Source organism: Dasypus novemcinctus, chromosome 6 (assembly GCF_030445035.2).
Source record: "Dasypus novemcinctus isolate mDasNov1 chromosome 6, mDasNov1.1.hap2, whole genome shotgun sequence".
NCBI lineage: Eukaryota > Metazoa > Chordata > Mammalia > Cingulata > Dasypodidae > Dasypus > Dasypus novemcinctus.
In genome coordinates this window covers 5363111-5503996 of record NC_080678.1, presented here as the reverse complement: position 1 = coordinate 5503996, position 140886 = coordinate 5363111, and the positions used below count along the sequence as shown (strand labels likewise).

The 140886-nt window shown below is 52.4% G+C and overlaps 3 protein-coding genes, 1 long non-coding RNA gene and 2 pseudogenes across 21 annotated transcripts in view; 4 read left to right on the top strand and 2 right to left on the bottom strand.

Annotated features, from left to right (window-relative positions):
• Window positions 1-25742: 25742 nt before the first annotated feature.
• On the top strand, window positions 25743-31996 carry LOC101422316 (ribonuclease P protein subunit p25-like; annotated as a pseudogene).
• A 5584-nt stretch (window positions 31997-37580) lies between these two features.
• Window positions 37581-84329, top strand: PPP2R2D (protein phosphatase 2 regulatory subunit Bdelta). Its single transcript, XM_004464473.5, has 10 exons — window positions 37581-37766; window positions 37870-37962; window positions 62338-62435; window positions 67470-67635; window positions 68241-68353; window positions 71400-71577; window positions 77031-77195; window positions 78073-78242; window positions 78319-78410; window positions 83785-84329. The coding sequence occupies exons 1-10, from the start codon at window positions 37760-37762 to the stop codon at window positions 84062-84064; spliced, it is 1362 nt and encodes a 453-aa protein (XP_004464530.1). The 5' UTR covers window positions 37581-37759; the 3' UTR covers window positions 84065-84329.
• On the top strand, window positions 49473-50595 carry LOC101419814 (UAP56-interacting factor pseudogene; annotated as a pseudogene).
• Window positions 66856-77037, bottom strand: LOC131278653 (uncharacterized). Its single transcript, XR_009186032.1, has 2 exons — window positions 76429-77037; window positions 66856-67556 (listed from the first exon to the last, which is right to left on the bottom strand). It is a non-coding gene; the product is annotated as an uncharacterized lncRNA (long non-coding RNA).
• Window positions 84330-91196: 6867 nt separating the features above from the next.
• Window positions 91197-103458, bottom strand: BNIP3 (BCL2 interacting protein 3). Its single transcript, XM_058298124.2, has 6 exons — window positions 103196-103458; window positions 95314-95464; window positions 94687-94771; window positions 93708-93814; window positions 93486-93635; window positions 91197-91998 (listed from the first exon to the last, which is right to left on the bottom strand). The coding sequence occupies exons 1-6, from the start codon at window positions 103239-103241 to the stop codon at window positions 91953-91955; spliced, it is 585 nt and encodes a 194-aa protein (XP_058154107.1). The 5' UTR covers window positions 103242-103458; the 3' UTR covers window positions 91197-91952.
• Window positions 103459-135950: 32492 nt separating this feature from the next.
• JAKMIP3 (Janus kinase and microtubule interacting protein 3) overlaps window positions 135951-140886 on the top strand; it is a 143496-nt gene continuing 138560 nt past the window's right edge. For 7 of the 18 annotated variants that reach the window (XM_058298116.2, XM_071215610.1, XM_058298106.2 and 4 more), the window contains exon 1: window positions 136228-136308. The gene's annotated coding sequence lies outside the window, so the exon portion shown is untranslated. Of the gene's footprint in view, window positions 136309-136539; window positions 136681-140886 lie in introns of those variants that run through there. The other 11 variants (XM_071215612.1, XM_071215618.1, XM_071215614.1 and 8 more) reach the window with 11 other exon arrangements.

The following is a 140886-nucleotide window of genomic DNA, read 5'->3' as shown; positions in this document are numbered from 1 at the left end:
GCTTTATTAATATGTATCAATAAAATAGATTTGTTAAGAAAAATTATTCACAGCGAATAAGCAAGACACATAAGGGCAAACATTGTATTATGTCACTTAGATGACAAATTGCAAATTCACAAAGACAAAGTAGATTAGAGGTTACTAGCGGGATGGGAAAGGGGTGAGGGGAAGTACTTGTAAAAACAAAAATAACTAAATGTTTTTAAAACTACAGAAATGCATATGATCAAAGTCCTGCGTCTATGATAAAGTTGTGCACAAATGTATGCATATGTCATGAAAATACTCAAGACAAAATGGAAACTTTGCCTCTCTAAGACCTTGCTGTGTGCTCTGTGGATAAAGCGGGCAGCCCCCGGTTTTGCTTCGTGTTGTGTCCCTCGCCCACTCTGCCGCCCCCCTTCCGTCCCCACCTCTGCCCGCGCTGCCCCGCAGCCAGTGCTGACAGCTTGGACTGTTTCGTCCCTGCAGCTCTCCGCTCCGAATCTGGATGGGGGGTACGGTGTGTACGCGCTGCTGCAGGCAGAGGGCGACGCACTTTAATAAACCACATTGTGCCCACACAGTGTGAAAGTCCTCAGACCCGCGCCCGCGGTCCCAGCGGAGTCGCCGTGGCGTGTCCAGGCCAGTGGTTCCCGCCCGAGGCAGGCCGGGTCAGCCTGGCTGGGGGGCGGCCCCTGGTCAGGAGGTGGCCGCCTCGCCCGGCTCAGGAGCCAGGGTGCCGCCCTCGGTGTCACTCCCCGGTGCTGCTGAACGACGCCGGCCGGCCTGGCCTCTCTGAGGGTCCATCCATGCAGGACTTTCCAGAGGGCGTCAGGAGGCGTGAACAAGCCCCCGGCTTAGCTCGTGGCGTGGCTGCCAGCACGGGGCATTGCTCCAGCAACACTGGTTACTGCTGTCACCTCCTCTTGCCTTCACCTGTGCAGCCGAGAGCTCTCTTTTGATGACTCATGGGGGAAAAATGAACTGCCCTGAAAGTTATTTGTAAATTTTATTTAACAAAAAAATTATTTGTTGGGAAGCGAATGTGGCTCAAGCGGTTGAGTGCCTTCTTCCCAAGTAAGAGGTCCTGGATTCAATCCCTGGTACTGCCCCCAAAAATTATTTGTTGTAAGAAGTATTGTTTCTTGCCTGGTGGTGGTTTGTTTTCAATTAAGATCAAAGAACAGAGACGCAGATGTGGCTCGAGCCCCTGGGCACCTGCCTAACCCACAGGAGGTCCTGGGGTCAGTTCCTGACACCTGTTAAAGAAGAAGAGCAAGACAGAGACAGCAAGCTGATGCAATGGGCTGCGGCGGTGAGCTGACGCAATGAAGAGACACAGCGAGAAAACTCGACAAGAGACACAACAAGCAGGGAACAGAGGTGGCTCAAGTGATTGGGTGCCTCCCTCCCACATGGGAGGTCCCAGGTTTGGTTCCCAGTGCCTCCCAAAAAGATTAACAGAGAGCAGACCGTGAGTGCGAACGGTAGGGGGGGAATAAATAAATAAATAAATCTTTTTTAAAAATCAAAGAACATAAACTGGTCGATAAATGAAGGAAACAAGTGTCAACACATTTGCTCTTTCTTGACTGGTGAAGGCGTGAGATGAAAGAAAGAACGGAAAGAAAGGTAGACGAGGAGAGAGAGACGGGGCAGGGAGGGTCTCCTTAAAAAACACGAATAGCAGGAAAGAAAGCGCGGGAGGGCTGGCTTTTCCCGACCCTCCAGCCACCAGGGGAAGGGGAAGGAAAGCCCCTCAAGGCGCGCCTCCCTCAGCCAGGCGGGCGGCAGGGCCTGAGGCTTCGCCCGCGCGTTTGGCGGCCTCAGGGCGGGAGGCTGGCGCGGCGAGGCCCAGGGCCCGAGGCCCGCGGTGCCTCCCGCCGCAGGCAGCTGAGCGGCCGTCCCAGGAGGCTCGGCTCGCGAGCCCCAGCTTCATGGGGGGCTGAAGCAGCCCTGCTCGGCCTGTGTCGCCTCCACGTGAAGCCTCGAGCCTGGCCCTGCCCCGCGGGGGCTGCCCCTCGAGCCGCCAGGCTGCGCTCTGCCAACCTTCTCGAAGAGCCACGCGGAGGCCGCGCGGACCGCCTCCCGCGGGACGGGCCGGGAGCTCCCGAGCCGGAGAGGCGGAGGTCGGTGTCTGAGCTCGCGGTGGCCGCCTCCCGGGCGTGCGGGGCGGCTGTGCACGCGGCTCTGCGGGGCGGCGCGGCCCGGCCCGGGCGCACTCGGCCCGCGCGGCGACAGTCGGGGGGCTCCGTCCCCAGCGCCCTCTCCCCGCCCCGGCTGCGGGACGCGCCTGGCCCCCAGCTCGCGAGGGCGGCTGCGGCCGGGGCGGGAGGGGCTCGGGGGCTTCCGGCGGCGCAGGGCCCGCAGCACGTGCAGACGCCGCGCGCGCGGCGGGCGCGGCCCTCGGCTCACACCAGCGGCGGGGTCGCCCGCGTGGCCTGTCCGTGCGCGCCCAGCGCTGTTCCGCAGCGTGCCCCCGGGAGGAGCCTCTCCACCTCCGCAGGCGACAAGGACGGCCCCCGGGGCCTCCTGCCGGCTCGAGTCCCGGAGACCCGGGGTGCGCCCCGCCCACCGCACCCCCTTCCCCGCCAGGCGGAGGGCGGGCGCCCTTAGGGCAGCGGAAGTAGGGCTTCAGGACATTCCCGTCTCCCGGGTCACCTGCCTGCTACGCCGCACCTGCACGGGCTCGGATTCACCTTCCGGCAGCAGCGGCGGGGCGTGGGGGCGGGGACCGTGGCGTGGGGGACCCGCGTGGACCCCTTCAGCCGCCCCCAACATGGCAGGGCTCTGTCCACGGCAGCCCCGAGGACAGCGGCTCAGCTCGGCGCCGTCCCAGCCCGCCGCTTGCCGCACAGGTGGGCGCCACGCGTGCCCCCGCGGCGGGCTCATATCCGGGGCCCGGCGTACAAAGTTGAGAACCGGCGGGCGTGGGTGCGCCACGGCCAGTGGGGGAAGGGGCAGGGTGCCTTGCAGCATCGCAGCGGGGAGGCGCTGCAGCTGGACTGCCCATCCACGCCCGTGGCACCAAGCGTTTTCTGGTATTTCCAGGTGCTTAAAGGACCTGGAGGATGTGAACACCTGTTTCTGGAAACAAAAGGAAAAGGAAGTAGATGTGGCTCAACAGATAGAGCGTCCGCCTACCACATGGGAGGTACAGGGTTCCAACCCAGGGCCTCCTGACCCGTGTGGTGAGCTGGCTGACGCGCAGTGCTGATGCGCGCAAGGAGTGCCCTGCCACGCAGGGGTGTCCCCTGCATAGGGGAGCCCCACGTGCAAGGAGTGCACCCATAAGGAGAGCCACCCAGCGCTAAAGAAAGTGCAGCCTGCCCAGGAATGGCGCCGCCCACACGGAGAGATGACGCAGTGAAAAGAGACACAGATTCCAGGTGCCGCTGACAAGAATACAAGTAGACAGGGACGAACACCCCACGAATGGACACAGAGCGCAGACAACAATGGGGGGGGAGGGGAAGGGGAGAAGAATAAATAAAAAATAAATCTTAAAAAAAAAAAAAGGAAAGCACACGCATACTCAGCCAGGAAGCAGAGTTCCGTGGGGCTTGGTAACAGAGAGACAACCTCACGGGGAAATCCTGCTGAGGACAGTTCCGCAGCACACATGGCCACACAAAGGCCACACAGAATACTCAGCTACACGGCTAATGCTGGTAGGCTGCTAGAGCCAGAGGCCCAAGTCCACTCGATTAAAAGCTCATTTACCGCTTAATTCTCTAGAGCTGCACAACTAGTTGCATTTTGACTTGTTTTGCTTTTTTAGTTTGAGGTCTCTATTTTCCCCCAACATAATATAATTTCATTTATTCTTAAATTGGAAATGCTGTAATTGATTCCTTATAAGTTAAATTTTAAATGTGAAGCTAAGGAATGTAATCAAGCAGATAAAACGTTCTCCAAACGCAGGCCATGTTTTCAAGTTCTTCCATTTGTCTCTCCATGAATGGAAAATAGATTTCTACATAGGAAAGTTAAAACATGTTACTATTTTTCAGTTAAAGGTTTAACATTATCAGAATGTAGTTCAAAGGTAAATCGAGTTACATAGTTATATTTCCATAAACTGAATTTAGGATGGTCTATTGAATCACAGATTATTAAATATACTGTTGATGCTTAAATAAAACTGTTCCACAGTTAATCAGCAGAAATCATCTTGCAGCTAAGTTACTTTTTAAAACGTATGAATTACCAATTTTAGGTGTTGTCAGCTATGGTAACTTTTTTAGTGGTATTTTTTTGTTTAATTTTTCCATAAAATTATTTTATTGTGCTTTGCATCTTCAGGCAGTTTTTCCACATTTGACTAAAATGTTTAGAATGTCTTTTTTTCAAAATTCTTTTATTTAATTATACCTTATTATGCATACCTTCTTTTTTAGGCACATTTAGGAGTTTGAAGATGAAAATGCTTGGGGACAGGGTCCTCCAATATATCAAGGCATAAGTAATTACTTATGAAAAGGTAAATAAAATTTTCTGTAGTAGAATCTGTGATAATTTGAAAGACATTTTACACCTTTTTAAAGATCAGAATTTAATTGGGGTGCCAGATTTATAGCAAATCACATCTTTACTTTTCCAGATAATCTGGAGGTTAGCATTTTATTAATATTTTAAGCAAATATGAAGTTTTTATTTATAATTTATTAATGATATTACACTAATTAGAACGTTATTCTGTAGAGACTTCTAAATTTAGTCTTGTGTAAAGAAATGTATTAAGCAAAATTATGCAAATAAATATTCCTACAAAATACATCTGAGTGGTTAAAAATAAAATTAAAACCTGGAAGATAACTACCAGGGAGAAATGTCACCCTGGACCAGCCTGAATCCTGCAAGTGACCCCTCCCGGCACTCGCTGAACTCTGGCAGCACAGCGTGCAAGGACCTCCTCCAGGTGGAGCTCCCGAGCTCTCCAGAGCAGGAGGCTGTGGGGGTGGGACTGGAGTCCACGTGCAGGAACAAGATCCCGAGCACACGGCCGTGGCCGTGGCCGTGGCCGTGGCTGTTACCCAGAGCAGGCTGGTCCAGGCCCTGCTCCACCCTGGATGCAGTATCCTTGGCAGAGGACAGCCATGCCCAGAGGGCACCTCCCTGGGGCAGAACGGTGAGAGGGGAAGGCTCCCGGGAGCACAGCTGACCACAGGGGAGACCAGCACCAGGCCTGCCTGCAGCACCAGGCACACCAGGGCTTCGGGGCCCTCTCTCACCCCTCTTGCAGTAGCGGGCTCTGGTGACCGGTCTGGAGCCTTTGGAGGGCTTCCTGGGCTGCCGGCCTTGGCTGGCCTGCGTGGGGTGGTGGCCTCCTCTCGGGTCCCCTGTTACGAGTTATGGAAGATGCTGGTCTCCGCTCTGGACTCCATACACTCGAGCATTCCCTGAAGTCCGGGTGTGCTTAGGGCTCTGCATGTCTTCACCAGCTCCCAGGACGCGGGGCGGCTTCTCGCTCAGCTCCGCGCGGGGCACCACAGGCATCTGTCCCTCGTGCCTCCAAGCCCTGGCCCCGTGCTCCCTGGGTGAGCCCTCCTGCCGCCACACCCTTGAGGCATGGACAGGTGGGCTCCCTTCAGGTGGTTCAGCCTCTGGACACAGGTGACCTGCAGAAAAATCGTTTCCAAGCCATAGTGTCTGGAGCAGACCCAGGGTTGCGGCAGGAAGCCGCGGGGCAGCCACACACGTCCCGAGGGCACGGCGATGGGCACATCTTCCTGACCACCTGCTGAGGACGGCCCTGGGGCCTGGCAGCTCTTCCGGAAATTGAGGTGCAGCAGAAATCCTGACTCAGAGTGCAAGCGCCTGAATAGATGCTTCAGGGTATCCAAACACGGAGAGGAAACGCTTGCTGTCTAGATGAGCTGAGCTTTTAAGCCCACGAGGACCTGGTCCGCCTTCTTTCTGGGAGCCACCGAGCTGTGAGAGTCGACAAAGGCCACGGGCCGTGCTCCGAGGAGCCGGCGCCCACTCCAGCTGGGGAGCTGCCCGCACGGGAGAACAAAGGCCTTCCTGGTTCCAGGAGCTGGTTCTCTGCTTCCGCGGTGTGGGCCGGACCTCCGTGGAGGCAGGAACCCACAGCCAGCCGTGCTCCAAGCCCCCGACCGCAAGGAAGACCCCTGTGGGGGTCAGCCCCCCACCCGAGCTCCTCCGAGCCATGCCTGCCAGCCCAGGCCCTCCCGGGGTTGGCGTCCGTGGGTGAAAGCAGCGAGCACAGACCTCCTGCATGGAGCACTCAGGTCAGCAGATGTTCCCTCCGGGGTGGGCTCCCGGGGCTGAGCAGCCAGGGAAGGTCTCCTGCTGTCCTCAGATGCCCAATATGCCCGGACCCCACACGCCGGGCAGCCTGCAGCTGCCTCTGGTCCCCTTTCTCGCGGCCAGTCTCCCTGGAGCCGGACAGGGACTTGGGAACACCGCCAGGCAAACTCAGCCTCCCAGCTCACCCCGGAGCGGCCATGGGTGGCCGGAGAGGAGGCCACAGCGCTGCCCATGCTTTGTGGTGGCCCTGAGCAAAAGGACAGCTGTGCTGGCCTCGACTGCACCATCTGCAGGAGGCTGTGGCCACGCCAGGGGCGAACGTGGAAGAGGGGAGCTGGGGCCACACCAGAGAGGGGCATGGCAGAGGGGAGCAGGGCCATGCAGGGGGTCGTGGTGGAGGGGAGCTGGGGCCATGTGGGAGGAGGTGGGGGGGGCTGGGATTCCCTGCCCCACCCAGACCTGAACAGGCAGGCCTTTGGGATGCAAAAGGGCTTTGCAAATTGCCAAGAACTAAATAAATGTTGAGTCGTGATTATTATCATTTCTCATCAAATTAACAGCCTGGACTCTGTAATTGCGAAGCGCTTCTGAGCCGAGGGAGCGGGGACACCATCGCTCGTTAAAATTCCAAGCACCGTGCACTGTTTTGCTGACCTTTGCATTAATTCCTGCCTTTCTCTCCTCGTTAAATCCTCTTCCTGGAGCTGTTAGTAGTGCTCAGCCTCTCCCCTGATTAAGGAACGCCCCGGGATCACCGCTTTGCTGTTCCTGCCTCCCCCGCACCCCAAGCCCGAGGCTGGGCCACGTCCCCGCTGGTGCTGGCAGGGTGGACTGCCGGGACCCTCTCCCGCCACCTGCGGCCCCCGGGGTGCTTCTCTTGCGGCAATTATTAAAAGCTTGCGATATTCAGGGGAGAAAGACCGCCACTTTTACAAAGAATTAGGGGGGGATTCGATCCTCCCTGCAGGAAAAGGGACTAATGATTCCCACTCTGCAGCCCAGCCCTTACCTTGCAGTTTGGAGGGGCAGGTTTTCCTGGCGACGGTGGAGCAGGTCTCCGAGTCTAGCCCGTCCCGGCACAAATGACCTGGACGGGCCCGAGAGTGGCTGCCCTCATGCTGTCCCGGGGACTTCAGCTGGGAACACTGCCCTGCTGCTGGCAGGGGGACGTGCTGCACGGTTGGTTTTCGAGGGGGTCCAAAGTTCAAGGTGCTTCCTGAGGCTGGTTGGGGATGCCGGCCCCTCAAAACCCAGGGAGGAGGGGCAGAAAACGCAGAGTGAGGAGTTGGGGACTGGCCTGAATCCGCCTGGAGGGGGGGGGCGCCTGGCACTGGGCAGAGGGTGGACAGGGCAGCATGCATGTGGACCAAACGGCACAGGAGGGGCTGAGGGGACCCCAGCCTGTGTCACCATCACATGGAAGTAACGTTACTACCTGGCCACAGCAAAGCGAGAACATTATTTTATGACAGCTTCCTCATACTCACGTCACCCTGCGCGCGGGGCTGACAGCGCTGCAGGTGTGGTCCGCGCGTGCACTGCTTGGCGGCTCTTCTTGGCGGCCCGTCCGGCGGTGCCCGGGCCAGGCCGCGCTGCTCGCTGCCGCGGGGCCTCGTGCTGCCCTAAGGGGCTGGCTCTGCGAGGGGCGGCGTGCACCCCCAAAGAACCGAGCGGCCTCTTCAAGACCTTTCCCCTAAGAAATAGGCCGACCCCGGCCCCCAGCAGCCCAGCAGGCCTTCGGGGCGTCGTTCCCCGGGGTTGGCAGCCCCTCCGGGGGCTCGGGCCCGCGCGGGCTGACGGGGCCGCCACTGCGGCTGGGAGGCTGGGGCAGGACGGCCTGGGATGCCCGGAGAAGCTGCGGGCCAAGAGCGTCCCTCAGGGCGACTGTGGTGCGTTTCACCCCAAACCCGCTGCAACAGGAGAGCGGGGAACACGTCAGTGTGTGGAGGAAGGACGGGCTTTCCAAACGAGGCCCTGCTCGCCTCCAAGGCAGCCCAGTTCTCCCAGCACGCACGGCGTGGACTGGACCCCTCCCTCCATCCTGCTATGCTCCCAGCACGCACGGCGTGGACTGGACCCCTCCCCTGGTCCTGGGATGCTCCCAGCATGCACGGCGGTGCCCTGGACCCCTCCCCTGATCCTGAGATGCTCCCAGCACGGACGGCGGTGCCCTGGACCCCACTCTCCATCCTGCTATGCTCCCAGCACGCACGGCGTGGACTGGACCCCTCCCTCCATCCTGCTATGCTCCCAGCACGCACGGCGTGGACTGGACCCCTCCCTCCATCCTGGGATGCTCCCAGCACGCACGGCAGTGCCCTGGACCCCTCCCCTGGTCCTGGGATGCTCCCGGCACGCAAGGCTGTGCCCTGGACCCCTCCCTCCATCCTGGGATGCTCCCAGCACGCACGGCGGTGCCCTGGACCCCTCCCTCCATCCTGGGATGCTCCCGGCACGCACGGCGGTGCCCTGGACCCCTCCCTCCATCCTGGGATGCTCCCGGCACGCACGGCGGTGCCCTGGACCCCTCCCTCCATCCTGCTATGCTCCCGGCACGCACGGCGGTGCCCTGGACCCCTCCCTCCATCCTGGGATGCTCCCGGCACGCACGGCGGTGCCCTGGACCCCTCCCTCCATCCTGGGATGCTCCCAGTACGCACGGCGTGGACTGGACCCCTCCCTCCATCCTGGGATGCTCCCAGCACGCACGGCGGTGCCCTGGACCCCTCCCTCCATCCTGGGATGCTCCCAGCACGCACGGCAGTGCCCTGGACCCCTCCCCTGGTCCTGGGATGCTCCCGGCACGCAAGGCTGTGCCCTGGACCCCTCCCTCCATCCTGGGATGCTCCCAGCATGCACGGCGGTGCCCTGGACCCCTCCCTCCATCCTGGGATGCTCCCGGCACGCACGGCGGTGCCCTGGACCCCTCCCTCCATCCTGGGATGCTCCCAGGTTCCATAAACCCCAGGCACTAATTTCACCTCCGGCACTCATCTCCGAGGCACGTAGTGGGCTTTCTACCTCCTCAAGCCATCGTAATTGCTTTTATTGTTGTGCCAGAATTTTCTTAGATGAAAATTTCTTCTTCGTGCCCTATTAAAGGTGTTAATAAGCTGTGTTTAAGAACTTGCCTTGCAATGATGGTAAACAGACTAAATAAAATCGACTCGGCTCTTAGCCCACTCAAGGGGAAAAAACGGAACTGCTGCTGTTTAGCAGGTATTTCAGAAGTCAGAGATGGTGATGAGAAACATTTTAATGTTGTCTGAAATAAGCATATTTAATTCATGGTGATAAACATGTGAGCCCCATCTCATGCAGAGTCCTGTGCTGAGGAGGAGGGTTTCAGGCAGGTGGGCCTGGGCTGAAGCCAGGGGGACAGGCAGGCAGGTGGGCAGGTATAGGGCAAAGCAAGAAAATAAATTTGCTAGTCCCAGGCCTATTCGAATGGCAGAGCGAGATGCTTCAAGGCTCTGTCCCCCCGCAGAAGTTTTGAACAACCCACAAGAACTGGCAGAGAGACACCTCTCACAAATCTCCAGAAAACAGAGGACTGCAGTGAAGGGCAAGTGCCAAATCAAGAGGAAGGCCACGTGAAAGCTGTAGGACCTCCAGGCGCCCCGGCTGGCCCCTCCCTCACTCATCACCTCACTGATGAAGGTGCTCCCAGTGCAGGACGCAGGTCCTGGCTCCAGAGGGAGCAGAGTGAACCTCGGGCACCTGCTGGGAGCGCGTGTCCATCGGGGCATGGCTGTCCCAGAACTTGCCCTGCGTGTAGAAGGCAGCTCAGGGCGCTCTCCAACAGAGCACTGTGGGCAAGCCGTCAAGTCACGTTGCCTGGGAGCACCTGGACATAGCACGTAGAGTGCTGCACCTGGGACAGTGAGGACACTGCTTCCTAGAGAAGAAGGGACCAGTATCTACGTGAATGGTGGAATTCCTCGGGCCCCAGTGCAAGCCTGAGACAAGAGGCAGGGGCAGAAAGGAATAAGGGGGCTCCCCCACTGGGGCCTGGAGCTAGTCCCTAAACTCACTGTATGCACAAGCCCTGAAGGAGAGCATTTGCACAGGTCAATCTGCAAAGACTGGTTTATTGTCAGGGTTCTCTAGGAAACAGAATCAGAAGGAGATATCTGTAAATAGTATGAGATTTATCAGAGTCTCTCACATTTCCATGGGGATACACAAGTCCAGGTTCCGCAGGCAGGCTGCAACCAGGGACTCCAGTGAAAGTTCAGTGAAGGTCCTTGATGAGTATCTGGGAGATGTTGGCTGTCCAAAGACGAGCTGGGAAATTCTCCCTGAATGCTGAAATCACTTCCCCTTTTAAGGCATATGACTGATGGGATGAAGCATCACTCATTGCTGACGGCACTCTTCCCGGTTGATGTAATCAGTTATCTGTGCAGCAAACTAACTGATGACTAAAGCCCATAAACGTCCTTGTATTACAATTAGCCCAGTGTTTTCTTGATCAAATGACTGGGCACAATTACCTAGTCAAGTTGACACATTAGCTTATCCATCACAACTGGGAAAGGCATTTTCCTTTCTGTCCTTCTACTTTTTTGTTGTTGTTGTTAGCTCCTGGCAGTCAAGGAAAGCTCTGTTATAACATTAGCTGGATACAAGCTTAAGGAACAGATGCTCACAGTCTAAATTCCAGTGATAACACATTAAAATATCAAAATGTCCACAAAAGATCACAAAACATGCAAAGAAACAAGCAATGATGACCCAGGTGAAGGACAAAATTAAAGCATTAGAAACTATCAATGAGGAGGACCAGACTTGGGACATAGCAGACAAAGACTTTAGAAACATGGTTCTAGAACATAAAAATAAAAATAAATTTTTTACTAAGTAAATAAAATAAAAACGTGGTCTGAGTAGGGTCAAAGAGCTAAAGGAAAACATGGGCAAAGAAGCAAAGGAAATCAGGAAAATGGTAGATGAACACATCTCAATAGACAGATGGAAATTATGAAAAGGAACCAAACAGAGCTGAAGACCAAAGTAACAAGATTAAAAAATTTCCTAGAGTGTTTCAACAGCAAATAGGAGCTGGCAGAAAAGAATCAGAGAATGCAAAGATAACACAATTGAAATTATCCACTCTGAAGATCAGAAAGAGGAAAAAATGAAGAAAACTGAGTGAAACTGAGGAACCTGTGAGACACCATCAGTACACAGAGAGAGTCCCAGAAGGAGAGGGAAGGAAGAGAGGCAAGGAGGGAGAGAGCGAGGGAAGAGAGAAGAGTCAAAGAAATAATGGCAGAAAACTGCCCAAATTAAAAGAAAGACATGAATATCCACATCAAGATGCCCAACAAACTTCAAAACAGGATAACCCAAATAGATCCATGCTGCAGACTATTATAATTAAAAATAAAGGGAGAATTCTGAAAGCTGCGGGAGAAAAGCAAACTGTCACACGCAAGGGGCTTCAATAAGATTAAGTGCCAATTTCTTATTGGCAACTCTAGCAGATTGGTATTGTTTATGAATTCCAAAAATAGATATTGGATTATGTTTGTAAACTGTTCTTTTCCTCTGGAAATTATTAGATTGTATTAACTTCAGAGATTTCACCTTCCTTGATTAAATTATGATTAGGGCTTTGATGGGGCCACATCAGTAGGACATTGGGTCCCTGCCCACCAAGGGGACAGGGGCTCACAGAGAAAATGACATGGCAGAGGAGTTAGTTGGAGTTTTTATATTGGAGACGTGGGGAGTAAACACACAGAGAAGCAGATGTGTGAGGAAGGAGAGAAGGCTCCATTAGACATGGCAGAGGCTCTGGGAAAAGAGATGAGTTGTTTGTCTGATAGTCTACAGCTGACCTTGTGGAGAGAGCAGAGCAGCTGAGCCTGGAGAGAAACAAGCCCTTGGAGAGACAAGACTTATCCCAGCGTTGAGCTGCGATTGGAAGAAGTTGGGGCCACAGAGCTTTAAGAGGAAGAGGAAGGCTGAACCCTTGCAGACATCAGCAGCCATCCTGCTCCAGCGCTTGGCAACAGACTTTGATGAGGGGAGTAACTTATGCTTTATGGCCTGGTAACTGTAAGCTTTTACCCAAAAAAATACCCTTCATAAAAGCCAACAGATTTCTGGTATTTTGCATTAGCACCCCTTTGACTAACTAATACAGAAACCATGGAGGCAAGAAGGCTCATTTGAAGTGCTGAAATGTCGATCAAGAATTCTATACCCAGCAAAACTGCCTGTCAAAAATAGAGAGATGAAGACACCCCCAAAGAAACAAAAGCTGAGGGAGTTGTCCCCACTGGACCGGACCTACAAGAGATGCGAAAGAGAGTCCTGCAGGCTGAAAGGAAAGGTTAACAGACAATAGATTGACGCTATATGAAGAAATAAAGATCTCTGGTGAGAGTAACAACATAGGTAAATTAAAACACCAGTATTATTGTATTTTTGGTTGCAATTCCACTTTTTTCTTCCTACAGGATCTAAAAGGCAAACGCATAAAATGTAGAGAAACTAGGGGTTTTGGACTCATAATGTATAAACATGTAATTTATGACAAGTACTACGAAGAATTGGGGGACAGAAGGGTATATGAACATAGTTTGTGTAAACTACTGAGGTTAGCTAGTATCAAAGCAAGCAAAATTGTCATAGATTTAGGATGTTTAAAATAAAGTGGATTTGCCAGGGCTGGCTGCTGGGAGCTGACAATCCCCCTTGCACATCATTCCCTTCTCGTCCCCTTTATTGACACACACACAGGAACTCATTTGGGACCCACCCTTTTAAAAGCACCCCTCCCACGGCGACCTCGTGTAGAGTGGAGGTTTATGGGGGTGAGCTCCGTGGGAGCCTGGTCCTCCGGCTCATAGCTCCAGCATGCCCCACAGCTGCACTCGTCCCCAGCAATCAGCTGCTGTCCCCTGGGCTCAACACGCACAGTTACCTGTAAAGGCAAAAATGAGCCCAAGACCAAAAGTCACATCAATTCCCAGGGCGCAGCCTCCGAATGCTCAGCATGCCCCGTCTTGAGTAAGCAGCAGAAGTAGGCTGAGATGGAAAGCACTGGAGGAGCCAAATTGCAGGCCTTCCCCAGCCTGGCAGGAGGGCAGCCAACCCAGGAGCAGATCGCAATTCCATTAGCCTGAGGGGGTCTCCCCGCCCCAATTTGCAGCCCAGGAATCAGGGGCTCTCAGAGGTGAAGCAACTAGCCCAGGATCAGTCGAGTATAAACATCAGGGCTCCTACTGAGCCAGGCAGAGCCACGCCTAACCCAGGGCTGCCGGAACTTTCCTCAAATTCAGAAGAGAGTGAACATAGTGAGAGGTGGCCATGAGCAAAATATATCCTAGGGGAAGCAAATATGGCTCAACTGATAGAGCGTCTGCCTACCACATGGGAGGTTCAGGGTTCAAACCCAGGGCCTCTTGGTCCATGTGATGAGCTGGCCCATGTGCAGTGCTGATGTGTGCAAGGCGTACCGTCCCCGCAGAGGGGAGCCCCAAGCCCAAGGAGTGTACCCTATAAGGAAAAAAAAGTACAGCCTGCCCAGCAGTGACGCCGCACACATGGAGAGCTGAAGCAGCAAGATGGTGCAACAAAAAGAGACACAGATTTCCGGTGTCACTGACAAGAATGCAAAATGCGGAAAGCAGACTTGGCCCAGTAGTTAGGGCGTCCGTCTACCACATGGGAGGTCCATGGTTCAAACGCCAGGCCTCCTTGACCCATGTGGAGCTGGCCCATGCACAGTGCTGATGCGCGCAAGGAGTGCCCTGCCATGCAGGGGTGTCCCCCATGTAGGAGAGCCCCAAGCGCAAAGAGTGCGCCCCGGAAGGAGAGCCGCCCAGCGCAAAAAAAGTGCGGCCTGCCCAGGAATGGCGCCGCCCACACGGAGAGCTGACACAGCAAGATGACGCAACAAAAGAGACACAGATTCCCATGCCACTGACAACAACAGAAGCGGACAAAGAAGATGCAGCAAATAGACACAGAGAACAGACAACCGGGGCAGGGAGGGAAAAAGAGAGAAATAAATAAAATAAAATAAAAATTAAAAAAAAAAAAGAATGCAAAATGCAAGCAGACACAGAATGGACACAGAGAGCAGACAACGGGGGGGGGGGGGAGGTGGTAGTAAGGGGAGAGAAATAAAAAATACATCTAAAAAATATATATATATCCTAGCTGTAGTCACCATTTTTAAAGCACACCAATACTTCTTTGGTGCCGCACCATATCATTTGTTTTACTATAAAAACAATGCTTAAAACGAGTCCCCGGGAGTAGGGCGGGAGCTCAGGAAGCTGCTTCGTGTACCCTGGATGCTCAGTGATTTGTGCACCCCAGCGTAGAGGGATGTGCCCCCGTTGGAGACGCGCAAGCGGCGGTTCTGCCAACCAGGCAGGGGCTTCACGGACTCTTGCTCCATGTGGCGCCATTGTGGACGAGACGGGCGACCTCCGAGCAGGGTCGCCGTCCCTCCCTCACACTTCACGGCGTCCTCAAGCTCCACTGCAGCGAGCTGTGTGTGCCCACCAGGTCACAGGCATGGCTGGGGCCTCAGCTCACTCCTGCCTCTGACCCACCAAATTATTCTTTTATTACCATCTAATGACGATCAAAGTGAACCGGGAGAGGCCAGAGCAAGCCCTCGGGATGCAACAAGTGCACCGAAATCACTCATTCCTATTTCGTTATTATATTATTTACAGCATCTCATTTTCCCAAATACATTATTTTCCCCTCAACTCTGATACATTGGATTGAAATGACGAGGGTTAAAACATTGCACACAAAATGAGTTTCAAATCAAAGAGAAATGAATCTTCAAGTCTAGCCACAGAAATTTCCAGAACCCTACTTGAAATGTGAGCACTTATGGTATCAGCTGACTGAGGGAGGTTAGCTGTAGTAGAATTTAAAGACTCACCGCCTCGCTTTCCTTATAGTAGCCTAGGTGCCAGGAACTCTGGTGAGATTAACGTGCCGGCCATGGCGCTCGCTGTTTTCAGCTGCAGATTGGGAAACTCCTCACAGGCCAGGTCTAAAGGAGAGTAAATACGCAGGCAGTGCTCTGGCCTCGGCCCTGAGGGCCACCTGACTTGTGCAAAGTCTTCCAAGAACCAGGGTCTGTGCTGTGTCAACCGATCCATAACCAGAAGAATCTGGAATCCTGGGGGCTCAGGCCAGTGGAGGCTCGTCTGACGGGGAGAGCAGGGGGCGGCGGGCAGGGTGGATCTTTGAGTTCTGGGATGAAGACGGGACAGCCATGCGTCCATCCAGCAAGTGCGAGGCGATGCTGATGCCGGGCGGTGCTTCTGGGGACACCACATCCCGAGACCTGATCCGAGCAGCGGAGCCGACGGCAAGGCCTGAGCTCGTGGGCCCCGGAGGCCGGCGCCGTGGCCGGATCCCTGGACTGGCCCCACCCGGCACCCACAAGGCGCGCCTCCTGTGGACCAGGCTGGACGACCCCGGGTGCCTTCAGGGCACTCAGTGAGCGCCCTGGCCGGCAGAGAGGGCAGGATGCTTGTGCCGCGTCGTGGGACATACTCAGAGGCACTTCCCAGGAAGCCCAGCACCTCGTCCCGCCCACACCCAAGTTGTCCGGGACATGGGCAACCTGAGACCAGGGGCTCCCAAGCCCAGCACCCTTGCTCCTCGCTGCCCCACTGCTGCTGCTGCAGGTGAGCCCAAAGCGCTCCCTGCGCCGGGACCCGCCGCTTCCCCAGCAGCCACATGCCTGGATGCCCCCTCCCCACGAGGACCCCTGGAGGCCCTTGGGCGCTCTCTAAGCTGGGCCCCTCCCCATCCAGCAGAGAAGCCCCCTGGACCCCGCCCCCCGAGGCTGCTGGGCCTTCCCACAGAGACGGACTCTGCCCTGTGTCCTGAGGGCTGCGGGGTGGCAGTTTGGCTCAGCGTGGAGGCGTCACAGCCGCCCAGGCAGAGGCCCCCCAGTCTGCGCGCGAGGCCAGGGACCCGGGACATGGCGCAGCGACAGGGCACAGGCTGCGCGGTAGCTGTGGCGGGGCCCAGCCTCTTGCGTTGACTCTCAGAGAAATAGCAGACCCAGCCTCGGGGAGGGGGCTCAGCGGGCAAGGGCCCCGCTGCCGGCCAGGGGTCCACAAGGCCCGCAGCCTCCCCAGCCGGGCCGAGGGCCTTCCTGACACAGAGGGAAAGACGCGGGACAAGAGGGCAGTCACACGGGAGCACTGGGCAGCCTGCACGGCCCAGAGGGGTGGGCGTGGCCAACGCGGGGAGGCTCGAGCGAGGCATTCGCCAGGTCAGGTCGGTGAGGACAGCGGTGAGGACAGCGGCTCAGCCGGTCATTCAGGGCGAGGGACGGGACGTGGCGGGCGGGGGTCAGCCCTGTCCTGCGTAGACTCATCTAGTCGTGTGGGGAAGGGGCTCGTGGCGGTGACACGTCCCAGAGCACAGAGGAGGGGGCTGCTCAGCCTCCGCCCTTCCCAGGGTCGTGGGGCTCGGCTTGAGTCCCAGGGCTCAGGCTGGGGCCCGTCCCCCCAATTCGTTGACCAGAAACTGCCCTCTGCAGGCGGGAGTGAGAGCCAGAGGCACCTCCCCGGACACTGACCCTGCAGAGAGGGCGCCAGGGGCCTGGTGGGCACGGAGCCTGGGAGCCCCTCTCATGGACAGCGCCGAGCAGCGGACCCCTCCCAGCAGGACACCCCGTTTCCATCAACGCACCCGGCAGGTGGGAAGGGCCCTGGGGGCCTGGAGACGGCCTGGTGGACGGGCTCTGTCCCTCACGTCCACGCGGCCCACGCACCTGGGCAGCTGAGGGAAGCGGGCGAGGCTGGGGCTCACTCCTGCCCTGGCACCTGTGGGAGCACCCCGGGGGCTGCTCAGGCTCAGGGGCCCTCAGCAGGCAGCCCCCACAATGCAGGGGAGGCTGAGCCTCAGAGCAGAGCTCCCCGGAGTCCAGTGAGAAACCAGGGTCCGGCGCCTGGGGCGGGCAGAGCTCGGAGGCCCTGAAAGCAGAGCGGCTGGTGCTGGACGCGAAATTCCCGCAAGAAGAGGCCTTGTCCGGGCCATGCTCACGGGCTCTGCAGCCGCTCCCTTCTGTGCTGGGAACAGCTGAGTCCCTCGGTGCTAGATGTGGGGTGACACGCGCCTGGACGCTTCCATCCCAGGGAACGATGAGGCCAGGCTCCCCAGGACTCCGGGCTCCCTGCTGGGAGAAGGCTGCGACGCTGAGCGCCCTGAGCGCGACGCAGGCACCAAGGAGAGCTACCGTCACAGCTGCGATTCCACCCCGTTTGGCACGCTCGCTTCTTTTCCTTCATTTAGCAGGTCCTATTTTGTCATCCTTATGGAAGAAAATTTCTACCCGTCACAACCCTCCGAGAAGACTCTGAAACAACAGCACCTCCTGACGCCTCTAACTCAGAGGCAGGTGGAACCTGGTCCTTGATGAAAGGAAGAGCCAAAAATAATGATAATAGGGAAGCAGATGTGGCTCAAGTGATGGGGCTTCCCCCTACCGGGCTCGATCCCTGGGACCTCCTGGTGACAAGAAGAGAAAGCGCGCCTGCGCGGCGAGCCAGCGCCCGCGCAAGGGGGTCCCTCAGCAAGATGGTGCAACAAAAAGAGAGACGAAGGGGAGAGTCAAGGCGAAGCACAGCAGAGACCAGGAACCCGAATCCCTCTGAATCCTAGAGGAGAAAGATGAGATGACAAAAAAAGAGAAATAGATACAGAAGATCACACAGCGAATGGACACAGAAAAAACAGCAGGTCGGGGGAGGGGGGAGTTAATAAATCCTTAAAAAATAATAATGATAATAAATAAGTATATAATGTTTTAAAAGGTAGCAGTCAAAAGGAGCTGGAGAGACCAGAACCTGGTGCCCCAGTGGCCACTGGGTGATGCATGCCAAGTGGGCACGCCCCGTCTTCCCTCCTTTTAAAGGACAGGCAGGTGCCTCAGTTTCCTCATCTCTGAAGCAGAGAAGGTTGAAAGAAGCTGGAGGAGGAGGAGAATAACCTTGGAAGTACAAGCCCTATTCAGTCTCCACCAGCTCTACCCACTTGGACACTATTTCATTCTGCTCGGAAACCAGCACAAGTCCAACCAAAAATGAGCAGGACTTGAGCAGCGCCCAAAACCAGGTGCAAGCGCGCCACCCCGTGGCAAGCTCCGCGGCGGCGTGGCGGTCGATCCCGCGGGGCCCACGCGCTCCCCGCGCCGCCCGGCTCCCGCGCACCGCCCTGCAGGGCAGCGCGACGAAGCGGACGCGGCCCGCGCGGCTCGGGGCTCCGAGGGGCCCGGGCTGGCCTGGAAACCCTGCGCCGCCCGGCCCCAGGCAAGGGCGCCCCCGCGGGCCCGGCCGTGTTTCTCGGCACGGGGTCCCTGCGCCCTGGGCGCGCGAGCGGCCTCGGCGGCGGCGAAGGGACCCTTCCGCGGCTGGTTTCCTCCCGCGGCGGCGCGGTCGGAACGCGTTGGCTTTCAGAGCGCACCGTGGTCGGGCTCAGCGCTGGTCTACGCCCCCCGCCCCCCAGCTCCCCCAAAGGAGGTGCGCGGAGCCCAGGCCCCGGCCTCCTGGCTGGGTTGGAGAAAGCTGACCAGGGGCCGCTGCGCCAGGACCCCGCGGCCGCTGCTGCCCTGACGGGGAAAAGGATCTGCGCTGAGGCCAACGGGCCGAACCCAGGGGCAGCCAGGGAGGCGGGCGGGCCCCGGCTGAGGCTAGGGTTGGGTGAAGTTTAGGAAAAGGCCCAGTGCCTGCGGGGGGATCCCGAGGCCGGAAGAGGACAGTTTAGCCACGGCCTGCAGTCCTCCCGCCACACATGTCCTCCCCAAGGCTTTTCCAGGGACGGCAGAAAAGGTTTTTAATTGCTTTTGGATATTGGACTCTTTTTCAAATGCATTTTTTCCTAACTGCAACGTGGAGCTTCGGCCAACGGCTTGAAGCACGAGGGTGTGTTTGGAAAACATCGATTTAAAGTGTCAGAGATGAGGAGGCGGCAGGGGGTGTGAGCCCGAGGCCAGAAGGCCCAGGGGTGGGTTAGGTCAGGGTTAAGGTTAGGACCCAAGGGGGTGGGGGATCGGCTGGGACCCCAGGGGGACACCACCGGGACCCTGAGGGGACAAGGCCGGGGCCAGAGCTGGGCCATGCAGGGACTCAGAAGTCAGGGGCATGGGGCCCGGGGGTCCAAAGTGAGGGACACGGGGCCTGGGGGTCCTGAAAGTCAGGGACATGGGGCCCGGGGGTCCTGACCAGGGCCCTGGGTGGACAGGGCCCTGCACGTGACCGGCACCAGAAGGTGGTACAAGGTGAGGCGCCGTCCTCCTTCCCGGGGCAGGGAGGGGGCAGGTCAGGGGATGAGAAGCCCAGGCGGCTTGGGGGGCAGGAGTTCCAGAAGGCTGCGGCCCCGCTCCAGACCAGGGGCCCCGGAGCTTCAGCGGTACCCGACGTGCTGTGAGGGATGGCCACGCCCCTGCCCTCTGCTGCTCCCCTCCAACCCCTCCTTCCTGCTAGTGTGTGCGCGCATGGGTGCCCGCAGGCGAGTTTGCGTGTGCACGTGTGTGAGGGGCGTGCGGATGTGTGCTCACACTGGTATTTTTCCACTTAAAGCTAAGGCACGGGTTCTGCTCCACTCCCCCGCTTCTCTGTGTGCACCCCCTTTCTCTCCTACCCCTACCTTGACCCCTGTCGTCATCGGTCGGACTCGTTTGCTGGGTCCTCCAGGAAGCTCTGTGTAGAGGCTGGTGTGGGCTGGCAGCCCACCTGAAAGGGGGTCCCTGGCATTGCCCGCTTCCTGGGGCGACATCCCGTGGCGGGGGGCCACCCGCGGCCCTGCTCCCGGACCGCAGGGCAGCTCAGACACACGGAAGGCACAGCCCCTTCCAAGCTCCCAGGCAGCTGTGTCCTTCCTTGAGTGGAGACTTGCTTTTAAAAATTAAAATAAAAACAAGAGGGAGAATTGTGAATCACATCTATTGGAACACCCAACTGAGAAACACCAGGCAATGCCCCGAGCACGGGGCAGCCAGGGCCTCCGCTCCCGGAAGCCGGCGACACGACGGCCCGTCACTCCTCCCACGGTCCAGAGCCCAGAGACGGCGAGCAGCCGCGACCCCGCAGCCCACCACGTGAGCCCGGCCGCCCGCACCCCGCTCCCGGGCAGCCTGGCCCGCGCCCCAGCAGCTGGGTGCCGAGACAGCCCCAGGTGGACCCCTGCGCTGCCGGCTGCCTCCTCCAGCCAGGAGAAGGGCTGCCGAGTTTAGGGGTACTCGTGGAATGGGGCGCCCCTTCCCTGGCAGGCACCGGCCCTCCCCCTGCGTCCTGGGCCAACACAACACGGGCAGGGGCCGCGGCGACCCCCGTACTGTAAGGGACTCCGGAGGCGACCTGGGCCCCGCCACCCTGGCCCCACACTGACCACCTCCCTCCGGCACCAGCAGGGGGCAGCAGCGCCCCAAGGAGGACGTTGCCAGGGAGGGCCTGGGGAGTTAGGGGCCGTGGGGGGGAGCCTGGACCCAGGAGCTGGACAGGGCAGGGAGGGGGCCTGCTGTCACCTCCACTTTGACGATGAGAGCCGGGGTCCGCCCGATGGTTTCCCGGCCCTCAGGGGCTTGCAGCGTCTTTCCTGCGGCCCTGCGGCCCCTCGGGGAAGCTCAGGGGTTTTATCAGCGCGGAGAAACCAACTCGGAGAGGCCCGGGGACACCTACCTCTTCCTGCACCCCTGCCTGCCCGCAGCACCTGCTGTACCCCTGGCCGTGCCCCCTGGGCCTCTCCCCTTGTCCTCCCAGGACCCCGTGGCCCCGGGAGGGACGTGCCTGTGCACCCCCGGCTCAGGGCCAGCATTCTGGTGACGCGCCCCAAGGTGGGAACCGCCGGTGGCACAGACCCCGCCCTGCTTGCTCCATTTTGGGGTGACTGAGTACGCCCCGGGCTCAGCCCCCCTGGAACCTCTCGGGTCGCTGGCGGCAGGAATAGGCCAGGGTCCCGGCGCACGTGGCGGCGCCTCTGGGCAGGGGGCCCTCTCCTCCCAGAGCAGGCGCTTGCGCATCTCCTAAAAATCATCTTATCCATCAAAGTGACACTTTCTCCCACGAGAAGATAAGGAGGTTCCCGTTGTCAGGGAACTTTGTTCAAAAATCTCTTTTCAATACATGGAATTCCTGAGTTATGAAGATAAATGGGAAAGAGTTGACATTTATTGCACATAATTTAAGTTCACACAGGCTCACAGTGAAGGAAAATCACAAGGAACCTGAACTGTGCCTGAGCCTTCCGTTCTGTTGCTTGGCTGACATCAGGGTTCAAAATGTGTCAGGTCTGCCTTCATTTGATAATTTAGAGAAAAAAACGTTGTGTAAGGTTGTAAACCTACTATTTTTAAAGTGAAACTAGCCCCAGCTCTCAATTATTTCTTTAAAAATCATTTAAAACGAGCAGGTGCTTCTCATGCCTCTAAGTGACTGATTTAAAATAAGAAACCTCAAAGCCTGACAATGTTCTGAGCTGCAAGAAGCACTCAGGTGCAGCGGAGGCCAGATGCGGCGGCGCGGGCCCTGCGCTGCGTGGATTTCCCGCAGCGCCCGCGGCTCTTGGCCCACAGAGGTGGGGTGGAGCGTCTGGAGTCCCACGACCTCACTCCAACCTCCGAAGCTCCAAAAACGCAAAGGAAGAGAGGTGCACCCACTTGCTTCTGTGCCTGCTCGCCAGGCCGGGCTGCGTCGGCATGGGGGGCCTGGCGCATCGGCCGCGAAGCTGCAGTGCCAGGCGCCGGGAAGCAGAGAGCGCGCAGTGGGGCTGGCGGGCGGAGGTCAGAGGCAGCGGCCTTCCACCTGCCAGTGACGTCCAGCCCTCGAGGAGCATCTGGCCCCCACGACCACCCTGCCCTGGGTGCACGCCCTCCTGCTAGATGCCCCGGTCCTCTGGCCTGGGTGCGCCCACCAGCGCCGTGGCCGCCCTGCACGCTATGGGCACACGTGTTCTGAATACACACACCCTGCACCGTGCTCGGGGACACGGTGGCCCCCACAGGTAAGTCCACCCCTGGAGCCCCTCACCCCGCCCGCGAGGGCGAGCTTATCTGGAGCAGGGCATCTGCGGATGCGGGGTGAGCTCCGGGATTCTCAGGCCCTGAATTGGTGGCCGCGGTCCTGATAAGAGATGTGCTGAGGGCGCGGCCACGGGCGCAGAGCTTGGGGTGGCGCGGCCACAAGCCCAGGCCGCTGGGACGACCACAGAAGCCAGAAGAGGCCGCAGGCCCCTGCCCCGGAGCCTCGGGGGTAGCCCTGCCAACACCCACAGCTCAGACAGCGGCCTCGGGGCCACGAGGGCACTCACGGCCCGTCCCGCTCCCCAGGCCGGCTTCTCCTGGGTGCTCTTGGCTGCCTTCACCCTTCCTCCCAGGCCGCTCCTCGAGGCACAGCCCTTCTCACCACCTTTCCCTCCCAACTCCAGATTTTCAAAACCCCATGTCCCGGCGTGCCTGGGCTGCAGTCCTCAGGGTTGCAAACGGGCAGCTGGTCACCAAGCTCTGCCGGCCCCTGCGGCCCCCCAGGAGGGTGCCTGCAGAGTCCAGTGCATCCACCGGGGGCGGCCACCCAGTCGCCGGAGGTCCCCTCGCATGGCCGAGGCCCCATTTGCCACATGGCACAGCAGGCACGCCCCACTCTGCCTGCAGGCAGCGGCCTGTCCCCCCCGCCCCCGGCCAAGTGCGGACCCTCTGCCTCCGCCCACCCGCCCAGCACATTCCTCAGCCGAGTGACCGCGGGCCTGCGCTAGGCCAGCCCCACCCCAGGGAGCAGCAGGCACCTGTCCTGGTGCTCAGGCTCCCGCACCGGCAGGCCACCCGGCTGTCCCTGGAGGGAGGAAACGCCCACACACCCTCGAGCCCCGCAGCCCGGGTGCTCGCGGCGCCTGCTCCAGCCACGTGTCCGAGCCGCCAGCGTGGGCAGCGCTGATGGTACCCATCACGCAGCTCTGCGAGCCAAGCGCAGTCATCCAACCCCACAAATGACAGCCGCGCAGCTCCGAGGCGCCCGGGGGACGTGGAGGGCGGCAGGGGGCTCCGACGTGGCAGGGATTCCAGGAACCAGCCTCAGGACCGCCCACCCCATTCCTCCCACAGCCCGAGCAATGCTGTCAGCCCACCTCCCCCAGGAGGGTGCCGCTCCGCGGGGCGCGCAGGTGGGCTTACCGATAGAAGCGCAGTCTCTCAGAGCCCGGAAGCCACCGGCAGGGGCCAGGCTCCCCTGAGCCTGCGAGGCTCCGGTGACGGCTTGCAGCCACCAGAACCTAACCCTGCGTCCCCAACGGCTGTATGTCTCTCTGCTTAGTCCAGACACCCTCTCCCAACAAGGCCTCTGGTCATACAGGGTCAGGGCCACCCCAGCCCAGTGTGGCCCCATCTTAACTGATCCCAGCGGCAAAGACGCTCTTTTCAAACGCGGTCGGATTCCAGAGCTGGCACAAGGCTAGAGCCTGTCGCCCGTGATGCGGTGCCGTGGCCACGAGGGAGGATCATAGGACACAGAGTTCATGCTCCCCAGCCAGAGACCGTCCCCGGTGGAGCTTCCCATCCGCTGAGAGGTATGGCCAGTCCAGCCTGTCTGCTCCTTCCACGGCGTCCCCCAGGAGACCCTTGCCCCTGCCTCAGGCATCTGCTTCCCGAGACCCTGGGAGCACAGGTTCCCCTCCTGAGGCCCTGCCACATGGCCCGGCCTTGTCCACCAGCCTCGGCCCCAGCCCAGGAGGGTGCGGCCAGAGTCTGTGGCCCTGACCTTGCCCTGCCATCCACTTAGACAGAGGGAACCCCCCTGAGCCCGGGGGCCAGGTTGCCAGCCACGTGCTGAGGCCACGCAGCCCAGGGCTGGGGGCTGGGGCAAGGCGAGGCCTGGGTGCTGACACGGGCTCCCCCGTGCGCAGAGGAGACGGCCGCAGCATGTTGTCCACCGACGTCCCCAGCCATGCTCAGGCTGGAGCGTAGCTGAGGCTCCAGAGGCCACAGGCCAGCGCTCTGCAGACAGGACCGAGGCTGGGCTGTGAGCCCACTCGCCTGGGTGCTTCCCAGGGAACTTGTGGCGAGACAGTTCCCATCCACAGTGGGGGTGGCACTGCCTCTCGAGCGATGAGAACACCCACATGGGGGCCCCCAAAACTTTTCCCAACCACCTTGCCCTGGGGGGAGATGACACAGCCTGAGCCCTGCCTCCCCGGTGAGCTTAAACCATAGCTGTCTCAGGGCTGGCTGGAAGCTCTCCCCCAGCCAGGGGACAGGCCCCAGGCCAGAGGCCACGTGGGGCTGGTGGGAGATGGGTCCCCAGGCTAGAGCCATGCATGGTTGGTGAGAGACAGATCGGCAGGCCAGAAGCCACGTGTGGCTGGTGGGAGACAGGTCCCCAAGCTGGGAGCCACGTGCGGCTTTGCCACTCATGAGCTGTGTGACCCCGGATGAGTCACCCAACCTCCCTCAGTCTGTAAAAGGCTGTGATCACCTGGCTCTGCCGGCCTCCCCAGGCAGCCCCCCCAGAGCTCCCACCCCACCTGTGCCCAGGGGCTCATAGCCAGGCCCCTCCCCAAGTTTCTGTTCCTGGGGTGCAGGGCAGCTCTCCTGACCCTCCCCCCAGGCCCCGGCTGTTCACCGGGAGGCATGAGAGGACCCTCCCTGCCCCCTACACCATCAGCCGCCAGCTCGGGCAAGCCCTGCACCCAGGGGGCAGAGCCGTGGGAAACCCCGCCTGCCAGCTGTGCCCCTCCTCTGTGCGCTTGGTGACACTGACCTTCAGAAGTGGGAAGGTGGGGGGCTGACAGCTGAGCCCCTTCTGTGGTGCTGACGCTCACTTCCTCAAGCTGCCCATCTGCACAGTATGAAACGAGGCACTGGGACCCAGCCGGGGCCCCCAGGCCGGCTTAGCAGACAGCAGGGGGGTGCCCACGCGGGCCGGGGCCGCCGAGAGGCCCGTCTAGGGGGGCTGAAGCCCCAGCCCCTCGGCCTCGGGACTGGGGGGCAGAGGTGGGCAGGGCTTGCTTTCTACGGCTCCATGGGGTACAGGCCCCTGACCCTGGGGGGTCGCTCTCCCTGCGTCCCCGGTTTCCGGAGGTTTCTGGCTTTCTCTGGTTTCTTCTTGCTCTGCGTCTCCAGCCGTAGGGAGAGGCCGCCCTGATGCATCTTGGCCCATCCAACAGGCCCTTCAAATATCCTGTTCTCACCTGGGTCCCCACCTGAGCTAACAGCACCTCTAGAGACCCTGGGACAGGTGGACCCCACAGGCGCACAGGCAGGACGTCAACATGCCTTTATGGGGGGCATTTAAGACCCAATGGGGGGCAGCAGACTTGGGGCCCCTCAAGCCCAGAGCAGCATCCCGGGCAGAGGCCATCCCGAGTGGCCCCCGAGAACTTGGCGCCGAGCATGGAGACACACGGCTCCGGAGGGGCTCAAACCCAGTGCCAGGTGTGGCTCGGTCACAGGTGACACGCACCCAGGTGAAGGCCTTAAACAGTGATGCACCAGGATGAGCCCCGCGGCCGCGCGGAGGCCCAAGGTGGGCGCGCGGATCTGGGTCAGGTGCGTCCCCAGCAGCCCCTGCTGCCACACCCCCACACCCGCCCAAGCCGCTTTGGTCCCAACCATCCTCAGCATCTTGCCCCTCCCAGGTGTGTGCGGGAAATTCAAGAACTTTCAGGAAGCTTCAAGGAGCCAGGGGCGGGGCCTGGGCACATCCTTCTCGCTGCGCACCGCTTCTCCCTCGCTCCTCTCCTCCTTCCTGGAAGCTGGAAGCCCTTGTTTCATACCTGCCTCCTGGAGCTTGTCACCCTTCCCAAGAAGCAGTCACCCTCCAAGAGGCAGCCTGGCGCCGCCGCCCACAGGCTGCCCCTCCCATTTTCCTCAGTTTACAGTTGATAAAACAAGAATTCACAAGGCGAGAGGCGTCACAGATGGATGTAACTAAAGTGCGTGTACGCAGGAAATCTGATATGCTCCCAAGATTTCCTAAAACACATCGGGGAGACCCAAGAGCCCCCAAGGAAAGTTCTAGAGAGATCAGGGCTGCTGCCCCCGGGAACCACCTCCGGGTCCTGGGCACCTGCCAGGAGGGGGTCAGGGGCTCCCAGCTCTGCTCTGACTCGGGCTCTGCGCTGTCCCCCTCTCCCAGCTGCCCGCAGGCCTCTCGGCTGCAGGGGAGGGTGCAGACGGGCCCAGAGGGGCCGGCGGGTGGCCAGGGAGGAGCGGAAGGCAGGAGGGAGCAGCCGGAGAACGGCCAAGGCTCTGCCAACAGGGAAGAAACCCGGGAACGGAGGGAGCGCCGGGCAACTGCCAGGAAACTGAGGCCGCAAGAAAAGCTGGTACTAGAGTCTCGTAAATGGAACAGAGGGCTGATAAAAGGAAAAAATAAATGCTGCAAGGGACCCGAGATAAATAAAAGAATGTTGAAATTCCAAAGGGACACAAAAAGGTTCTCCTTTGCCCTGAGTAGGTTGCAGGAAGCATCAGCCGAAGATGCCAGGACAGACGGCCCCAGGACAGACGGCCCCACCAAGAAGCAGCAGCTCCCACTTCCCCTGCACGTGGGGCTGGTAGGAGGCACGTGCTTCGTGCTTCGTGCTCTCAGCCCATAAAGGTCACGGTTTATTGGACAAGTGATAGTAACAAAATGTCAGGATGCAGGGCAAGTGTAACGGACTTGAAGTTCCCGTTTTAGTGCCCTGGGTTCTTAATCCCTAACCCTGACACTTCTTGTTCGATAAGACACATGGGTCCCTTCAAAGGCCCAGAGCTGCCCGCTAGGCTCAGTGGGAGATACGCAGGAATCGTGCCTCTCGCTGGAGGGGTGCCCATGGCCGTGGTGGAATCCCAGCTGTGCTGTGGAGGATATGGCCCCCCTGGGCCAGGTGTGGCCCTGCAGGGCTGGGAAAGGCTTCTCCAGTGGCCACCTGCATGTGTGAGGGCTGGGAACGGACCTCGGGCCACGTGTTATGCAGACGTGGCAGGAGAGCATGTGCGGGGCAGAGGGGAGGTTGGCGCACGTTCCAGGTGGTGAGAATGGGGTAAGAATGGTCCTGGGTGGCAGAGAGGGAGGACGTCTACGGCTCCAGCACTTAAGTAATACTTGGCTTCCTTCCTCATCGATAAATAGAGGGACAAAGCTAGTAAGGTAAACCTTTGCCAGCCAAGGGGGCCCCCCTTGCCAAGCCCCCCAGACTTGTTTCCTGGGTCTCCTGCCCTCAGCTGCCAGGGGATGCTCGTGGGAGTTCTGTCACAAGGGTGGGCGGGACGGAGTTTGAAACGACACGCTGCAATGCCCAGACGTGTCACTGACGCGAACCGCAGGGAGCTAAGCTCAACAGAGCCTTGAGAGGTGGAAGAGCAGTTAGGGGGAGGAGAGCACCACGAGGGTTACACTGGGCTTGGCTTCACAAACCCTGCAAGCAAGAGAGTGGAGGCAGAGGTTTAAAGCGCTGACGGGGGAAAACCCACCCTCCTATATTCAAGTGAAATTATCCTTCAAAAGCAGAGGAGAAATAAAGACTTGCTCAAAAACAGAGGGACCCTGTCGCCAGTAAACCTGCCAAAGGAAGGACAAGTGTTCAAGAAGGGATTAATGAAGGAAAATGAAATCTTTACTTTGAAGATCTCATAGGTAACTGTTCAAGATAGTAACAGTGACAGTGCACTGGGGACTCCCACGTATGGCCAAGGGAAATGAATGACAGTGGGGAGGGGGTGGGAGGCAGGAGGGCGGCCCTGGGACGAGTCTGCAAGAAGGCATCTGCCCTGCCTGTGACCAGTGCAGGGTTACTGCAAGGTGGACTTAGGTTTGCTGTGAATGTATATTACAAACTCTAGGGCAACCACTGAAACTTTTGAAAACCTAGTATAATTGATATGCTAAGAGAAAAAAGAAAATGGAATAATATAAACTGTTCATTTAAAACCAAGAATGAATAACAAGTGAAAACACACACACACAAAGAACAAGGGCAGTGAAGAGAAAACAGTTACAAATACAGTAGGTATTAGTCTGACTATATCAATGATCACTTTAAATGTTGAATGATCTAAATACACAATTACAAGAGAGAGATTATAGAATAGATAAGAAACAAGACCCAACTCCCTTTTGCCTACAAGAAACCCACTTTAAATATAAAGACACAAGTAGACTGACAGTTAAGGGATGAGGTACAGAATTACCATGACCCAAACATCCACTAGAAGAGACACCAGTGTTCATACTGGCATTAGTCACAGTTGCCAAAAGATGGAGGGAGAGGGCCAGCTACTGATAAATGGTTAAGCAAAATGTGGTACACACTCAAAATAAAATACCAGGCCATAAAGCATAAGTTATTTCCTTCAACAAAGTCTATTTGGATGTCTGTGAGGGTTCAGGCTTCCTGGGTTCCTACGTTCCTGGGGCTTGCTTTTCTCTGGGTTTAAGGTTCCTTTCTTCCTGGGGCTGGCTTCTCTTTCCTCTGCAAGCTTACTTTCTGGGGCTCCAGCTTAAGTCTTTAGCATCAAACTCCAACATCAAAACTCCAACATCAGAAGCCCCAAATCTGTTCTTCACCCTGCTTTTTATCTGGGAGTCCCCACCCACCAAGGAATGGGGACTCAACGCCCTAATCATAACTCAATCATGCCCAGGTACAGATCAGATTACAAGCATAGTCCAATATTTCTTTTTGGAATTCATCAATTGTGTCAAACTGCTACAGCTAATAATTGGGAAAACTGGGTAGGGGACATTTATAGGAACTCTGTATTTTCTGCATGATTTTTCTGTAAACCTACAACTTCTCTAATACACATACAAGTAAAGGGATTGAGAAAGATATACCACACTAAAAAGAAAGCTGGAGTACCCATACTGATTTCAGTCAAAGCAGATTTCCAAGCAAAAATGATTATCAGGGATAAAGAGGGGTACTGCATCACGGTAAAAGGGTCAATTCTCTAAGAAGGCATAACAATCCTGAATGTATACACCTAAAAATAGTGTGTCAAAATGCATAAGCCAAAAATTGATAGAACAGCTGCAAGGAGAAACAAACTCACCATTCCAGAGAACTTCAACAACCCGCTAGCAGCATGTAACAGGCCCACGGGCAGAACATTAGGAAGGGTTTAGGGATGAGCAGCACCATCAATCAACTGTTATCTAATAGAGAACAATACACCAATCTCTCTCATCAACAGAGGGGTGAACGTTTTCAAATAATGTTAGGAAATCAAATCCAACAATGTGTAAAAATAACAATACTGCATGCCCAAGTGAGATTTATTCCAAATATGCAAGGTTGGTTCAAAATTCAATTAATTAGGGAAGCAGCTGTGGCTCAATCGGTTGGGCTCCCGTCTACCATAGGGGAGGCCCTGGGTTTGCGTCCCGGGGCCTCCTTGTGAAGGCAGGCTCACCCATTCGCTGCGGAGAGCCACCTGGCCAGCAAGAGCCACTGAGAGCTGCCTGGCCTGCAGGCTCCACGGACAGCCAACTCAGCAAGGTGACGCAACAAAAAAGGGAGGCAAGCAAGAAAACACAGAAGAGCACACAACTAATGGACACAGAGAGCAGACAGCAAGCAAGCCACAAGGGGGGAGAGGAAATTTTTTTTAAAAATTCAATTAATGTAAACTCTCACATCAACAGGCTAAAGAAGAAAAATCAGATGATCACATTAATAGATGCATAAAAAGTATTTGACAATATCCCTAACTCAGTCATGATAAAAACTCTTATCAACTTAGGAATAGAGGAAAACTTCCTCAATTTGATTAAAACAAAACAAAACAAAAAAAAACTCTATAAAAAGCAACAACCCTACAGCTAACATCAGGAGCAAGGCCAGGACACACTTCACCACTCCTATTCAACACTGTACTGACAGTAACAGCTATTGCAATAAGAAAAGAAAAAGAAATACAAGGTATACAGATTGGGAAGGAAGAAATAAAGTTGTCTTTGTTTACAGGCAACATGATCATCTATGAAGAAAATCCCCAGGAATACCCCAAACATTTCCTAGAACAATAATTGACTATCAAAAGTTACAGGAGACAAGATTAATATACAAAAGTCAATTGTTGGGGGCAGGGTTGAAGGGCTCTGACCCCTTCGCCGACCTGGCGCCCGGTGCAGTGCACATGCGGGTCAAGGAGGGGAGCAAGATCTGGAACCCACTGGCCTTTGCCACCACCAGCATGGCACAGCCAGCCACACGCGCCATCGTCTTCAGTGGCTGCAGCTGGGCGACCGCCAGGACTGTCACGTGCGCCCCGAGATGCTCAAACGCCACCTGGCAGGGCTGCACCAGGTCACGGCTGCGCTACCGGAGTATGTGCGAGGTGTGGCAGAGCCTCCTGCCCGGCCCACACCCGGTCAGACGCCAGGCAAGCCAGCCGCCAGCCTCCGTGCACTCAAGAACGTGCCCGGCCTCGCCATCCTACTTTCCAAGGATGCGCTAGATCCGTGCCAACCTGGCTACCCACCCCTGGACCCCCACCCCAGACCCTTGTCCCCGCCAGCCGTGCCATGGCCCGAGAGGAGCCTGGGGAGCCCGCAGTGGGAGAAGGCCCAGCGAAATGGTTGCGACCTGAGCCAAGGTCTGCAGATGAGGACCAGACTGTGGAAGAACTTTGGCCTCCTGCCCAAAGGGGCTGGATCCTACCCCAGTTGCCAACACTTTCAGACACACCTCCAGCCCTTCCCGCCTCGGCCCCTGGAGCCCTGGACACGGACCTCAGACTTGAGCATGGACCTGGCGGGGACCCTCGTGGTGACCGGGAGCCTCATGGACCCCTACACACACACACACACACACACACACACACACACCATGGGTGCACACACATGCACAACTATGGATGCACACACACCACGGATGCCCATACATGTAAGCACACCACAGAAGCACAATGTGCAAACCTGCACACTCACACACTGTATGAACACCCGCACCCACACGGGGAAGCCCTGGGACACTCTCCTGCACCCCCGCAGGGCCAGCACTCCCGGAGCTGCCTAGGGCCTCCCTGCACCTGGCCCCCTCGCAGCCCCAGCCCCTGCCTCTCCTGCTGTGCTGCTGCGGAGGCTGCTGCTCTGCTGCTCGAGGCTACAGAAGGCACCTGGCAGCCCACGAGGGCTGGGGGTGTGGCTTCCTACAGCTGCTGTATCACATGACCAGAATCCGAGTGGCTCAAAACAGCCCAAACCTACTTTCTTGCAGTTCTCTGAGTCCAGATCAGGCTTACAGGGCTACAGTCAAGGGCCCCAGGGGGAGGCCATTCGCTTCCTCTTCTAGTTTCTGGGGGCCACCAAAGACCCCTGGCTCCTGCCGCATTCCTCCAATCAGCTCCCTCTCGCTCTCAGGGCTCCCTCTTAGGACCCTGGAATCCAGACTAATCTACCTCAAGGTCCTTCACTTAATCTCATCTGCAAAGTCCATTTGGCCACATAAGATGACTTTCAGAGGAGCTGGGAATTAAGACGTGGACACCCTTGGGGCCATTATTCACCGGCCACAGGGCCAAGGGTGGGCTGGGGGCTGCCTGGGAGGCCCCAGCCTCCCCTGCTCGTGCTGTCTGCTCAGGCCTGGCAGGACGGAGGACGGACGTAGCATGCAGCCTCCCTGTTTTTCCCTTATACCTGTCCTTCAGGGTTTTCTCTTTTCACTCAGCAGTCAAGACTTGAATAGTGTGCTGGCTGGTTCTAAGCTGAAGGCCACCCCGTGGGGTAAAGGAGGTCCCCACCTGATGGGCGAGGGTTGAGGGGAGAAGTGGGGCACAGAGCGACCCCTGGCCACCGTGCCATCAGCTGGCCCTGTGTGAAAGGGCCCACGACTTAGCTGCCTTTGAACGGAGGCTACAGGGACAGTGCTTGAGTCTCCTGGCCCGTCCTTCTCAATATGGGGGGATTCCCTCCAGGTGGAGGGGCATGGTGGACCCTTTGGGGGCTGCTCTGAGGGTGCCAGGGAGAGGATGGGAAACCCGAGGACTGAGGAGAGATGAGAAAATGGGCTGTGAGCAGACACGTGTGTGGAAAGAAATAACCATGGGGCGGGGAGACCACGAGAGCAGGCGGCACCCCAAGGCTGGCTGCACAAGTCCCAGGAGTAAAATGAAGGGTCTCCCCAGCCATGGCACAGATGTCACCTCCCCTGAACCGGCCTGAGCAGCTGCGGAGCCGGCCCCCTGCCCCGTTATTCTCCCATCCTGGGCACACACTGACCTGGGAGGCGGCCACCAGCCATTTCCATTCTTGGGGATAATTCCGGGTGGCCCAAGTGCTGGGTGTCCCTGCGTCTCATCCATGCCGGGAAGGGTGGGTCCTGTGTTAGCTCATGTTTTGTGGCACCGGGACTCGAGGTCCAGGGTCCCTGCCTTGAAGTTAGACCAGGGCTTCAATTCCGAGTGGCTGGGAAGCCTTGGGCATGCTACTTCTTCTCCCCAAGACTCAGTTTTCCCCATTTGAAAAATGGGCTGACATACCTGCTCTTGGGGTCTCAAGAGCACTGAGGGACATGCATGGAGAGTGCTCTGTGCTGTCCCTGACTGAGGGGGCAGGGTGCAGGTGGGCGCACTCACCCCTGCACCTGACACCCCCAGAGGGGCTCCATAGGGCGGTTAGCACTCCGTGGCGCAGTGTGGCCTCACGTCAACGCAAATCCACGACTAAACCGAACGCCTCGTCTCCAAGAGGGCAGAGGACAGCAAAGTGAACAAGCGCACACAAGCCCATATACTTCCACACGTGCACAGCTGTTAGTGTTCGACTGCTGCTGTAACAAATGACCAGGAACTTACGGTTCTAAGTAACGGCCTTTATTAACTCTCGGTTCTGGGTGCCAGAGGTCAGGGTACAAGTTCCCTGCTCAGAGCCTCAGGAGAGGAGGCCACAGGGTCAGCTGGGCAGGGTCCTTTCTGCAAGATGGCAGCTGCTGGCTGCTCCTGGAGGCTCCTGCCCTCCACTTCTTCTCACACTTTCCACATGGCCGCACCAGGGAGGGTGGGCTGAGTCCACCTCCTGCTTCCTGTTTCTCTGCAGCATCTCTGCAGCTCACTGACCCTAGCTGGAGAGTTCTCTGCTTCTAAGTGCTCCTCTGATTGCACTGCGTACCCCCTCCCCCATAATTCAGGACAATCTCGCTATTTTGTGGGCTGTGAAGTTAATCACATCAGCAAAGCCATATAAGGTCCCAGAGCCACGGGCTCCCAGGGGACAGGACATGGGCATTTGGGGGGCCTTTACCTGCTGACCACACACATAGGTGCAGCTCCTCTTGTCTTCCCCTTTGCCTAGTCCTTTCCCACGTTTGTCTGCTTTCTTGATTGCAGTGAGGTGTGTTAGACCACTGCTTGCTCACTTTCAAGAACCCTGGAGTGGGGTTCCTTAACTCAGTTCAGTGGGTGCAGGTACAGCCCCATCTCTAAGTCAGTGTGTACACCATCAGTCTTGAGGATGACAAAAAATTTGAACAGAATAATAAAGCTCAGTTCGTACAAGAAATAAGAATATACAGACTGACGATCACAATTAAAAGCATAAATCTAAAGCACAAATAAAAGCATTAATAAAAAATAAATCTAGTTTATCCCCCTATTTCATTAAACCAGGAATGTAGATCACGAAATTCGTCTGTCCATTGAAATGTCAGAGTCCCACTTTCACAGCACCAAAATTAGTCCTCTCCCGCCTCTCCTTCCTTCTGCCATTATTCGGAGAAAAATCCTAGGATCCAATCCTTTTTGGCAGGAGTAAAGAAAAGCGATGGAATGGAGTGAGAGCCTGCTGATCTCAAGCAGTAGAGAAGCAGTGAGCTGTAGAAAGTAAGAGAAAGAATTTCAGCCACCACCGTCTGCTGCCCGCCCAGCTTGTGTGCAAGGCAGGGAGACACAGGCTAGGGGTGGCTGGCCCAGGGACCCAGGGACCCTGGCTTCACATAGCAACTCCCTCCTGCCAGCTCACGAGACATGCTCACAGGACACCCCTCGCTAGAACAAGTTTCTAAATCTGGTTTATAGTAGATGGGAAGATTGCACATGCTACCAATAGGGTGCTTCTCTAGAACTCTGACCTGGCTGCTAAATATGAACTTGAATTTTAAATGCTATTCACAGCTGAAATCAAAATACATCAGAGGCATTTTAAAACATAAAAGTATGTGGGGAAGAATCATTAATCCTCTGTGATCCTTTTCCAACACTTAATATGGAAAATCCCTTTCAGCTAAGTGGGAAATTAGATACACAGTTAAGTTAGAATCTTTAAAAATCAGTTTTACTGAGGTATAATTCAGATGCAACAAAACGTTCCCAAGTCAAGGGTACAGTTTTGAGTTTTGCTAACTGTATACATTCAGGTAACCACGCCTCAGATCAAGACATAGAAACACCCCAGAAGGTGGTCTCCTGCTCTTTCCCAGGCTATCCCCACCTGCCCTGCAGCCTCGTTCCCTGAGCACTTCAAAGTAGTTTTGCCTGCTAGAGCTTCCCCCAAATGGCTAGCCCAGCACAGACTCTTTGGGGTCTCCTTTCCCTCAGCATTTCATTTCTGAGATTCGTCCTTGCTGTTCAGGGAAGGAGTAGCTCCACTGCGGGCCCGTGGGGGTCCGTCCACGGGCGAACAGCAGGCACCGCACAACTCAGCTCTGAAGTCCAAAAATAATAATGAAAGAAAACTGCCCTGCAGGACGCAGGTTCCTCTAAACACCAGTAAGAGCGCAGAGGAGCTCCCTGAGATAGTTAGAGTTCTTCAGCAGGACAGAGGGCAGCTTGAGCCCCCAGCTGACCAGCAATGCTCAGGGGAAGGCCAGGAAGGCTTCAGGAACTCCCTCCTCCTGGGGGCTACATCTTGTTTTTAAATTTTCAGGTAATGGTAGTGACTAACACAACACACAAGCCACTCTGACGCTAACTATCTTGCCATCCCTGCCAGAGATTTATCTTTTCCAGGGCAAAAGCAATTACACTGAAGAGGTCTGACAGCTGTTCCCAGCAAGGGGCCAGCGCCTCCCCGCGGCCTAAGCCACCGTCCGCGTCCTCCCCGTCTTCCCTGCACCCTGACTGGCCACCTCCCCGTTCTCCTCTCCGTCCACCCCCAGGCTGCTCCTCTCAGGGCCCATCCCTCTGGGGAGAACTCACCCAGGCTGGCAGTGGCAAGTGCAGCGCTCGCCCCCTCCCCCCCTTCACACACCGCCGGCGCTGCCCCTGCCTGCTCCGCCTGGAGGCCCCACTCTCCCGGGCTCAGGCCTGGGGGATCCGCCCGCCCACCCCTGTGGGAGCTGAACTCTCAGCCTCCTCCACCCCCGACGGCCTGGACCAAGGCGGGGCCTCCTCACCCGCCTCCCCGCTTCCACCCTGGGGCCTCAACTATGCAGCCACAGGGACCCTGCTGAAACCCACCACCCACCACGGCCACCCCCAGCCTCCTACCTGGCCCCCAAGGGTCTTCGAAATAGCCTACACGAGTGCACCCGCCCCCGCCGTCCCTGCCTTCGCCCAACTTGGACAGCTGGGTCAGGCAGGCCTCAGGGCCTTTGCACTCACCAGTCCCCCTTCCCCCAGATGTGCCCGTGGGTTGCTCCCTCCTGCCCTCGGCTCCATTGCCACCTCAGGGAGGCCTTCCACAATCACTGGCCCTGGGGTGAATTGTGCCTCCCAAAATCCGGGTCCACCTGGAGCCTGGGAAAGTGAGCTCATTTGGAAATACCGTTTTTGCAGATGAGCTAAAGTTACGAAGTCTGTTCTCAACTGTAAGACGACACATTCTTTTAAGCCTAGAAGTTGGTGGTCATTTGTTAGGCAGCCCTAGAAAACGAATACACGCCCAGGCAAATGCATTTCCCCTCTCCACACACGCCTCCCCACTTTGTTCCTCCACCTAGCGCGCTCTGATTCCGCGGATATTTTGCTTTTTCCACTGCCGTCTGTCTTCCTCACTGAAATTCAGGTCTGCTCTGCTCGCCGCCGCACCGGGGCCGGAGCGCGCGTGGCCGCGGCTGGAGGGAAGCCCCTCGCGCGGCCCCGGGAGCGGCGAAGCGGTCCCGGCCACCTCCACAGCGTGCCCGAGCGAAGTCGCGGCCTCCCGCGCGCAGCAAGCCCTGAAGAGAGCGCGAGCCGCCCTGGGCGCAGGAAACAAGCCCGCGACAGCAGAGACGGCCAGCCACGTGGAGCCGCAGCGCCGAGTTTCCTTCTCCCGGCTCCGAAGGGCCCGGGACCACCCGCTGCGCAGACTCGCCGCGGCCCGGCGGGATGCGGCCGCCGCGTGACCGCCGGCCGGCCCCGCGCGCTCCCATTGGCCGAGGCCGGGAGGGGCGGAGCCGGGGCAGCTGGGGCGGGACTCACGGGAGGCCGCGCTTTCATTGGCCGAAGCCGGGAGAGGCGGGACTAGGGCAGGAGGGGCGGGGCTCGCAGCAAGGGCGGGACTCACAGGAGGTCGCACTCCCGTCGGCCGAGGCCGGGAGGGGCGGGGCCGGCGCAGCAGGGGCGGGACTCGCAGGAGGCCGCGCCCCCATCGGCCGAGGCCGGGAGGGGCGGGACCAGGGCAGGAGGGGCGGGGCTCGCAGCAGGGGCGGGACTCACAGGAGGTCGCATTCCCGTCGGCCGAGGCCGGGAGGGGCGGAGCCGGGGCAGCTGGGGCGGGACTCATGGGAGGCCGCGCTTTCATTGGCCGAAGCCGGGAGAGGCGGGACTAGGGCAGGAGGGGCGGGGCTCGCAGCAAGGGCGGGACTCACAGGAGGTCGCACTCCCGTCGGCCGAGGCCGGGAGGGGCGGGGCCAGAGCGGCAGGGGCGGGACTCGCGGGAGGCCGCACTCCCTTCGGTCGAGGTCGGGAGGGGAGGGCCGGGGCAGCAGGGGCGCGACTCACGGAAGGTCGCGCTTCCATAGGCCGAGGCCGGGAGGGGCGGGGCGCGGTATGAGGTTGATATTGCGGCCGCCGCAAGGCCGACCCGATGGGTTCTTGGGGGCAGTTTCGAGCTGTCCTAAAACCTTCCAGAGACCTGAGAGGCCGGCGGCGGCCGTACCGTTGTTCCTTCAAGAGCGCCGGGCACTAAGTCCCAAGCACGAGGCCACCTCGGGCGCCAACAGGCTCGAGGGGCGAGAAGGCCGCCCGTGGCCCTGAGGCGCCCCTTTTCCCGGCCTTGCGCGGTGCAGGGACCCTACGTGGGGCGGTCGACCCAGGACTTGAGGCGCGCGCATATTGTGCGCAGGCGCAGTAGGCGCGAGGCGCGCCCCCTCCACCGCCCCGGCCCCGCCCCCGTGCCGGGGACCTCCCGGGTCCGCCCCGCCCTCCTCCCGCGGCGCACTCGGAGGAGGTGGAGGAGGGATGACGTCATCGAGCGGGGCGACGGGCATTGGGCGCCATTTTGAAAAGGGAAAAAAATCACTCCCCGGCGGCGGCTGCGGCGGCGGCGGCCGGGGTGAGGTTCTCGGGCGGCAGCAGCGCGGCGGCCGCCTCCTTCGGCCCACCACAGTCGGCGCGGCCGGCGCGCCGCCCCCGCCGCCGCCTCAGCGCGCCCGCCGCCCGCCGGCCATGGCAGGTGAGAGGCCTGCGCCGCGGCCGCGGGGGCCGAGCCCGGGGCGGGGGGCGCGCCCGGGGCGGGGGCCGCGGCCGGCCTGACGCGCGGGTTGGTGTGTTTGCAGGAGCCGGAGGCGGCGGCTGCCCCGCGGGCGGCAACGACTTCCAGTGGTGCTTCTCGCAGGTCAAGGGGGCCATCGACGAGGACGTGGCCGAAGGTAAGGCGCCCGCGCGTGGAGCGTCCCGTCCTCTCCCGGACACGCGCCCCGCCCGGACCCGGCGCCCCGCGCGGGCGGCCGCCTCGAGTGCACGGTCGGTGTCGCGAGCGCGCCCGGCTCCGCGCCCCACCCTCGCGTCCTGGGCCCGGCGTCCGCGCGGGGCCCCTCGGGGCAGTCCTGCCGCGCCCGGCGCCCGGGGTCCGAGTCGTTGCTGCCTCTCTCGGGCGGGCCGGGTGCGGCCTCGGCCCCGTGCGGCCGTGCCCAGCGGGAGGGTCGCAGGGAGGGCTGCCCAGGCTCCAGGACCCAGGCCCCCTCCTGGCCGGGCGGCCCCGGCGGTGTCGGGGAAGCCCGCTCTCGGGTGGACGTGGCGCGGCGCACGAGTGGCCCGAGGTGGCTTCTGGGCGCGCTCGCGGACCTGTCATTCTTGTTGGCGTGAGGGGATGCTCATCCCTTTTCTGTAGAAGAGAACGCCGGCCTAGAGGGCTTATGTAAGTGACCAAGGTCACCGAGACGGGGACTGGTAGAGCCTGGACAAGAACCCGGGTCTTCCGAACCCAGTTCTCCGTTATCTGCGTATCCGTGGCTGCCTCCTCCATCTGCTGGAGCCAAGAAAGTAACGCAGGAACTGCGGACTCGGAGCATGCACGCCGGGTCGCTGTGCTGGTGAAAGTTGCACAGCAGCGGTGGTGCTGCGGGGCGGCCTGTCGGACCGGGCCAGGGGCCTCCATGCAAGGCCCAGCTCTGTTGCTAGTCACCGTTCTGATCCTGGGCAAAGTATTTTGCCTCAGTTTCTTCATCCTTAGCAAGAGAATTGGACTACTGGAGCCTCTAAGGTCTTTCTAAGGTTCTAAAATTCTTGATTTTTGCTTTATGTTCCTACTCCAGATTTTAATCCTGAACCTTCAGGTATTGCTTTAAGTTGGCTGTTCTTTTCCTTAATCATAGCCTAAAGTGGGCCAAGGCCCAGTTTTAGGTGGTGGGTGTGGAACTTGGGGAGAGCCTCTCCTACCTCAGCTTCCGGTAAACCCACATGTCCTTGTAAAGTGAAAAAAAAAGTATATATATATATACTATTATGTAAGCATATAATTTGTAAGTGTGTATATATATATATATAATGTATTTAGACACAGTTGAAAGTAGAAGTGATTCTTAGAGACTGAGAAATTAGCATTTTAGGTTTAGAACCAAGGAGTGATTTTTGTTGTCATTGTTCAACTATCTTGCTGAACTTTGTGAATCTTTAAACTTCTCTTAAAAATGATTTACTTTGGCTCATGCTTTGCACCAAATACTTCTTCCTGCGCCCAGAAATTGGTCAGATGTCTTGTCAACTTTCCCCTACCTTGGCCTTTGGGGTGACTGCTCCCTCCACCCACACCCACTCCCCACACACCCCCACCCCCTAACCCCCTGGCACGGTTTGGTTTGTCGAAGGAGGGAGAGGACATCTGGAGATCCTTTATTAAGCAAGGGAAACTGGGCTCTGAGAAGTTTGTGAAGGTATATATGATTGGAGCTTGAAACTAGGTAATTTTATATATAACCTAACTAATCTATTAAAGATTGTTTCTTTTGTATTTATTTAAAGTAATTACTCTTTCTCATTGTTTCGTTTCACGTGTCCCATGTAGAGGGGGCAGTTCAGCCTTCCTCCATTGGAGTGGTGATTTCTCTCAGGAGCAAAGCCAGGTGTGTCTGTGGGGAGTAGGAAAGTTGGAAGAGCTTCAGTCCTAGCTTAATTCCCCATCTCTTTTTCTAGTTTTTATTGGCAAGCTGAATGAATCAAAATTACATGTGACTTTACACTTTAAAAATGACATTCTTTCCCTTTAAAAATCATGGCAAAAATATTTTGTTCTCTAAATTAAACTGATTGGAGATTTTTGCAATTTTAAACCCCTAGTTAAAGTAAAATTTTTAATTCATCTAAAAGTTTGATATTTTAAATTGTCACCTTTTTTCTAACATCGCTTGTAGTAATTCACTTTTTTTCATTATATGTGTTAAAAGCTTTCAGTTCATATATATTTAACTTTAGAGCAGGACTTCTTAATAAGGGGTCTGTGGGCTTGACTTGAAATTGAAAAAGAAAACATTCTTGTGGGGACATGTTGGTGCAGGTGTGATATGTTTACTAAATAATACACAGTATAGTATGGACTCAGTAAGGGGTCTGTGCTTAAGGGATCCATGGAACAAAATAGGTTATGAAACCCTGCTTTAGAGGTAAATACATTTGTAACTCTATCATTTTGTTAAACATGTGTAACTATTTTGAATTGCATTGCCACCATAGAAGTTGATGATAGAGAAGGAAAATGCAGTCATTAGCAATTACCTATTGTTAAGGAACAAGTATGAAGGAGCTGGGTGACATGATTTGCAGAATTTGTGACTCAAACTCGACCTTGAATCAAAAGAAATTTTGATTAGAGAAAATTTATAGGAGCTGCGTAATTTAAGGGCGATTATTGGAACTGATATTTTGTACAGTTGGAGGTGGAGTAAGTTTGTGGTTGCTGAGGCATTCTGTTCTTGAGGGGTTTATTCTGGCTCAAGGTCTATTTCCTCAGGTTCCACCTTAATCCTACATGGATGGCCTTCCTGCATTCCCCTGCCTTGGGCAGGTTAAGAAGAAAGTCCGGTGGAGATTGAGGCCTGGGGTCTTGCCTTTTTTTGCAGGAATGGGGGTAGGACTCCAAAAGTAAGTGCTCTTGACTTTGAAGGTTGTGGAATGAGTAAAAAGGAAAGAAGCTTTGGTTTTGGTTTCCTTTTTGTTTTTAAAACTAAGTTTCGAGGGACTTTCATCATAACTCCTGATGAGAGTGTTGAACTGTGTACAACGTGATACTTTTCTGTTTTCAAGAATTGAGTTTTGCCGTGGGTCGGGTGTCAGCCATGGTGCAGAGAGGAAGTAACTCTGGGTGTGCGAGCATTGATTTCCCATCTCCATCTTTCTCTAGTTAGGAGGAGAACCTGGGCTTAGAGGAAATTAGTAATTGCACTGCTGACAGCAAGAATGTTGAGTGACAATGATGCCAGGCCTCCCCTCCCTACAGCTCTGGTCTACCTGGGACCCCTGGAGCTGGGGCCAGCCTCAGGGCTCTCTGGCCATGGCAGGACCCAGCATGGAGGTCGTGCCAGCTAGCAGCTATTCAATGCTTATCCAAGAGTTTACCTCTCAGCTTTGCCTTCTCACAACCCCAGGAAGGAGAGGTACTATTGCTCCCTGGATTTTAGGCACAGAAACCCAGAGTAATTAACAGCCACTGGACCCAGCCAGTTCAGCTAAATAGCCCACACTGTGGGATGTGGCTGCCCAGCCTTGGGGTTTGCTATCTTCCTAAGGCTGAGTAGAGCTCTCCAGTATTTATAGGAAGAAGTCTTTCGAAAACAAATGAAAATGAGATGCCTATAAAGAAAGTGCCTATCAAAATGATGTAAGATGGATGACAAGGGTTCCAGAATGACCTGTTTTCAGAACAGTTCTCCAAGTATTTGAAGAAGAGGTATCACACAGAGGGGATGAGTAATTGAAACGCCTGCATGCCAAAAAAAAAATGCGGTAGAGCCTTCCTCTGCAAAGCTACTTTGAACATAATGGCAGTTTGCTTGCTTGCTGCCTTTGTATTAGTTCTTTTCTGGAGACTGGAGACATGGGAGAGAGCCAGAGGAGGGATTTAGGAACTCTAATTGCCTAGTTTTACATAGCAGTGTATGGGATGATAGCCACCTTTTCCTCTCCCCTCTGAATTTGTAGTATTAAGTGCCTTGACTTTTTATTTAATGATTTGTTTTAATCAGCTTTTTAATCTCTACTCTGATTATTGCTTTAAAGTAGATGTTCCCTTTTTTCTAAAGAAATAATAAAACTATTAGTGCGAGCTTAAGTTTGGGAGTTGCATAAATAATATGGATATCCAGGTCATCCAGTAGGCCAAGTCTTTGTGAGAGGTTACATATTATGAAAGAAAGACACATTTTAAGTTGGGGAAGGCAACAAAAACTTGGACAGCAACCAGGAAGTTATTGTATTTCATTGAATTTAAGTTATACCCTGATTTCTAAGATGTTAAAATGCAGGAAAATGTGCTTAAAATCAATGAAATACAATATAAATGAATGTAAAGCTTTTGGCCATAGTCATTATCTTAGAATATTATGATTCATTTCTTCCGGGTATAGAAAATTTCATGTTCAGTATTTTTCATCAATCCTTTTTTTAAAGGCGCAATTGAGGATTGTTTGGTTACTTGAAATACTCCCAATCTGATTTTTATGCTGTCACTGTACGATTCCCATTTACTTAGTATTATACCTGTGCTGTTGAAAAGGGCTTTCAGGAGAGCATCATCTGGGAAAGGCCATCAAACAATCTTATAATATTTTGCAGTTTAACTTTTGAGGGAGCTTCATGGGGAAATGTTGCCTTTGGGGAATCGAATGTGTGCCTTTCTTCTGATAAATTCATTCAGTATAATTACTGAGCATTGACTACACTTCAATATCTTCAGAATGTGTTCAAGAACCTGTACTAGTCATGGTTATATAATCAGATATAAATTTGCAAGGTCTATGGCTGTACTAAAATAATGTTCATTTTCATTGTCCTTGTCTTGCTCAGGCAGGACTTCTTTTAGTCCTTGATTTTAAAAAGTTGATAATGCATGCCTGCATTATCAACTCTGAAAGCCACTTCTGAACTTCAACTTACTTATCCAGACATCAGGAACACTTACTACAACCTAAGATTTTTGTTAAGATTAAACAGCATGCAGTGCTTTTGTAACCTGTGAAGTGCTGCTCAAGTGTTAATTAATTTGTGTGTATTTTAAGGTGTGTGGATTTAGTTTTAGCTATATTTAAACACAAAGATAGCAGTTTCTTGAATTTTTCCTGACCTCCCCCTCATCTCTCCACTCACCCCAGTTCCCTTCCTCTGCCTAGCCTCTTGATTTTTCCATTATTATCCAGTGATTTTTCCCATTCCTTGATCATTGTTCAAATATTTCTCCCACCTAGAATATTCTTTCTGTTTCCTGTCTACTCTCCACACCCTACTGATCCTTCAAAACCCGTCTTAAATTCCACCTCTTGATGAATCACTGTTGCAGCCACAGGGTGGATTCTCTCTTAGAGGCTGCCCTTTCCTTCTCTCAGCACACCGTGCGTGAGCAGTGGGTGATCTCCTGCCTTTTCCCTCATGCTGTCACCTAAGTTAGGTTTGTCTCTTCACAGTGATGTTAATTGGAGTAAAGAAAGTCATGGTTGATGGAAAGACACTGGTATGCTAGAGTTTTGGTGCAAATCCCGTTTCTCTCCTCCTTTTAGCTTTGTGCTAACTTGACAGTTTCCTCCTCTGTAAGGTGGGGATGGTGTTGCCTGTGGCTCTTATAGGGTTGGGGTGAAGTTTGGAGACAGTGGATGAATGGCACTGGCAATGGGCAAATGTCAAGATTCTGTTGTCTTGTGAAGGCAGTGCACGAAAATGTACTGAAGGCTGCTAGGGCTAGATGTTGGGGATGGAGAGAGAAGCACAGTTTCTGCCCTGAGATGCCCTCAGTTCAGAGACCGACCAGCAGATCCTGACAGCGCAGTTGATACCCTGGGCTGTGGAGGGAGGCTGGTTGTCAGGCATGGCTGGGAGATGCAGGGGAGGAGGTCGGGAAACCTTCTCAGACAGGGCAGGGAGAGGGGAGAAGCAGAGGAGAGAAGAATGTTCCAGGGAGGGGGGCTCGGAGTGGAGATTTGAGAATTTGAGACTCCATGGTACATTCTGGGAAATCACTTGGGCTGCTTGTAGAGCAAAGAGCAGAGTGTTCAGGGGTGAGCTCAGAGTGGTGAAGTTTGGACTCGAGGTTGGCGGGGCTAGGCGGTGGTGATGAAAGGCCTTGAATGCTGTGCTGAGGAATTTGAATTGTGTTCTGAAGGTGAACCTGAACCTTTCGTTTTAAGCAGGAGTTTTTGGAAAGGTCATTAGCCTTTAGACAATGGATGGTAGGAGGTAAGAGTGGAGACAGAAATGCAAAATAGAAAGTTATTACAATAGCAAAGAAAACTATTTCAGACTTTGCCAGCCAGATGGTCTCCATGGCAACTACTGAACTCAATTCTGCCTTTGTAGCAGGAAAGCGGCCGTGGTCAATACCGAATTCAATGGCCATGGCTGTGTTCCAATAAAACTTTATTTACAAAAACAGGCAGTGAGCCAGATTTTGCCTTTGGGTTGTAGTTTGCTGGTGCCTGCTCTAAATCATTGATTCTCAAAGCCTTTTGGATTCAGGGCCGTTTTTACACTCTTTGTCATTATTATAGACCCCAGAAAACTTTTGTTCCTGTGAGTTCTATCTTTTGATACTTAACTATATTTGAAAGTAAATCAGAACAACTTAAGTATTTGTTATTTCAGTTTAAAATAAAAACAAATCTGTTACATGTTAACATAACATTTTTAATGAAAAAAAACGTACAAAACAGAAAAGTTTTAGTGAGAAAAATGGCACTGTTTTATACTTTTACAAGCCCTTTATCTGGCTTAATAGAAGACAGCTAGATTTGCATATCTGATTCTGCATTTAATCTGTTGCAATATATTGTTTTTGATTTTTTTTTATAATATATTGTTTTTACTGAAGTAGATGGGGAAAATCCAGCCCTACACTGATATGTAGTTAGAAAATGGAGGAGTCATTTAATAGCCTTTTCATGATTGTGAGTATTCTTTTTTTGATACTACACTAAAATTTGAGAAGTGGTTGTTTCTTCAAGTTTAGCTGTACTTGGAAATCTGAAACCATATCCAAGACCCTTTTATAAAAACTGTTTTACATTGTATCATAGTTTTGTCTTCCTCTTTGAATGGATCTTTTTGTGTGATTTGGTGACATCACACATTGCTCATTTGGAAATATTGATCCACTGAGTTATGCAAATCTTCCAAATTCTGATACAGTTCATCATACGAGATCAGACTAAACTACATTCATTAATACCATTGCTGGTCTTATCAGAAAAGTAGAATCCTATCAAGTTCACAGAAGTTTTCCACAGTTCTGATTTTCTTTGAAAGCTTGGATTTTATCATGGGAAACACATTCTGTCAAGTTTTCTGTGAGAGGTTCACTTTGTTCATTTTCAACAAAATTTCTGCCGGATACTGAAGTCTGAATAACCACAGTTGTTAAGTCATTCTTTCAAAGAAAAATGGCAGTCCATGAAAAAAAGTGATTAGTTTAGCTTGCAACGCAAAGAGCTACACATGTGCTTTTCCTTGAGCCCATCCTTGACTTTGGGGTGCTGCAGAAGTACTTTGTGCATACTACCTGCTTTGCCATAAGGGTTGAGATGTAATATTAATAATATTCACTGTTCATGAAGGACATTCTTAAGTAAAACTGGCTTTTTTTCCTTTTTTTCCCCTACATATGTCAACCAAGCAACTAACGTGCTGATTAGTCCAGCCTGGTTCCACTGGTGTGATCTGTGCCAAGGGACGAGCAGTTTTGCTCTCTGTTGTTTTTGCATGTCTCTGCAAATGTCAACACAGTGAACATGACACATCATGTCTTAATATTATTATGGAAATAGTTTTGTCCTCACAGACCCCTCTGAAATGTTCTTGGGGATCCCATGGATCCTTGGATCACACCTTGAGATCTGCTTGCTTTAAAGCAAACAGTTAGTGGTAGGAATAAAGACAGGACAGATTTCAAGATTAGCCATCCCTCCCATCTTTACTAAATTTTATTGTTTTGTCTTAAAGCACAAAAGCAGAGTGTTCTTTATTTAAAGAAAATCAAATTATGCAGATGTGTAAAGAGTACATGGGAAAGTTCCTTTTTATTCTACTGCTATCCTCAAATCCTTCTCCCCAGACATTACTGCTCTTAACAGTTTGTGTATATTTTTTTTGCCATTTTCTATGCATTTATCTCTATTTTTATTTTAAAATTTAGTTCGTATATAAGCAGTGGTTTTTTTTAATTCTTTACAAAAATTACAAACTTTTTTTCATTACTGGTTTGGAATTTGAGACCTTCTAGTGAATCAGGTTTAAACCATTGTAATAGTCAGCCAACAGGGTGCTGATACAAAATACCAGAAATCTGCTGGCTTTTATAAAGGGTATTTATTTGGGGTAGAAGCTTACAGATACCAGGCCAAAAAAGCATATGTAACTTCCCTCACCAAAGTCTATTTCCATGTGTAGGAGCCCAAGATGGCTGCCAACATCTGCGAGGGTTCAGGCTTCCTAGGTTCCTCTCTTCCCAGGTCTTGCTGGAGCTTGCTTCTCTTCCCTCACAACCAAGCTCCTCTGTGTGCTTGCTTCCCGGGACTCCAGCTCAAGACCCCAGCATCAAACTCCAACATTAAATCTCCAACTCTCTCCTTTGCTATGCCTTTTATCTGTGAGTCCCCACCCACTGAGGGGCGGGATCTCAACGCTCTACCGATGGCCCAGCCAAAGCCCTAAACATAATTTAATCATGCCCAGGTACAGACCAGTTTACAAACATAATCCAATATGTTTTTGGAATTCATAACTATATGAAACTGCTATAGCCATATATATACTTTAGCTCACCTGGGATTTTCTTTATTCTTTCTGGTTTTGTTTTTTTTTTTTTTTTACAAGTGAGGGAACAATCTCAGAAAGATTGAGTAACTTGCTCTGGGTCATAGAGCTAGTGGGTATTGGAGTTAGGGCTACATTCCTAGTGCTCTGAGACCAGAGTGCGTGCATGTCTTTTTTACTCACACTGCCTTCTTGCGTGGTTCTGTTGGACTCTTTGAATGGCTGCACAGCATTCCATTGTGTGGGTAACCTTGTTTATTCAGTCAGTTCTCCATGGGAGGCTTCCCACTCTTACCAGCTCTTATTTAGGGTTGCTTCATCATTTCCAGGATAAAACCCTGGGGGTGGACACACTGCACCCAAGGCTGCACTGTGTACATTCTGATGGTTGTGTTAAGGACTTTGAGATTGGGGCATATCTTGCACATGCTGCATATTTTTAAAGTTCTTTATGTGTTATAGAATATTAATCTCTCAATATTCTTTCCTTTTAAACTTAAATTTTAATTTTTTGCCCCATTCCATACTCTCTGCCCCAGAATTCAAGTGTATTAGACACGTGTCTTTTATAAGTGGGTTTTTTGTTGTTATTGCTGCTGATGTTAGAATTTTTTAAAGAAGAGCTGAGATCCAGTAATGGTGTATAAGAAGAGCAATTCATGGGACAAGAAGATGATTCATACATGAATTGAACTTAAGCAGTAGCAGGAGTTTAGAGCTCCGAGGCAGGGGAACCACGAAGATGGAAGATCCTAAGGATTTTAAGTTTACTCAGAGCCTAGAGTGGATTTTTAGCCTATTTTATCAAGATCTCAAAAGATAAAGAAATCATAAATAAGGAGCACAGTTGTGCAAAAACTGGTAGGTATTTATTTCTTTCTCTGTCCTGAACAGCACCTGTTACAGTGCTGGGCACATAGGAGGTGTTTTAGTAGATAATGGATTCACAGCAAGTTGCCACATCTGCCCTAAAGTTAGCTAACTATTGGGAAAATTTGGGTGAAAACCCAAATGATAGATCCTCATTTTTAACCATGTTTATAGGCTTGATTCTCATTTTAGAAAGGAATTAGCAGAAGAGTTAACAAATTATTAAACAATGGCATTATCAAAGAAATTCTATTTATGGAAAGAGCACCTTCCATTCTCTTGAGGGCATTTTGGCAGTTGTCACTCACACTTTAAGCAAACACTGTAAGAACCCAATGATTCTACTTCTAGGAATCCTGTAGGAGTATGCCAGGATTTCTCAAAGATGTTTTTACAGACTTGTGCATTGCAGCAGTAACACATCTGGAAAACCCCAAATGGTTTCAAATGGCAGAGCTGTTAAATCCCTTATGGTGCACCCAAATTGTAGATTATTCTGCAGCCATTAAAAGGAGTAAAGGGGAATATGCCTATTGGAAAGTGGCCTGTGACACATTAGGTGATATAAAGCAACTTGCAGAGCAGCGATCCCTTATGTGTAAATGCTTAGACAGCAAGCAGTTAATATCAGTGCAGTTTGCATTGCCGAGGGATTCATTCTTCAGACCTTTGTACTGTGTGAATGTTCCACATGGAGAGTGCACTGTTTGTGTAGTAGTAAGAGGAAAAAGGCCAGTTAAAACTGAAGAGGGTGGTTTCAGAAGAACTCAGTGGAAAAAAGTCTCTTGCTGCTACTGATTTAAACCTCATAAGGACTCGTTATACATTCTCATTCAACACAGTCATGTACCTTCTGTGGGCTCCATTTTTCTTAAATTTTGAGCAGTTTTGTTGGCTGTCACTTATTTGTGCTTGAAAAGACCTTAATACAAAAAAAATTTTTTTTTTATTTTCTGGGTATCTGGAGTGACAAATACTTACAAATGTTTATTTCCCTGTTAAGAAAGCTCTAGTTACTGAAAAGATGGAGGTTGATGACTTATGTGCATTGGTGCATTTGTGTAAGTGTCTGATTTTACTGAGTGTCGGAGCTGCTGCTTGGCTTTGTTTTCTGCTGTTTGTAGTAACCTGTGGACCAGCATATTCTAAAGAAATGCCATAACTTCATTATTTACCTTGATTCATCCTTCTTACAAATGGGATCAGTGGTTTAAATTTGAAGTCTCAACCAGTTGCTACCTCACATTTTGATAAACTGTGTTTAAATAAATAAGTGTATGCATACATATTAATTATTAACAATAATACCAATAATACCCATGCTCTCATCACCTGACAACTGTTGGCATTTGGTATTCTTATTTACTTCTGTGATTTTTAAAAAATTTTTTATAAGAAGTAAAAGGTTAACAATTAAAAGTGAGGTCCTCTGTTTTAACTCTCCAATTCCATTCCCTGCCCTCCCCTACTTTCCTCACCAGTGCCAACTTCTACCGTGAGTTAGGTATATGGCCTGTCTGTGTGTTTGAATTTTTATCAAAATTGATGTACAGGTTGCCTTTTAAAAAGTCTTTCATCGCGCAGTGATTAGTGTGATTTGTGCTATTTTGCTACCAGTGATGCTGTGTTCCAGCTACCTTGACTTTATTTGTCTGACCTTAATGAGTGCCAGAGGTTACAGTTCTTAGATTTTGACTTTGTCTTTTGGATTGTTGATGGTACCATAAAGGATGTAGCTATCAGCTGTTAAAGTCATCTGAAATATCAGAGATAATCCTTCTAGGAGCATTAAGCAAAATTATAGCTAGTTTCCCTTACCATAAAACCGGGTTTAAGGTTAGTTATGTAGTAGTAATCTTAACTTAAAATATAGAGAATGACAAAATTTTATTTTTTAACTACTCTTAGTTTATTTAAGGTTCATTAAAGAATAGCACAATTCAAGTAGTTAAAGGAATAATCCAGTTGAATTATAAGATTATCCAGTTAGGCCTTTCTGTGTACTTATTAAAATACTGTTCAGGGTGAAAAGTGTCGCTAGGGACCTGTTCATGCTCCCATGGTGCAGCTAGTCTGTATGCCTGAGTGGAGGTGGCAGGCCTTAGCCGCACCTCTTGGTCGAGAGCCAACGAAAACTTGCAGCAATGAAAACCTGGGTGAAATCGATACATCTTTGGATAATGTAATCAAACTGAATCAAAAGGTAGGAAAGAAGCACAAATTTCTAAGACTAAATAGAAGGCTCCAACCACGTGGTACCCAGCAATTCAGGATGAGAAGATGATGGGGAATCCAGCAGAATTCTGGTTTTGGTAAGAATAGTCTTAGCTGTGGAGTAATGCCTGGAAGGAGATGTCCTTATGGGGCTGTCACTGGTCTTCCAGCTAGGAATTCGAAAAGAAATTTGTCCTATGACTCAACCACCCTTAGGTGGTCACCTAGTTGACAAGAACATAGAGCGATATTTTCCTGTGTTAAAAAGGAAGGCAGACCAAGACAAAATGAAGTGCAAAAGAAACCAGTTGCAGTTCTCGAGACCTAACCAGTTAAGCAGAAAAAATAACATCCCAGCCAATTTTACCAGAAGTGGAAATAAATTAAGCCATCAGAAAAGTCTGACAGACAACTTTCCTTTCCAAAGAGGTCTGAAAGTTCAGACCCACTTAAACACAACAACTGCTAGATGATGTAGTAGCAGAGAGAACTTGTCAACAGCAGACTTCTGCCACAAATGGAGGAACTTTAATTGTATCCACTGAAAATCCTGGAGCAGTGCGGTACCCTGCAACTCAGAAACCACGATTAACTCAGACTGCTGTGCCCTCATTCTTAGCAAAGTGGGAGCATCTGATATAAGAAAGTTCCTTGAGGTGTCCCCCTACAGTTTGACATAAATAGTATTGGATAGCAGACCAGGATGACTTTGAATGTGTGGTTTGGGATCCTGAAGCAACAACGAGCCACTCTCACTTTCAGCAAAGAAGGAAGCTGCTTTGTCATGGTGGGATAGATCCCATGTCAGAGGGACTTTTTAGTGATGACTCTACTTGAAAAGTTGAAGTGATTGAGGAATTTGCCAAAGAAATTCAAGAAACTTTATTGCAAAATGTGCACAAGGCTAAATAACTACTATTTTTATTTTTGAAGTTTTTTTTTTAACATGTAAAGTAATGCCTTGAAAAAATAACGGAATATTATACATATCTGTATTTGAAGTTTTCGTGGTTGGCTCTGCACAACAATTTTCTATTTGACTTCTTTGGTTCCTCATACAGCAGAAGAAAGACAAAGATAGAAATTGGTTATTCATCTCCTGTGAAATTGGTTAATTGTCCTTTGTGCCTACTTTTAGATTTTGCCGGAGTAAATGTTGGTCTTTGAAAATATGAGTAGGTCCTTTGTTGGTGTCACTTATACTTTAATGATGTTGATGTAATAAGTGCAGTTGCCTTTTCTTTGGGAAAAATGTTTTTAAAAAATTCATTAGAACTCCAGTTTGGGGTTTGAAGATTTATTAAAATATCTGGAACTCAGTTTTTTTTTCAGGTAGTATTAAGTTAATCTCCCAGATTGGTCAGTCTGTAGTGACAAACTTTTTAAAAATGTGGCTCTAGGTATGAGTGTCAGTTTAGGATATTGGTGTTGACGGCTGAAAATGCACATTTACACAGTTATCTGATAGGGCCTTGGAGGAGAAGGGCCCATGAAAAAAATCTGACAGTTTGTGTTTAGTAAATGGAAAAAGCATGAGAGGAAGTAGCAGGTTGAAGAACAAGTAGCTGAGGTAAAAACTTCAAAACCCAGGTCACAGGTATTCTGTTCAGGTATAGGTATTGTGTTTGAGGTGGGGTAACCTCAAAGATTTTTTCAAACGATATTTAAAAGAACTGTAATTATTAAAATGGATTGAGGGAAGCAGATGTGGTTCTGGTGACTGGGCTCCCGCCTACTACACCAGAGTTTGCTGTTTGGATCCTGGTGCCTCCTAAAAAGGATGGCGAGCTGGCATGACAGGCAGGTGCGGCAGGCTGACACAATGAAAGGCACAAGAAGAGCATGCGGCAGGCTGACACAAAAAGAGACACAAGAAGAGGGAGCATAGCAAGAGAGACAACAGAGCAGGGAACAAAGGTTCCCAGTGCCTCCTATAGAAGATAGCGAGCTGACACAGCAAGCTGATGCAACAAGATGATGCAACAAGAGAGGTGGGGAGAAAAAGCAGAATGAGAGACACAACAAACCAGGGAGCAGAGGTGCTCAGCCATTAGGCAGATCCCCAAAGCTTGGAGACTAGGAACACCCAGCTGCACTAACTAGGGTGTATGGCTCTTTTTAAATTATGATTGTATTCATTAAAATGTCAGTTCCATGAGGACAGGAACTCTGACTTGTTCAGTGTGCTATCCCCAGGACCTTGTGCAGAGTGCTTGGCTTTGAGGAATCCCTCAGCATATTTGTTGAATTTTTAAAAATCAGAGGGGAACACCGAGGGATTACTACAAAGCACCAACTGGTGATGCAACTGGGAAAAGACCTTGAATAAAAGTGGGAAAAGATAAAAACAAATGAGTTTATATGGCTAAGAGACGTCAAAGTGAGTCAAGAGGTCATCAGCAGGATCTCATAGACAGCCAAAGTAGATACTACCCCAAATAGTGGGGCTCCTGAGGGTCTGGAGACTCCTAGGTCCTACGGTCATGGCAGATAGCCCCGAAATATGGTGCCTTGACAGTGGGCCCTACTTTGGAGTTTGTGCTCCCGAGTGTGACGGTTGGACTCATATGTGACTTCTCTACACATAGTCTTTGGTCCCTTTTATTGAACCTGTCATTGGTGCTAGGAGTTGGTAGGTGTATGTCCAAGAGACTTGAATCTCTGGGCTCTCTGCATGCCAGCTGGGCCCTGAGCCTCTGCAGAGTTGCAGCACCTACTCTGCAGTTCATTGGACTCACACAGGACAGCCAACAAGGAGGTGGGGATGAACAATCACCACACCAAGGAACTGAGAGAGTCTACAGCTGCAAGCAGGAGAGTCCCATCCATCAGCCATATGGGATTGAAGCCCCCTCTCAATTGGAGGGGGAGTGGGCATCACTATCCCAGAATCCTCAGGACTGGGGAATAAAATATGGACTAGCGTGGACTTACTGGTATTCTACTATAGACTTGCTCTGATTCTAGCAATGGAAGAAATTGTATCACTGGAGAGTTGCTGAAGGCAGGGAGAGAGAGTGTAAACTACAGTGTAAACGATAATCCATGCTTAGTGGCAGTGCTCCAAAATGTGTTTATCAATTGCAATGAATGTACCACACTAATGACAAAAGTTGTTACTGTGAGAAAAGTGGGAGGTATGGGGAGTGGGGCATATGGGAATCCCCTATATATTTTTTTTTAATTAATTTTGTATTTATTTCTACACACACAAACACACATACACCCATTCCCCTTGTTGTCTACTCTCTGTGTCCATTCGCTGTGTGTTCTTCTGTGTCTGCTTGTATTCTCATTAGGCAGCTCCAGAAACTGATCCTGGGACCTTCCGGAGTGGGAAAGAGGCAATTACTCTCTTTTTTCCCTTCTCTCTTTTTTTTTTTTTTTTTTTTTGTCTTTATTTTTTTAATGTTACATCAAAAAAATATGAGGTCCCCATATATCCCTCTAGCCCCACTTTCCCCCCCATAACAACCTCCTCAATCATCTTTAGACATTCATTGCATTGGGTGAATACATCTCTGAGCACCGCTGCACCTCATGGTCAGTGGTCCACATCATAGCCCACACTCTCCCACAGTCCACCCAGTGGCCATGGGAGGACATACAATGCCTGGTAACTGTCCCTGCAGCACCACCCAGGACAACTCCAGTCCCGAAAATACCCCCACATCACATCTCTTCCTCCCACTCCCTACCCCCAGCAGCCACCATGGCCACTTTCTCCACACCAATGCCACATTTTCTTCGATTACTAATCATAATAGTTCATGAATAGAATATCAGTAAGTCCACTCTAATCCATATTCTATTCCTCCATCCTGTGAACCTTAGAATGTGTTGTGTCCACTCCACGTCTGTCTTAGGAGGGGGCTTAGATTCCACATGGATGCTGGATGCAATCGTCCTGCTTTCAGTTGTAGGCATTCTTGGCTCCCTGGTGTGGTGGTAGATCTTCACCTCCATGTTAGCTGAGTGGAGTAAGTCCCATAAACCAGAGTGTAGGAATTGCAAGTCTGTTGAGGCTCAGGGCCTGGCTATCACATGGTCAGTCCAGAGATTCAGGTCCCCTAGGTATACATTAAACCCCAGCAACAACTACAGTTCCGGTAAAAGTAACAAGAGAGACTTGTGGACAAAGATCACATCTAAGTCCAGCTCCATCACACAGAATCACAAACTCCAAAGTAGGGCCAACTGAGATGGCACTGAACTCCATCTGCCATGACCATAGAACCTGTGGGTCTCTGTAGCTCTCAGAAGAACCAATACCTGGGGTTGTATCTACTTTATCTATCTCTGGGACTCTGCTCAGGTGTGCATAAGGGCAACATCTCTGATAACTTCCCGACTCTTTTTGGAGACTCATAGCCATATAAACTCATTTGTCCTTTCCATTTCCCCCTTTTATTCAGGTCAAAAAGCATTTTTAACTCTGGGTATTATATGTAGATTGAGATATTCTGCTGGTCTGAGTTGACCCTTTTCTTCAAGGTTATTTCTAGTTACATCATCAGCTGGTACTTGGTAGTAATCCCTCGGCACCAGGGAGGCTCATTCCTGGGAGTCGTGTCCCATGCTGGGGGAAGGGCAGTTACTCTTTTGTGCCACCTCAACTCCCTGTTCTGCTACATCTTCTTATTTTCTCTCCTCTTTGTCTCTTGTTGCATCATCTTGCTACATCAGCTCTCCACGTCAGCTGGCACCCCTGCATGAGGCAGCTTTCCCATGCGGGGCAGTTTTCCCACCCAGGGTGGTACTCTGCGCAGGGCGGCATTTCTTTGTGGGCCAGCACTCCACGTGGGCCAGCTTGCCCTCACCAGGAGGCCCCAGGCATCAAACACTGGACCTCTCATATGGTAGACGGGAGCCCAACTGGTTGAGCCACATCTCGTTCCCCCATGTATTTTTTCAATGTAACATTTTATGTAATCTGTGTATCTTTTTTAATTAAATTTAAAAATATATTTTAAAAAATGATAGGGGAGTGGATGTAGCTTAGGTGGTTGAGTGCTTGTTTCCCATGTACTAGCCCTGGGTTCAATTCCTGGTACCTCCTAAAATAATAATAATAATAAGTTGCTTACCTCACATCTCAAGTGGACACATTACATTGAGGCAGGCTGCCTCTCTGCAGTGCAGTCATCCTTCTCTCCACAGACCCCCTTGGTACTCTCCACATTGCTGCACCCCTCCCTATAGTGCCTTGCTGATAGCCTTCTCACGGGCCTTGTGGAAAAAGCAGATGCAGTCCATTGAGTTCTGGTCTGCCCAGTGCAGCCCTGTAGCCACCTCTTCTGCCCCCCCCCGCCCCCCCCCCCACACACACACACACTCCTTGGCTGCTCCTTCCTTCACACACCACCCCTCTGCCTGCCTTGGGCCTCTCCACTCCACCTCTGCCTGCTTCCCTGCCCTGCTCTGCAGTCACCCCTGGGTCCCCTGCGTCACCAGTTTCTCCCCTCTACTGGACTGTTCCCAGGGACCTACTTTAGCAAAATCCTGTTGACTTCATCTCTGGTTTGAGCTCCCAGTCCCCTTCCTCGCCATTTCTTTGTTCCTGCTTCCTTATGTCACAGAAATGTTATTTTAAACCTTATGTCCCTTTCCTTAGCAACTGGCACTCCTGGTTTGCCCCCTCTGGCCGTTCTATTGAAACTACTCTTTTTAAGGTCACCAAGGGTGCCCAGGCTGCTGAGCCCAGTGGCCAAGAAACCACTTACATCCTGCAGGGTCTCACACTTCTTCCTGACTGCCTCCCCTCCGGAGTCCCCTGATGCCCTGTGGGTGGGCTGGGGTGGCTGGAACTGATCAGTGCCTGCACCCTAGCTGTAAGGGAGGCTGGTGGGGAGCTGCGTGGGAGTCTGCCCCAGGAAACCTTGGCCCTGGTGCCCGGGCAGCCACCAGCCCCAGCCCTTGCCCCGCAGTCCCCTTCTCAGCCCCACGCCGCCCCAGCTGCCGCACTGTCTACCTGCAGTGGTCTTCCCTCCAGCCTCTGCGCGGCATGCGAGTCCCTGAGGTCTTTGCCCAGACGACACCTCTTCCCACAGGCCTTTGACCAGTCCTGCGCAGCCACGTCAGTAGCCCCGTCCCTGTTGTCAGCTTCATAGTGCTTCTCTGTCAGCGCCGCTTGCGCTCTCTGTGGTGAAGAGCAGTTTTTATATTTGCAGTCCATCTTGGACCAGTGCTTGTGGAAAAGAAAAATTGTTAGAAACTTGAAATTTTAAAAAAGATAGAAAAATGCAAGTCCCACTTCATTAGATAAGACTGCGCTAGCGACATTTACTTCTGTATTTGTTCATGTGCAACTTCCTGGCAGGCATGAAGTCCACGAAGGAAGGTGCTTGGTTCCTGCTGGGAAGCTGTGTGTGTCACATGGTAGTTCCCTTAAATAGCTGCCAGATGGCTGGCTGTATTAATATTAGCTCACCGTTGCTTCAGGTTTATTTCTTTTAGCAAAAGCAAGCATTGAAGAAAGTCCCCTTTAGCTCCGACTGCTCCAGCTGCCTCCCCAGAGGTAACCGTCAACATTTAGCTAGTGTAAACCCTCGTGTTACACTTGTGCATGTGTGTATCCACACGGGGTGTGCAGTGCTCCGTGTGCTTGACACGAGTGGCATCATCCTCTAGGCTTCATTCTGCAGCCCCTTCCTCACGTGGCACCATCTGCGCGCGCTCCACTGAGGGAGCCTGCAGCCGTCATGAGCTTGTGCATGGCTGCTCCAGCCTCCCCAGACCCTGGCGCATGGCTCGGGGATGAAACCTGAGGACTTGGTCTGGGCGAGGTGTGGGAGGCAAGGGACAGCTCTTCCTGCCCTCCTGTCTCCTCTTCACCCAAGAATCCGCAGCACCTTCCCTGAAAACTCCGTCTTCATTCTGAAGGGGCCTGCAGTCCTCACAACAGAGAGCCTCCTCTGGTGGGGTGGAGGTGGGCACGGCATCCAGCCCCACACTGTCAGCAGGAGAAAGGGGAAGTGGCGCAGATGACTGTCCGTTACTGTCCAGGCTGGCTTCTGGCTGCCAAGTCGTGCCCAGGGAAGCAGGCTGTGTGCGGGGCGCCAGAGTCTGGGAGGCGCCTGCTGCCTGCAGCCTAGCGGGCCTGGAGAACCTGAAAGGCGGTGAGAAGTTTGGTGGCTGCACCCAGGCATGCTGCTGCTAAACTACTCTCATACCCATTTTCCCCATCTGTAGAAATGTAGCACTGCTTTCTTGTTTGAAGATTTTCCCCGTAAGTGCTCCTAAATCTCAGTGCTGAGAACATCATGTCTCTAGTTGGCAGGCAGCAAGTGTGACAAGCACAACAAACCTAACCAGAAAAACTCCAGACCGCACAAGAGTTTGAGGGCTATTTTTTGAGAACCTGGTATATTTTAATGATTTTATAATTCGCAGCTATTTCAAGCCCTGTCTTCTGGTATGTAAAGTGTGTCTAGTTCACTTGCAAAGGCAGTGTGTTAGTATTTTGTGTTATTTTGCAAAGAACACAGGGTTTCCTTTGGGGGTTCTGTGCCCAGAAATTGCTGGAAAGCCGTCAGGCCCACCACCCTTGTCAGACCACAAGGGACCAAGGTAGGCTGGCCTCTTGGGGCCGCATACCAAGGGCGATTGAAGTCACTTGGCTGCATTAGGGAAAGGGCTGTGCGTTCTGAGGCGGCCTTTGAAATGACCCAACGCCAGCAGAGCGCCATCTGCTGGTCCCATACCCTGCCGCCCTCCTGCCCGCAAACTGTTGCTGGCCTGCCGGGCCCCTGCACCCCTGTGTGCACCTGCAGCCTTCTCCTGGCAGGCCCTGTACAAATTGCCTGTGATGCAGAGCTGTCCCCAGCTCGGTTTCCATCCTCTTTTTTTTTTTAAGGTACCAGGGTCCGGGATCGAACCCAGGACCTTATATGTGGGGAGATGGTGCTCAACTGCTGAGCCACGTTGGCTCCCCTGAGTTGGTATTTTCATTTGTTTTGTTTGTTGTTGGATTTTTGTTGTTGTTTTTGAGGAAGCACCAGGAACCAAACCCAGGACCTCCCATGTGGGAGGTGGGTGCTCATCTGCTTGAACCTCGTCCTCTCCCCTTGTTTTTTTATCCAGTGACACATGCCTCTAGTTTAAAAGAAAATAGTACTAAAAGTCTTAGACAACGTTGCCTATTCAACTTTTCAGCACTCTCAGTTCCACATCTCAGTTATTTTACAAAGCTCATTTAACTGTTCTGGACTTTTCCTCCCACTTTCTAAATAATAATGCTTATACTGCTAATTTTTTATTTCCTGATTTTTGACACATATGAACTTCCTGTTATGATCATGGATGAATTAGATTTTTTACTTATATTCCCTTCAGTCCATAAGTACTCCTCCCCACACAAGAGAGTTAGAATCTATTGTAATACATAAATGCATGCAGAGCCTAAATATTGCTTGTTGCTGAACAAAGATATATGTTTCTTTTTCATATTAGTTCTATTTCCTAGAGTTAATAGTGATGACCTAGTTCGTCCTATGCTTGGCTCTCTGGCTTTTATACTTTTGTTTATTTTTTTAGCACACTCTTCAACAGAACTGTCAAATACTTAGCAATAACTTTTCCCAAGCACGTCACGTAATCCCAGGGCTCTTCTCTACCCCAGAGCCGACCTTTTGAGCCTGTGGACTCCGAAGGGTGGGCTGCATATCTCTTTCTGGGGACATCACCATTTGTTGGATGTCAGATCCCTGATCTCCCTCTCTCATAATGTAGTCTCTCATTTTGCCAAAGTGCATTTTCCAGTAGTTTCCTGAGAAAGGATGTGGGGGTGGCAAGTTTGTCTTCTTTGCTCTTTGCATGTTTGAATACATTTTTACTTCTCCCTCAAACTTAGCTGAAAATCTGGCTGGGCATAGAATACGTTGAAGTGTTTTCCCTCAGTTTTCTAATAGACCTGACATCCCGCTCTTTTCATGCATACTGCCTGATGCCCTTCTGATTCCCTCCCTTTTATATGTGACTGATGTGTTTTCTCTGGAGAGCTTCAGAATCTTCTTCCTTGGTGCTTCAGCTTTCAAAGTGTGGCACTTGCAGGTGAGTCTTGCCCAGCTACGCTAGGCCTGCACTGGGCCCTTTCCACCTGGACGTGCCTCATGTCCTGCAGCCCCGGAAACTCTTGTCTTGTTGCTTTGATGATTTGCCCTTCATTTTTCTCCATTGTCTCTCTGGAATTTACAGCCTGGGTGAATGGGCCACCTAAATTTATCTCTGGTCACGTCTTTCCTGTTGTCCACCTGTCTTTAGAAGAGGCCTCCAGTGTTTTATCCTTATCATTACCTCTTAACTGTCAGGTAGCACTTCCTCGTTCCTTTCCTTTTTCGTGGCACCCCGCTTCTCTTCGCCAGACCCCCAGAGGCAGCTGCCGAGCTGCGTCCCTCCCCAGCACCCCCTGCCACCCTGGGCTTTCCTCACCCCACCATTTCCTCTCTGATGGTAGTTCCAGCGGCGCAGGGCCGTTGTGGGGCCGAACTAGGCTGACTCGGCTTCTACAGCGATGGTGCTTAAGGCAGCACCTGGCACCCAGCAAGCCCTCAGCACACCTGGGTGTTGTAATGACGGCTCTGAGGCACTAGCTCCCCACAGACATCCATTTCTGTTCTCTCCTTGTTTTGGAGCCTCCCTCACGTGTCTGATGATCATAGTTAAGAATGCGATGCTTAGAGTCTGCAGAGCTCCACGGGAGTTGGTCACTTCTTTGAGGACCTACAAATGCTTGAATATTGAGGGCATCTTTCTCTGGGGCTTTTCAGCATTTCAGAGAAGAATCCTGGAGATGGTAGGAATGATAAACTCCTGCTGCTAAGATTTGGGGAACAAGAAATGGGAGTAACTACTTGTATTAGTTACCCAAAGGGGTGCTGATACAAAATACCAGAAATTGGTTGGCTTTTCTAAAGGGTATTTATTGGGGTAGGAGCTTACAGATACCAGGCCATAAAGCATTAGTTACTTCCCTCACCAAAGTCTATTTTCACATGTTGGAACAAGACGGCTGCCAATGTCTGTGAGGGTTCAGTCTTCTGGGTTCCTCCGTTCCAGGTTCTTGCTTCTCTCTCGGTTCAGGGTTCCTCTCTTCCCAGGCTTGCTTCTTCCTGGACTGAGGGTTCCTTTCTTTCTGGGGCTCCAGCTTAAGCTTCAGCATCAAACTCCAACATCAAAAGCCCTCAACTCTGTCCTTTGCCATGCCTTTTATCTGTGAGTCCCCACCCACCAAATGACATGGCCCAATCAAAGCCCTAATCATAACTTAATCACGCCCAGGTACAGACGAGATTACAAACATAATCCATTATCTGTTTTTGGAATTCATAACCATATCAAACTGCTACACTGCTGTGTGTTCCTACCTCACAGGATTTGAGGGGTGTTGGAGATCCAGCACTTCTCTCCACAGACTTCATGCCAGCTCTGTGTCCAGTACTAGAGAGGGGCCCCTGCGACCTGGGCATTGCCCTGCATGTGTGTAGACCACACCTGAGCAAGTCCTGTCTGCTCACCACTGGCCATCATCCAAGACTTCTGTCACAGCCTTCTCACAGTTGTTGCCTCTTCTTTTGCTTTGTAGTTGGATGCCTTTTTAACTTCCTTTCTGACGTTTAGTGGTGTTGGGAAGGAAAAGAGACACATGTAGACAATTCACCACATTTAACTAAGAGTTAGTAGAGGAATTCTTGGGGGCCACTGAAGGTGCGTTGTGATTTCTTCTTTGATGATGATCTCCGCAGTTCAGTAAGCATGTTTTCCATCATCTTGATGACCATCTTGCAGCATGGTGCTCTGGCTGTGAGACGAGGTCCAAGCACTGACAGTAGCAAGCCACACACTGCCACCGTGGGATGGCCTGTAGTACCAGGCTGGCCCTTGTGTCTCTTGAGCCACCCATCAAAGAAAAGCAAGGGAGGCTCACCAGCAGTTGGGTGGTTTTGGAATACCTCATTCAAACTCTGCTCAGTCAGTGCCACACTTAGGCTTCTAGTCTAGTTTTTAAAGAACAATATCCCTCAGATTAAATTGATGTTGGTAATTTAAATTTTATTGGTTTTATAATTTTGTTGGTCTTTAATTTGTATATTTATTTTGGTTTTAGAGCTCTTAGAAGCTCTTCAGAGTTTATTTCTTATTTTAGGTTCATGCATATTTACATGGCATAATGAAAATAATTTCTCAGACTGGCAGTCAGTGGGAGTTTCTCTTTTAAAAGGTTCGGTACATTTTAATTAAGTCAGGAAATCACTGACATAGCTAGAATGCCATTAATTATATAATATTGTATACCCTCTGAGTATTAAGGATATAAATTTTGTCCCTTTTAATCCAATACAGAATATTTTAGGTTCATTTAGGCAAATTAGGTTATTTTGAGTAATTTGATTTTAAATGACTCTCCTAACAAGAAGCTTCATTTTTTTTCCAAAATCTTCCCAAAGATTAAAAAAAAGGAAAATCCCAGGCAATAGAAGTCAGTCTTTTAAAAGTCAGTGAACAATGCCAGTGCAATAAAAACTTGCTTTGTAGGTGTTGGCATGAAACCCATATGTGGACAATTATTTGATTAAAGAGCAGAATTGATTAAAGTGTTGGTTCAAGATTGCATGGCTGCCTTTTGGGGGAGCTCTTCAAATAGTTTCAACTTTTGGGTCCATTCTTTGGTAGCAGATAAGTTGTTTACAGTTGCTGTTTAGCAGTTTTTGTTTGTACTCTTGATGTAAAGGCAGCTATGGGCCTTGCCTTGCAGCTCGTCCAGTTGGTGCCCACACACTTCAGCCATGCCACGCGTGACCAGAAGGGAGACATCCCGGGACCACTGGCTAAAGTGAGGAGTCCAGTCCATGGTCCCGGAACAAGCTAAAGCTGGCACCTCAGAGGCCCCAGCCCAGGCCTTGGTCCTCAATCATGTAGGCTCTCAGCTGCTGAGCTACAGGGTCAGCAGTTTTCCTCTAGAGTTCGTCATTGAACCTTTTCTTTAAAATAGAAAATCTTTCTGTTACAGGTCTGCTTCAGGTAGGCTGATCATAAACTCAGAACAGTCCCCTCTAAACCAAAGGGATCAGCCTGAGGTACGCCCCCCTGTGCTGGCATGTTGCTCTTCGGTACTCTTTACTTCTGGGGAGAGGGGTGGGCAACCAGCCTTGGTGGACCTCCACAGTGGTCCAACCAGTGAAAGTGACTCCTGACAGCGAAGCACCGCTTGTTCTGTCCATAATGTTACTTTGTACCGAAGGTAACAGAAGTTAGTGCAGAGAACATTGAAAAGTTCTCTGTTGATGGAAGAATCAGATTTGTTTTCAGAGTTAGCATTAGGCTTGCATTATGAAGTTAGGCAGCATTCTTCTAGGACCAATTCTTGTCTCTGCCCCCCCCCTCCTTTTTTTTTCTTTTAAGAATCAATTTACTGAAGTTCTGTCCTGTATCCTTATATCCAAGCAACCTGGCCTACTGGTGCTCCCAGAGTTCTGGTGCTCCCAGGGTCCAGATCAATAGGAGCAAAACTCATGCGTCCACACGTAGGTTCCAACCCCAAAACCATGAGGTAGTTACTGGTAATAGACAATGCGCCATGAAATTTGTGCTATGTTTAGGGAGAAAGTTTTGTATGTGCTTATCTTTCTTTCTGATTCTTTTTTACTGTTTTTGATAGTCATTGTGGCTTCTCCCCAAATCATGACCTTGTAAACTGCTTCTGTGTTTGTTGGCAGCTGACATCATTTCAACTGTGGAATTTAATTACTCGGGAGATCTTCTCGCAACAGGAGACAAGGGCGGCAGAGTCGTTATTTTTCAGCGGGAACAAGAGGTCAGTGATTTACCGTCCCCAAACCAAACACAGTAATGCAGTCCTTCTTGTGTCACTTGTAAGAAAGGAAGCAAAATTACTTTCTCAGTGTGTAATTTCATTTGGGTTCAGTTATATTACATTAACCCTATAGAACATTCTTTCAGAAATTATTTAGGCATGAAGAAAGAGATGTGTGCTTCAGTGCTGACTTTTCAGCTGGCTCACCATCTGACCCTGGGCGTCAGTGACAGCACCTGCCAGCGCCGCCCTCTCCAGGCGGGGCTAGGACCTTTGCCTGCCTCTCCCGGGTTGTAGCTAGGACCACATGAAGAATCGCGGAGCTGTTCTTCGGAATTTGCTTTCATCCTGTAATAGTTTGACTGTCTGCAAGTATCACTTTACATGTTGGGTTCTTTTTAGTAAGAAATTTTTACCTTACAGCTTTAAGGATTAGCAAATATTATTGAAGAAACAATGTTTTAGAGAAAAATAATTGGACCTGATTTTTCATCAGTTGTCAGTAAATCATTGAGTGCCATCTGTGATAATTTAGTAGTGTATAGGGTCTTGGGGGTGCAAAGGTCTAAGTTTAGAATCTGACAAAGGGAAAGGTCCTGTGTGTCCTTCTGCCTGGTCTCAGGATGACAAACCTCGTGGGTGCTGAATCGGATGACGTGCATGTTTCAGAAGGCCTTTTCCTAGCATGGCCCTTTTCTCTGTATTTGTGAGTCAATCTGTAGATTAGTCAAGAGCATGTGAAAATCAGTCTGAAGCATTAATATTTAAAGGCTGCTTATTACCAAGTTAGTGACACAAAGCCAATTTAAAAATAGCTCATCACATGTCATCTTTTTAGGTACTAGCATACAATCTGTGAAAGGTTTCCTGTCTTCCTTGTTAAACCAAATCTGATTTGGGCACATTACCCAAGGAGAACATGGAGAAAGGTCCGTGTTTCTCTGCTAATCACTGTTCCAGTGAAAAGCTCACTTGATTAGCTGTTTGATCCCGATGCTGGGGAGGGCTCTGGGTCCCTGCCAGGGTGGTCCAGGGGAGCCCAGCTCCTGAAGCAGCTGTTCCCCACAAACGGGGTGACAGCATGTCCTGGATGAAAAGCTTCTGTACTTCACGATGGGGGAAAAGGAGTAAAATCCCTGGTGAGGAGCCCCCGCTCCCACACTTCATCCTGAGAGTGTACCCTAGCAGCAATGGAAGGGAGCCCACAGATGAACCTTACTCCTAAGCTCTGCTGACCTGTCATTTCCTTTCGGGTAGCATTGGGGGATGGGGACAGGTACTTCTTTTCAGTCATGCTAAGAGGGTATGAAACAGGGTATGGAACCAGGCCTTGCCAGCTCCCTGTTATTTCTGGTGAGCCTCATCAGTGCTTACTGACTGGCGGGGGAGGAAGCAGGAGAATTGCTTGTTTGTCCATCGTTCCATGCAGCAAAGCCTGGGGGTCCTGCAGGCTGTTCTGTTGCCTTTTTCCCCAACACATTCATTTGTAGGGGCACTTGTTTTTTACCAGCTCTGTTAACTCCCAGCAGATTGGTGGGCAGTTTTTCATCTTCAGATTCTAGTCCCTAAATTTTTGCAGTAAAACTTGAGCGCAAAGACTGGCGGGTCCCTTTTCCCTTCCCATCGACCTTCTGTCTGCCAGGCGGTCCATGCTGCAGTAAAGGAGGCTGCTGCCAGCAAGAAGAGGGGCTTCTGCGATCACAAGGGAGAGCCGTGGGGGGAGGTTGCTTGGCTAGACTGAGTGCTGACAGAGCTCATTTTCAAAATATATCTATTGCAGCTCTTAATTTTGATTACATCCATATAAACTAAAGATTTTTTAAAACAATATTTTCTCTGATTTTGGGTGTTGGGAAATTCTTCTCTGAAAATTATGTATATTATCATTAATCATTCAAAATCTTCACAGATACTTGAGTAAGTTTGAAATTTTGAAGTCTTATTCCAGTTGCAGAATATCTCATAATGCCACTTAAGAAGAACTGTGTACCTGTAATTTTCAACAGAAGCAAAAAAATGGGTGGTGGAATTTAAATATTTTTAGCAGAATTATTTAACGAATTGCAGAGTCATAGCTGTCTTATATTGAAGACTTCGTTTTTATCTCCTTTTTAAAAGCCTTTGCCATTTTCATGGTATCCTTATGAAGGATTCCCACCCCTTACCCTCATAAGTGTTAGGTTAGAAAATGAAATTTTTCTTTGTGTTTGTAGTCTTGCTCTTTGCTCGTTTTTTATTCCATCTCTTTCTCTCTTTATATATATTTTTTACAAGCCGCTGTATGGAAGGCTAACTTTCAGTAGGGAGTAGCGAGGGAGCTGCACTGCTACTTAAGAGACCCTGACCCAGAAGCAGGCCGTCGACCAATGGTTTAGCACCAGGGTCCCCATGAACGGGTCCCGACATGCAGAGGGGACCAGCCGCCTGCGGCCTGGCAGCACTGCCTAATTGTCCTGCCTCGGCGGGGTTCTGACGTGGAGGTGTTTGGTCCTAATCCCACAGGAAGACGCTCCTCCCCCCGCCCACCCATTTGGCTGTTCAGCCAAACATACGCCAGTGGATCATGTCTTACACCTAAAAAAATCTAGCTTCAACTATGAAATTGGCTATCATGAGAGTCAAGCATCTTGTTGGAAATATATTGGGGAATTGTCCTTTTAAATGCCTTGCTCAATTATATTAAGGAATTGTTACAGAGAGGGACCAATTCATGTTGGAGTAGGTCCCTAAGGTTGTTGGGAAAAACTCAGTTAACTGCAACTTTTGAGCCCTGGTCATCTTATTTTTCCATCCCTTTTTCATATTTTTCATTAGTGGATTTTTTTTTTTTTTTTTAGAGTACCAGGGATTGAACCCAGGACCTCATACATGGAAAACTGGCACTCAACCACTGAGCTCCATCTGCTCCCCACTTTTTCATATTTTGAATAACATAAGGAAGGATTACATGATCCACCTTCTTCTCAAATACAGTATCTGAATTCTGAGAGGTGTTTTATGTTCTTAAGTTCACTTAGTTTAGATTTTGGTCACTTGTTTTAGTGGTTGTCATGTGTAATACTGTGGACTTGAATTTTCCCCTTGTGGATATAATAAATTATTCGAGAGTTGTATAATATTTGATAACTTAATAAATTACTGATTTTAATCTGTTATTAATAGTAAGATATCCTGTGCTACAAAGATGTAGCAAGGTCATCACTGTGTCTCTGCTGCCCCTGAACGCCATGGCTCTCAGCATGGAGCTGCACGGAGATGTTGGAGGTGTCAGGACTTGGGGGTGGCGTGTGCTTTAAAGCCAGCACAGCTGGGAGGATCCCTAAAGGCCAAGACAGTACCTGGCTGTAGTGCTGAAAGCGCAGGATGCGAGAGGAAAGAGCTGGGTCAAGAAGGGGCTGTGGCAGCATTCTGCCTGCGCAGAAACAGGAGGGAGGAAGGGCAGCGAGCAGTGTGTTCTTGAAGCTTATTTTTCTCTCACTGCAGAAGAAACACCTGTCTAAATTTAAGTCTTACAAGGAAACCATGTGCATGAGACTTGGGAGAATTCCCTGCCCTCAGCACTCAGCTCTGCAGACCACCTGTGTGCTGGGGCACCCAGGCCTGCAGCTCCAACCCTCTTTGCAGAATCATGCCTGAATATTCGCACATGCTCTCCACCTTTGCTTTCCCAGGGTAACCGTCCTGTTCCCAGGAGCTCAGGCTTGCAGCCTCCACAGTCTCTGACTCCCCTCTCTCCTACTCTCAGTTGAGTCTTCCTTCAGACTCTTTACTCTCCCCTTTTCGATCTCTCTGTTGTCCCCTCACTGAAGAGAAATGGAGCCCTCCATGGAGGCCACCACCTGCTCCAGTGCCCCCAAGGCTGGTACGAGAGCTCAGATGTGTTGGGGACGGCCGAGGGGCAGGGGTTTTTGGAGGGGCCAGGATGGCAGGCTCTGGGCAGCAAGAAGCCAGCTCCCTGTGTAAGAGCAGCTATTTTTGCTCTCTGGGAAAAACGGCCAGGGAAGTCTGTCTGTTTCTGTGCTGATGGCTTTTCTTCATGGATGGATGTCAACTCTAATGACAGCATGGGACCAACTTGATTATTTTCTGTTTAAATCGTTTTTTTTTTCTCATTTGCACATTAGTTAGAGCCACCTATTGGGTGTGTTATGACTTTTTCTAGAGGGGAGGGAGGTAAAAGTATCTATCTAGAAACTTTGGCACATATGCTAAAAGTGTAAAATTCTGTGTAAGATTTTAGATCTTAATTCTGGAGTAAGAATTAAATAAAATATTGAGATCCTTGGTTTTTAATGGTGACATTTAGCATTTCATATAAAATTGCATTTCAGACATAGAATATTTCAGGGATTAATAGAAATCTACCCAGGAACCCACACCCAGATGTTACTCCTCTATGAAAGGGAACTCAGACACCAGGGAGTGTGCATTCTTTCCCCATTTTATTTCACTCACCCGCTGTCATGGTTTTGAACACGATTTGGAAGATGATGTCTTGTCTTCCCAGCATGTTTGTCTACTTTGACTATAATTTATAGAACGGCTTTGTACATGTTAATACATGGAGCTCAGGTTCATTTCTTTTAACTGCTGTATGGTCTCCACCATGTGCCTGCCACTCACCTTTCTCTCCACTCTGGTGGGCACAGGTGTGGTGCCGCGCTCATCCTTGGCCTTTGCCGCCTCGAGGGCCCCTACAGTTTTCTAGAGCGCCGGCTCGGCTGCCGGAGATACTACAGAAACGCCCCTCCAGCCTGTGCTTTACAAAGCTTGTCTTACAAGCAGCAGCCAAGTTTGGCCAACCCATCTCTAGAGTGGATATGAGAAGTGGAAGAGAAGAATTGGGAAATATTCTTAATTGTTTTTCCAACAAAATTAATTCTGAGTTTCATCTGTTTGGGATTTTTTTTTTTGATGCTGGATTCCATTTAACCTTTAGACATAGACGTGGCTCTTAGGTGCTCAGATAGCTGGCTCCAAGGTTTTCTCTGTGCTAAGGTCTGTTCATCACGCAGCTGTCCTGCTTTCTTGTAGAGTAAAGGCCGCCCTCATTCCAGAGGAGAGTATAATGTTTACAGTACCTTTCAAAGTCATGAACCCGAGTTTGACTATTTGAAGAGTCTGGAAATTGAGGAAAAAATCAATAAAATTAGGTGGTTACCTCAACAGAATGCTGCTCATTTTCTACTATCTACAAATGGTAAGAACTTTTTAAAAGAAGCTATTTGATTTAGGATTTTATTTTTAACTTTCTGTGTATTCCTCTTTATTTAACCCATTCTTTGTTATTTCTACTTTAAACTTTGGTGGGAGGGCAAGTCATTTGCTAGGAAGCAAATGATACTTGGGTTGAAAACTCATATGCAAAAAAATTTTAAAAACCCACAGGGGTGCATGTGTAGCTCAAGTGGTGCTTCCCTTGTACAAGGTCCGAAGTTTGATCCCCAGTACCTCCTAAAAACAAACGAAAAAACCAGCTCTCACTGGGAATGGATACAGCTCAGTGGTGAGCACCTGCTTCCCATGTACCAGGCCCTAGGTTCAATCCCTGGTGCCTACAAAAAACAATAAAAAAAGACCACAGCCTCACCAGTCCCTGCTATTACAGTGTTACTTTATAGACATGTCTGCATCTTTGCTTGTCATAAAAACTTTCATCCATAATTGGAAGTGTTAATGTGGATTTTTAAAGACCCCTACCTTGTAAACCAACATAGAAGCACAAGGTTTTCTAATACAAGAATCATATTATAATGGAACATGTTAGGGTCTTTCTTTTATAGAGACTGAGATTTTCATTTACAGATAAAACTATTAAATTATGGAAAATAAGTGAACGGGATAAAAGAGCAGAAGGTTATAACTTGAAAGATGAAGATGGACGACTTCGAGATCCATTCAGAATTACAGCGCTACGGGTATGCCTTGCATTTTCTTTTAAAAGATCCCATCACTTTCAGAAATTAAGAATAAATGGTGTTTATATCTGCTATTTACAGAATATTATTTAGAAATCCTCTGAGATCTGCCTTCTTGATTCAGGAAATTATCTGTAATAATAATTATTGTTTTTATGTAATGTGTTAGAAACAAAGCATTCCTTATTTTTATAAAAACAAAGCATCACACCTTGCCTTTAGAAAATTCGGTTAGTACTAAGGGATAAGTCAGATTTAATTTCACGACAGAAATAATTCTAAATTTATCAACTACCTTTCCCTCTTAAAACTTCCAAATAGGCACAGGGTGCGAGAGGAAAGAGCTGGGTCAGGAAAGGGCTGTGGCAGCATTCTGTCTGCACGGAAGCAGGAGGGAGGAAGGGCAGCGAGCAGTGTGATCGTCAAGCTTGTTTTTTCTCTGGCCACAGAAGAAGCCTCTGTCCAAATTGAATCTTACAGGGAAGCCAAGTGCTTGGTAGGGTGGCAGGCCAAACGGAATTGGGAACCCTTCCCCAAGTGAAATTGCAAATGTTGCAAATTGAAAGATAAGTGCTGTACTACCAGGATAATGTAATGGTGTTTTAATTGCTCAGAAGTTAAGTAAGGTGGATTCTTGTGTTTCAGAATTCTTGGGAATTTTCTCCTCTTTGCTTAGCAATCCATGAGCATCATTGCTCCTTTTTTAATTGTGAAGTTCTTCATTCCCTTTTTGGTACCTCCAAGTTCAGTATGAAATGACTATTAAATTTTCTTATGCCTAAATCTTTTTGCATTTTAACATCTATGAAATTGGGTACAACTTAAAGAATCTTGGTGTCTTATAATTGGATTGGTGTTGTACACAATTGATGGTGTTTTAAATTAGATGAAATACGGTAGAAAGAGATCAAACAAACTTGGGTGTGTGGGGTCCCAGGAGGTGCTGCCAGTGTCCAGAGGCTTCCCTTGGTCACCACCTGCCTTCCAAGGGACCAGGGGAGTATGGCTGGTGAGTGTGAGGTCCCCGCCCCTCAGGTGGCGCCTCACAAGTGCACACTCCGCAGTCACAGTGGAGGTGCGCAGAGGAGGGCGCCGTGCTTAGAAACCGCCCTCGCCACCCTCAGCCGCTCAGCCCTGAGAGCAGTGCTCGTGGGCTGGAGCAGGTGGAGTAGGACCCTCTCCAGAACTCTGAAGTCAGTGTGGTGGCATTTTTTTCCAGTAGGCTAATTGTGACCAGAAACACTGTGTGTTTTGCTCAAATCTAAATTTATAAAACCATAATTTGAATCATATGTTTTGATCCCCAAATCTAGGATATACCATGCTGCTGCTTTTGTGTCTGTGAATAGGTGATAAAGTTTTCAGATTAGTCACTTTTAGTGACAGTAACACTAATTTTACAGTTGTTGACACCACTATTTTAACACAAATTTCAATAGAAACAGGATTGCAGCCCAAATTTCTCCTAATCAGACCCACCTCACTCACCACTATGCTTCTGCGTCTAATCTGGAAAACTAGACATCCTCTTGAGCCCAATCTAGTGTCTTACCAAGCCTACTTTTATAGGCTTACCGAAAAGAAAACCAGCCCAGTTGGTGGAAGAGAAGGCAGATTGATCATGAACAGTTTTGTGAATAGCGGTGGGTGGCGCATGCTCAGAGCAGGGGACTACACGTGGCTGCACTGTGGGCGCCAAGGACCACTTTGAAATTCTGACCTCTTGAGCAGTTCAGAGTACACTGTTAGGTGTCTGGGCCCCACTAAGTGAGAGTCAGAAGTGCTACTGCTTTTTAATCCTTTTTAATGGTCTTCTAAATTATTTCAGTGCCAGAAAGGGAATTTCATTAAGGAAGGAGTCTTCTTTTTATAAGTATTGCATTGGTGATATTTTTTGATAAATTGGAGCCTTGTTAAAGGATTCTGGTGTGCCCTCCCCTTTGGTTTCTGATTACAGAAATATCCTAAATTTTTGTTTTATTTTTCTCCCAGTGGAGCATTTCAGCCCTTCCTGGCCTTGTGTCCTCTGACCCGGGCTTGGCTGCCCCCTCCACCTTTGTTGCTGTGGGGAGTGGCCTTTGCTCTTCCCCACACTTTCTATTGAGTTATATGAATTATATGTGTACGAAAAAGAGCAGAGAGCTTTCCCCCTGAATGTACCTTCACGTTCCGGGCTCCCTCCTGTGCACTACTCCATAGACCACTGCTAAAGGGAGATGGAAGGTTGACATCCCTTAAATGCACCCAGCTCTCCCTCACAGGGGACCCGCTTCAGGGAAAGGAGAAAGGCTGGAGTCCTGGCGGCCTGGTGGGGTGACTTCCATTGTGTCTGAGGTGACCATTGGGTGGACAGACAGGAACAAAGTTATGTTTGGAGGCCTCTGGGTCCTGGGGGTAGTTTGTTTGGGTGTCAGTCTGTCGTCTTTTCTTTAACAAGAAGGTGTCAGCCTTGGCACTGGAAGCAAGGAGGAGAAATTCATCTCATAGATGTTACTTCATTTTGTAACCTATTTTCATATATTTGTCAGTTATTTTGAGCATGGCCTGTATTTAATTGTAGTTAATTGCAAATAAAGATTTCCTTTTTTTTTTTTTTAAAGATTTATTTATTTTTATTTAATTCCCCCCCCTCCCCTGGTTGTCTGTTCTCTGTGTCTATTTGCTGCATCTTGTTTCTTTGTCCGCTTCTGTTGTCGTCAGCGGCACGAGAAGTGTGGGCGGCGCCATTCCTGGGCAGGCTGCGCTTTCTTCGCACTGGGGGGCTCTCCTTACGGGCGCAGTCCTTGCTCACGGGGCTACCCTACACAGGGACACCCCTGCGTGGCATGGCACTCCTTGCGCGCTTCAGCACTGCGCGTGGGCCAGCTCCACACGGGTCAAGGAGGCCCGGGGTTTGAACCGCGGACCTCCCATGTCGTAGACGGACGCCCTAACCACTGGGCCAAGTCCGTTCCCCAAGATTTCCTTTTTGATATGTACTCTAAGTGTTCTAATTTTATGCTGCTGGGGTCATTGTTTTGAATTCCTATTTCCTTTCTGTTTTTAGGTCCCAATATTGAAGCCCATGGACCTTATGGTGGAAGCAAGTCCACGGCGGATTTTTGCAAATGCTCACACGTATCATATAAATTCCATTTCAGTAAATAGTGATCATGAAACATATCTTTCTGCAGACGACCTGAGAATTAATCTCTGGCATTTAGAAATCACAGATAGAAGTTTTAGTATCCTTTGTTGGGTGGTTACTGTATTAGTTTGCCAAAGGCCTGCTGATGGAAAGTCAGAAATTTGTTGGCTTTTATAATGGGGATGTATTTGGGGTAAAAGCTTATAGTTTCAGAGAATGGCTTATAGCTCAGCTGGTTGAGCATCTGCTTCCCATATAGAAGGTCCTGGGTTCAATCCCTGGTACCTCCTTTAAAAAACAAAACAAAACAAAAACCTTACAGTTCCAAGTCCATGAAAAGTCCAACTCAAGGCACCATAAGAGTGCTTTCTCACAAGACAGCTGCCGCGAGGTGAAGCAGGATGGTGACATCTGTCTGGCTCTCCTTCCCCTCCAGGCTTCCTCTCTTAGCCTAACTGCTCTGCTTTCTTCTGGATTTCTTAGGGCTTCCTGTAGCAATCTCAGCTGTTCAGCTCTCTTCCCAAATTCAGCTGTACGGTGTCAGGCAAATGGCTCATCTCTCCCCAGTTCCTCAGCTGCTTTAGCTTCTCCTTTCTGTCACAAAATGGCAGCGCTCTCTTCCTATGTCTACCTGTCCCTGTGATCCATTTCTGTCAGACCCAGCAAGGGGCAGGCCTCAACCTGAGTCCCACCTCACTGATGTAGTCTAATCAGAAGCCCTAAAGCAGTCTTAACAGGTACTTAATCAAAGTCCCCTCAGCTGAACCTAATGCAATCAAAGGTCACCACACCTAGAGGAATAGATTACTTCATATGCATAATCTTTCTCTTCTTGGGATTCATAAAATAATCTCAGACTGCCACAGTTATCTCGGCATTATTCTTAGGATTCTTCTTCAGAAAGCTAATTCTCACATGCATATATCCTCCTGTAGCTCAGATTCTCATCTTATAACTATGGTTTGCTACACAATAGCTCATGATGTAAATTCACTACAGTTTAAAGTATTTGTTCTCAAAATGCAAACTTCTCTATATCTCTGGGAAAAGTTCCCTGTAGTGGGAATGACCTGAAGTCCAGACCTTCTGTTGCCTAATTGGGTACAATAAAGGCAATTTTAAAGACATGTATTTGAAATTCCACATTGGCATGTTCCTTTTTTTTCTCTCTCTCTCCTAATTCGTTAATAATAAACAATATTGGCATAGATTGTGAATGTGACAATTCTGTTAAAAGGTGATATGACAATTCTGTCAGAAAATGAGATGTTTAAGCAATTGCTTTAAAGATTCATCTTTGGTAATATTTGAAGGTAATGGTACTATTATTTTTAATATGAAAATCTGAATATGGCTGGCTAATTCTCAGGTTTAAAGAATTACTGATTTCTCTAGAAAATAAGTCCTATGGTAATGTACATATCAAGTGGCTTTGGTCAGATTTTCCACATTTTGGAATGATGTCTAGTTGACCAAATTTAGGAAAAACTGTTAGATTACTTCATCCTCTGCTAAAATTTAGAATTTCACATATGTATTTCCTTTCTTTCACTCATAAAATTATGTGTGTATGACATTTTAAATTCTGTCATTTCACACTTAGTTTTTATTATTTTCGACGTCCTTTTACTTGGTTACTGACCTTGCTTTACTCACCTCATGGGAAGGTCTTTAAGACCATTTGCGTGCTCTGCCTGCTGCTGGTCGGGGGAAGCCGGTCTTGTGGCTCCTGGGATGTAATTGCTTCGGGGAGAGTCGCTGCTAGTGAGTCGACGGCTGTGCCATTCTGCTCTCCTTCCTCTGGCTTTGGAAAACTGCCTGAATGAAGTAGTTGATGCCCATGGCCCCTGCTTTCTCTCTATTGTCTAGAGCCCTTGTATTTTTTTTTTTTAAGACTTATTTTTTATTTTTTTCTCCCCTTCCCCACCCTCCCCACCCCAGTTGTCTGCTCTCTGTGTCCATTTGCTGTGTGTTCTTCTGTGTTCGCTTGTATTCTTGTCAGCGGCACCCGGAATCTGTGTCGCATTTTGTTGCGTCACCTTGCTGCGTCAGCTCTCCGTGTGGGCGGCGCCGTTCCTGGGCAGCTGCACTTTTTTCATGCTGGGCAGCTCTCCTTGTAGGGCACACTCCTTGTGCGTGGGGCTCCCCTACGCGGCAGACACGCCTGCGTGGCATAGCACTCCTCCCGCGCATCAGTACCACGCGTGGGCCAGCTCACCACGTGGGTCAGGAGGCCCTGGGTTTGAACCTTGGACCTCCCATGTGGTAGGTGGACACCCTATCTGCTGGGCCAACTCCGCCTCCCTGTATTTTTAATAATTCTTTTTTTCTGATAATACATAACCATGTTGAAAAGAATTCAAATAATATCAAGGTAGGAAAAATTTCCCTCTTGACTCCACCTTCAGAGACAACCATTATAAACAGCCTGCAGATCCTTCCAGGCTTCTTATGTGTCTATAAGCATATTAATATTTTTTTTAATAGTTTATTTTTCTGGCTGCCTCCTGTTTATTTTCTTTTTTAAAATATATTTTTATTGAAGTATATCATTTCTATATGAAGCACATTAATTTAAAAACACAAAGCAGGGCCATCCTCCCCACTGAGGTGCTGAGGTTCTGCCGAGGGTCTCTCGGGCTTCTCCTTTACCTGCCAGGCTGCTGCTTGGCACATGTCCTGCGGGTGCTGCACACAGGCAGGGTGGCAGGTGTGGCCAGCACAGTGCCTGGCTCGGAGGACTGGCTGCCTCCCCAGCCTCCGGCTGACCTCGTGTGTTGTGGCTGCTGTTCTGCAGCCATGGGACGGGAAGTTTACTTGTCCACTTTTTAAAAAGTTTATTGTGCTAACTTTTATATACCATGACCCTTCCCTTTTTAACCACTTTGAAGAATATTATTCAGGGCTCTTGGTTCACATTCACAGAGTGGGACTCCCTTCACCAGTATCCATTAAAAACCTTTCAATTGTGCATATCCACTTACATAACTGCATAAAACATGGTCCTTTAGTTTATTTACCTATATTTGGAGTTGTAGATTATTTCCAGTGTACCACTGCAAGTGAACAGTGCTAGTGACTGTCCATGTCCACACAGCCTTGTGCATGTCTGTTAAAATCCATCCCTAGACCTTGCATTAAAGGATGCACTTTTTTTTTTCTTGAGGTACCAGGTGCCAGTGATTGAACCGGGACCCTGTATGTTGGAAACCAGTGGCACTCAACCACCGAGCCACAACCACTGAGTTGGCTTTTCATTGTTTTGCTTGTTGTTTGTTTTTATTTTTTTCAGGAGGCACCAGGAACTGAACTTGGGACCTCCCATGTGAGAGGTGGGCACACAACCACTTGAGCCATCTCTGCCCCCCAAAGGGGTGCACATGTGAAGTGCTCATCTGTGTCTTGAGGGGCCCTTTTTCTGGCTGGAGGGCAGCCACACGTTTACATGTGGTTTTGGGGTGCTTGCTTTCAGCACGTTGTCTCTTTAAGGAAGGAAAAAACTTTTCCAGTTTATGAGAACAAAATAAGACAACTTTTCGTTTCTTTAATAATTGCTGAATTAGTTCATCTTATTTTTGTTTATTGCCTTATTCTGCCCTTTGTCATTTTTGTCGCTATTGGGAAGCTCATTTTTTTTTCGTTAATGATTTGTGTGAACTCTAATACATAAAGGAATTTTTTTTAATGCGTGGAACTTTTCTTTTTTTCCCTTTTTTTTTTTTTAATTTTTGCCCCTGTGGTCATACTTCATATGGCCTTCCGGGTGACTAAGTTCACAGGACACACGCACGGCCCTGTGTTTTTCAGGTACCTTTGACCCACTTGCTGGTGAGGCACGGGCCATGATTGTGCTTTTGCCCAGACTGAAGCCACTTGTCTAGTGCCACCTGTTGAACAATCCCTTCCTTGCACCTGAGATGTGAAATGCTGCCTTGGCTTTAGTATATAAGATGTAAAGAAACCCAACGACTATGTCTTCATCACCCAGTTTAAGGAAAGCGCTAGCATGCCCCGTGCCCTGCAGGTAACGCCACCCCATCACCTCCTCTCCCACTTGGCAGTGGCCACTTCCATGGACGAGGACGGTTCCGCACACTCGTCAGCACTAGGCATCACCAGACTCTTTGATGCCTGGCAGTCTGGTGGGGTGAAACTGGATGTTACTGTGGTTTTATTTCCATTTCCTGGGTTGCTGGTGAGGCCAAGCATCCCTTTGTATGCGTATAAGCATTCCAGGTGCTGTGTGGTGCTTATTAGAGGGAGGGACAGAAAAAAAGACCTTTCAGACAGAGGGTACAGAAAACACGAGTGACTAGTACCTAATTTTAGTCCCCCTGGGTTGGTAAGATTTGGGGGTGACTGGGGGATTAGAGCAAGCTGCCTTCCAGGATGGACGAGGGTGAGGGAGAGACCAGGAGGGCCTAGACTGATGTTGAGCTTGAGGAGTGAGCGCAGGGGGCCCGTGGGCAGGGGCCTGCTGGTCAGGGGAAGGGCGGCCTGGGCCACACAGCCCTTCTCAGGGCCTCGGCGCCTGGCCTGCCCATGATGCCCGTCAGAGTCCCAGGCACCTGCTCCTCTGGCTGACCCTGCTGCTCGCACGCATCCTTCCCACTGTCTGACCACCAGCGACTGACCTCTGGCACCTGGGCGTGCCTTGTGCCACTGGTCCTCCTTACTAGCTGTGCAGAGTGCCCCCAGCCCGGCCGTCTGGGCAGCTCCCATGCCTTCTGTCCTGGGGCTCTTTCCAGCCACACCGTAAACTCCCATGTAAGTGCTGACAGACCTCACCTGAGCCCTTCCGGGAGGGCTCGCGTTCTGTCTCCCTGAAGCTCCCCTGGCACCCTGCCCTGGGGACTGAGCAGCCTTGGCTTTCCTGGATGCTCAGCCTGGGTTCCCACAAGGCACAGGGACCTAGAGACATCAGGCAGCAGGTGGGGGTGGGGTTCACCTGTGTAGCTCATCTCCCAAGTTTCTGCCTTTCCTTCTCTGATGTCCAGTGTCTCGAGCCATGGTTTCATATGGTTTATCTTGTTGGTTAGTAGTTTGGCTGGAATGGTAAACCTGGTCCCTGCTACTGCGGCTTGGCCCAAAGCAGAATTGCACCCTTGCTTGTGTTGTTAAACTGATTTCTGTGCTTGGTCTTCTCTCCTCGGTTAGCAGTCCAGGGTCAGTAGCAAGCTTTCTGTCAGGGGTCTGCTGTGGTGACACTCTTGCCGTCAGGTAATTGAACCAACACAGTCTTTTGGAATTGGGCAGGATCCTTGTGTTTGTAATTACTGTTTGGAGTGTGGGGTTTTTGCACAGATGGGTGCGTGCTTTCCTTAGTTGCATTACTGGCATGCCATGCACGGGCACCGCCTTGCCAGTAAAGCTGTTCATGGAATGTCAGTCGTAGCAGAGAGCCCCGCAGCACTCGTCTGCTGGCCTAGCCTTGCAGCCACCCCGCGGGCCCCGGGCGCATAATGCAGCCCTCTCCTAGGGCTTGACGGCTGCCTCTTAGGCCCGGCGTCTGACTGACTGGGGCGCTCTTTGCCTTGACGACACGCCCAGACATTGTGGACATCAAGCCGGCCAACATGGAGGAGCTGACAGAGGTGATCACGGCGGCCGAGCTGCACCCGCGCCACTGCAACGTGTTCGTCTACAGCAGCAGCAAGGGCACCGTCAGGCTCTGCGACATGCGCTCCGCGGCCCTGTGCGACAGGCACTCCAAGTGTAAGGGCCAGCACTTCTCAGTGCTTCCCGTGGCGCTTTGGTTCTCCAGCCAGTTCCAGATGCTGCGGAGCATCTCCCCACTAGCCCCGAGCTGGAGGCCGCTCACACAGCGGGGAGGCCCGTGGCCCCTCCCTAAGGTTTGCTGAGCAGGAGGCTCCTGCGGGCCACTGGGGTCAGGTGGGGCGCTGGGCTAGTTACTGCTGGGAAAGCAAGCCCGGAGCGGGAAGGGTTCACTGCCAGGAGGCGGGTAGTCTTTCTGAAAGTTGCCATTCGGTCTTATTACCGCAGATCATGATGATTAAATATAAAGACAAAATGCCTCTTTCCTGGCTGGCTTTGGCAGGTGGATAGACCTGTCACTCCAGCAATTTAATGGGCTGTTGTCACCGAGAACAGGCCCCTTTCCTCGAGGCCCCAGAGCACCTGTGTGCATTGCCGTGGAATGCCCTTTATGACCTCACTGTGGCAGCCAGCCAGGGGCAGGTCGGGGGCTGCTGAGGCCAGGGTGCCATGGGGGCGGGGTGCAGATGCTTCTGGTCCCGGGCTCAGGAGACAACAGTCCTAACCAGACACAGCCCGAGTGTCCTGAGGTGCTTTCCAGACTGTCCTGTCGAGGCCTCCAAGGCCCGGGGAAGGCTGGTTAACAGCCGGGGCATTAGCAGGCCTTGTCTGAGATCTTAGCCAGGGACGGAGGAGCAGGCCGGGAACCTCGTCCTGAATCCACTGATGTTCCCTCTGAAACAGCTTAACTTCTGTGTCGTTCTAGGCAGAGCCTCAAGGATCTCAGTGAGAGTGCTAAATCCTGCTTGGGCTTTTAAGTTATCTGGGCTCCAATTTTTAAACAGAAGCTGAGAGGTTTTTATTTTTTATTTTTCAGTTTTTGAAGAACCTGAAGATCCCAGTAGTAGGTCCTTCTTTTCAGAAATAATTTCTTCCATATCTGATGTAAAATTTAGTCACAGCGGCCGCTACATGATAACTAGAGACTACCTGTCAGTGAAAGTCTGGGACCTCAACATGGAGAGCAGGCCGGTGGAGACGCACCAGGTGAGGGCGGCGGCCTCCGCAGCTACGCGGCGTCTTGCACAGGAATACTTTCTAACCTTCGTGTGATTTCATTAAGGTTCATGAATATCTTCGAAGCAAGCTTTGTTCTCTGTATGAAAACGACTGCATCTTTGACAAGTTTGAGTGCTGCTGGAACGGTTCTGATAGGTAAGGTTCGGAGGTAAATGGCAGCTCCCCACAGTTTGCAGAGCCCCCTACTCAGAGCCCTCAGCCCTGGGCAGAAAAGAGCAGTGAGGATTTTGGCAGAGCACAAAGGTGATCTGAAGTCCAGAGTTCACATAGAATTTTGTTTTCCAGGCCTTTTGTTTATCCTTTTGGTGATAGTGTCTAGGTAGAGAAAATAGGGTGTCTCATCTTCCTTGTAATTTCACCTATATTTATATAGCCAATGTGGACTAGATACATATTGGCTGTTTTTAAAATACTTGCTGAATGATAGTTATCAATATCCATTGTGCCCAAGATAAGTTAAGAAGGAAGAAAGTGGGGAAGTTTTATACTTTGTCAGCCTGGCCATATTCATCGTGCCTTTCCTTTCAGAGAGAAGTAGGAGAACATACCTGTAGAGCTCAGTCGGTCATCCTTAGACAAAAGTGGAGGTGGCAGGTCTGAAAGGCTTATTTAATTAATCATGTGGTAGTTCTTGATACCTTGGTAATTTATTTTGTGCACATTCTTTAAAGCTGGTAATATTAGCATTACTGGGAGTTTCATCTTTAATATTATATAAAAAGTTGCACTTCAGGTGAGGGAAGGAGATTATTTTGTATCATCTTTAAATAGAATATTTGTTCAGAACTTAAGTAAACAGAAGACTTCCCCAGGCAGGAAGTGACTGGCTAGGCATCTGGAAAGCCCTTCTGTACAAGCATCTGGAAGCACTGGGTGTGATGACAAGTAAGGGGAATTCACTACAGGCAGAAATGAAGAGGGCACTGAGCCGAGTGGTGAATGAACCCCGAAGCCCCCAGCAGCCCCTGGCGCCTGCTGATACCGGGGTTCTGCTGCCTCAGTTTTAACGGCCGCCCAGGGACATGAGTTCAGGCCTTGAGCCCACAGAAGGAGCAGAGTGAAACGGGGGCTTGTGGATCATAAACGTCCTCTGCTGGCACGTGGAGTCATGACAGGAATGTGTCTGGGTGGCTTCAAATCCCTCGAGAGTCATAACTACAAGGTGCCGCGTGAGGGTGTGGAGTTCCTGTCTGCCCTACCCGCACGATCTGGAAAACCTCAGACCAAGAACTACCTCCAGGTAGGCACTGGGCATCTGGAGGGACACACACATTTTCAGGGCCTCTTTGCAAACAGATGTACTTTCCTGTTAGTGTGTCACACATGTTGGCTGAAGAAGTAGATTCCCGGGTCAAGAAGCAAAGGACTTCGTTCCTCCTGGCACAGCTGGTGACGGGAGCTTCGTGCTGGCCTTGGGTTTCCATGCCCCCCCAAGTCCCACAGGGGTGACATAGAGGGACCCAGAGAGATGCATGCAAGCACCCCGAGCTTGGGGGTCCCCTGCTTCGTTCTTAAAGGACACAATGAACAAGCCTGCACCTTGTCCCTTGTTCCTCCGACCTGCTCCCTGCAGTCACAGCCCGAGCAGTAAGGACACACAGGGCACTGGGGGGTGACAGTGGACTGCGCCCCCCCTGTATATCCAGGCTCTTCAGGATTCCTACAGACCAAGTTTAGTTAAAACATGCACTTAGGGTTAAAAGCTACCCAGCACCATGTAGAAAAGCCACCAAGAACAAGACAGCAAAAGCAACCACAGAACTTAATCTCCGAGGACTACAGATGTTGAAGTCGTGAGTTACAGAATATGAAATAAGAATGCTTCAAATATTTACAGACTTAATGAAGGAACCAAAAAAAGGAACCAAACATCTGAGCAAGAAACCCCAGACCATTGAAAATGACCTGGGAGATTTGGAAAAAAAACAAACTGCCCCAGATGAACGTGCAGTCGTTGGAAGTCTCCGCACAGCAGGTGTGCTGTGGCTCAGGAGGTCCTGCAGGGCGACCTGAAGAGAGGGCAGCCTCAGAGAAGCAGAACGAGAGGTTAGGAAACACGGAGGACAGGACCAGACAGAACCTGCATCTGAGTGGAGAGAATACCCCGACTGAGAGAGCTGTGGAGAAGTAATATCTGAAGTGATCATGGCCAGAAAGCTTCCCTAACTGATGAAAGACTGAGTATGTGGGTTCAGGAAGCACAGAAAACCACAGCAAGATAAAGACAAAGAAATACACATCCATGTCGTAATGAAACTGTGGGACACCAGAAGCAGAGAGATTGAAAGCAGCTAGGGTGAAAAGACTCATTTCCTTTGCGGAATGGGCATCTAGGCTGAGCGCGGACCTCTCAGCAGGCAGTGGAAGCCAGAACGCGTGCGCAGTCTCCTCGGTGTTCTCTGAGCTTCGCAGTGTGAACTTAGGTAAGGACCCTTCAAAACGAGGACCTGATAAAGGTGTTTTCAGAGCCAAAGCAGATTTTACCATTCAGAGGAAACCCATGACAGGAACAGTTCAAGGATGCCCTTCCAACAGAAGGAAAGTGAGCTGAGCCAGGGGCTGGGACTGAGCCAGGCAGGAGAGCACAACGAGCATGATGACATGGGCAAGGCTGAAGAACAGCGACAGTGTCAGGCTAGATTTGTCTACATTGGTTGCTGTGGGAGATGGGGCAGAAACTAGAGCTTTCACTCACACAATACATGGAAGAAACTATGGGAGCACATCGTCCAGAACTCTGGAGAGTGAAGAATTTCTTAAATTAGGTACAGATGATGAAGAAAAACATCGTGAAATTACATTAAAAATATTGAACTCCTTTATGTCAGAATAAAATGGCAAAAATGAAGCCCATAAAATCAAATATAGCAAAAGGATAAGTATCCAGAACATGTAAAGAATTACAAATCAAAAAGAAAATGCCGAACTACTAAAAAAAAAAAAGAAAAGGGCAAAAACAATGAACGTGAATTGAAAAGTCAGTGAACGCATTTTAAAAATGCTTGTCGTCCTCAGTAGCCAGCAAATTGAAGCCACAGGGTGATGAGATGTCAGGATGCGTGCGTGGAGACTTAGCCTCAGCCCCGCTCTGTCCTTAGACTGGCTGTGGCCAGGATGCAGAAGGTGTTCCAGTGCTGCCCATGCCTGGGCCCCAGACCTCAGAGGCTGGAACAGCAGGCACCACGTGGCTGTGATTGGGTGCCGGACAGCTGGACCACTGTGTGTTCATAACGTGTAAGACCAAAAAGCAAGACCTCAGTGACTTGGAGCCATGTGACGCTCATGCTGGCAATGAGCACCGAACGCTTGTCGCCAAGGACTGCCTGTGGATTGATGACAATGTGTGATGTTTAAAGCACATGGACAGTTTCACTGACTTGTGAGAGTACCTATTTAAAATTTAATGTGGACAGAAGTGACCCACCCCCACCTCAGCAAGTAGTTCCTGCTGGGGGATGGGACAGGGGACGGTCTCTCCAGAGGGGCACACAAGGGCAGCCTCCTGTTTCTTCAGCTGGGGAAGAAGGGTATGTGTGTGGATATTCCCAGTATTCTTATTTATTCCTTTTGTTATACCTGAAATGCAATTACGTTATCAGCCACGTGCTTTCTGGGTCACGTTTCAGAATAGGTCACTTGACCCACTCACTTTGGCTAACGGCTCCTCTGCCTTCCTGCACAGGGAGCCTCCGCGACGTGGGGGAGGCGGCAGTTTGTCTGTCACTCTGCCTGTGTGCTCCAGGCAGAAGTGGTCGTGTCCCGTTGCTTGGGAGCCTGCGTCCCTCTGTGCCTCTGCCAGCGCTCTTTCATGTGGTGCTGTCCCTGACCTGTGGGGCACAGCCTGGCCCCGGGCCATTCTGGGGCGACTGCTGCTTACAACCTACAGGGGCAGGGCAGCCACCTGTTATGGCGACCAGAGAGCTGTCCCCTCTGGTGCAGGCATTGTCTGTCAAGAATTTTAAAATAGTAAAACTGGATAAAAGTCAGTCTGCTTTTAATTATTACCATACACTAGCAAGTCTAATCAATGGCAATGATTGAATATTCCTTTCTGAAAAAGATTTTTGTTGGTTTGTGTTCCAAATAATTATTCCACTGCTGTTGAATTTCAGTAACGTACATACACTTCAGGTGAGCACATTCTAACTGTGTATCCTTCCAGAACCATTGTATTGTCTGTGGAAATTGACTTGGAGAAGTCCCAGGTAGAGTCAGCCCCACGCAGGCTCAGTCCCAGGTGTTCCTGAGGAGATAAAGTTCCTTGCAGTTGGGAGTCATCAGTTTGCTCCAGGCATGGCCAGGTCCCGCGCCTCTGGAGCTGCAGGCCTGTGTTTTGAATAATAGAGTCAAAGTAAAGCCCCTGAGCTGGATGCAGTTTTCTTTTCTGAGCTTAACTTTTTCAGTGGTGTGACGTTTTAAATGAGGCTAATTAGACCAGCATGTTTGTACACAGCCAGGATGGGCCTGGAACACTGGACAGTGGCACCAAGATTTCTTCCTGCAGAGTGGCAGGTGGAAATTGTCAAGAAAACTACTTACTACTTGTGCAGCAAAACAATGTAAGGAAGTGTGGCTGTCAGGAGAGGGAAAAAGAATCAAATTTTGAAGCCAACTGGGAAAAATGAGAAGAGATGCTGGTCTTAAATTGACTGCAGAGTAAGAAGGGCTCACTGGGACACCTCTGTCCTCAGGAAAACCGGGCACGCAGTAAAGCAGGGTGGAAGCAATGGCATGTTGGTGCTCAGCCATGTTCTCAGAGTTTTGCAGAGAAAGACAGACTTAAGAAGTCCCTGCCAAACATAATGGAAGTGTACCATGACACGCTGTGTGGTTAAGTGGTGGTCAACTGTGGAGGTGCTCAAACTACCAGAATCGACCCTAAAGAATTAAAAACATGGACAGCACTGCAGTGTCCAGTGGCTATTGCAAAATGGAATTAGCCTGATTTTTGCTATATGTATTCACTATGTTTAAGACTTTTCCTAAGTATTTGTGTGTCTATTGCATCATGTGAATGAAACTTAAAAATTTATACAAAAGTGAAGATAGATTTGCAAATCTGATCGTATAATCAGCCTTTTTAACATGAATATGTGATGTTCAGTATTGGCTTAAGTCATTGACAGATTGCCTGAGGCTGGAAAGCAAACATTCTGTTACTCATGAGTCAGGCAGATACTTTTTCTTGCTTTTTTCAAAAATACATTAATATATAATTAATTTTTAAAACCATTACTTTTTTCATTTTTTATGCCCAACATGTATTTTTACTGATATGATTACATGTATGAAGTTTGAAAAGGAATTTTCACAGCATTTCTTTTCTGTAATTATTTTTCACTCATTATTTCTGAAAATACTTTTGCCCTGTAGAGACAAGGGATATGAAAAGGGATTGGCCTGTGCACGCAGCACGCTGGGTGCAACCAGGAAGGAGGGGTGGGATGTGGTGCTTCCTGTGTGAATTCCTGGTGACTTAGAAAAACATTGCTCTTTTGTCTTTAAACAGTGCTATTATGACTGGATCCTACAACAACTTCTTTAGAATGTTTGATAGAAATACACGGAGGGATATTACTTTGGAAGCTTCAAGAGAGAACAGCAAGCCTCGAGCCATCTTAAAGCCGCGGAAAGTATGTGCAGGTGGAAAGAGAAAGAAAGACGAGATCAGTGTGGACAGCCTAGACTTCAGCAAGAAGATCCTCCACACGGCCTGGCACCCCCTGGAGAATATCATCGCCGTAGCTGCCACCAATAACTTGTATATATTCCAGGACAAAGTCAACTAACCAGCTGCTGAGGACCATGTCTGACCTTGCCCACTTAAGCCGGCTGCTGTTCCTCAGAGAAAAGGCCTTGTGAACCTCCTCTCCGCCCAGACCCGTGTCGCACGCACTTCCTCTGCTGGGCCTGGGGAGACGCGCCCCGGTCGGCGCCCGAGGGGGGCTCTGTCTTCAGGGAGGCGGGGCGTGAGCGCCACAGCTCATGGACGAGCCACTCGAAGCAGAATTGGTGGGCCACGCTCAATAAAGGCCATTATTCAAAATAAATGTATTTATTTATGTCTGAGCCTTCCTTTCCAGTTTATAGACCAAAAAATGAACGTTCAAGAGTTGTCAAATATATCATTTCTCTCTCTCCCCAGCTTTTTTCTTTCTTTCTGTGGTCATATTTTGGCCTTTGCGCATCCGTGGTGTGGTAGCTCTCCACGCCCTCACACCTGGACGGGGGCCGGAGCTGGCTACACCCTCACCCCGAGTCTGCAGTTCCCCTGCTGGGGCTGTTGCTGATCAAGTAACCTGTGAAGGGGGTTTGAACACAGTAGCGTCTTTTTATTTGCTTTAATTGCATATAGTGCATTATACAGAATTACTCTGCAATAGTTGAGAAAACTTCTGTCCTTAATTGGCAGATAGGTAGAGTATGTATACTTCAAACTCTAAAACGGCCATAACCTCATTTTTTTTCTGTAGAAATGGTTTATCTGCTATACCAGGTAAGGTCTGGGAGAAGCCTTAACTGATCCCCCTCAGAGAAAGAAAATTACAAGAAATAGTAACAGAATTGCTGCTATAAAATACATGGTCTGAAGTATGCCTCAAATTGACACAAGTGAAGACTTACAGTCCTTATTTTTAAACCTTTTTTAAGAAGTACTTTGGGGGGGGGAATGTACTTTTTAAATATTGCTACAATTATATGCATGCTCAATTTCATATTGCATTTCAAGCCAGGAAAATTAAACCGTTTTAATTATGCTATGCCACCAGTACTTTGGTGGTTTATTTTAAAACTTCTTTGCTATCAAAAATCAAGATGTCCCAAGACAAAAAAATAGGTATAACCATGCTAAGTGGCAGTGCTTGCTGCCGTGGGGTTTAAAACAGGGCCCGGCAGCACGGTGCGGCCCCAGGCGCGTCTGGGCTGGGTGCACATGCCCCTCTTGAAATGAGCTGCATTTTGGTTACTAATGGTATAGATTACACAGGAATAAAATGTGATTATCCTAAATTGATGTTCACAGAATGCCACTTTAGTTCACATTAAGTTAGAAAATTGAGATTCTGGGACATTTTTATTTAAAAGTAATTCTTATACTGTATATATTGGCTGTGGCAGTTACAAAATCTGAAATGCAGAACTGAGTTCTTTAGTTAATCCTGGTCCTTCAGAAAAAAGTTCTAGTAAAATGGGATTGTATACATTTGTCCAACTATTTTGAACAGAAATTAGAATAAATTTTAAATGTTTAACTGGATTTGCACTGTGTATTTAGACAACTCTCTCTCTTCTAAAACTTATTTCCCATCTCAGAGGGCCAGAATAGTGCGTAAGTACCACCCACTTTGGTGCAGGTGGGCTCACAGCCATGTCACTCGCCCAGGCCCACCCGTGTGGGATCCGTGCGGGGTCACGGGCTGCCAGGCAGCTCTGTCCCTCTGGTGGTCAGCTGGGCAGTGCGGCCCCAAGCTTCATGGCGGTCACACATTGGCACAAGAGGATGTCCTGCCAAGAATACTATTTTAAAAAGACGTTTCAAAGCTTTGTCTTGTTCTTTTATTCTGATTCCATATATCCCTCTCGTGGAAGGTAAAAGGCTTAGTGTTTTCGATTGTTTCTCATTTTACATGCAAGCTTTTTAATGAAGTATGTCATCATTCTTGTTCTAAAACTCTCTTTTCTAGCATTGAAGTTGGAATATGTTTATTCCTGAGAGGTATGTTTGTCAATTTTTTTTTCATTACTTAGAATTCTGTGGTTTTGTTTTACATGAAGCTTTAATGTTTGCTAAGTTGACTACCTGGATTTAGATGAGTAAGTTTGAATAAGCTTGTACTCATGTGGAAATGCTTTTTTTTTTTTTACTTAAGCTTGCTATAGCCATCTTATGCCATTACAAGACAAAACTCAATATCTTAAAGTGCTTACCAATTGTTGCCTTCTTCCTATGCAAAAGCAAATAGCAACAGTTTTCAAAACCAGGAGCCCCTGCTTGCATGTCCGCCTGGAAGGGGAGCGGGTAGCCAGCACCTGCCCAGCCTCAGCTGGAGCCAGAGAGCCCTGTGTGGCCACTTGTCTACTGGTGGAGGAAGGAAAGACCAAGTGTTCCTTTACCCAGCGTTCTCTGCGTCCGGACCAGCAGCTTCCGCATTCCTGGGCTAGACCTGGGAAAGGTCAGAGCTGAGAGGCTGACCAGCTCACCAGGGCCTTGGTGGCGGTATCTCCACTGCTTCTGTAGGTAAAGGAATGGTGAGCACCTGGGGTGGGCAGGACACCTGTCTCCAGAAGGTTTATATAAACATGAGTGTCTGAGATGGGGTTTTGTGTTGGTGTGAAGGGGACGGAGCGAAAATTTGTTACAAGCTGTGCCATCAGTGCTGTGCCAAGAAAGTCCAGGAAGTGAGACAGGTCTCAGAGCTGTCTGATGAAATAATGGGTGCCTAGCCTTTGGGGTAGTAGGGGGCTGCTCCAGGCCCAGGCAAGGGCACAAGCTCAGGCCTCGGGGCGCCTGAGCCCTCCGGGGAGTGGCCTGTCGATGTGGTTGCCAGACCTGCCTGGCCAAGCCTGCCTGCCCTTCCCGTGGGTGCTGAACCTGAGCTTAGCCGAACTGGCTTCTGGCTGGGGGGAGGGAGGGCAGGTGGACTGGGTGGAGTCCGGGCCTGGTGGCTGCAGCACCCCTCCACCCGCAGCACTTGTGCCAGGCTGCAGGGAGCAGTGGAGTGTGGCTGTGGAGGATGGCAGCCTCCTTGACTGGGTGCTTTCGACAAGCAGCCCGGGGCCCAGGCTTAGCATGGTCACGTCGTCCTTAGAGGCCTGGCGGCAGGTTGCAAGCATACACTGTGGTGCCCAGGGTCACACGCGGGCTCCCATGCTCACACTTCTCCAGAGTGCTGGCAACAGATGGACGGGCACAGGATGCCCGGAGAGTGCTGGCAACAGATGGGGGCATAGGATGTAGAGGGCTCTGGAGTGCTCTGGAGGGCGACCTTGGCCTTTCTGCAAGAACACCCTGGGAGGGTCACGCTGCCGGGAGCTGTCCGCCAGCCCCCAGCTTGCCTAGGACCTGGTTTGGTGTATTGATGGCTACTGGAGGTCACCAAGGAACCCATGCTCTGCCCCTTTTTAAAGTCACCTTAACACGGACACCACCCCAGCCTTTGTTCTCCATCCTATGTTCACATCTTAAGAAGCACAAGCCTTTGGGCCATTCTGAGACCTACGTGGAGGATATTAGGAAAGAGAAGGAACAAACTCCAGAGAACTACTGCCCAGGGACCATGGGGTCCCAGGAATGCAGCACCTTCAGTCAAGCTGCAAAATGGCTTTGCGTAAGTATCTTCGCTGGAACATTTTTAGTGCTAGGATTTTTTTTTTTGTTTTTTAATGCAATGGAAACTAGAACCTTGTAAGCAGGATTGTAGCTTTCTATTAAACAGTGCACTTTAAATCCTAACCGGGGGTTTTCTTCATGGACTGGACTAACAGGAATTGCAAGGTTAGAACCACCCCAGAACCTGCCTGCACCATCATCTTAACTAAAGCGTCTTGGTGGAGAGGAAACACAGCCTTTGGGATATGCTAGCACTATTCTCAGAAAGCTTTTGTCAACTTCTCAACTCCATTGTTTCAAGGCATTGTGAATAGATGAAATCTCTTAATTTCTTTGGTAGTCACAATTTATATCTATATTGAGTAATTGAAAGTGACATGTTCAACTTTCATTTTCCATTTGGTTGTTTAAAAATATTTTGATAGCAAGTCTTTGATTTCCCACATCTACCTGTCTTGGGATGTGTTGCTCCCCTTTTCCTTACATCCGTTCAAAGTGTTCTAGTATTTCTTAGAGGCTTTGCTCCAGATCCCAAATTCCAGTGGACACTGGGTCCCTCACACATTTGCAGAGAGCCCAGGTGTTGGGGCACAAACCGGAGGCCACACCCCATCGGAGCAGGCACCAGCAGGAGCGCTGGCTGGAGGTGCCTGGGGGGGGCGTTGAGTTCCCAGAGCAGAGGCCAAGGATGGCTGCACCTGCTTGGAGCAGTCCCATCCCATCAGATTTCATCATCAGAACGTTTGGTATTTATTTTGGCTCATGTGACCTTAGACAATTCACTTATCTCAGAGATAATTAAATGAAAATCTTCTTAGGAAAGCTTAGTACTTTTTTAATGTTTCTATTCTATAAAGATGGGATATATTACTTTGTTATCCCAAGAACTAAACTTTTGTTCTCTAAAATGTAGACATCTAAATGCGGTATAACTGACGCTTAGCAGAAGTGGCTTTAGCTTCATGTCTGTTTTGAATTGGTAATATCCACAGATTTCAAAAATTTCAAAAGGTCTATGGCAGTCTTGCTCCTACCTCTGTCCCTCATGGGCAATTTTTCTTTCATTTATTTCTCAGGTGTTTTTCTTCCCATTTTTTTTTTCATACAAACACAGCTGAATATTCCTGCTTCTCCACTCCAGCCCAGAGGGAGCGGTCCATGCCCCCCCGAGTCCTAGGTCTGGTCTTCACCGGGCCCCCGGGGAGAAGAGTCTTCAGTGCGTGTGGAAATGCAGGTTCTGGCCCCAGAGGGCGGGCTGGGCCCTGGAATCTGCATTTCTAACAGGCTCCCAGGCAGTGCTGATGCGGCTCATCCAGGGAACCTTGAGTAAAAAGGTCTTTCTACTCATTTTACCTTTTTAACATTTTGTTTTGAAATAATTTAGACTTGGAAAGATGGCACAAATCGTGCCGAGTTGCTGCGGGCTTCACCAGCTTCCCTGCGTAGGCAGAGCACACTCCGGGAGCCTGGCTGTGACCACGGGCTCGCGCCCGTGCTGCCTGCTGCCTTCCCTGTCCCAGCCAGGCTGAGCAGCCACATCCTTGGCCTCATGACCTTGGCCCTTCTGAAGAGTGCTTAAGAGTTACTTGGCAGAAATTCCTCACTTGGGTTTACCTGTTTCCTTGTTAACTGTGCGGTTTTGTGGTTTCGGCAGGAACAGTGCCAAAGAGGCCGGGGCGCCGCTGCAGTGCGCAGGTGGGGAAGGTCACAGGCCGGGGGAGCCCCTTTCCTCCTGGTCATCAGTAAGCCCCTTGAGGAACACAATCCAAACCTGCAGGCCTGCGCGTGGAGCTTCAGGAGTCCTGCCATTCGTTGCAGAAGCAGCCAACGGGGGGCGACCTCGGCCGGCATCTGCCGTCAGCCTAGTGGAGGATGCCCGACCCTGTGGGCCGGCCACGGGCCAGCCTGGAGGCCCAGCAGCCCCTCGCAGTGTGTCAGCAGGCAGTCTGGACTCACGGCTATCTGCTTGCTTCTGTGGGTTATGACAGGTTACGAGCCGTTACCATCGTTCTTTCTCCGCTTGTCCTGGCTGTGGCCACTGGAGGGCCTATGGTACATACACTCCTTGGCTTTTGAGGACTTCCTCCTTTCAGGCACCAAAATATCCCAGCTCATCCTGCTTGGAATCAGTCGCTTTCCTGATTCTGTTCATTGGAGGGGGGTACCGGAAGGCAAGGTCCAGGTGCTGGTGGAGCAGAGCTGGAGACACCTGTGTTTACCTGTGCAGGTGTTCTAACCCAACACCACTGCATTCACGCTGCCTCCCTTGCTTTCCTCATCTGGAACTCCTCGCCGGCCGTGAGCCCCCAGCTCTCATGCACTGCAAGATGCTCCACCTGCTCAGTCTCGGCACATGGAATAGCTTCGGAACTCCGCCCATGCCCTCGGGAAGAGTTTACCAGTGAGTACAGTTCTTGAATTGTTTTTTTCCCTTTAACTCTTAGTATCCAATCAAGATAATATAGACACTGTTTTCCAAAGTTATTTTGGTTATTTTCTTCCCTACCCCTTTCAATGTAGTTATATTTTCCAGATCTAACAGCTAAGCTCCTTAGTGTGTTAATGTGGCATATAATATCAACAGATTCTAATAGTTAACCAACCTTACACTGGTGAAAGAAGTCCTACTCGGTCATTGTATGTTATTTTAGTATTGAAGTATTCTTTTGTATAAGCAATAATTTGAATTTCACAAGTAATGTTCATGAGTGGTACTGGCCTGTATAGACTCTCACCTGACTTTTCATTACAGATTAATAAAGTGTCCACTTTGATATTCCAGTCTGATGAAAAAAGCCTCTGGAATTACACTAGTCTTGGCCTTCACATCCCATTGATTCGGAAAAGCACTTTAGGAACAAGAGTTTAGTGCTTGCTGGGAGTAGAGCTCAGCCAGTGGCAAAGGCCATCGCCTGTCAAGTGCCCCCACTTGGCTGAGTGCCAGCATGCGGTCAATGGGGGGTCTGCTGACTTGGGGGGCATGCACCCCGATCACATATCAGAGGATGTTAATTCCCGTCACCCTCCCTCCCATCACCCGACGCTATTCAGACAAGAGACACACAGGGACAAACCCCTGGTTCCTCTATGAGGAACGAGCTCATGTGCCCTGGCCACTACAGTGAGACACCAAACACTCCGCATACGCAGGCGCAGCAGGCACTGCCCTCCAGCAGGCTCCAGCGGAAGGCTTGCCACTCCAGCTTCCACGTACATATTTAATATAAACCCAGATTTTAAAAGTCAAACTCTTAGATTTTTTGACTTTTTCTTATTTTCTTTAAAATGTTACATTAAAAAAATATGAGGTCCCATATACTCCCCCACCCCACTCCTCCCACATCAACCACCTCTTCCATCATCACTGCACCTGGTGAATACATTTTGGAGCACTGCTGTACCACAAGGACAGTGGTCTACATTGTAGTCTACACTCTCCACCGTTCCACTCAGTGTCTTAGATTTACTTTAGCACAACCAAGTGAAATGTGGAAATGGGAAAACAACAGCACGATACAGTAAAACATTGCTGTGGTAGCCGTGCTGTGACCTGACCATGGGGCTGCACTGAACCAGACACTTCTGTGAAGTTTGGTTTTTGGCAAAGATTTATTTTTTCTATTTCCAGTCTTTTAAAAGCACACAAAAGAAAAGGTTACATTCAGCAGTCTACACCGATGAAGAGTCAAACGTTGGGTATGTGCCATCAACAGAAGGGATGGCCCAAGACAGCTGCAGCCGGAGGCTGTCGTTCCCCTGCTGCAGCCAGCAGGCCGTGCACTGCACTGCTGCACTGCGGAGCCTGTGTCTCCACCTTGGTTTTCTATTTCTTACTTAAAGAACTACTAGCACAGCTAAGTATCATCTCTAGTAGACAACCCGCATCCATTTAAATTGAGCATATGTTTTCTGCAATAGTGTGACAATATAAGGCCACGAAGTTTATCTTGGACAAGCCCCCTTAATGTAAGATCAACATTATTTTAGTATCAACATTATTAATTCTTTTGAAATATAAAGTGTCTTAAGGTTACCAATGATTCTGTTAAAGCACTACATATATCGTGACCAAAGTACTTAAATTTACTTATACTTAGGTATTTGTCATTTCCAAAGAAAACTGACTCCCAAATGCCACAGCTGATGTTACCAGTCTGACATGCTCACTGTCAGCCAGGGTGTGGTCAGGTGGATTTAGTGTTCTCCTTCCACTTCAATAGGACACATCATTTACAGAACCAACACCAGCTGTGCAGCTACCCGAGGGTCAAGAGCGCACATCACTTAGCTGGTTGCAAACTCAGGTATCAGTCCCCTTGCGTGAACAAAGCCAGATTCAGTCTTGGTCAGAAGGTGCTGGTTGAGGTTGTCAGACGCCTTCCAATGTAGATCCTGAAGAGAAAAGCCACGGGTAGTTACTGTGGTCTCATGAGTAGCAGGTGACTGCATACAGCTGAGACAGGCAGGGAACTGGTATACCTTATGAAAGGAGCCTGGCTCATTTATACCTATCTTAGAAATTCTGTGACGACTCGATCCATTTCCTCCTTCATATTATTTAAGAACTGTTAGCCTAACTTAGGAGGCATCCAGTCCAGCACACCACATAGTGCAAAGGAGGCTTCTCACTGACTTGAAATGCTGCTAAAACACGCAGCTTTTGCATTTTTACTGGAAAAAGGCACTGCCTGGGGGGTTGGTGCCATTGAGACCCCCACACCTAGGAGGGCTGGTGCGTCAGGGCTTCCTGGGGAGAGATGCTCCAACTGAGCAGCGGGTGTGTCAGAGGAAGAGGAGGGCAGGGCTCCGGGAGCTCGGGAGCTTGGTCCTGCAGGGAGCAGCCAGGCATGTTCTAGGGTGGGCTCGGGTGTGGTTCCATCCTGGCAATGCTGGGATGCTGTGCGGGTTTGGGCAGGGAATGGTGCAAGTACTGAGTCGGCATGAAGGAGGGATGCAAGGAGGGCCTGGGGGTGGGTGGGTGTCACAGGAGCCCAGATCTGAAGGAGGCCCAGCCTGGAGGAGAGGCTCCTGGTAAAAAGGTCCCACCCCGGAAACACGGGCCTGGTGATGCCAATTGGGGGCCACCCTGGGCCTGTGGCCTCTGCAGGGCCTCCAGCCCACCCAGGAAGCTGTCCATGGGGCAGCCGGAAATAAAAGGTATGAGGGGTCAGCGAAGGGCTGTGACTAGGCATGGGCTGTTGTCCTCCCCTGTACTGGTGGGAGCCCTCAGGCCAAGGGGTGCCCCAAAATCAGAAATCAGAAGCCCTCATTGGCACTTCAGTCTGTCCAGTAAGTTGTGGGCACAAGGACCGTACACAAACCCAGGACAAATGACCACCCGCCCGGACAGGCCTGGGCCAGGCACAGGAAGAGGGGCTCTGGCCGCCCCGAGCGCCCACCGTGGCTCTCCAGCGCTCTGCTGCAGAAGCATGGGCAGGGCCCCTCACTGTCTGCAGTTACTTAGAACAAGCCCCATACCGAGACCCACTTGCCCTGGTGGGACCGACAGCTAACTACAGGAAGTACACAGAGGTACTGAGACCCCAGCCCCAGGAGAGGACAACGAATGGCAGTTCCACAGCAGGTGGCTGCTCAGAAACGAGAACCACCCCCACCCAGCCACAGTGTGGATGGAGGCCAGGCCCAAGAGCACCCGTGACTGCGCGCACGGGGAGTACAAAAGTGGCCAATTAGCCAGGCGCCCAGGACGAGGGGCAAGGGCTCCCAAAGCAGCAGGGCACCCGGAGCGAGGAGCCTCCGGGCGTGACCACTGTCCCGTTCCTTGATGTGCGCAGGGACACAGGGTGACGGTGCAGTGTGAGCACCCGCACTCAGAAGAAAGGACCAGGACCCGGGCCGCGCCACACGGGGCCGCTCACCCCAGTCCGATGGCCAGCAAGTGGGAGAGCAGCAGCGACGGGAGGAAGACGGTGAGGAACTCGGCCGAGAAGACGCCACCCTTCTTCATGGCTCGCGTGTTGCGCATGCTGAGGCCGGCGGCGCGCCGCGGGTGCCTGAAGAGGAACTCCCTGCGGGGGGAGGGCGTATTAGTGGCGCGGCCGGCCGGGAGGCCCCAGGCCCCGACCCGGGCACACACTCACTTGGGGGGGATGTTTTCTGGCCGGCTAGACCAATCCCATATCCAGTCGGAGTTTTTCTTCAAGATGCTTTCGACTTCCTTCCTTCTCTCAATGTAGTCTTCCTCAGACTGAAATAAAGCAGGCGTCAGTGAGGAGCAGACAGCCCAGCGCAGCCCCCCGCGGGCACCTGCCTCTGCCCCAAGCCATCCCCGCAGGCTGCTTTCCTGGGGCGGGGGACTTCGGTGGGGGCTCCCGGGAAAGCCCCCCTAAGGGTGCAACGTCTAAGAAGTGCAAACGCTACCCCAAGGAAACAGCTGGTGAGGGCAAAGGCCACTGCACAGAGAGGGTGCCCTGGGCTGGTTAAAACGCAAACAATTAGCGGGTGCCAAGCAGCAGCAGCAGCTAAGCAAACAGATACTGTCCAGCAAGCATGTTCACAAGAAAAGATGTTTCACGTTAGGCACAAGGAAAAGCAGAAACTTATAAATACCTATGCTCTTAGCTGCCTAATTTTTTTTTAAAAATCAGGTACAGTAAAATTTAATATACCAATTAAAGGAGACTTCAGAAAGTGGGATTGTTTCGCATTCCCTAAATTCCATACCTGAGCATGTAATTGTAATATTGGAAACATTTAGTGCCACAACCAAGCTTTAAATATCTGGGTGCACCAGTTCTGGCCACGCAAGTCCACTGTCCTGGAGCAGGCCACCTGCCCCAGAGCTCAAAGGGCCACCGAAAGCCCAGCTGTGCTGCTGTGGCAGCTAGGACTTCCTGATCCCTTGAGGGGCTAGCCCTAAGGAAGAGAGTGAGGAGGCCAGCTCTAAGACCGTACTTTCCTAAGAGTTGTTGACACAAACACAGGCAGGGGATTCAGCTGCTCCTGGGAGCCCACGATCCCCGCCGACAGAGCTGATGCCACAAGCAGGAGCCACCCTGGAGGCGAGGCATCCTCCATCCGCCATGCTTGGGGCTCTGCGTGGACAGCCTCCCCGCTTACCTGGGAGCTGTTCTTCTCGCCAGTGCTCTGGGAGTCGGCTTCTGAAGCTCTGTTAGCACCCTGGGGCGTCTGTGAGCGCGGGGGGCTTGGCAATGAGAGGAAAGCAACGGCACATGAACACACAGCACGAGGAGCAACGCCCTGGAGGCAGGGGACTATCTCTTCCATGAAGCCAAAGGCTCTAACAATTTCGGTCTTTTTGGCTCAGCTCAACTGAAGGCGGTGGCTAGTATGTCACCCAGGACGGACAGGCCCTCCTGCCCGCAGCCCTCTTACCCACCCACCGGCTTCCGGCCCTCGGGCCTCAGCCCTGCTGCCCTGCGGCCACGTCTAAGGGGCCAGAACCCCCGATCACGGCCGAGGCGCAACAGCGAAGGTCTTGGCAGTGGGCTCCCTGCAAAGGACCTACAAAGCTGCTTGCCGGGGCAGGCGCACGGGCCCAGCTGTCCTTTGTCCCCTGCTCTCCCATGGTCCTCCAGACCAACCCCCCAGGCCCGTTCCCCTGACCAGAGGGCAAGGGCCCATCTGTGCAAGGAAGGGGGACTGCGGGCAAGCCAGGCACCCTTGTCCAGAACGGCGGCTGCCGATGCGGGGAGGGCAGCCCGGGCCCGTGTCCCCTGGACCCACCTGTCGCAGTGAGAGCTCTTGGAGCTGCTCCGGCCAGACTCGTGCTGGGCATCCAGCAGGATCTTCTCCATGTCGCCATCGTAGACCGACACCGAGGCTGGCACGCCGCCCCCGTTCCCGTTGCTGCTGAAGTGCAGCTCTACCCACGAGCCTGCAGGAACACCAGCAGAGGCAGAGCTGGAGTCTTCTCCGCACCCAGAGTCTGGTGCTAATGCCCAGCCAGCCTGCCAGCACCGCCGAGGCGCTCCCGCAAAACCCACCAGGAATCTCGCCCAGCACGCCTGGGCACACTACTGGACCTTGCTGCCCTGCATCTCACCCTGCCCCTATGGGGGCCAGGCCCTCCGGGGCACAGAACTCACCTGCACACCTCCTGCCAGCCCAGGAGCCAGTGAGCCAGGGTTCTGCCCACAGCAACACTTGGGAAGGGCCAGCATCAGCACAGGCTTGTGGGGCCTTAACATACGGGCCAGCATCACGTACGGACCCCGAGGCCCGAGGAAACGCATGTATGATGCTGTTCCACCTTTATTTAGACAGAACATGTTTAAGATACTTTCTAATAAAACAGGTAATTTTCGATTAACCTGAAATCAGGCTACCTTGACTACCATAGCAGTATGTCACTGAAGCATTCATTCCCTTTAGCCAAGTCTTTCCAGAAGACTAAAAAAGACTTTTATTAAATATCGATACCTGTTAGTACATATTCCAGAAGATTCTGTCCAGATAGATTTCTACATTAGGAATTTTCTTAGCATCAGGCCATCCACTGAGCAAATAAAGCCCACAGAAGCCAGCCCCTCCCAACCACAGCACTTACAGCCGTCATTCTGGGGGGAGAGGCCCCCCAACCCCTCTCAAGTAAATGATAATTCCAACTCAGCAACTGAGTCTGCGGCATGAACTATGGGGCACAAATGGTGCTAAAGGCTGGAATCCAGGATGACTCCCTGTTGGGGGAGGGAGGGGCAGAGGGAGGCTGGGAATGAGGGCGGCAGACGGGAGGGAGGGAGAGCCGGAAGATGAGAACGTTGTGGCAAACCCGAAAACGGGCGAATGGTTCCGAGGCGGGACTACGGCTTGACGCCTACGGCTTGAGGGGGGCAGCAGCACTGGGGAGGGGCTAAGGGGTTTGCGCTTGGTCCCAGACGAGGACCACCAAGCGTTGGGAGTCTTGTGCTGCACGGAGCTGATTTTCATGTTCGTTCCTCGTAAGCCGCTGCCTGGATTCCGGCCTGCTGCCAGGCGCTCAGGTGGCTGGCACCTTGGGGCGCCCGCAGGCTCTCGCGGCATCCCGCGCTGCGCGTGCCCTCACCTCCTGTGGCTGCTGAAGCAGGTGACACCGCGTGGGTTAACAGCATGGCCCTCGCCCGCCGGGGCTCTAGAGAACCCCTCCTGGCCTCTCCCAGCTCCCAGGGACGGCAGGGGTCCTCAGCACGTGGCCACTCATCACATCCCACCCCCACGTGTAGCGTGGAGCCTGTCACCGAGAAAGACCGCGATGGCAATTCAGGGTCCTCTCATCTCAGGTCCTTGGCACCTGCAAAGACTGGTCTTAGTTGCCACAGGGCTGCCAACGCAAGGCACCAGGAACCGCTGGCTCTGAGAGCAGGGCTTTACCTGGAGTAAAGGCTCAGGGCCCCAAGGCCATGAAAAGTCCACCTCGAGGCACCACCAGAGGTGCTTTCTCACCGGTCGGCTCCTGGGGTCCTGCCACGCGGCCAACACAGCCCCCATCTCTGCCTGGTCCCTGCCTTCCCCTCCAGCACCCGCCGTCTCCAGGAGCCCAGCCGTGGGCACTGGGCCTGTTCAGTCTTGGCTGCTCCGCTTTCTTCTGAGTTCAGCCGTGGGCGCCGGGCCTCTTCTCTCAATCTCGGCTGCTCTGCTTTCTTCTGAGCTCAGCCATGGGCCCTCATCTCTTCAGCGGCTCCAGGGGTCCAGCCTTACGGAGCCTTGGTGCTCGCGCCTCCCTCACATGGCAGGGCCAGAAATGGTGGCTGCCTCTCTCTGCATCAGCATCTCCACTTAAAGCCCCAGCAAAAGGGCACAGACCCACCCAACTCCACCTTATCGATGCAGGCCCGGCACCCACCGGCGTGGACTCGTCCAAGAACATGTCCAAACTGTCACACCCTTCCTCCAAATCAGCCAACAGTCCCAGGACCTGGGGACTTGAACTCCAGGGGGCAGGTGTGCGGCCACCAGGTGCACAGGTTTCCGCCGGCTGTGAACCCAGGGCGGGGGCCCGGGCTGGACAGCAGGCGTGTCAGCAGGAAGGCCTCTCCTTACCGTGCTCCAGCCAGGGCCAGCTTCCAGCCCGACGCCTCCCATCACTGGCCTCTCGTCTCAGCTGTTCTCTGTCAGTGGTGGCTTCTCCCGGTTGTTCACCTGGCGTTTCTCCCATGTTCGACGAGGCGCAACACCTTTTCCTGCTTACTGGCCATGTGGAGATTGTCTTTTGTGATTCATATTTCTTACTCTTCTCTACTGAGTTGTCGGTTTTTCTCTTGATTTATAGTTGTGTTCTAGATACAACTGAATGTGCTGCAAGTAACTGACTCCGAGGCTTGCCTTTCACTGTCCTCTGACATTCCTGGTTCTCATATTCATTTCCAGCCTATCAATCTGTTTCCTTTTAAGCAATTTTTGTCCTATTTAAGAAATTATTTGTTAAAAGGTCGTGAAGATATGCTATTATATTATCATTCTTTCGCCTTTATAGCGAAAACCTGCCTGGAACTACTTTGAGTATGATCACAGAGGGCAAGTTTTTCCACTTCCCCACCACCGCTTATTGAAAACATTCTTTTCCCGTTTGGTTTTGTGATAAATCAGGTGCATATACGGCTAGGCCTGTTTCTGGGCTCAGGACAGTTTCTCTGTTTTGTGTCATCGACCTGCTTTTCTCTAGCGAGTCTGTGTCACTCTGAGGTATGTGGAGGCTGGACTGCAGGAGAGGGAGAAGGCAGAGTACAAAAGACGGGAAATTTATGTACTAGGAGAACGCAATCAACCAATTTTGTAGTCACTATAATTTTATTAAGTACAATAATAATTACCCTGAGCTGCTACTGTCCTTAAACCAGCGAGACACGATGCACCACCATGCAATTAGGGGGAGCAGCCGACTCTTCACTCCGTGCCGTGAGCTGGAAGCACAGGCAGGCGGGCGCAGCTCCCCGCGCCACGCCGCGGCTCGAGCAGCCCCTCGTGGAGCGCGCCCGCTGCTCAGGTGAAGCAGGTCAAGGGCCGGGAACACGGCGCAGGCGCGGTTCCCTCGGCAGGCTGCGGGTAGCCGAGAACGGGCCGGCCACAGGAGCTCCGAGAGGCAGGCGTGCTCCTCCTCGTCCCCACGGGCCGGGCCGTGCTGGCCGCCCAGCAGGGTCAGTGTCCCGAGGCTGAGTCCTGTGAGGAGCCGGCCGCCCTGCCCTGCCCCTCAGAGGCCACGAGCCCCACAGACGCGCCGCCCGCCATGCTCAGCAGGCCGCCGCCTTCCGGGCAGTGCGCGCCTGTCCTCGGCTTCTCCTGGGCCCCCCCTCCCTGGGGTCCAGCTCGCCCTGTGGCCTGAGCCTCCACGGTATTTCTGGGCAGTTCCCTTGTTTTTAGGCTCGCCCTACATTACTCAGGTTCCAGGCCTGGCGTGGTTTGACCAGACCTAGGAGCTGCCCAGCGGTCTCAGGACACCCCACTGGAGAGGAGCTTGGCGGGGGGAGCCTCGGCCTCCAGCAGAGAAGCAAGTTCCATGCCGGAGCGTCGCCAGCGAAAGGCTCTGGACCCCAAAGTTTCAGTCCAAAGAATCAAGTGCTTATCAGGCGTTTTCAAAATAAACAAAGAAAACTGCTTTTAAGATGATTTAATATTGCATTTATCCTTCTATTTTCTCATTTCTAATACATGTTAGTCACAGTGCTACTTCAACCTCTGATATCTAGTAAAAACAGTTATTAAATAATGTGCTGAGTTTTACTCTGGAGTTCATTCACCATGAAACTCCTTTTGGTTTAACTGAATAAGAACATAAATATTCCAAAGAATAATTTACTAAAGGACAAGAGTTTTATTATTAACCTGCCACATCTGTGCACAGAAAGCACACTTCCTGGAAAATGAAGCAATGTGTGCTGTTATTATACTTATATCTTGCTTAAGAAAAAGCAATGGGCCTTAGGTTGCTTAATGACCCTAGGACTCTTCCTTCAATCGCAGGTAACTGATTTCAAGTCACTCTGGTATAATTAAGCCCCAGAAAGGAGCAGACGCGGCTGCCTTTCCCAGGCGAGGCCTCGGGCCTGCTTTCAGTTTAGGCGCCTCTCCTGGTTTCCTCTTTGCCACCCCTCTCCTCCTCATAATTTACATTGCTAACGAGGTCACAGAGCAAGCCAGACCAGCCAATTTCACCCCCTCTGAACAAGGTAGAGGAGCCTCAAGGGAAGCCTGGGCTATAAACAGCTAGATCACGTCCAAAAAGGAAGGGACCCACCACTTCACGGTTAGTTACGATGCAGCGCACGCCTCAGGGTTTGCTTGGGGTGATGGGAAAGTTTTGGTAACAGATGGGGGGGATGGAGGCACAACACTGTCGATGTAATTAACAGCACGTAACTGTACACTTAAAAATGGGAAATGTGTTGTATGGAGGTTACCACGATAAAAGTTACCTATATTCCAACACTTCTGGGTTCACAACCCATCTCTTAGTTTCCATTTATTCCCTCATTTGTTAAAAAATAAGAAAGAAAACTTTATCTGACCTCCAGCTTCGCCGGATGCCCACAGCAGTTCCTGCCCGCACGGCGACAGCCAGGCACAGCCGGGCACAGGCGCTGTCCACCTCCACTGCCCAAGTGCCCGCAGCGCCCTGTGCACCTCGACACCAGGCCACCGCAGCAGGGGCCAAGGGCGGCCCTGCTGTGAAGAGGTGCTTTTTCAAGGCTCTCCAGGAGCCTGGCCACCCAGACAAATATATTTTGAAAAAGCTCCAACTGTGATAACGCACGGCCAGGAGCAGAGCAGGCACGCAAACATGCAACCGCCGAATGTGTCACAGCCACGAGGCCCCAGGGCTGCCCAAGACGCTGTGTAACCTGTGAGGACTCCTTGACAGGCGCTGCCGAGCCCAGAGGCGCCAAGGCCACCGACACGGGAGCTGCGCCCTGGCAGCCAGGCTGGAGGCAGCCGGGGTTTCACTTTTAGACGCCCCATGAGGTAGGTGGAGGGGCCACCGGGGGTGGCTCGGGGACTCCTAGCAGGAGGGGGTCGCGCAGCCTCCCCGCGTCCACGGGAGCGCCGGCGTCCCCTGGGGTCTTGTCTGTTGCCTGCCCTAGTTACTCTAGGTTTCCTCCTCCCCTACTTTCCCCTTAGCCTCCCGGCGTCATCCCCACCCCTGTAGGCTCAGGGGCATGGGCTGGAATCCAGCTTCTGATTCTACAACTCCCCTCCGGAACCAAGTACTTTTCTCTTGGAACCGTTCCACCCTGGAGGTGGCCTGTGACCAGAGAGCAGTAAGGGCTGGGACTCCGGCTCCTTCCTGAGCCAGTGCACCTGGAGCTGAGACTGGAGCCCCAGGCAGGGCTCCCACGGCCACAGAGGCAGAAGCTGGCCTCTCGCCTGCGTCTTAGACTACCTTGGAGAGAAGACTGGCAAGCGCGCGACCCCAAAGTCAGGGGCTTCCAGGGCAAGGGACAGATGCCCTTGTGCTACCCGTTGGCTCCTCGGCGAAAACGCCTGTCAGAGGACACCCAATGCGGGACAGGGAGAGTGCGCGCTGCTCGGGGCGGGGCTTGGGCCGCCAAGGCTTCCCCAGCCAGAGCACAGCAAGGGGAGGGCCGCGGGCGGGCGCGCGACGTGGACTCACGTGGCGGGCGGCGCCGGCCCACCTGGGGCGCGTGTCTGGAGGCACGTACAGTCAGAGCGCGGCCAGGGGAGCGTCCCACGGACTTCCGCTCTGCGGGTGGCATCTTTTTATAGAAGGGGCAATACAGCCAAACAAAACCCTTTCTGGCACGCTGGCTACCCATGACTCAGCAGGCTGGTTTGCAAATCAAGGACCGAGGTGCCAGCTGGCGCCTCGGGGGACCCCGACTATCCCCCAGACACTGCCCGCGAGGTTCAATGCCTGACCCAAGAAGCAAGACAGGCACCGTTAGAAAGGACGTATGTAGTCTGATCATTAGAAAAGCGTGCTTTTAAGGCAAAAGATTTACAAAACATCCACTGGATCTTAATGACAAAGAGAAAACCTCCCTCAATCTACCTGGAACGGGGAATTTATCCCTGTTAAACTGAAAATGAAAGATCTGAGTCACAGGATTATAAAATGTGGACCTAGGTTTAAACCCATACGCGATACAATGAGCTAATTAAATCTGGCCTAGTAAAATCTTGTTGTGAGGGCTCAGCAAGCCAAGTGTGACAATTCGCAGTCTTCTGAGAGGGCTGGTTTTACAAGGACTTTCGCAATCTTCGGGAAGGTTCTCAGAGGCCCCTCCACAGCCCCGGTGCACGCCCCCTTGGCCCGACCTCCGGCCGAGTACAAAGGTCAGCAGCTGCCCGGCCGCAGCTGCCTCCTGGGCCCTTGGCACAGGGGGCCACAGGGAAAAAGGCGTTGTGCCTACTTGCCTGGGGTACAGGCAAATTTGGGCTCTAGGTCAGACGTGCCCTTTGGCATTTTTTAAAGCCTGTAAGTCAACTTTTAATCTTTGGTTGCAATGATCCTTCAGCAGAAATGGAACATAACATTTACCAAAAAAAACCTGACTACATACTTACACCATTTTTTAAAGTTGTCCATCTGCTGAGAAGTAGCAGCAACGGCCCTAACACTGCTAAATCGGCCCCCCTTCCTTCCTCTTTCAGGAAGTGAAAATATTAATGGTTCAAAAATCAAAGCCCATAAAATTAAATCTGCAACATCTTTGGCTCGTTTTCTGAACTCAATATTGGCCCAAACTACACAATGTGAAAATAAAACATAGAGATTTTACTCGAATGTGGAATTTAAGTTGTTCTACCTGCACACAAGAACTTAAGAAAGGTGGGTAGTACCCAGCCAGGGTCGCACCCAAGCAGGGGGTCCGCGGAGGCGTGCCCCCGGTCCGAGGGGCGGCTCCCGAAGCCCACGCGCCGCCCACGCGGGCGGCTCCGGCCGGCAGGTGTCCCTTTTCAAAGGGCGTCGCAGCCAGCCCGAGACAGGACGGCAGGGGAGCAGACGCGCCCGTGACCGCAGCACCCCGGCCCGACCGTCCTCTGTACAGAGCCGAACCAGCCGAGGCGCCCGCCGCGGCCGCGCCGTTTCCGAACACCTGCACCCCACACCTGCACCCCTTCACCGCGCAGCAACGGGGCCCCCCTGCGCAGCCGCACTTAGGGTGACACTCACCCGGCGGCTTTCGGGCGCCACCTCTGCCCCACTCAGAAAACCCCAAGACAAAGACGCCTCTTACAGGGTCTCCCTGATGGATCCTAAACGAGGGGCGCAACTAATTTAGCCCTTAAATGGCGAGCAATTTAATCTTGCACCAACAGCAGGAGGCCGCCCAGGACGTCGTCCCCGGGGACGCGCGGCCTCCCCGGGGTCCACGGCCTCCCCAGGTCCCCCCTCGGCCCCCCGACCGCCGCTGCCTCCCCAAGTACCCTCGGCCTCCCCAGGTCCACCTAGGCCTTCCTGGGTCCCCTTGACCTCCCGACCACCGCTGCTTCCCCGGGCCGCCCGCGGCCTCCCCGGGTCCCCTCGGTCCCCCGCGGCCCCCCCCGCGGCCTCCCCGGGTCCCCTCGGCCCCCCGCGGCCTCCCCGGGCCCCCTCGGTCCCCCGCGGCCCCCCCCGACCCCCTCGACCTCCCCGACCCCCGCGGCCCCCGCGCCCCGCCGGCCGCGGCCCTACCCTGCAGGCTCTCCTCCTGCAGCCCGGGGGCGCCGCTCTGCGCCATGGCGCCGAGGAGGCTGCGGCCGGCCGGGTCTGCGCAGGGCCGCGGCGGCGCCTCCGAGGCCGACGAGCCGGAGCGAGGAGCGAGGTGCGGGGCGCAGGAGCCGCGGGCGGGCAGCGACGCGTCAGCCGGGCGGCGCGGCCACCGAGTGCGCCGGAACGCGGGGGTGCGGGCGGCGGCGCCCAGGGGCCGTGGGCGGGGCCTGCGCGGGGCGCGTGCGGTGCGTGCGGCGCGTGCGCTGCGGGGCTGGGGGGGGGTCGCCGGGGGAGGAGCGAGGGGCGGGGGCGGGGGCGGGGGCGGGGGCGGGGGCGGGTCTCCTCCTGGCCTGGGCTTGCGACAGCCCGGGGTCAAGCCGAGGCTGGGAAGGCGGAGGCCGGGGGCGGGGCCGAGAGCTGGGGGCCCAGGGCCGGGGCCGGGGGCGAGGGTCCAGGGACTGGGGTCTGGCGACCCGGTGGCCCGGGTCCGGCGGGTCTCCTGGGCAGGCAACTGCGGGTCGCGGGAGCAGGCCTCAGCGCCCCGTCTCGGGAGTGGGCAGTGAGGGTGGGAGAGACGCGGTGGGCGTGGAGCGGCCCCTGGGCCGACTCTTCTCCCACAGAGGCCCGCCAGTGGGTGCCCCCACGCCTGCGGGCCTCCCCCCAAGGCAGGCTGGCCTTTCCCTGTGGGTGGGGAAACTGAGGCATTGGTAGGGCAAACAGCTACTTAGCTACTGGCATTAGAGAGCCCGTTGGCGTGGGGCCTTCGGTGACCTCCAGGGCCTGCGGGTTCACCCCCAGCCGCAGGTCACGGTCACGGTCGCGGGTGAGACCGCGGGCCCCGGGGGCTGCGCTCTCCCAGGGGAGCCCCTGCTCTGTTGAGGTGTCTGAGAAGGGAGCCGCCGCTCCTCGGGGCTTCCGGCCGTCGCGCCCACTAGTTCAACCTTAGAACCCCGCCAGGTGCCAGGTGGGGGGCACCGTGGTGACCCGGGACAACCGCAGGGCGCCCCTCCCCCGCCGGCCTCGACTCGCGGGAGGGGGCTGCTGGGCACCCAGCCCGGCCAGGGCGCGCCGCCAGCCCGCGCCCTCCCCTCCCCCCCTCCGGGGATCCCTCACCCGTGCCCCCAAGACCATGCCCCAGCCGGGTGCCCCGCAGTCCTCCCCAGCAACCGATATAACATATATAAAAATATTTTTTTTTAAAAGAAATTTCAAACTTTCCTCGGATAGCAGGCCGTTGGTGAAGTACCCGCATCCACGCAGGGACAGTGGGAGCGATGCTCAGTGGGCCAGGATTGGGGGGGCGGGGGACTTGGCACACTGGGGGGCCAGGTGCGTGGACACCCCCCAGGGGAGCTGGCCTGGAAGCAGCGGGGTACAGTGGGAAGGAGCAGGAAGCCACTTCCAGCAGGGGCTGAGCGCAAGGCCCGTCAAGGAAGGCCTGCTTGCCCCCAATGACGATTTTAACGGACCCTCTGCTGCTGCTTTGCAGGGCTACCGTGGGAGGTGGCCCTTCCTGAGAGAGAAAAAGGGACTAATTAGAGGAAAATGGGACCTCGGGCAGCAGCAGGACCCTGGACCTGTAGAGGGCTGGGCAGAGGGAGTCTGGGCCCTGATAGCAGGTGGGAGAGGAGGTGGGGCCTAAAATTCCCCGCCCACACCAGGCAGTCTGCCAAGAGGAGGTGGAGACCTGTCCTGGGCAGGGGGCTCTCACATCAGACCCTCGATGAGAGAGGCCACCGGGGACACAGCCCCGGGGCTGCCTCCCGTACACCTCCAGCTTCTCTGCCCCTCCCCAGCAGGTTTAAAATGTCTGTGGCTAATGTGGCCCGGAAGCCTAAGGCGGTTATACTAAACCACTCTTAAGAAAATAGAATGAATGAAAAGTACGTATATTCTTGTACTGAAGTTTGAGAGGATGTCAGTTAACATTGGGGGAGACAGCAAACGTGTGTTGTGTCTTGTTTTGTTCAGGCAGGGGAGATTATAGATAACTGACACATAAAGAAATATGTTGATAGCAAAAGTATTTTCTGAAAAAGGAAAATAATCGCTAGAAGACTCGCTATATAGGCCTTTAGCTTTCAAACAGCTTAAGAGGAAAAAAAGAAAACTAACAATAGGAAAGGGGGAAATGGCAAGGCTTTGAAGATTTAAATAACATTGAACAAACTTGATCTCACGTTTTTACATGAATTTCCAAAATAGCAGCACACAGAGACTATGCATTTGTCAAACACCCATGCATCTTTTTTTAAATAACTGGACTGTGTATTGGGTCACTTAAAATTTTTCAAATTCTCAAAAGTAGAAATTATATGGCTGCATTCTAAATACAGTGTAATTCTGGATGTTAAATACAAAAGGAAAGACCCCCAAATCATTCAAATTGCAAATTATGACGCCCTCCTCAACTGCTCTTATCAAAGAAAAATAAAAGAAATTGCAGAGGAGCAGATGCGGCTCAAGCAGCTGAGCACCCCCCTCTCTCATGGGAGGTCCCAGGTTTGGTTCCCAGTGTCTCCTAAAGAAAAAATGAGCAGACAATGAGCAAAAACGACAGGCAAACAGATGGAGCCATCCTGGGGGATGGGGGAAGGGGGCAGGGGCAGTAAATGATTATTAAAAAAAGAAAAATTGCAGATAATTTAGAAATAAAGATCACTGGGTAGGAACCTGTTTGTAGGTGAGGGAAAATGTCTCTTTACAGAGGTATTCCAGTTAAGGAATTTAGAAAAAACGAGGGAATTAGAATATCATGATTCTGCAGCCCCTCATGAATCAGTGAGTCTAGCTGTTGATCACAAACAGCTGCTAAGAACCTCAAACTGACAACCAGAAATTGTGCCTAACCCTGATAGAAGCACCTAACACAACCTACAAAATAATTTTGCTTCCCATTCCCCCCAAATTGAATCTAATTCTGCATAAAATTTTTCTGTAAACCTCCAACTCTTCTAATTTAAAAAAAAAAAAGAGCCAGGGTCTAATCAAGTCTCTACAGCTAACTCAAGTTCAGAAAATTCAGGAGAGAGGAACACAGAAAATGGCCCCATGGAGCCAAGTCAGCAAGATGCAGACAGCAGGAAAACGGAATAAATGCAAGAGAAGAAAAGACATGAATTTGTTTCCAGATTTAAACTTTAAGAGAGAGAGAAGGAAAGAATTAGGAATTTGAACACAAAGTGGGTATTTGAAAACTTGAAAGTGTTATTGTTCATTACTGTTAGATGTGATTACAGTATTGTGGTCATTTAAGAGTTATCACGTTTCAGAAATGAATGTTGAAATAGTTATGATAAAGTAATATGCTATCTGGGATTTGCTTCGAAATAGCACAAGTGGGAGGTAGAGGCTTGAGGTACAGACGAAACGAGATTTGCCGTGAATTATGGAAGCTGAGTGATAAGTACTTAAGTGTTTATTTCATTCCGTCTGTGTTTATATGTTTGATATTCTTCACAATAAAACTTTTAAAAGGATAAATGAAGGGAAAAAAATCAATATGTATGAAAACTTAACTGAGGAAGAAGATGGCAGATGGACCATACTGTTGAGCTCTGCCTTCCTCTCAAAATCCAACTGAAATGAGAATAAAGAAATACAAGAGAATAAACCCACAGTCCAGGGGAGAGCTGGAGCTGGGCCTCGTGGTCCAGAGCTGATCGTGCCCTGGAAACAGATGGGCGGCAGCCGCGCACCAGGGGACAGAAGATGCAGCAGCTCGGAAGGTCCATGCCTGGCAGACTGGGCGCCCTCAACTTACACTGTTGTGAAACAGCTTTATTGGGGGATAATTAATATCCAGTAAACTGCACATATTTAAAGAGGATGCATACCTATGCCAAAACTTACCACATTACACAGGAGCCTGGAGACAGATGGAGACATGCTCAGCCTGGATGGACACGGGGACAAAGAGGACAGCCACGCTCAGCCTGGACCAGGTCACAGGGACGAGAGGACAGCCATGCTCACCAGGCCAGGACATGGGGATCGAGAGGACAGCCACGCTCAGCCTGGATAGACACGGGGACAAAGAGGACAGCCACGCTCGCCAGGTCAGGACGCGGGGACAAGAGGACAGCCACGCTCGCCGGGCCAGGCCCCTGGATGTGCTGTGATGGAAGCAGCGCTCTGCCTGCTTCAGGGAAACCCCAACAAAAGTCCTGACTATCTGCAAAGCTGTCACGGTCATCAAAATCACGAGCAGTGGAGACGCGGACACAGCCCAGAGGAGCCTGCAGGGGCGGTGACGAAATGCGGGCCACAGCTAAGGAAACCCGGGTGCACCAAGGACTTGGGTTATTAACGTATCAGGAGGGGTTCCTTAATGACAATGAATGTAATAACAGGGGAACTGGATGTGGGATATACGGGAACTCTGTGTTATTTTCACAATTCTCTGTAAATTAACAGTATTCTAAAAAACATTAAAAAGAACATAGTGCTATGCAGAAAATTATTAACATTAAATTCATTTTAAGAAGCTATAAAATAAATGAAGTATTTAAAAACTAGGAAAAGAAAGTGAACCTAAATAAAACAGAAGAAATTAATAAAAATTAAAATAAATGAGTTAAAATAGTTGTCTTCTTTAAATCCAAAATGTATTGATAATTATATTTTCAATGATAAAGGGGACATAATTACAAATCCAGAGGAAACTTTACAACTTTATACGAATAAAACTTAACTGAATTATTTTCTAGGAAGGCATAAATTATCAGAACCGGTTCATGAGGAGGTAGAAAACCTGCAGAGAGAGAAAAAAAAAGAAAAAGTAAAATTCTACTCCCTGGGAAGACAACAAGCTTAGGTGGTTTAATTATAGATGAGCTTTTTATAGATGAGTTGTTTTATAGATGAGTCTGCCAAACCTTCAAGGTGTGGACAATTTCCATGTTACTGTCAGGGTGTAGTTGAACACAGAGATTTTGCCAACTCATTTGATCAGGTTGGTAGAATACTGACAACAAAATCTGATAATGAGACCATATTAAGAAATAAACATTGGACCAGTTTCACTTAGGAATATTCATGTGTGGCGTTTGGTGTTTATGAATTTCAAAAATATATATTGGATTATGTTTGTGAACTGGTCTGTTCCCCTGGGTATAATAGGTTGAATAAGATTCAGAGGTTTCACTTTTTATTAAATCAAGATTAGGGCTTTTGTTTGACCATGTCCTGAGGGTGACTTGGTTGGAGTCCCCCACTTTGTGAGCTGTATAAACGGATGCTCAATCAAAGACAGGGAAGCAAATCATGGAGAAGGAGAGCAACGGAGTTGAGTTTTGATGGTGGAGCCCCGGGGAGAACTGAGCCGTTCGCCTGATGGTTTGCAGCTGAAGAGACAGGGCCCTGAGCGGCTGAGAAGGCCCGGGAAGGAAGAGCCCTGCAGCCTGCAGCTGAGGGCGGAGGAAGCCGGGCCCACGAGGCTGGAGAGGAGGAGGAAGGCTGAGCCCGACCTCGCCCGCCATCGAGCCCCACGCGTGGCAGCGGACTAGGGTGAGAAGGAACCTCTTACGGTACCTTGAGTTGGACTCTTCAGGGCCTTGTGACTGTGAGCTTCTACCCCAAACAAATGCCCTTTATAAAAGCCAGCAGAGTTCTGGTGCTTTGTATCAGCACCCTTTTGGCTAACTAATACGACATGAAAAATACTAAATAAAATATTAGCAAATATTAGTTCTAAAGATGATTAAAACATCATAACCCTGTAAGGTCGCTTCTGGGAATGTAAGTGTATTAGCCAACTAAAAGGGTGCTGATGCAAAGTACCAGAAATTTCTTGGCTCTTATAGAGGGCATTTGTTTGGGGTAGAAGCTCACAGTCACAAGGCCCTGAAGAGTCCAAGTCAAGGTCCCGTAAGAGGTTCCTTCTCACCCAAGTCCGCAGCCACGTGTGGGGCACGAGGGCGGGCGAGGTCGGGCTCAGCCTTCCTCCTCCTCTCCAGCCTCGTGGGCCCGGCTTCCTCCGCCCTCAGCTGCAGGCTGCAGGGCTCTTCCTTCCCGGGCCTGCTCAGCCGCTCAGGGCCCTGTCTCTTCAGCTGCAAACCACAGGCGAACGGCTCGGCTCTCCCCGGGGCGCTGGCTGTTTGAGCTTCTCCTTCCTGCCACTAGGCAGGACCGAACGACCAAGCCCTCTCCTCTGCTGTGTCTGTGGAGCGCTCTTTCTTCCTGGGCCTTCCTCTGTGTGTCTTCTGGAGCGTCCGTCTGCACAGCCCACCGAGGGGCCGGGACGCTGAGCTACACCCTGCTGAGGGGTCCGGTCAGAGCCTGATCTTGGCGTGATCACAGGCAGCGCAGCTGAACCGAGCAGAGTCAGAGGGCACCGCGCCTGCGGAACGGGCCTGTTCACAAACTTCTCAAACTGCCACAGTAAGGTTTAATATCTGAAAATCTACATCAATTAAAGAATAAAAAGTTTTTATCATCTCAAGAGATGCCAGACAGATTAAATTTTAGAAAATTATCTATTTAACATAAAAAATAACTCAATACCCATTCCTGACTTAAATCTCACACACACACTTTCATACATACCAAACGCAGACTCAGTGAGCCAGAAAAAAAAACACAAAAATGTCCTCAGTCTCTCCAACAGTGTGGAGAGGACGTTTATTTGTTTCTTTTTGGCCCCTAACACCTGGACCTGCCGCGAGGTGCTCGAGCCCCCAGATTCTGAGCCTGCGAAACTCCAAGGGCCACCCCTCGCTTTCCTGCCCTCACCTCCAGTGGGCGGCTCGGGCGCAGGCTTCAGCCTCAGGTGCAGCCTGGGGCCTCAGGAGGGCAGTGCCAGCAGCGGGGAGGCTCGTCCCCTCCCGCCCTCCGCGGCTGGGGCGGCCGTGGGCCCACTGCTGCCCCCAGTCCACGCCTCCTGTCCACTCTCCAGCATTCTTTCCAGAAGTTCTTCTCCTGCCTGCATCAGCCGGCCCTGGCTTCTCTGCTTGCAGCTAAGAAACCTTCCTGCTAAGGCTACGCACCAGAAACCTCAGGGCACGGACTTGGCTGGCGTGTCACGAGCGGGCCACGGAGGCGCAGCCAGGCCGGTGTGCCGGGTTGTGCCCCCGCCTTTCACCGTGGCGGCACCCGAGCAGGGACGCTGGCTCTCGTTCTGAGCGCGGGGCCACCCGCCTGGAGAGGGCCCGACGTGCCTGGGGCGCCAGGGCCTTTCGCCAGCCTCCTGGTGTCCTGGCCCTGCCAGAGCCTAGAGGGGAGCGCCGCCTGCCGTGCGGGCGCCAGCACGCCCGAGGCCCCGTTTCCTGGGACCCTGGTGATGGAGACGGGCCGGGGGTCTGCTGGAAGGCGGGCGAGCAGGAGGCTGGAGGCATCTGTCCGAGCGGGCAGTGGGGACACAGGGCCAGGCCAGCGGGGGCTCGCCAGGAGCCCGCAGGAGCAGCGGGGTGCGGTGAGCACGGCCCCCCTCGGTCGCTGAGCCCCGCGCCGCTGCCTCCTCTGGGGGCCCTGGGGGGGGGGCTGCAGGTGAGGATGGAGTGGGGCGGGTGGCAGAGGAAGGAGAGCCAAGCGGGGCTTCCTGAAAGCGGGGCCCGGCCGGAGCAGGAGGGGCTTCAACTCAGAGCCCACGTGGGGGGGGGGCCAGGACCTTGCTGCGCAGAGACCCTGAAGGGGTTAAGGTGGGGGTCAGACCTGAAGGTGACTGGAGAGGTCACGGGGGGCTGCCCCGGAGCCAAGTTAGCGCAGGGGAGGGGAAGGACCCTGTGGCCGCAGGGGCGCCTGCGCGGGGCGGTGCAGATGGAGGCGTCCTGGCAGTTGTCGTCACCTCCACAGGCACGGAGGGTCAGCCAGAGGGGCGCCCCTGGACGCAGTGTCCTCCAGCGGGCGGGGACCCCCGCGGCCTGGCTGTGCGCCCTCCTCCTCCAGGGAAACAGGGACTTTTCCCCGAGCCGAGCGCCATCCGCCCGCGCTGGGCTATTTTTAGGAGTCAGGGTGATGGAATATTTAGAATTGTAAACAATGTGCCGTCACTCCATGTCCCCGATTTGTACTTGTTCCGTGTCCAGGTTGGTGAAGAAACAGGATCCTGTGGAAAGGAAAGGCCATTTATTCCCTGATAAGGCCCTAGACCGGCCCTGCCTGGACATTCTCAAAACAGGAAGTAGATGCTGGAGGACAGTCACGTGACGCCCAGGGCTGGCCAGGGCAGTGCCGGGCTGGGGGTGTCCTGCCCGAGGAGGGGCCAAGGGGGCCTCGCAGGGAGCACTGGTGTGGCAGCCACCGCCGGCCGCCGCCCACCCACCACCCCTCAGCCACTGCCGCCTACCACCCACCACCCCCAGCCACCAGCCACCACCTGCTGCCCGCCAGCCACCACCCACCCACCACCCCCAGCCACTGCCGCCTGCCACCCAACAGCCACCACCCGTCGCCCACCAGTCACCACCCTCCCACCACGCCCCAGCCACCACCACCTGCCACCCACCGCCTGCTGCCCACCACCCACCAACCCCGACCTACCAGTCGCCACCCATCACCTGCCAGCCACCACCTACCACCCACCACCCACCCACCAGCCGCCAGCTGCTACCCGCCACTCATCACCTACCCATGGGGTCATCTGCACCCCATCTCCAACTGATGGTGGGAAAAATGAGCACAGCGGGCGTCCCTGGAAATGCTGCCCCTGCCCCCTTCCGGGTGGTTCTGGAGCCAGTGCCACACTGACCCGCCCCGTCCCGCCGCTCAGTCCTCCTTTCCTCTCCCGGGTGAATTTACTCTTCACCCACTGTAGCTCCTGGGCCCGGGACGAGGCTGCAAGGGCGCCACGGCGGGGAGCGGGGGGCTGTGAAGACGGAGTGGGCGAGGGGCCCTGGCGAGGGCACGGGGGCAGAACTGAAGGGGTGCAGTGCCCGGGGCCGCCTTGAGCAGCCGCCCGGGGGGGCCGCACCCAGCTCCAGGCGGCCCCCCTCCTGGGCCCGCTTCCCGCATCAGGGCGTCCTGGCGTGGCCCCCTGGCCTGCCGCAGCCCCTGGATCACGGTGGTCCGGCTCGGGCTGCACAGCCGCCTCTGAAGGGCTTCCTGCGCGGGCGGCGGGCGAGGCAGACTTCCTCCTGCCCCGGCCTCGGTGCGGAGCCGGAACCGGGGTCGTCCACGTGGCCCCTCACGACGCCCTCTGAGGAGCCTGCAGGAGAGCGAGTGAGCCCCGTGAGAGCACGTGGAGAGCGGGTGTTCCCAGTGGACCCCACCTGCAGGAGCTCCACGCGCCTCAGCAGGACGTTCAGGCAGCGGCACTACATACGAGCCAGCTGTGACCCGCGGGATTTGGGAGCCTGCTCCAAACACGTCCTGCAGGATTCCGTGTGTGTGAAGTTTCAGGCTAAGCTAATCTAAGGGGGAAGAACGGAGCAAGCGTGGGCACGGGGATGGCCCAGGAAGGGGCTTGGCGGGACGCCCTGGGCGGGGGCCGTTCTCTCACGAGATGGGGGGTGGGGGCCCAGGTGTGTGTCACCTCCACGTTCACCAGAGACCACGGCCTTTCTCAGAGTGTTTAATTTTGTCTCTTCCTCCCAAGAAAGAAAGTCCAGTTAGTGACGAGCCAGTTGCAGGTGTGGGTGTGGGAGGCAGCAGAATGAGGTCCACAACTGACTTTAAAACGCATCAGAAGGTGAGATGGAGGGGAACAGTGGCTCAAGCAGTTGGGTACCTGCCTCCCACACGGGAGGTCCTAGGTTCAGTTTCCAGTGCTTCCTGAAGAAGACAAGCAGACAATGAATGGACAGAACAAGCAGACTAGAAGCGGAGATGAGCAGATACAACGAGTGGAGACATTGAGCAGACACGGCAAGTAGAGACAATGAGCAGATACAATGAGCAAATAGCAAGCAGACAACAGAGAAATGTGGGAGCCATCTCTGGAGGGAGGAAGGAAGATGGGTGGGTGGGGAGAGGGGTGGGGAGAGAGTGACAAAGCAAGTGTCGCCATGTGCAAATCGTGGCTCCTAGGGGGCAGATATATGGGTGCTCACGTGCAATTCTTTCAACCTTCCTGTATGTTTGAAACTCTTCATAATAAAATGCTGGAAAAAAAGAAAATAAAAGAATAATGAGTGAAGGGAGAGACAGAATCGGTTTAAACCACTTTTTTTAAGGGCACAAAGGGAAGTCCACCCCTTGGCACCCTTGGAACCACGCCGAGAATGTCCCTGGGGCTGGCTCTAGAGAAGGAGGATTAAAAAATGAGCAGAACGTAGGCCCTGGAGAAGCTCGTCCAGAGGGCGAGGGTGAGAGGGTGGGGCGGCGAGAGGAGGCGAGCGAGTCACCGGTCACTACCCGGCCCACGGGAGCGCAGCCTGCGCCACCTGCCGCGGGAGAGGGCTGGGGCAGGGCGCCCCAGACAGACAAGAGCGCGCACGCGGGCGAGGCACCTAGGCAGTGGGACACGAGCGCGCACCGGTGAGGCGCCTGGTCGGTGGGACACAAGCGCGCACGGGCAAAGCACCTGGTCAGTGTGACACAAGCACGAGGCAGGGGCGAGGCACCTGGTCGGTGGGACACGAGAGCACGGGCGAGGCGCCTGGTCGGTGGACACGAGCGCGCACGGAGGAGGCACCTGGTCGGTGGACACGAGCGCGCACGGAGGAGGCGCCTGGTCGGTGGACACGAGCGCGCACGGAGGAGGCGCCTGGTCGGTGGACACGAGCGCGCACGGAGGAGGCGCCTGGTCGGTGGACACGAGCGCGCACGGAGGAGGCGCCTGGTCGGTGGGGCACTAGCGCGCACGGAGGAGGCGCCTGGTCGGTGGGGCACGAGCGCGCGGGGGAGGCGCCTGGTCGGTGGGGCACGAGCGCGCACGGAGGAGGCGCCTGGTCGGTGGACACGAGCGCGCACGGAGGAGGCGCCTGGTCGGTGGGACACGAGCGCGCACGGAGGAGGCGCCTGGTCGGTGGGGCACGAGAGCACGGGCGAGGCGCCTGGTCGGTGGGGCACGAGCGCGCACGGAGGAGGCGCCTGGTCGGTGGGGCACGAGCGCGCACGGAGGAGGCGCCTGGTCGGTGGACACGAGCGCGCACGGAGGAGGCACCTGGTCGGTGGGACACGAGCGCGCACGGAGGAGGCGCCTGGTCGGTGGGACACGAGCGCGCACGGAGGAGGCGCCTGGTCGGTGGACACGAGCGCGCACGGAGGAGGCGCCTGGTCGGTGGGGCACGAGCGCGCGGGGGAGGCGCCTCGGCGATGTGCCGCTGCGTGGCCTGAGCGGACTCAGCTCTGTAACCGCGCGGTGGACGAGGGGCCGGAAAGGGAGCTGAGCCCAGCTGCTCAACGTCCTCACTTTCGTGGCAAGAGGTTTGGTGCGGCCCGTGTTGCACTGAGGAGCCCCGACGCCAAGTGCTCCAGGAAGCCTGGCACCCCAAGTCCCCATTCCACACGCCAGGGGCCCGAGACGCGCGGGTCAGCACCTGGTCGTCCACCAGGAAACGCAGAGCCGGAACGCGACCCCGGGTGGCGCGTCCTGAGCCTCTGCTCTTACCCTGAAGCCTCCCTGCTGGAGACTGCTCAGTTCACAAACTAGGGGTGTGGGGCTGTCACCCCAAGGCCCTCAAAGGAGAACCGGGGAGGTTCTTGGGGAGGGACAAGGTCACGACAGTGTTTGTGCCACTTAGCCAGGTTGAACCGGTTGAGCTGGTTGGGGGCTCACTGACCTCTGCTTCCAGAAATGCTTGTAGCTCTTCAGGAACCTAATACAGAAAGAAGGCCTGCACCTTCTAAGGACAGAATTCAGCTAAGTGTTGCTTTAGTCACGTATTCACCCTCCCATCCACCTATCCAGCCAGCCACTCGACCCCTCACCCCTCCACCCATCATCTGTCTACTCACCCATCCATCATCCACCAATCCATCATCATCTATCTGCTCACCCACCCATCACCCACCCACCCATCACCCACCCACCCATCACCCACCCATCATCCACCCACCCATCACCCACCCATCATCCATCCACCCATCACCCACCCACCCATCACCCACCCATCACCCACCCATCACCCACCCACCCATCACCCACCCATCATCCATCCACCCACCCATCATCCACTCCTCTGTAGCAGTTTGATATAGTTATGAATTCCAAAAATAGATATTGCATTATGTTTGTAATCTGGTCTATTGTGGGCATGATTGAGTTATGATTAGGGCTTTGATTGGGCCACGTCATTAGGCATTGGGTCCCCACCCACCAAGGGGTGGGGACTCACAGATAAAAGGCAAGGCCAAGAACAGAGTTGGAGCTTTTGATGAGAGAGTTCTTAATGTTGTAGTTTTTTAAGATTTATTTTTTATTTATTTCTCTCCCCTTCCCCCCCGCCCCATTGTCTGCTCTCTGTGTCCATTCGCTGTGTGTTCTTCTGTGTCTCTTTTTGTTGCATCATCTTGCTGTGTCAGCTCTCCGTGTGTGCAGCACCACTTCTGGGCAGGCTGCGCTTTTTTCCACGCAGGGCAACTCTCCTTACGGGGTGCTCTTCTTGCGCATGGGAATCCCCTATGCAGGGGACACCCCTGCGTGGCATGGCGCTCTTTGTGCGCATCAGCACTGCTCATGGGCCAGCTCACCACACAGGTCAGGAGGCCCTGGGTTTGAACCTTGGACCGCCCATGTGCTGGGCGGATGCTCTATCCATTGAGCCAAATCCCCTTCCCTGTTGTAGTTTTGATGTTGGAGTTTGATGCTGAAGTCTTAAGCTGGAGCCCCTGGGAGAGACAGAACCGTTCACCTGACAGTCTACAGCTGACCTTGTGGAGGAAACAGAGGAGCTGAGCCCAGAGGGACCCAGGAATCCTGAGCCCTGCAGACGTCGGCAGCCATCTTGCCCCAACACGTGGAAATAGACTTTGGTGAGGAGAGTAACTTATGCTTATGGCCTGGCATCTGTAAGCTTCTACCCCAAGTAAATACCCTTTATAAACCAACCAGTTTCTGGTATTTTGCATCAGCACCCTTTTGGCTAATACACCATCCATCTACCCACCCACCCACCCATCCTCTTTGTACATCCTTTCCTGTTTGTTCACTCTTCTTTACAGATGATGAATACGCTTCTTTCCCCTAAGTTCTGCTCAGCTTACTGTCTTCCATCCAAAGTTCCCTGAGGAAGTGACAATGAGCTGAGGTGGAAAAGCAGGAGGACGCGTGCTCCTGCTCGTAGGAAGAGTTGTTCAAAGGTCCCAAGGCTGCCGATAGTAGAACTGAAGGCAAAGAAGCCTCTCGTTACCTGCGAAGCAGAGTGAGCAGGCAGGAGAGGGTGTGCAGAGAGGAGCGGGGGAGGCCCACACTGAGACTGTGGGCGCCTCAGAGGCCACGTGAAGACACTGGACGTCTCCTAAGGACACAAGAAACCGCAGAGGGCGTGTGGGAGTGGAGAGATCAGGTGTGCGTTTTCGGAGACCATTCTCATGGCAGACTGGGGATGCGCACGGCGGCGTCGAGGGTGGCCCGGGAGGGCACAATTCCGCTCAGTCCCCAAGTGCGAGCCGCGCAGGCACTGTTCTCAGGTAAGGACAGGGAGGAGCGGGCGGGGCCGGAACGCGGACTCACGGCTAGAGGGGAGCGCAGGGCCTTGAGGGGCAGGAGAGGGGCAAGTCCGCTGGGAAGGGGAGTGGGCGAGAGCCCCCAGCCCTCCCTGGCCAGGAGCAGGCCGCCTCGCGTGGGAAGGTGGGCGCCCGTGCGGCTCACCCGGCCACGGGTTTCACTCTCGCCTGAAAGGCCAGCGGGGCGCCCGCGTGGCCCCGGGGTGGCGGTCCCTGAGCCCAGCCCCTCGCGCCTTGCTTGCCTCCTTCGCCCGGGCGATGACCACTTCTCACGGCCGCAGTGCCCCAGCCTTCACCGCGCTCCCTCCGCGGCTCCCTCCTCTACCTCCCCAGGTCCCCCCCGGGTCACCTCGGCGGCCAGGCCTGCAGCCCACCGTGCTCTCCCGCCAGGGCCCGCGCTGGCTGACGCCCTCCACCTGCCTGGGTTTCCCCCAGCCATCACCTCCCGGCACATCAGTGTTCTCACTGCGCCCCTCTAGAAAGGAAGCTCCAGGCAGTCAGGGGCTTGTCCGCGCAGAGGCGAGAGCCGCGTGTGGCGTCTGGTCCGTCCGCCGTCAGGTGCGCGAGTGACGAAGGTCCCCCGGGCGTGCAGGTGGCCGAAAAGCCTGATTCCCACTCCAGAACTGGCCAAAAGCCTGATTCCCACTCCTTTGACTCTGTGTTAATTAAGATGAATTACATTGAAAAAACAGATAATCCAAAGTCGCTTGAATTTGCTTTTGGAGCAGACACCAGGCCAGACGCGCAGCTCGTCCCACACGCGGGTCCCAGAGTGGACACCTGCGGGCCAGCCCCCTGGGTGCGCGCGGCCCGGGTTTCTCCTGGAAACACCCCTGTTCTCAGCCCACGTGGCCGGCAGGTGCCGGCAGGACTTCTGTGGGAACCGGTGGGGAAGGGCGGCCCTCCTGGCGCAGGTGGGCTTGGAGCCGGGAGGTCCACCGGGGCTGCCAGCCACTGTCCGTCCCCTCCTGCCTGGACGACGGCGCCACCCAGGGGGAGGTGGCGGCGGCAGGGAGGACGCGCCCGGGAACCTCTGCGTCCCAGCTCCTAGTGCGTGAGTCGATGCGTGCGCTTTACTTTAAATTGTTACGTAGTGTGGTAACATATATACAACGTACCATTTTAACCATCAATTCATCAATTCAATTTAACCATCAATTCATCAAGCCGGTAATTAGGCTCGTTGCTGTGCTACCATCGCCACCACCCGTTCCAGAAGCTCTTCCGCCACCCCAAGGAGCGCCCTTGTGTTGTGACCTTGCGGATGGAGCCGCTCCGACCAGCACAGCCGCCCTGCGCAGCGCATGCACCCCGAGCCCGGGAGCTGGGGTCCTGCGGGGCCTGGGAACCTCGGGGTCCTCCAGAGACGCCCTCCCCGTGCCGTGTCCGTATGGCCAACCTCTTCCTGCCCTCACGATGGACTCTGCCCCAGCCAGCTCCCTTGGGAGCCGCGTCCTCCCCGTGGAAGCCCCGTGTCCAGGGTTCTGGCTTTTCAGGACGCTGGCTCTCCAACTCCAAGGATTTCGGCAGGTGCGTGCTCAGTGACGCGCCCGCGCACCTGTGCGGAGAGGCGGGGCCTGGGCAGCGCCGGGGCTGCCCTCAGAGCTGGTGACCGCCGATGGCTCTGGGCGGCCGCTGACCTCTGCGCTTCCCCTGCTCTCGGGCCGCTTTGCCAAGGCCGTGGGCTTCTGGTTTTCCTTTGACATTTTGAGAAATTGGGATAGTTAACGTCATAAAGAAACATCTCCAAGAACAGTTATAACCACACCCGAGCCACGCACTGGAGCAAGCTGCCACCCCGCCCAGGACGGAGGAGGGACCGGAGGGGATGGGAAGCCCCAAACGCCACCTCGAGGCACCAACATCCTTACGGGAACGCGGCCTGTACATTGTCACACGGCAGAAAGAGGGACGATCAGGAAGGGCCACCCTCCACTGCCGTAGGGAGCTCAGGGTGACCACGCAGCAGGGCTCCTCGATGGGGCCAGAGGCCGGTCACCGCCGGCCACTGTGCCCTGCAGGGCTCCTCGATGGGGCCAGAGGCCAGTCACCGCCGGTCACTGTGCCCTGCAGGGCTCCTCGATGGGGCCAGAGGCTGGTCACCGCCGGCCACCGCACCTGCAGGGCTCGTGGATGGGGCCAGAGGCCGGTCACCGCCAGTCACTGTGCCCTGCAGGGCTTGTGGATGGGGCCAGAGGCCGGTCACCGCCTGTCACTGTGCCCTGCAGGGCTCCTCGATGGGGCCAGAGGCTGGTCACCGCCGGCCACCGCACCTGCAGGGCTCGTGGACGGGGCCAGAGGCCACCCCTCACCAGCAGTGCGGCCTGGACCCCAGCCCGCAGTGACGCCCCGCTTTGTCTCACACGCCCCTCGGCAGCCCCTGCGCCCCGACCCAGGGAACAGGAAGACCTGGAGCTGCGCGTCCTCGGGCAGCCGCGCTCAGGCCTCGGCACGGGCTCCCCTCCTTCACGCTTCTCTAACGTTCTTATGACCGTGGGCGGCCCTGGGCTCTCACGACGTGGCCGAGGACCTGAGACCAGCCCCCCACCGAAGCCCTCCGTGTGGCCTGCCTGGCCCCGCCTCTCGCCGCCCGAGGTTGCCCGCTGCCCTGGTTTGTGCTGTCGTCATGCTCTCCCGTCTCTTTACAGCTTGTCACCCACGTCCCTAAACAAGGCTCAGGTGGGCCTGTTTTGAGTTTTGTGTACGTGAAACACTGTTACACGTCTGGTTTGGTCTGCTTTATAAACAAATGTCACTGGGGTGTACGTCACGCAGGGACACGCTCATTTCCCAAGGGTGAGGCTCTAAACGCCAATGCTCGTGGGACGCCCCTTCCCAGGCAGCACCTCCCCAAGAAGGAAGCCTTGTTCTTACTTGTCGTCGCCACGTCGTTGGCGTATTCTAGAACTTCGTACCAACGATCCCAGCGCTCCTTCCTGCGCCTTTCGCTCGGTGGGACGTATCTGAGGTTCTCCTCCGTCGCAGCGTGTGCTGTTCTCTGTGTCTTTTTTGCTGAGGACCTTCCTGAGCTGAGCATTCATTGGCCCTGGAGGGGCAGCTGGGCCAGCCTTTGGCTGGCGGGAATAAAGCCGACACGAACATTTCTCCTACGAGGCTTTGTTAAAGCTAATCTTAGTTTAATAAACTAAGTTATTTAGATCAAAAACAACAATTATATCAAAAAAGTTGGAAGTCAAAGAAGACTCCAAAAGAATACTTGCATTCCAGTTTTCAGCAGTTATACACATTTCTTACTTAGTTGTATAGATAAATTTGCATATTTCAATCTGCATTTTTCCAGGCTAATAATTGGCTATATTCATTTGTTATACAGGGTCGTCGGTATAATGGGAGTCAAAAATTCATATTTGGGGTCAGAAAATGAGAATTGAACAATGATTTCAACACTGTGAACTGAATTGTTCCATGGCATCCCATAATGCTAATGTACGGCAGATCACGGAACATAAAGCACATTCAGCAATTTCAGGTATAGAAGTGCAGTTCAAAACTTTGAAAAAATCCTATTGTTCCCCACTGTTGTCTTTGAAAATAGACACTTGCTCTTCTAATATACACCTTACATTCATTCACCTGTTTGGACATTCCATTAAAAAAGCATTTATTGGAGTGCTTTTTAAAATTATGCATTACAAACACAATATAGAATGAATAAAAAGTGAAGTCTAACTTCAAGCAATTTCCTATCTGATAGAATTAGAAAAATGGTGCACTTTTAGTCATCGCATGAAATACACATAAAGCCCAAGGTGTTTTTCAAATCATTCTTGGAAGGCTTTCTAGCTGGAAGAAGGCATGAAAGCACGAAGACGGTGCCAGGACCGCCCATCCGTGCTTCTGACACTGCGTAAATGAGAGGTGAACACGTGCTTCTACCAGGGGATCACCAATCATTAAATGATAGGACTGAAAAGGCACTACGATTCAATGGTCTAGGGTTTGTAAAATTCCTCCTGTTTCCCACTGAAACAATCCATGTAAACGGTGCCTATCCTCTGACGTCGTCTTCCAGTTTGTCCATATGCTTCCTCTCCTGGCAGGTGCTTGCTCTAAACTGGCAGAAACAGCTTTTCCTCGTTATCACCTGGCAAAGACGGGAAGCCCAACTGCTAAGCGGTCTGCCAGCTAGGCTGCCCTCGTCTGGTCAATGTAAGAACTGCAGCCAGCCGGCGGATGTTTTCCAAGAAAACAGTGGCTATAAATATAAAAAAGGCGTATCCCACAGCCAAACTGAACTTCCCAGGAGGAGAAGAAGAAAAAAAGGACGCTCTAGCAAATGCATTCGTATAGTCAAAAAAAATTCAGGGGAGGGCTAATTCTACAGTAAGCAATTACAGGCATTTGGAGAACCTGACGATGAAGAAGCTTTACACAGTCTCTTTTTCAGTCTGGCGGAGGCAGATCTGGATTGTGGAGAGCAGGAGCAATGGGTGTGCTCTACATTTTACAGTGATCCGTGTGTTAATGCAAGTGACGTTTTCTGTGCGTGCACTCTACCTACAGCTGTTTTCTACATAAACATAAACCGCAGCAGATCCACAGAGTAGACCAGCTCCCTAAACCTCTTGCCACGAGCATCAGAACGTTTCGAGCTTGTGTTTCCTACGTGAGGATGGATTTTAGGTTGCGAGCTGTTGATCTCTGTAGCTGGTCCCCCTGCCTGAGACTTGCAGGAACGCCGGGCCAGTTTCCCGTCGCTGCCCACACACTCACCGGGCGGTCCAACTCCCTGGTCTGGGGAAGGACCCTAAAGCAACAGCTGTTCTGAGGCCGTGGGTTTAAGGAACTTTTTGGTTCTGGGTCGTGCTGCAGCCCCCTTCCTGCGTTTCATGTTGGGGCGTCTCCCAGGACCTTTAGCAAAATGTCCGTTTCTGCCTTGGTGTCGCCGCAGGTTGCTCTGCCCGGGGGATGCTGCAGCGGAAGGGGGGGTTCCGGAGCTGCTGTTTCGGGGAGACCTCCGTGTGTCCTTCGCTTCCAGCGGCAGCCGGGGGGGGGGGGCGGGCAGAAGGGGCCTGCACAAGGCTTTTTGAGAGCATGTTTGCATTTCTCTGGGGTAAGTGTCAAAAATTGGAATTGCCAGGTTCCTGGGTGAAGGTGTATTTAACTTACTAAGAATCTGCCAGTTCTGCAAAGTGGTTGGACTTTCACCCTCCCCCAGCACTCGACGAGCATCCCGCGTGTGGTGTGGGCCTCGTTCGTTTTGGTGTGTTGTCATCTCACAGTATTTCCGTTTGCACTTCTCCCTTGTCCAGTGTGTTTGGCGCTTTCCGTGTACTTACGGCATTTCCTATCTCTTTTGGGGCAGTGTCTAGCCAAATTGTGATACATATTTTTGTTGGGCTGTGGAGCCTTTCATTATTGAGATGCAGAGATTATTTGTGCAAGGGCTACAAGGTCTGTGCTAGGTATCCGTGTTAACACTTTCCTGTTGTGTGTCTTGCATACTAATTTTCTGAACAGTGACTGATGAGTAGAAGTTCCTCATTTGACGATGTCCATTTTCTCATTGTTTTCCTTCGTAGTTAGTGCTTTCTGCAGCCCTTCTAAGACAGCTTTGCCTGTCCCAGGAATACAAAGATTTATCTTCCTGTGTGTTTTTCTCAGAGCTGTTCTGTTTAGTTTTTTTTTTAAGATTTATTTTATTTACCCCCTCCCTTCTCTGCCCCCCCCACCCTAGTTGTTTGCACTCACTGCTTGCTGTCCGCTCTCTGTGTCCATTTCCTGTGTGCTACTCTGCCTGTCTTCTCTTTAGGAGGCTGGGAATTGAACCCAGGACCTCCCATATGGGAGAGGTGCTCAATCGCCTGAGCCACCTCAGCTCCCTGCTTTGTTGTGTCTCTCCATGTCCTTCCTCTTTGTGTCTCCTTGTTGAGTCATTTTGTTGGTGTCAGCTTGCCATGCCAGCTTGTCTTCTCCAGGAGGCATCAGGAACTGAACCCAGGACCTCCCATGTGGTAGGCAGGTGCTCAATTGCTTGAGCCACATCTGCTTCCCAGCTGTTTAGTTCTTATTTTAGCATCTAGGACTCTGGTCTATCTTGAATTAATATCTGGGTATGTCCAAGGTAGGGGACAAGTTTCTTTTCCCATGTGAATCTTCTGTTGTTCCAGAGCCACAGAGAGATTTTCCTCTCCCTGCTGAATAGTTTTTGATACCCTTGTCAAAAGTAGGGTTCTATTTCTGGAATCTCTGATACCATTGTCCTATTTGTCCATCTTTTTGCCAATATCTTCTCAAGAACTGCAGCTTTATAAGTAGTCTTGAAGTCAGACAGAGCAAGTTACAAACTCTGTTCTTATTTTTCAGTGTTGTTTGGCTATTCTAGGTCCTTTCCCTTTCTAAATACAATTTAGAATCAGCTTGTCAGATGCTACCAAAAAGTCCTGCTGGGATTTTTTTACTAGGATTGCATTGAATAGAGAAATCAATTCGGGGAGAATTGTCATCTTAACAATACTGCAGTCTATCACTTGGGATATCTCTCCATTTATTTAGGTCTGTAATTTCTTTTGGTTACGTTTTATAGATTTCTGGGAAGAGGTCTTACACATCTCTCAATAAATTTATCCCTAAGTATTTTATGCTTTAGGGTGTTGTTGTAAATGGTTCTGTGTTTTAAATTGCATTTACTAATTCTAGTTTAAAGACAAGAAATTGATTTTGTACATTGGCTTCGTATCCTGTGACATTGCTCAATCTACTTACTGTTCTGGCTCTTATTTTGTAGATCTCTTCGGATTTCCTATGTATATCATCTTTTTTCTTACCTTTTTTTCTTATTTTTCATGTATAATCTTGTGGTCTGCAAATCATATCGTCTATGAGCACAATCATGTCAAGAAGGCGGTTTTCGTTTTCCTTTTCAAATGCCGTGCGGTTCATTGCTTGCCTTGCCTCTTGCTCTGGCCCGGTTGTACAGGGCTCTGCGGACTGGAAGCTGAGAGCGACACCCGGCCTTGCTCCTCAGTTGAGGGGAGCGTTCAGTCTTCCTTTATTTAGTGTACGTTTGCTATAGGTTTTCTATAGATGCCTATTTCAGGTTGGGGAAGTTTCCTATTGGCTGAGATTTTTTAAAAATGAGAAATGATGTCAAATGTCTTTTCTGCATCTAATAAATGATCATATGCTTTTTCTCTTCAATCTATAATATGGTGAATTCCATCAATTGATACTCATACATCAAATCACCTTTGCATGCAAGGAGAAACCCCACTTGGCCAGAGCCTACTATCCTTCTCTGATGCTGCTGTATTTGATTTCCTAATATTCTGATAAGGGTGTTGCATCTACATTCATGAGCAATATCGGTCTTTAAGTTTCTCTTCTAGTAATGTGCTTTCTGACTTAGTAACAGGGTCATGGTGGTGTCAGTTGAGAAATATTTGATCCTTCTATATTTTCTTAAAGAGTTTATGTTTTATTGGCATTCTTTCTTTCTTAAATGCTTATTAGAATTGTCCTCTGAAGGCGTTTGGGCCTGAAGTTTCCTTTGTAGGAAGTTTTTAAACTATGCATTCAATTTGTTTGACAGATATAGAGCTATTCAAATTGCCTGCTTTCTCTTGGGTCTTTTGAGGAATCTATTTTATCTAAGCTGTCCGATTTATTCGTGTAAAACCATTCTTAATAGCTCACCTTAGCTCTCTGATGAAGTCCCCTTTTTCATTGCTGCTATTGATAATTTGTATTTTCTCTCTCTTTTCTTGATGGGTCGTGCTAGGGGTTTATCAATGTTACTAATTATTTCAAGGAACAAACTTTTGGCTTTCTAGATTTTCTTTATTGCTTCGATTAATTTCTGCTCCTATCCTGTTTATTTCCTTTCTTCTACTTATTTTGGGTTTAACTTGCTTTTCTTTTTCTAGGTTCTTAAGATTAATGCATGGGTGCACCATCTTTTTCTATAGAGAAATTTCAAGTTACAGATTTTCCTCTAAGGAGTACTTCAGTTGCAGTCACACATTTTGATATGTAGTGTTTTCATTACCATTTGGTTCAAAGTGTTTTCTAATTTCTTTTGTGATTTCTTCCTTGACCCATGAATTATTTAGAAATGTGATGTTTAATTTCCCAGCTCGGGGGATTTTCTGCGCTCTCTCCCAGTTAGTGATTTCTCATTTAATACCACGTGGTCAGGGAACGTACTCTGTGGTTTCGATTCTCTGAAATGTCCCCCAGACGGGCCGTCTTGGTGGAGGCCCCACACGCACTTGGCAGGAGCGTGTTCTCCGCCGCCGCTGGGTGCAGAGCTCTGAACACGCCCAGCGGGGCCGACGGGGCGGCGGTGCTGCCCGCTGCTCTCCACCCTTGCAGGTTCGGGTCTACTTGTGTATGAATTACTAAGGCGAGCCGTGGGCATCGAGGCTTTGACCCCGATTGTTCATCTTTCCTTTTCCCATCAACTCCGTCGATTTTTGCTTCTTGTTCTGGAGCTTTAGGCGCCACGCTTACCATCGCTGCGTCTCCGGGGTCGCGGGCCCTTTCATTGCTGGCCAGTGCCCCCTGCACCTCTTTCTCTTGAAGTCCACTTTACTGGATAGCCACCCTGGCTTGGGATTTGCTTGCTTTTCCTTTCCATCTGTTTTTCTCTTCTGTTTAGTGTGTTTCTTATAAATAACATTTACTCCAGTTTCACTCCTGGCGGGGGAGGAAGCCTGGGATTTGCATGTTTTCCCCTCCATGACTTCCAAGCGCTCTCTCTTGTTAGATGGTCTTTGTTCCTAAATAATTTCTTATATATTAGGTCCAGCTAAATGCTTCCTTGTGACAAATTCCGGTCGTTTTCCTTCAGCTGAGAAGGTTATGTTTCACCTTCATTCCTCAAGGGTATTTTCCCTGGGTGTAGAACTCGGTCCCTTCTTTTCTTTCAGCATCTTGAGCACGCTGCTCCATTTCCTTCTGCCTCTGTGTTTTCTGCCGTAGTTCAAGGTGGCATCCCCCGTGTACACTGCTTCGCTCCTTCTCTGGCTGCTTTCGAGAGTTTTCTTTTGTCTTTAGTTTCTAAATCTAGCAAGTTTTAAGCCTTTGTGTGTGTGTGAAAGGCATCGGTGGATTTTTATTTATTACCCTATATCTACAATTTGAGGTAAAATATAAGCAACACATAAAAATGCCTATTTCTGCTACCGTGTGATATAATTTTCCGTTGTGAATATTGAGATGAGCTCATGAAAACTCCGTGCCATCCCATACTCTAGGCTTTTCACAGAGGTGGTGTTTTACAACCCATATTGTTCGTGAAATCTTGACACATGTAAGATTCTCCCGCAGTTGATGAAGCTCTCAGAGGGAGCCCAGTTAGCTTACCGACCCCGGCACCCCACACCGGAGCCTCCTGCCACCGGCAGAATTATAAAACAATCACGGCAACAGAACCCCGGAGCCGGGTCCAAGCTGGCACAGTGTTCCCAAGGATCCACGCCACAACAGGTTACGTGGTAGCGTCATGTAGCGAGCCCAAAGGCTCATTCCTGGCCTTAAACTTCTGATACACCATGCATTTTATTTGGACAAAAAGTAAAAGTGCAAGAGGTTCTCTGTAAATCACCTGTAATCCACATGCTGAGACACTGACCTCTTACTGATGTTAGGTGATCCAGATGTCTTGTTTTTAATTATGATAAAAATATACATAACCATGATTGATAAGCTTAGGAAAAGGTTTAGTCAAATATACAGATACTAATTGTTCACTCAGTCATTAAGGAGAGCTGTGAACAAAGAATCATTTAAATGATTTTTCAAATAGAGAAACTAAAGACCTGAACAATTACAGGTGTTTTCTTCCCTGCAGAAGCTGAGATGCTCCAGCAGGAGATGTCTTTGCTTGCTTAGAAAACAAACGCCATAGCTGAAGGCTCTGCTGAATACGTAAAAGAATCCGGGAAGAGCCATCCTGTCATTACCCCTGTTGTTTCCGCAGCACTGACGTAAAATCCTTGTAATACATTCCAAAGTAAACCAGCCATTGCAAACCTATGGCCACTCTGCTCTTTAATGCAATTCAAAGAACTGCTGAAAAAGTAGATATTTCTATATGCAAGTAGAAAAAAAGTTTGTGCAGAAGGTGTTTCTGTTTTGCAAGTGCACTGCACAGTGCGGGGCTGTAGCAGGTTGGAAAAGCTCTTCTCAACCACTGTGTCAGCCAAAGGGGTGCTGAGGCAAAATACCAGAAACTGACTGGTTTCTATAAAGGGAATTTATTTGGGGCAGGAGCTTACAGACACCAGGCCATAAGCGTAAGTTACTTCCCTCACCAAAGTCTATTGTCACGTGCTGGAGCAAGATGGCGGCCGACGTCTGCCAGGGCTCAGGCTTCCTGGGTTCCTCTCTTCCCAGGGCTTGTTTCTTCCTGGGCTCAGCGTTCCTCTCTTCCTGGGGCTGGCTTCTCTCTCCTCTGTGAGCTTACTTCCCAGGGCTCCAGCTTAAGGCTTCAGCATCAAACTCCAGCATCAAAAACCCTCCACCCTGTCCTTTGCCTTTTATCTGTGAGTCCCCGCCCACCAAGGGGTGGGGACTCAACACCCTAATGACGTGACCCAATCAAAGCCCTAATCATAACTTAAATCATGCCCAGGGACAGACCAGATTACAAACATAATCCAATATCTAATTTTGGAATTCCTAACCATATCAACCTGCTACAGCCCCGCTACTCTAAGCTCGGCAGGGATGAGGTCTACTGCACTGGGGCTGATGCTTGCTTGTCTGAGAGTCCCCATCATTCTCATCGTTTCCTCTGCTGTGGGCATCTCCAGCTGGCTTGGCTCCGCTGAGTCCTCTACTACAGCTGGTCACTCAGAGCCACCAACTGGCTACTAATCCCAAGGCCTGGAAAGGGCCTAATGATGGTGAATTTGATACATCTGTGGAATCTGAGATCCTTCTCACGGAGCCGATTTCCAGGTACCTGGGGGCTTTGACTGGCCCTCCTGGGGGTGTGCCCTGGACCTCCACACAGCCAGGGTTAACTGCATTTCCTGTAGGGAAACCCATACCAATTGCTTCACCAAACTTTTGACTGAAGCAGTCGTTCACTTGTTCCTTAGCTGTCTAGCTTTTTCAACTTTTGACAGATCTCATTATCATCACCTGGAATTGCCACCTGAGCGACGTTAGGATAAAGCAGTAGTTTCAATATTGGGTGATGAATGTATTTTTCTCCGAGGATTCTTAGATGTGGTACTCTCTCTCTAATGGCTGTCTCAAACATTTTGGGTTAAGCCATTATTTTTTCAGATTTTTTTTCTTAAGCACGTTCTCCTCTTTTCCTAAGACTTTGATGATACAAATGTTAGACCTTTTGATTTTGTTTCATGTATCCCTGAGTCTCTCTTCAGATTTTTTCCCAATCTTTTTTTTCTTCTCCATTGTACAAATTGGATCATTAACACCACTTTACCTTCAGGTTCACTGCCTCTTCCATCCGCCAGCTTTCCTGTTGTTGAGCTCATCCTGTGAGGTTTTTATTTTGGCTATTATATCTTTTAAGTCTAAAATAGCCATTTGGGGAAACAAATGTAGTGATTGGGCTTCCGTCTACCATATAGGAGGTCCAGGGTTTGATTCCTGGAGCCTCCTGGTGAAGGCAAGCTTGCCCACATGGCGAGCTGACCTGGGGGGAGAGCTGGCCCACGTGGTGTGCTGGCCCCTGTGGAATGCTGGCCCATGCCGAGTGCTGGCGCAGCAAGATGATGCAACAAAATGAGACCCAGAGGAGACACAATGAGAGATGCAGCAGACCTGGGAGCTGAGGTGGCGCAAGAGATTGAGCATGTTTCTCCTACTCCAGAAGGTCCCAGGATGGGTTCCCAGTGCTGCCTAAAGGGAAGGCAAGCAGACACAGAAGAACACACAGTGAATGGACACAGAAAGCAGACAGCGAGCACAAAAAGAGAAAACAAGGGGGGGGGGATAAATAAATAAGTGTTTAAAAAAATAAAGTAAAATAAGATTGCTATTCGATTCTTCTCTATAGTTTCCGCTTCTGTGCTGAGATTTCCTGTCTTTCCGACTTTGTCAAGAGTGTTTGCTCTTCCTCGTTGCAGCACTTTCACGAGCGCTGCCTTTGCCCAGCATCTCTGTCTTCTCGGCGTCGTGGCCGTGCTGACCCCCTCACGCCTGGCTGAGGTTGTCCTGTTGCTTTGAGCTTGTTCTGCTGGCCGGTGTGCTGGATTCTGACTCATGCCGTGAACCTCTGTGTCTCGTTTAAGTCCGATGGAGAATGCTGGCATGGTCCGTCTCAGCAGCTTCACCCTCCAGCCTCGTGGTTCTCTTTGGATCTGTCCGCTGCATGCAGTAGGAGCTGGGGCAGGCCGCCCGTTCAGGGCCAGCCCCTTTCACGTGCAGCGCAGGGGTGAGCCCGGGAGTTGCAGGCTGCCTTCCTTACACCTTCCTCTCTGCTGTCCCCCCAAGACTTTCTGGTGTCCTGGGATCCCCCTGGGGTCATTTTGCTTTTCCCCCTGGTTTCTCATACACCTCTGGTTATTTTCTTCTCAGGCTGCGTGGCAGGAGGAGAGAGGGTGGGAGAGGGAGAGGGAGAAGGGGAGAGAGAAGAGGGGCAGAGGACACAAGGCAGCGGGCCTCGGTCCTTGAGGAGACCAGCCCTCCGGTCAGAGGACGCGGCCTCCCCCGGAGGCTTAGCCCCCAAGGCCCCTTTGCTGCCCCCGCCAGGCGATTGCCAGGGGACTAGAACGTGGAGAATGAAGAAAGGGGTAAGTGGGGGGACGGTGTGCCCTGCCCTCGTCCGCTGACGTTTCCTGGGGCTGCCCTGTCCAGCACAGTGTCCACACCCAGATTCGGGGCTGCATTTAGTCTTGACTGGGGAACAGGAGAGGAGAGGAAGGAAAACCAGAGTGGTCATCTCCCCCTGGCCTGGTGGCCTTTGGCTCCCGGTCTTCTCCCCCAACCTCCCTGCTCTGTTTACATTTCAGAGGCGGCAAGAAGCTGCTGGGCGCCCTGGCCCAGGCCCGCAGCTGCCCGCGGGGAAAGCGGGTGGAGCTCCGGCCTCACTGCTCCTCACCCGAGCGGAGTCCTCCCGCCACCGTGTCTCCCTCCTGGTAGCCGAGGGACTCCCCGTTTCCATGAGTGGATTTGGGGGAGACTGAAACACTGCGCAATGCCGTCATCCAGGTCTTCTCTGACCTCTTATTTTGTACTTTCTTGACGTCCCACCTTTTCTTGGTTTCCGTTTCTCTTCTTTGTTTCCTTCTTTGGGATTGATTTTTTTAACAGAATTTTAATTGGTTTTGCAATTCAAAGCTGCAGGAAACAGTTCAATTAATTTTAATTGAATTCATTAATTAATGGATAAAGTGTTTCCGTCTGGGAGTGTCCTTAAATGAAGAAGCCTGTGTTTACTTCCAAACGGGAAGGCCCCTCCGCGCAGCGGCCTGGCGCGCGCAGATGCTGCTCCACGCACAGCTTGTCAAGGATGGCTTGCTTTTCAGCGTGCCTTCCCGCCTCCACTCGTTTGGAAATCACGCTCAGTTTCTATTCATTTTGTGGCTGCCCTAGAAATGACAAAATGCATAACCAACTTATCAAAGTGGAAGCCAGACAATACCTTAACCGCCTCCTGAAAAGAGAGGACATTAGAACAAAAGCATGAGCGCTGCTTGCCTCCTCCCTGACTCACAGGTCACTTGGATCAAACATATGTGTGTGTGTGTGTATATATATATATTTTTTTAGGTGCTGGGGGCTGAAAATTGAACCCAGGACTTCATATGTGGGAAGCAGGTGCTCAACCACTGAGCCACCTCTGCTCCCAAGAATCATACATTTTAATTAACTTTATTTCTATCTGAAATTTAGAATTTCCTTTAGTAAGGGTCTGTGGTGTCAAACTCTAAGTTTTTCTTGTTTGAAGATGTTTTTATTTTTCCTTTGTTCACAAAAACTTTTTACTGGGCATAAAATTCTGGTTTAGCAATGATTTTTTCTTTCAGCACATGGACAATACTCTCCCAGTGTTTCCTGGCTGCCAATATAGCTGCTTGGGAGTCGGCTGCCATCCTAATTGCCAGCTTTAGAGAAAGCTGCTGTCAGGTCTTCCACGCTGGGGATGACTTCTTTTTAAATTTTTATCTGCTTAAAGTTATTGGGTTTCTTGGATGTGTGGATTTGTGTTTTTTACTAGTAATGCAGAAGTCTCCTTGTTATGTCCTCTTATTCCCTCTGCTCTATTTTTTTTCTTTCTCTTCTGGAACTCTAATTAGACATAAACACATTTTCACTCTTTTCTCGATGTCTTTTAACCTCTATTCCCATTTTTAAAAAGTTCTTTGTATCACTTGCTTTCTAGATAATTTCTTTTATCTGTTTTATGATTCGTTAATATTCTCTTTACCTTTGGCTAGGCTGTTATTAAACCTTTCAGTTTGGTTTTGAATTATTATTAATCTACATATTTTTATTTCCAGAAATTCTATTAAGTTATTTTCAAATAAGCTAGTCTATTTTATAGTTTCCTGCTCCCTGCAGAAAATTTTCCTTCTGCCTTTTATTTCTTTAGTCATAGTATGCGTATTTATTGTTTCTTTTTCAAGATTACATTTTTATTTTATTCCTCCGCCCCCATTGTTTGTGGTCGCTGCCCGCTCCCTGTGTCCATTTGTTGTTTGCTCACTGTGTCTGCTCGTCTAGTCTTTAGGAGGCACTGGGACCTGAACAGTAGCTCGGGACCTCCCATGTGAAAGGGAGGTGCTCAAGCATTTGAGCCACCTCAGCTCCCTGCTTTGTTGTGTCTCTCATTGTCCTTCCTCTTTGTATCTCTTTTTTGTGTCATCTTGTGGTTCAGCTCGCTGCACCTGCCCGCTGTACCAGCTCGTCTTCTCTAGGAGGCACTGGGGACAGGCCTGGGGCCTCCCATGTGCTCGGCCCAATCACTCGAGCCACTTCTTTGCTTCTCTGCATATCGGTTTTATCTTCGTCTGAAATCTAAATACCCGCAGTCTTTGTAGGTCTGCTCTTCCAACTTCTCTCACACCCTTTCTCTTCTTCCTCCTCTTTCCTTCTTTGGTTTCCTGGTTCATGCCCAGGGCTCCTTAGCTTCTTGTGTCATGATTATTTTTGACTGTGAAGTGCTTGTTGACTTTGAAAAACTGTCTGTGGGAGTTTTCGAGGCCTGAATTAAGATGCATTCCACCTTTGCTCCTGCCGGGCGCCGTGGGGTGGCAGTAATGAGACCCCTCAAAGCGGAGCAAAGGCTTGAAGCGCTAAAGCCACCGCAGGCTGTGGATTTGCACATGGCTCGCTCGTATTTTCATCTTCAGAGAAGGTGTCCTCCTGTGCCTTGCTCTGCTCCTGTCGGGGGCTCTCCTCGCAGCCTGCTGGAAGTCTGGGGCCGGGGGTTTATGTCTGGTTCACCCTCACCCTGAGTGTGTCCTTTTGGGGTCGTCGTGTAGGTAGAAGGCCTCTGGCTAGACTGCCCACCTGCCTGGTCTTGGACACTTGCGCCCTGACCCCGAAGGGCCATTAAAACCATGTTCCAGCCCGACAGGACGGACCAGCACCCTCCGCAGGGACCAGCTGGCCTCTTAGCACACCTCTCTGGGTTGCCAGATTTGGGGCCTCGAAAATCCTTACTCTTGTCTCATCTTTTTGATACATTTGATAAGATTTTTGAAATCTTTCCAGCCGTTTCAATGGTTCTCAGTGAAAGGCTTGGTTTAAAGAATCTAAAAATACAAGGGCAATGTTTCTTTTTATAACTACCACCCTGCCACACTGGGGAGCCCGTTAACCGAGCCTCCTCGTCATGACTCACAGGGCTTGGCTGGGGTCAAGGCATCTTCGGTTAATCAGCAAACCACACGCCCCAAGCTGGGGCCAAGGTGGCAGCTTGGGACCACACGTCACAAAACACTCCCCGTATAATCTGATGATTTTGGAAGTTTAGAGTGGAATCCTAGAGAGAGGCAAGAAGGAGGCAGGTGGGAGGGAGTCGAGATGGGAGGAAAGGGAAAGAAGGAATCTGGGTGCTGATAATGGAGAAGGGGTGCTTCCTCGGGGGTGGGGGGAAGGGGGATCCAGGAACAGACACCTGTTATCCATGGACGGTTTTCAGCAAATGCCCCCCTCTCATGAAAACGCTGCGTTTGAGATGGGAAGTGATGGAGAAGCTGAGGCCACCACGGAGGGACCGTGGAGCAGAACGCCATGGCACGCCTCCAAGCCAACCCAGGGGCCAGGGGGGCCTTACACAGAAGATACCAGGAGCCTGCGGGTCAAGGAATCCTTTTCCAAATCTCAAGGTCAAGGAGGCTCCGCTGTACGTTTGGGTCACATGTGTTCTCATGGAGCATTTCTTCCAGAGCTCAGCGTTCCTTTGTATCTGCTAATCCCCGTGCCAGATGCAGGAAGGGACAGGGACTGTTGCCTGCATTTTATGAAGGGCACCCAGGGTGAAAGGTGGATAGATGGAGGGAAACTTCAGCCACCAATGATGGCTTTTGTTATTACTGTACATCAACACATGAAAGTCAGAGGCAGGGACAAAGACGTGAGTCAGAGAAAGTGGCGGCTGAACAAAGAGCTCCGGTCACCCGCAGGGCACGCGCGCAGCTCCTTCAGCAGGACAGCCCTGACGCACTAACACGAAGTGTTAAAAAGAGGAAGTCAGGGAAAGCTCGAGGAAGATGGTGCCTGCTGTTCCACCAAAGAGAAAACCATTTTCACTTATGGACGTTACTTCCCTTTCTCATTAACAGACGCCTGTGATGAGGTAGCCGTTCACGGAGCGCCCTCTCGCAGTTCTGGCTTTCGGCTGCGGCATCTGTAGGGGTTGTAATCGACTCCCCAGAATCCACTCTTCCCCAGTGAGGAGGCCAAGCCAGTCGTGGCAGGATGGCTTAAAGCCGTGTGGACCACAGAGAAGTCTGTTCTGAAAGTTAATCCGTTCCTGTGGGTATGAGCCCAGTGAAACTGGATCTTTTGGTGAGTAGGATTTTAAGTTAAGACGTGATCCACCCCTTCAGGGCAGGTCTTAATCCTCTTACTGGAATCCTTTAAAAGAGAATGAAATTCAGGCACACAGAGGAAGAGAAAGCCCCAGCAGCAAGAGGCTGACAACAACAAAGCCTGGAAGACAAGGGGAGACCAGCAGACGCCACCACGTGCCCTGCCGTGTGACGAGGAGTCCAGGATGGCTGGCAGCTGGTCTTTGGGGCAGATGAGGCCTTGACTTGGACATTTTTCTCAACCGCTAAACTGTACGCTTGTAAGCGAAAAAGTTCCCATTGTTAAAAGCCACCCCATTTTATGGTATCTGCTTGAGCAGGTTCAGCAAACAGCAACACGGGGCAGATCCACTGCCCTCGTTAGTGACGGCGTGGAAGGGGCACGCCATGCGAGGAAAGCTGCTCCAGGACTTCCGGGAAAGAGGCTAAGGGGAGACCGCTCTTCCCTCCTGGACATTGTCCTGACGGGGCGTGGTGTGGGGACCTGCTACAGCGCCCTGGGGCCAGATGTGCACCCAGCCTGAGAACGACGCGGATGCTGGGGATGGGAGGACAGAAGGACAGATTGCCTCCTGGACGGTACATCGAGCTGCTTACCGACCGATCCTCAAGTCTGCCCCGACTCTGGTTTCTTGTTATGTGACAACAGGCAGGTTTGTGTTGGTTTTGTGCTTCGGTAAGTTGTTGCTGGAGACACCAGTACTTAGGGCTGACGTGGTCACCTGCAGCCTCACCTGTGATGACGGGGAAGGAGTGTCAGTGAGGGCTCTGGCAGCCCAGGTGCCAACACTGTCATGCACAGCACGATGGGCACGTGGAACTCAAGGAACGGGACTCGGAGCTGGGAAAATACCGTAGGGTTCCCAGGCGGGAAGCAGATGAGGGGCCCGTGGAGGGGGCTGGTGGATGGAAACAGCCAGCTTCAAGTGCAGTGAGCAGAGGCCGGACTTGAGGCACCCGACAGCGGTTACAGCCCCTCACCCGCCGCTCAGGCTCTCATCAGTCCTCAGACCCCTTCGCTGGAGGAAAGGCCGGGCGTCGCTGGGGAAGGAGCCTGTGGCAGCTGCATAAGTACTTAGAGACAAAGTCCTCCTGGCTGTTGCCGACCTGAGAATGTCTGTGCTCCATATGAATGCCCACCAAATGCCACTGCAGGGCAGGAGGCGCTCAATCTGTCGGTAAGATGGCCAGTCCTGCAGGTGTCGGCCACTGCTTTCTGCAGTCACCCCAGCCCTTGCACAAAGGGCTTGTGTAGGGGTGGCCAGGTGGCACGGGAGGCGGTCACCGAGGAGCCTACCAGCATGGGTCTCCTCCTACCCAGGCTGGTCTGGCTCCGACCACTGTCAAGGCTCGGTCTCTAAGCAGCCGAGGCCAGCACGGGGCCCCTGATGCGGCAGCACACCTTGGCATAACCAGCCGGCCATCTGGTGGGAAACTGATTAGACCAGACCCTTCCGTCGCGGAGATTCGTCCTCACTGGAGTGGATGCTTATCCTGGGCAGGCTTTGCCTTCCCTGCCCCTGGGCATCCACCAGCCACACCACCTGGAGACCCCCTGGATGCCTTGTGCCCTTTGACACTCTGCCACACCCTACTGCACTGGCCAAGGAACCAAAGAAACCGGACAGTGGCCCGACACCTGCGGGGCTCACTCATCTGGCCACGCAGCTCTCACCCGGGAGTGGCCGGCCAGCGGGGATGCTGCACTGGCCTCTCGAAAGATGGGGGCAGCTGGGAGCACAGCGCCCTGGAGAGCGGACCTTCATCCGGCAGGTGGACGCTCGGCCACCGAAGGCACTGGGCTTCCTCAGTCCAGGACAGGCCCAGGAACCGACTCCCCAGTGCACCCAAGACTGGGATTATTTTGCAACGCGACCCTCTTGCAAAATGTTTGCTCTCCACGCCTCACTCTTCCAGCTCTGCCAACTCAGAAGTCTTGGTATCTGAGGAAGGCAGCCTTTCCACCAGGGAATATTTTTTGCAGAATACATGTTGTCATAAAATAATATTTGCCATCTCCGTAACCTTCTAATTTTTTCTACTTTATTCTGTTCCAATTTTTGAAATGGTGGCCAGGTGTTGACATCACCTTGTCGTGGGTCCCGGTCTGTAGTTGAAGCATGGATTCTTTTTATAATTATTAATTTTAATTTACATACACTTTATACCGACCAAGCAAAAGGAAAACAGAGTCTTGTTCAAAATACGCTGGGATGACGGATGCGGTGCAAAGACGCTCACACCAAGCCGCTTGCTCTGTGCCAGGCACAGTCCACGGCGCACCTGCAGGGCGGCCCTGAGCCCCTGAGGAGGGGACCCGGCCTTCTTGCCTTTCTCGTGCACGAAGACCCCGCAAAGAGCGAGCTTCAGTACCCCGGGGGCCGGGCGCGGGTTGGCGGGACAGGTCTGCGGGTGCTGGAGGGGGCAGCGATGGCACTCGGGCGAGCGGCTCCGAGGAGCCTCCCCTCGCCGCGGGGCGTGGGAGGCAGCGCTCGGCGGTGGGAAGCCGAGAGTTAACAGCCGAAGCCACGCGCTCCTGGCGGCCGGGAGCTCCAAGGGCGGCTGCAGGTGAGTCCTGCGCGGGGAGAGTCCGGGTCCCCGCGGCCCGCGCGCGCCCCGCGGCCTCGCCCTGCCCCGTGGGCCGCCCCCGCCGCCGCCGCGGCTGCTTTTGAAGGACTGCGGGGCGGCGGGGTCGGAGATCGAGACCCGCAAGGAGGAGCGGGCGGCGGGGGTGGGGGCGGGGAGCGTCGCGGAGGGCCCGGTTTCGGGGCGCCCGCCCGCGGGGACGCGCGCCCCCCCGCCGCAGCGCCTCCGCAATGGCCGCGCGGGGCCGTGGGACGCCGCCGCCGCCTCGGAGCCGCGGTCGCGCAGCCGGCGGAGCCCGGGGAGCCGCGCCCGGTGAGAGCCCGCCCCGCGCCCTGCCTGCGGCGGGGGCCCCAGGTGCGCAGCCGGGGTCCAGGTGCCCGGGGCGCCCCGGCCGGCGGCGGGGTGAGGGCCGCGGTACCGGCGGGGTGGGGGCGGCGGCCCAGGGCGGGGCCCCCTGCCTCCCCGCGCCTGCCCCGCAGTGCTCAGGCCGCGGGTCGCGCCCGGCTCGCTCCCGGGTCGTGCCTGCTGCGCCCGGCGGGCCGCGTCCCCAGCCTCGGGGCGCCCGCCGGGACACCTGCGGCCGCCGGGGGTAGGAGGGAGGGAGCGCAGGTGCCGGCGGCCGGCGGGGCCCGCCCTGGGCGCGGCGCTGGGGGACGGCGCCGGGGCCTCCGCTGCCAGGGCGCGCGTCCGCGGTCCCGGGGGTGCGTGGGCGCCGCTGGTTGTGCAGCCCCAGAAAAAAGGGACTGCTGGGGGGCCAGGGTGGGCGAAGAGGCCGACGCCATCCGCAGGCCCCTCGGCCTGGCCCGCAGGGAAGCGGGGGCTCTTAGCAGTCCCCGCCTGCCTTGCGTTTGGTTTGTGATTGGGGATTTTCCTTAGGCGGCCACCAAGGGACGGCTCTTTCCCGCATATGGCGTGGACGGCGATGGCTCCCAGGTCTGGGGAGGGCCCGCGGAGAGCAGCAGGAAAGAGCGACGCTGTCTAACCTGCCGGGAGGGCGCCTTGGGCAGGTGCGCGGCCACCTGCTGGGGGGGAGGGGCCCCGCGCCGCTCACCTGGGGTGGGGGAGGAGCAGAGGGCACTGGCCTCGAGGTTTAGAGTCAGGAGCAGGGGACAGCAGGCCTGCGCCCCTTCCCTCCCGCAGCCCCCTTCCCTGGCCTTTCTGATCGCGGGCTTGGCATGCAGAGGGGCTCTGGCAGGGGCAACGCCCTGCAAGGTGGAGCTACCTGTATGCTCACGTTTACGCAAGGAGAGCTCTGCTCCCCTCGCTGTAGACTTAGACTTTGAGGAGTTACATTTAACGTTCACAGGGGGGCCCAGGGGCCTGAGCAGACACCACAAGGCGTGGCCGTCGTTCAGGAGAAGGGCCTTGGGCGCCCGGGCCAGGACCTCTGGGTACATGTGCCAGGGCCTTGAAGCACAGCCGCCCCCCCCACCGCCTGGTGGGGTTGGGGCCTCACCCGATGTCAGAGGGGAAGAAACCACCCAGCTGCTCAGACCTTACCTGGAGGCCCTCGCTTTACCCAAATAATAGGGCTGGAAAGAAAGAATTTTTATATTAATGGGTTTCAGTAGGATTAAAGATGTGATTTCAATTTCAAATAGGCTTTTCAGGCAAGCTGATGCATTGATGTAGAGACGTACAGTTGAAGGACTTTATTTGTATTGAAAATACTTACATACGCATGGTTCTGGCATTCTTAGTAATACTGATGATGTCCACTGAAAACCAGGTTGAGAAAGGAAAGGGTTAAGCGGAGTGGGGCGGGTTCGGGTCAGGAAGTAGCTGCTGCTCAGCGCCACCAGGGGCCACCAGGGAGGACCAGCGTCCCCAGCGGTGGTTGGTAGCATCATAGTCAGCAAGTTCCAGCATCTGAAATTTGGGTACCAAAAGTTTGCATTTGCAGGAGCAGATGTGGCTCAAGTGGTTGGGCGCCCGCCTCCCACACACGAGGTCCGGGCTCAGTCCCTGGCTCCAGGACCTACAAAAAAACCACAAATGTGCATTTGCAATGCTTACCAGATCTAGGAGATGGTGAAAAATGGCGTAACAATGAAAAATGGTTGTCACAAAAAAGAAAGAGGAGAAGGGGGAAAGAGTGATGATGAAATCGTCACCCTACACGGCGCCGCTGAGTACCTGTGTCAGCGCTTCACGGAGCGTCTTGACAACGGGGCCAGGTGGAGTGTCGCCCTGAGCCGAGGCCTCAGCGCAGAGAGGCCACGGGAGCTGGGAGGGGCCCACGCTCCGCTGAGGGAGGGAATGTCGGGCTCACCTGAGGACCCCCTGGAAGTGAGGCACCTGAGGCCCTGAGGAGCTGCAGGAGGACCTGCATCTCTGTCTTGTTTCAGGGTTGCAGAGTCACTTCAGCTCGGGGCAGGCTCCCACCTGGCCTGCCGTCCTCAGCTCTGACCCTGCTCCCCGCAGCACCTCACCCCCCCACCCTCGCTCCACTCTCACCGCCTTGGCACGGGGCCCTGGACCCTTTCTTGTCACTTGCCCAGTGGTGAGCTGGACAGTTGTCCCCAGCAATGACCCGTGGGACGGTCCAGGGCTAAGCTGGAGGCCGTCCCCCCGCAGGACTTCCTCTGATGACTCTTGGAGCGCCCTCTTCCCACCTGCCCCTAGGAGAGGCCCCTGAATAGCCACACCGCTGTGCAGTGCAGGTGGCCCCCCGTGGCCAGGCCAGGAGGTCCCGCGGCCTGGCGTCCGCCCCACCATGGGGTCCCCTAGCTGCCGGCCTCCTCCCTGCAGGAAGCCCCATTATGCTCAGGCCCCTTTGGAGACGTGCTGTGTTCCTGGTCATGACATAGTGTACGCTTATTTTGGAAATCTTAAAATGAAGAGTGCAGCGGCGGCGAGCAGTCCCACCTATAGGTAGCACCTGTGCAGGCGGCCCCTGCAGGCCCGGCAGCGTCCTGTGGCATCAGCCCACCTGCCGGCCCACCTGCCGGCCCACCCCCACCACCGCAGCTGCTGCCTGGTTGGAGAAAGCCCCCTCCCCCACACATGTACTTTGGGTTTAAAAAAAGCCCTGCACTGCAGGAGCATTTCCAAAGGTCGTGGTAAGTGTGACACTTGGTGGCTCCATCCTGAAGTGCTTCTCAGTGCCTCGTCGTTGAACGTTTGGGGGGATTTCCTCCGTCACTGCCAGCAGCAGGCCCTTGGGGGACTTTCTAACCTGTCACATACCAAGGTCTTCAGTGTGGCTCAGACGTGACACTGGGGAAGCAGGGGTGGGCCCCCGGGAGGGGAGAGGCGACCACGGGGCTGGGTGCCGGCGGGAGGACGTGGGGCAGGCAGCTGCAGGGTAGGGGCGAGGTGCGGGGGCAGGGTGGACAGCCACACCTGCGCGCCCGCGGCCTGGTCACCAGGAACGCGGGGAGGGCCCTGGACGGCCTGGGCGTCGGGCGTTGGCGGGAGGGTGGGCGAGCCGCGCGGACTGCTCCAAGGTCCGCCCCGGCGCGTGGCCGCTGGGGCGTGGGCGCGTGGCTTCTGCGGGGATGTGGTGGTGGGGCGTGCCCTGCTGCGGCGGGGGGCTCTGTCCTCCCTGCCCGCTCCCCTGGGTGGCAGGCCAGGGGGCCCAGGCCGGCGGGAGGGCGGCTCCTGCGGGCTGCAGCTCGCCAGGGCTGCGTTCTCCGCTCTGGGGTCACAGTTCCCCCGCGCAGGGGTCGGCTCTGCACTATTAAGACCCCAGACATCGTGAACGACCCAGGCCCGCAAGCGGCCTGTGAAGTGCTTTTCCTGGCGGGGAGCCCCGTAACGGCTTACTTCTGATGGGGACTGCGTGTCTCCCTCCTGGCAGCCTCCGGGCTGCCTCCTCGGTGTTACACACGGGCCAGGTGGGCTCACCGTCTCCAGCGCAGGCTTTCCCAGGCTGCGGTCCTTTCCCCAAACCCGGGGATGGAAGGGGTGGAGGGCGGCTGGATCTGGCCTCTCCCGCCTGCCTTTCCGTGAGGACAGCACGTCCTGCCCGGGGCTCGCGGGTGCCCAGGCCTGGCGCGGCCTGGGCCCGGGGCTTTTAACCGGACCCTGTGAGCGAGCAAGAGCTGGGGGCCGCGGGGGTCTCCACTCCTACCTGCCTCTCGTCCCCGCTGCCGGTGCTCAAAGCCCCCGGCGCTCGCTCGGTGGTCGGCCTTGGGGGCTGAGGCGTCTTCGGGTTGACCGCTGTCTTCTATCCAAGCCCTCTGCGTTTGCTCTTCCCTGGCATTTCCTGGCTTCCTGGAACTGTGTGTTCCAGGCTGGGACTGCCTCTGAAATCCTTGGTTTCTCCTTTTTTCACTGGGGCTTTTAAAAAATGTTGCTCCGTTGTTCCTTGCTGGTCTGCTGGCTTTACTACTCGGATGCTAGTCTAATTCTTTTGACTTGTGAGTTCATTGATCTTTGGCCTGGAGGCCTGGAGGATTTTATCCTGGCTTTGAAATCGAATAGTTTTACTAGGTATGGCTCCACTTTGACCATTCTGGGTTTATTTTCCTAGGAACCTGGTCAGCCTCCCAAGATTCAGATGGAACATTTTCCCAGATTATAGTTTTAAATATCACCTCTGTGCCATCGTTGTGG

Coding starts and splice junctions, on each gene's coding strand:
- PPP2R2D (XM_004464473.5), top strand. Junction 62,436..67,469: donor TTTTTCAGCGGGAACAAGAG/GTCAGTGATTTA, acceptor GCTTTCTTGTAG/AGTAAAGGCCGCCCTCATTC. Junction 78,411..83,784: donor TGCTGGAACGGTTCTGATAG/GTAAGGTTCGGA, acceptor GTCTTTAAACAG/TGCTATTATGACTGGATCCT.
- BNIP3 (XM_058298124.2), bottom strand. CDS start 103,241: ATGGCGCAGAGCGGCGCCCCCGGGCTGCAGGAGGAGAGCCTGCAGG. Junction 93,815..94,686: donor GCGAGAAGAACAGCTCCCAG/GTAAGCGGGGAG, acceptor GCTTTATTTCAG/TCTGAGGAAGACTACATTGA. Junction 91,999..93,485: donor TTGCTGGCCATCGGACTGGG/GTGAGCGGCCCC, acceptor TTTTCTCTTCAG/GATCTACATTGGAAGGCGTC.